Genomic DNA, 144179 nt, shown 5'->3' with positions numbered 1-144179 from the left:
TTATCGTACTCCAACTACTAAATGCCTATCAAAGAAAGGTTATATCTTACGCCAACTTCTAAATGCCTATCAAAGAAGGGTTTTATCGTACTCCAACTTCTAAATGCCTACCAAAGAAGGGTTTTATCGTACTCCAACTTCTAAATGCCTACCAAAGAAGGGTTTTATCGGACTCCAACTTCTAAATGCCTATCAAAGAAGGGTTATATCGTACGCCAACTTCTAAATGCCTATCAAAGAAGGTTTTTATCGTACTCAAACTTCTAAATGCCTATCAAAGAAGGGTTTTATCGTACGCCAACTTCTAAATGCCTATCAAAGAAGGTTTTTATCGTACTCCAACTACTAAATGCCTATCAAAGAAGGGTTTTATCGTACGCCAATTTCTAAATGCCTATCAAAGAAGGGTTTTATCGTACTCCAACTACTAAATGCCTATCAAAGAAAGGTTATATCGTACGCCAACTTCTAAATGCCTATCAAAGAAGGGTTTTATCGTACTCGAACTTCTAAATGCCTATAAAAGAAGGGTTTTATCGGGCTTCAACTTCTAAATGCCTATCAAAGAAGGGTTTTATCGTACTCCAACTTCTAAATGCCTATCAAAGAAGGGTTTTATCGTACTCCAACTTCTAAATGCCTATCAAAGAAGGGTTTTATCGTACTCCAACTTCTAAATGCCTATCAAAGAAGGGTTTTATCGGACTCCAACTTCTAAATGCCTATCAAAGAAGGGTTATATCGTACGCCAACTGCCTATCAAAGAAGGGGTTTATCGTACTCCAACTTCTAAATGCCTATCAAAGAAGGGGTTTATCGTACTCCAACTTCTAAATGCCTATCAAAGAAGGGGTTTATCGTACTCCAACTTCTAAATGCCTACCAAAGAAGGGTTTTATCGGACTCCAACTTCTAAATGCATATCAAAGAAGGGTTTTATCGGACTCCAACTTCTAAATGCATATCAAAGAAGGGTATTATCGTACGCCAACTTCTAAATGCCTATCAAAGAAGGGTTTTATCGTACTCCAACTACTAAATGCCTATCAAAGAAAGGTTATATCGTACGCCAACTTCTAAATGCCTATCAAAGAAGGTTTTTATCGTACTCCAACTTCTAAATGCCTATCAAAGAAGGTTTTTATCGTACTCCAACTTCTAAATGCCTATCAAAGAAGGGGTTTTATCGGACTCCAACTTCTAAATGCCTATCAAAGAAGGGTTTTATCGTACTCCAACTTCTAAATGCCTATCAAAGAAGGGGTTTATCGTACTCCAACTTCTATATGCCTACCAAAGAAGGGTTTTATCGGACTCCAACTTCTAAATGCCTATCAAAGAAGGGTTTCATCGGACTCCAACTTCTAAATGCCTATCAAAGAAGGGGTTTATCGTACTCCAACTTCTATATGCCTACCAAAGAAGGGTTTTATCGGACTCCAACTTCTAAATGCCTATCAAAGAAGGGTTTCATCGGACTCCAACTTCTAAATGCCTATCAAAGAAGGGTTTTATCGTACGCCAACTTCTAAATGCCTATCAAAGAAGGGGTTTATCGTACTCCAACTACTAAATGCTTATCAAAGAAAGGTTATATCGTACGCCAACTTCTAAAAGCCTATCAAAGAAGGTTTTTATCGTACTCCAACTTCTAAATGCCTATCAAAGAAGGTTTTTATCGTACTCTAACTTCTAAATGCCTACCAAAGAAGGGTTTTATCGGACTCCAACTTCTAAATGCCTATCAAAGAAGGGTTATATCGTACGCCAACTGCCTATCAAAGAAGGGGTTTATCGTACTCCAATTTCTAAATGCCTATCAAAGAAGGGTATTATCGTACTCCAACTACTAAATGCCTATCAAAGAAAGGTTATATCGTACGCCAACTTCTAAATGCCTATCAAAGAAGGGTTTTATCGGGCTCAAACTTCAAAATGCCTATAAAAGAAGGGTTTTATCGGGCTTCAACTTCTAAATGCCTATCAAAGAAGGGTTTTATCGTACTCCAACTTCTAAATGCCTATCAAAGAAGGGTTTTATCGTACTCCAACTTCTAAATGCCTATCAAAGAAGGGGTTTATCGTACTCCAACTTCTAAATGCCTATCAAAGAAGGGGTTTTATCGGACTCCAACTTCTAAATGCCTATCAAAGAAGGGGTTTATCGTACTCCAACTTCTAAATGCCTATCAAAGAAGGGGTTTATCGTACTCCAACTTCTAAATGCCTACCAAAGAAGGATTTTATCGGACTCCAACTTCTAAATGCATATCAAAGAAGGGTTTTATCGGACTCCAACTTCTAAATGCCTATCAAAGAAGGGTATTATCGTACGCCAACTTCTAAATGCCTATCAAAGAAGGGTTTTATCGTACTCCAACTACTAAATGCCTATCAAAGAAAGGTTATATCGTACGCCAACTTCTAAATGCTTATCAAAGAAGGTTTTTATCGTACTCCAACTTCTAAATGCCTATCAAAGAAGGTTTTTATCGTACTCCAACTTCTAAATGCCTATCAAAGAAGGGGTTTTATCGGACTCCAACTTCTAAATGCCTATCAAAGAAGGGGTTTATCGTACTCCAACTTCTAAATGCCTATCAAAGAAGGGGTTTATCGTACTCCAACTTCTAAATGCCTACCAAAGAAGGGTTTTATCGGACTCCAACTTCTAAATGCCTATCAAAGAAGGGGTTTTATCGGACTCCAACTTCTAAATGCCTATCAAAGAAGGGTTTTATCGTACGCCAACTTCTAAATGCCTATCAAAGAAGGGGTTTATCGTACTCCAACTACTAAATGCTTATCAAAGAAAGCTTATATCGTTCGCCAACTTCTAAAAGCCTATCAAAGAAGGTTTTTATCGTACTCCAACTTCTAAATGCCTATCAAAGAAGGTTTTTATCGTACTCTAACTTCTAAATGCCTACCAAAGAAGGGTTTTATCGCACTCCAACTTCTAAATGCCTATCAAAGAAGGGTTTTATCGTACGCCAACTTCTAAATGCCTATCAAAGAAGGGGTTTATCGTACTCTGACTTCTAAATGCATATCAAAGAAGGGTTTTATCGGACTCCAACTTCTAAATGCCTATCAAAGAAGGTTTTTATCGGACTCCAACTTCTAAATGCCTATCAAAGAAGGGTTTTATCGGACGTAATGTACCTTACGTCCTATACACATGCACATTAAGAATTGACACAGATAATTGTCATTACGAGTCCCGTGGGAGGTAAAAAAGTATGGCTATTTGAATTACTAAATTTATCACATTTTTTGACTGCATTTTACATAGAACTTTTAATTCTGATAAGAATCAATAACATTCGTGGAAATCGAGTGAAGCATGTTACGTATATTCAGTCTGGGATCCCTATGTTTATGCCTTTGACCCCCGCAAAATTATATCTGAGATTCCTCTCGACTGGAATTTAGATTGACGCAGATAAATCCCTGACTTAGGGTTCAGATTTATCTTGATAAATTGCCTATGTTAATGACACAGAACAGTGCAGTTGATAATAATACTTTTCATATTCAATGTTTTATATTATTTCTTACAATTGCAAGAAGGAAATGGGGCCAATATGCTTATTATGTGGCAGACATTGATACATTCATTTAAAGGTTGACCGGTGAACACTTGACTTGCATTTGCATGTGTTTGTGATGGTGGGTCAGGGCACATTAACTTTTTCCGCGAACCCCTATTACCATGAATATTTAATAGTGATTCATAAATACGTTCTCATAACACAATCAATATTTTACAATACTTAATAACTACCCATAGCATTTCTGGTATTTTCTCTGTGTCAAGAAAAGAACATAATAGAGTGGCTGTGGCTGATTAATTGCTATCAAATAAATAATCATAAAGAGATTTGCACCATTTAGTCTTGTTACAAGTATATAAGTTTTCCATGACTTTTTGATTAATATTCTATAAATAGCATTATAGCGGATTTCAAATAGATTTCAACATGTCGCTATTCAACTAAAGTGGTCTTTTTTCTAAAAGATTATTTTTTATTATTATTATTATTATTATTATTATTATTATTATTATTATCATCATCATCATCATCACCATCATCATTATCATTATTATTATTATTATTTTATACCCAGTATATGGCTTCAGAATGAGCTATTCAATTATTATATCTGATTACTCATTATCTAATTATCTGATTAGAAACCTTCCCTACACGGTCACCAATCCAACTACTCTCCGCAATAAACGTTGCATAACATCACCTGATTTATGACCTGAGCGCTGTATACGGGACCACGTGTCACCTATACTTAATGTACAATACAAACTCGGCATAATCTTCACATATTATATGGATTTAAGTTCTATATTTCAACGCAATGCTTGTCTAAGACGTGAAATGTTAAATCTGACCAGTTTAAATCATATTACAGACAAACCAGATAGCTCACACGGCATGTATTTCGTATTCATTCTAAATTAAAAACTGTTTGGGACGAAAGTGAGCATGGCGTCATATGAAATGCCGCAGTGTTAATTAAATACACATTTATAACCGTTACACAATAATGCCAATTTTATTGAATCAAGTCAGTAACCTAAATGCCGCTCCAACGTGAATGACGAAGTCTCAGCACATTAGAAGGATGTTTAAATAACGACGGTGCTTCTAATTAGTATTTTCTAAAATAAGTTTTAAAGTGACACCACATTTATAGTTAACATAGTGTCATATTAACAGCAGGACAAAGGAAGGTATACACCCATGTTTGGTGATATCTTAAAGGAAACAAACAAGAAATGGGTATTCGATGGTGATGTATTTCATATCATATTTGTGTGTAGGATCTTGGAAACAGTGTTTCGGCGACTGTTTTCAGCCTATTAACGTTTTGATAGCGTTTGTAATTGTTTGGTCAAATCCAATTTTCAAATGTATGACTGGTAATGAACTCAACCTGCTGCAAAGCTGCCGATGATTGTGCATGAAATGTTCACTTACTTACTTACTTACTTTGGAGATTTAAAGTGCGCTTTCCGACAGATGCGTATTTCGCAAACGGGCCAGGCCAGGCCATTTAGTGTGTTTCCGAAAGGGGCGAAGGTGGTCTGTGCAACCCAAGAGGGGGCTTTAGGGGTTGCTTATATAGAATTTGGGAATTTTGAGATTTGGAATAGATGCCGATGGGGTTGGGAAGGAGAACTAAGGGAGCTGGGTATGGTGGATGATTGTTTGTTTATGTGATTTTGATTTGGTAGGTTATTATGGTTTTAGATGCGTTTTATTAGTTCCGTTTTGATTAAGAATACACCTAAGGCCTTGAAGTTTTCTAGTTTATTTTGTGGGTTTAGTATTGCTTCTAGAGTGAGAGCCTTGTTTAGATTGAGGGTGGTTTGTAATGCGGTTCGATGTGTTAGGTAATGTGTGCAGTGGATGAGTGCGTGTTCAAGGGTTTCTAGTTGTTTGCAGTGTGGGCAGTTACCTGTGGTGTGTTTTTTAAATTTTTTTAGGTGGTTATTTAGGTTGGTGTGTCCTGTTTGGAGTTTAGTGATTACTCTGTCGATTTTTTTGATGGATGGAGAATTTTTGGTTTGGTTAGTGGTTTGCTGAGTACTTTTTTGATTTGGCTATTTGAGTTTAGATATAGGTTATGCCAATTTTTGGTGTTTTTTTTGGTTGTTTACGCTTTTAATTTCTGATTTTGAGATGGGTAAGGTTAAGCTTATTTCTGGGATTTTGAGGGATAGTTTGGCTGCCTTATCGGCGTTTTCATTACCGTATATTCCTACGTGGGCGGGTATCTACAAGAAGGTTATTTATACGAGGTTTAAAAATCAGAATATATCTCGATGTGCAACTGATTTGACGGCCGCTTCACCATGCATGAATATCGACTTACAAGCGACAAAACCCTCCCATAAGGGTGCGAAAAGCAGAGTTCATTGTACGATTCCGACAATGTCAAAAACATGGGTTATTGTGAATATGAATCACTATGTTTGTTTGTTGTTTATCGCCACACTCAACAGTGTTCCAGCTATATGACGGTGGTCTGTAAAAAAATCGAATCTGGACCATACAATCGAGTGATTGACATCATGAGCATCAATACGCAATTGGGAGACGATGACATGCACCAACCATGTCAGCCACCAGTCAGCAAGCCTGACCACTCGATCCGGTTCATCACCTCTAACGACTCGCTGTATGTCATTGGCAGCAGCCGAAGACGATGTATCGTTAGTCTGTTAGAGTTCAATGACAATGTACCGTTTATTCATATAAAGACAATATGTGGCATCTGGGAATTGTCATAACTGAAACATGTTTCGTTTTACGAGAAAAACCCTGAACGAATTATTAATTTTACATGTCAATCATGATTCGAAGAAAATCCACCATGATGCCTGATCGCCGTTCTGTCTCTAGCACATGATTTAAATGCATATGTTCTTTATGTCATCGATTATGCCTTCCTTCATGTTGTCTGTCAAAACAAAAAAACGACAAAATTCCATGTTAACGCGTCTTGACATAGCATGAGTATTTTTTCTTGCAATGCAAATATTATCTTTACGATTCTGCTAATGAAACGTCAACACGCGATGAGTTACACTGCGCACGTTCCAATGAAATACTTCTATTAGCCATATTGTTCAATGCGAAGATTACAAATAGTTACTGAAGACTTGAGTCGTTACCAGCTGAAACTTGATGTCATCACTGATTTTCAGTGATCCATTCATATAATTTCCACTGCTATTTTGCCGTTTACCCACAACGGAATCTGTTCTGGCAGATACTCAAGACTGGTTATAACTCGTCTTTTATGTTTTATATTAACAAGAGTCCTCGTTCACAAGGAAGACATTTTTATCATTCGCATCACTCCGGATTGTCCTTTGCGACGCCGTTGTACTTTATTCCCAAGTTTATGATATCAATAATTCATTTATTGATTTCACTAAAACGAATTTTTGAAGTCATAAATTCAATTTTTTATGTCACAATACTAACAGATATCCTAAATTGGATTTGTGATAACCTCTATCTAACTGAATAATTGATATCGAATATTAATTTTGTGATGTATTGAAATAATGGTGGATTAGATACATATTAATCGAATTCGTAATATCATTATTTCTCTTTTAACTGTCCTCCTGATTAGGAATATGGGAAACTTATTACATTGGCAGAATGTCATGTCTAGTTTACTCGTACAAGTTTTGAAAGTCATTATTATTATTCACTCACAAACACAAAAAATATGTCCATAAAAAAACAAGCTTGAGAGACGTGACACACATTATCGTTTACCAATATCGTATTTACTGCAATATGAATTCATTCCTTTTATCAAGCAATATGCGAACTATTTATATCACAAAATCGATTTTGTATATGTCCCTAAATTCGTATCGAAACCGAGATACCCAAACATTATTTAATTATATGAAACAGAGAATGTATGATATTAATAATTTATTTCATCGACAATATGAAAATGTATCGATTTTATTGATATCTAAAACTCGTATTTGTGAAATCACACCGTTGTTTCTAATACTTGAGATCAACCTCTTGTCCCATTCTTTAAGAAGTTCAGTTACAAAATTTGACAGTGCATAAAGTCAATTCTCCGGAATTCGTCTTTAACACCTTAACATATTTCATATACATTACTTTGGGAATATACAGACATTTCAACACACATTTTCCGGATTCTGGGTCAGAATAGTCCCCTACAACCTCATACATGAGTATCTGATGCTTAATACATTGTGTGTCCTGGCCGATATCGTTTCCGGACGCCGTTGGTCATGCTAACAGCCACTAGCCGACACCTGAATATATACAGGTCGGGGTGAGGAAGAAGGAATATTGCCGATTACAGCATAAAAACACTCACTTTTAAAGTAAAGGAATTTGGGGAACCCCTCTAGTGTCTTAATTTAAAACGTATTCCAATTTTGGTTGACGAGTTAGGTTTAACATCGCTTTTGGTCATATATATCTGTATGATGACGAAAATCCAGAAACGATACAAGCGGTTACCACATTGGTGAAACCAACCAACGTGGATATGGTGTTGACCAAAAATTCGAACCAGAGTAAGTCTGTTTTTGGTTGTCACATTTATGTTTGTTTGTTGTTTGTTTAACGCTGCTCTCAGCAATAATCGAGATGTACAATGGCAACCTGTACATAATCGAGTCGGGACCACATAATCTAGGCAATCCCATTTGGTTGGTTGGTTGTTTAACGCCGCACTCAGCAATATTCCAGCTATATGGCGGCGGTCTGTAAATAATCGAGGCTGGACCAGAAAATCCAGTGATTGATATCATGAGCATCGATCCACGCAATTGGGATCAATGACATGCATCAACCAAGTCAGCGAGCCTGACCACCCGATTCCGTTAGTCGCCTTTTACGAGAAGCATAGTGGCCTTTAACGGTAAGCATGGGTTGCTGAAGTCCTATTCCACCCTGGAATCTTCACGGGTCTCAAAGGACACTAGCATTAGATCCTTTTTATGTTACAAAATCATTTTTCAACCACTGCCTTGGGTGCAAAACGTACAGCGAACCCGCGACCGTGGCAGAGAGATTAGTGGTGAGGTGAAATGGGGTTTAACGTCGCGTCCAAGATTATTGCACTTATATAGCGACGTGCATGTACGTGTGTGTGTTTGTGTGGCTGCTTGTACTAGTCCGGATTTATGCCGATTTATAGTGCTAGCTCAATGAGATACCATGCCAAAGTTTAACATGAATATCCCACTCAGACACAGTATACTGACTCCGAGCCGACCATTCCTTCTTTTAGCCCCTTAATGCCGAGCGCCAGACAGGGTAACAACAAGTACCATCTTTTAACGTCTTTTGGTATGACGCGGCCGGGGATCGAACCCCGGACCTTCCGCTCTCCGGGCGGACGCTCTACCACTAGACCACGGAGGCGGTCTGAGAGATTAGTGATATTATTTGATTGTGATAGTAACAATCACGTCAAAATGGTCTGCAAAGTATTGTGCTGCAATAACATTGTAGAAGTATCTCCAAGGATATGTTGCGTGATCTCACCCAAGCGATTTCTTCTGTGGAAGCTATTTTTTAATCATAAATAAACATTACTGTTATATTTTGTAACAACTCATGTCAAATATCGAACAATTTAAGTTGCAAAAATTATAGATAAGCATCTCTAGGTATTGTTTAGTCTACCTATTCTGATTCCACATTCTACATGTAATCTCTATAGTGACAAAGGGCATACATTGGTATTCAAGGTACAGTCAAGATGCGAGGTAAGAGCAACTAAATCATGCGTTAAACATCCTACACCGTTAAGTAATCTTCTTCAACAGCAAGTCTTTTGACAAGTCGGTTATTGGAAGTCTGGCATATTTTAGACCGTATATACAGGTAATTTCCCTACGGAGCCAGCAACCACTTATGTCACGACGAAAAAGGTGCTGGAGTGTAAAAAAATATTGCCTGGTGTCGTGACGTGTGCCGCATCGTGAAGAGAAGATATCAGTGACGACATGGGACTCCTTGGATCTGGATAATGCTGGTGCCAGTTATATACAAAGGAAAATTGCGTTAGCCTTTTTAATCCAAAACTGAATGTTCATTATAATTAAATTATTGTTTGACATTCACCAAGGAGGCATACTTGTCCATCCCTTCAAAGCGGTGTGTTATCGTTCATTTCAAATACTCCAGATATTCCGAGTTCTGAGTTCTGCTGCAGATCATGTTTGATGTAAACCAAGTTTGCCAATCGTGCATGTAGTTTCACATTCAATATTCAATATTCAATATCTAATATTCTGTGGTATTTATTGAAAGATGTAAATGTTATATCAATCCCACATTTAACTCGTTTTGTCTGGAAATACAAAACACAACATTCATTCATTCATTCGTTCGTTCATTCATTCACATATTTGTTTGTTCATTTCATTTAATTCAGAGTTCTCAGTCTGGGATATCTCAACCTGTTACACCAGGTCAGTGCTGATTAAAGCGAGAATTGTAATTGACAATCCTTTCCATTTTGATTATCTTTTCTGATGGATGGCATTACAAAAGGAAGATATTTAGTAAAACGATTTCATTTGAAACACATTATTTGGAACCATCAGAAATATGTATTTGAACTTGTGAGACTTAGCTGAGATAGGAGGACTGGTTTGTGACGTCCAACTGCACGGAATAAACGATTGTGGGGTGTTACTTTGCGCGTAGAAATGTCTCCTTCGGTTAGCAATATTTACAGAAGAATTGTTTAGGCACATTTGGGGCCTTTATGCCAAATACCTATTTTGGATTTTTATGCCGTCTACGAACAGATTGAAAACACACATCATTAACCAAGGGTGTAATATATGGATTTAATCAAAATATTTATCTCTCGAAAATAAAGTTCGACAAACATTAAATACAGCTTGTTGGCAGTTCGTGTGATTGTTTTAAGTCAAGATGAATCGATTTCCCCTTCAACAAAGACCATTGTCTCAGATCTCATCGTACATAATCCTGGGAATGATATGCACAAGTATTATTCTATGGAAATGTTACGGCCTGCCATTAATCTCAACCATCACTGTTAAATAGACACATGCCCAGTCGCGTGCTTACAAGGGATAAGTATGATTTTATATTAGTTTTACGGCTTTCCCAAAAAATAAAAATGTCACTTGAAATTCATCATGGAACATTCACTGAAAACATTAGAATTGAGAATGTGGGGCTACGATAAATGCCGAATCCTACCATTTCTTATGCTGGCGAAGAGTTGAACCATTGCATCAGTTATTACATCTACAGGTGGTGAATACAAAATGTTTTTCAAAATTCTTTCTTGAATTGTCTACTGGACAGGTTTTCTAAACATGCAAACGTCAGATTTCCACGTAAACAGGTCAGTCGAGGCGTGGCTTCAAGAGAAGGCTGCCTCAGATACATTATCGTCTGATTTAAGAACATTTGGCGACTATGCTTGTCGTTAGAGGCGACTAACGGGATCGGCTTGTCAGACTCGCTGACTTGGTTGGTGTATGTCATCGTATCCCAATTCCGAAGATCGATGCTCATGATGTCAATCACTGGATTGTCTGGTCCAGACTCGATTATTTACAGATCGCCATCATATGGCTGGAATATTGCTCAGTGCGGCGTTAATCAACAAACAAACATTAGAACATTTGGTTGCTCACGAATGTTCAACCCACAACTATTGTGATAGTCGTGTATAATATGAACTGTATATTTGTCCTATCATTTTATCCTGGTAATTGTGTCCATGTATTTTTATGTTTTTTTACCCCATCACCCTTCATCAACCCATGCTTGCCGTAAAAGGCGACTATGCTTGTCGTAAAAGGCGACTAACGGGATCGGGTGGTCAGGCTCGCTGACTTGGTCGATGCATGTCATCGATCCCACATCGCAAGGATCGATGCTCATGATATCAATCACTGGATTGTCTGGTCCAGATTCGATTATTTACAAACCGCCGTCATATAGTGTTGCTTAAACAACAAACAAACCAACCAGAATCCGCACGAAGGCATTTCGTGTAAGAGGATCATCAACAAAAATATGATTCTCGAAGACACACATACGATCTCATTTAATCATATTCATCGCAACGGTTGATCATTGTCACATGATTAAAAGCGATAAAACCCTTTCCAGAGCCACCAAAGATATCTGCTAAAAGCAGAGTCGATTGTGTTATTCCGGCAGTATCATGAGCATGTGATTTTGAATCATTATCAAATAGTGATGGTACCCGGTGTTCGCGAAAAGTTGATCGTATAATGCCCGAACGATGGTACCCGTCACAAACGCATACGTCTAATTTGGAAATGTCCTCCATATTTGAACGCTTTACTGTGGCCTTGGATCAAACAACTTTTGAGTCAAAGTCGCATGACGCTCTTTGAAATCCTCGAAGAAAGAGCATGCTTCATTGTTCCTCAAAAGTTGTAAAATGTACACGCCAAAGAGCTGCAGAAAGCTAAAGTTGACTATTGGAAAGTTGAAGTCAATCCTTTTGTCATATATTCCTGTGGAGTGTGTTTGTCACTCTGAATGACAATGGATAGATCGAACTATGGAGCGGTCCCACTGGTCTCCTGTTTTAATGGATAGATCGAACTATGGAGCGGTCCCACTGGTCTCCTGTTTTAATGGATAGATCGAACTATGGAGCGGTCCCACTGGTCTCCTGTTTTAATGGATAGATCGAACTATGGAGCGGTCCCACTGGTCTCCTGTTTTTATGGATAGATCGAACTATGGAGCGGTCCCACTGGTCTCCTGTTTTAATGGATAGATCGAACTATGGAGCGGTCCCACTGGTCTCCTGTTTTTATGGATAGATCGAACTATGGAGCGGTCCCACTGGTCTCCTGTTTTAATGGATAGATCGAACTATGGAGCGGTCCCACTGGTCTCCTGTTTTAATGGATAGATCGAACTATGGAGCGGTCCCACTGGTCTCCTGTTTTAATGGATAGATCGAACTATGGAGCGGTCCCACTGGTCTCCTGTTTTAATGGATAGATCGAACTATGGAGCGGTCCCACTGGTCTCCTGTTTTAATGGATAGATCGAACTATGGAGCGGTCCCACTGGTCTCCTGTTTTAATGGATAGATCGATCTATGGAGCGGTCCCACTGGTCTCCTGTTTTAATGGATAGATCGAACTATGGAGCGGTCCCACTGGTCTCCTGTTTTAATGGATAGATCGAACTATGGAGCGGTCCCACTGGTCTCCTGTTTTAATGGATAGATCGAACTATGGAGCGGTCCCACTGGTCTCCTGTTTTAATGGATAGATCGAACTATGGAGCGGTCTCACTGGTCTCCTTTTTTCTAGTTCAGGTGGGTAAATCAGTGCAAGGAAATGTGGATATTTAGTTGATAAACATACTGTGTTTTCAATGTAGAGCTAGGTTGCCTGTAGATTTAACCCCGCTAAATTGAATTTGGAACGGAACGCGCAGCGTGAGGTTTCAAATGTTAAATTTAGCGCGGTTAAATCTACAGGTAACCTAGCTCTACATTGAAAACACAGTATGTTTATCTCCATTCTACCATGACTAAATAAAACGCGAACTCTTTGGTGTTAGAAAATATACTGAGTGAAGCGGCATGGGTTGAGTTCAATGTTTTGAGTGGGTTATCGATCTGAATTACGGAATCAACGAACAAAATATGGTTCTGTATATACTCAAGCAGTTTGTTTACTCCGTAATACTTCACTCGAACATATGGCAGGCATATAAGCACGGCAACTTGGTAAGCTACCATGAGGTGGCCATCCCAAGGCTTTTGCTCTACATCTCATGTCACCATTATGACGTCATATCTCTCATTGTGACGCAAAACATATGACGTCACAGTCGTATATAGAAAAGCGCCAAAATTTCAAGCCCTCTGTTGTCTCCAAAACGTAAATACATTCCCTTTGTTGATTTCTGTCGTGTTTTTCTGCACGAAATGTATTGCCACACATCCTTTGAATATTGTAGTAACGGCATCTGTGCATTTTGTAACCTGTAATTGTAGATATAGTTATTTAAATATGCCTACCGACACTGACTGAAAATAGTACTATTCTATGAATATTAGCTTCCGCGGTGATGCGGCCGTCAAACCAGCTGTTTCAATCAGAGGGGGTTTATTGTGATTTAATAGCCTCTGATTGACCAATCAGAATCGAGTAAATTCCAAATTCATGGTAGAATTGATGATAACTGAACGATATCAGATCATCGATATACATGAGGCTTCAGTTAAACGTCCTGACCATATTAACTTGTTTTGAATTTGCCAATCCTAGCAGAAGTTCTGATTCCTAGGACAAACAGATCAGCAAGTGGAGCACTAAATGTCTATCCCAAACATTTCACATAGATATCATGAATGAGGAAGTCCAGCGTTTTACGTACTGTTTCTTTATTAAACTTCAGATGGCAATGGACCAATGAATGAAGTTTGTCCTTTGGTTTGTCGTGTAGGATAGTGATGTACAAAGTTAAAAAAACCCTTTTTGTTTCAGAATTTCTGAGACTGCAAAAAGTCAAGCATATCCTTTAGATTTTGGAGAATCCAGATGGCAGTAATTCCACTTGCTTTAAAAACGTTCTTTGAATATGTTTTTTAAAATATTTTTTTAACATAAGAAAGTCCTTCTTTGAATGTATTCAGGATTATGGTTAATCTTGGAGACAGGGGTTTGGTGGTATATTTGCTGGACCCGACAATAAATGGAGTTTGGGAATCAAATACAAAAGGTGAATGAATATGACTCCAGGTTTTAGAGTAAAGCTAAAGGTTGATAGTATTGACTATTTGGCATTTTCTTACTCAGTCAATGATTTGATATGTCACTTTACCAAGTTTTTTGATCAAACACTTAATTTTGTGATGCATATAATAGGTAAATTTGAAGCGTTGACAGTGGGAATAACTACAAACTTTTTATGTAGGACAACGAGACTTTAGATGCGACAGCTGCATTGGACAGAACGGGTTTACTCCAATTCTGTTTCCTTTTCGCTTCAATTCTGTTTCCTTTTCGACCCGTGAAGATTCCGGGGTAAATAGGTCTTCAGCAACCCATGCTTGCCGTAAAATGGTTGATGCATGTCATCGATCCAAATTGCGTGGATCGATGCTCATGATATTAATCACTGGATTGTCTGGTCCAGACTCGATTATTTACAGACCGCTGTCATATAGCTGGAATATTGCTGAGTGCGGCGTTAAACAACCAACCAACCAACCAACTGTTTCCTTTTCTTTTCTACCAATGACAACATCACGCACTGACTTAACCCACTCTGAAAGACATTGAACAGGTACGAATTTTCACGTCTACTTGATGTGCAAGGGAACTGAACTGACGATAATAAACGTTTCCTACTATGATCGAAACCTAATCAGATAATATAATGCTGACAAACAAATGACAATAAGCAGGACTACAAAGGGATAAATCGATCACTAGATGATAAAGAAGTTAGACTTGTTTGATGTTTTCGCCTTTTAATAGCACAAAGAACCTAAAACATTTCACAATAAACCTAATTCAAATACTGATTGAATCTGGCATATGATCATATTGATTTCTGTGGTCACTGATGGGTTTCATTATCTTTTACTATGACAACAACCATCAAAGACAGTTCCTTGACACACAGATGAAACAATCTGTTGAACGTTCTAAACAGACACAACTCTTAACCGAATAATCGTTCATTTTCTCAGGGATAAGACCTGGGGAAATGTCTTATTTGTCGCTTTTATTTAGTGTACATGACAACCGTAATGTCAAGAAGACACAGAGTGTTGCATGCTGAAGATCTGATTATATCTCCCTTTTGTCTCTTCAACATCTTTTTTTCATCTCAGATTATCCTTCCATTATGTTGTCTATTATAACCCTAAATCAGTGTGGCGTGCCCTTATATAATGGGAATAATTAGATTTTCTCCCAATGCAAATATCACCTTTACATGTCTGCTACTGAAGTTTCAACATGCGATGATCATGAGGAAGACATCGTAAGATGCACACGTTCAAATGAAATCTTGCCTTAAGGCACAGATGACAAGGTAGACACGATTTTATGAATAACAACTTCTTTAATACTGTAAAAAGCGACATGCCTGACAACGGTATAATGATCTATACCGAAACGTCGCTTTTTACAGTATTAAAGAAGTTGTTATCCATAAAATTGTGTCTACCTTGTCATCCGTCAACTTCTAAGTAATGCCTATCAAACAATTTAATATAAGGCACAGATATTTAGTTCTTAAATTGCACGTATCTAGTAAGCTTTAGAGCTAATATATTGTCCGTCTTTTAAAAACCGCCTTTCACATAAAGATATATTTACCTTAACCATCCATATTAATGGGGCTTGCAACCCATTAAGTTCATTAAAACACCTGGAAAAAGCTAGGAACCACGGTATCTCTAATTTAATTTAACCTAAACTTTCATGTAACTTAATTTAAATATCAATATTAATATAAATGACATAATGCCATTGTTCTCATATTTATTAAATATTTATGTATCCACGGATTCCTGGTAGAAAGCAAATGGCAAAGGCAATGGTAAGTCATTCTGGATGGACACGCGTACTGGCTCACATCATATGATGTTAAGGGGCGGTCGGGTAGCCTAGTGGTTAAAGGGTTCTCTCGTCACGCCGAAGACCCGGTTTTGATTCCCGACATAAGTACAATACGTGAAGCCCATTTCTGTTGTCCCCCGCCGTGATATTGCTGGAATATTGCTAAAAGCGGCGTAAAACCATACTCACTCACTCACTCATATGATGTTAAGAAGCTGCGGAAGCAATTGAAAAGATGCTGCTGTTACTACTTTCATGGAACACTTACAAAACAAGATAGTAGAGCATTGATTTTGTTTTGAAACACAATAATTGCTGTCTACAATTACAGAAAAATGCTGATTTTATATGTAAATATACAGTATTTTCCTATACTCAACATTGATCCTGCCTCTTCAGTTCCTCCTTACACCTACTAAAAGCATAATTCAGCCATACGATTCACATCATCATGAACACATGTCTCATAGTTCTTTCAAAAGGACATTTCTCGAGTGATATATCAGTGACAAAAATATGGTCCAATGCAATTCCCTTTTTTAATTGTACCACAAGTCCCGTATTTTTTCAGGTGCACAATTGACTTGTCTTTGCACGTGTTTGTGGCAGGTACAACCTGTGTTGCAGGATGCCCACACCTTTTCGCGAACACCCAGTTTCAGCTATTGGATAGTGATTCATAAACAGATGGTCAAGATATAGTCGGAATAGTACCATCGAGATATCTTATCAATATGGAAAGTGTTTTGTCTCTGTTATTTCCAGTAGTAGAATAAGTATATGAAGACCAAGTACTTGCAGTTAGTGCTTAATGGATAGGAACAAGCAGTTGTAGTTTAATAGTTTCATGTTTATAAAATATATACCTGCGGTTACCATTCCTGGTGACACAAGGTTTTTTCGGCCCAGTATAATGTGTCTGAGTGGGGTATCCATATTGATCGTCGGCGTAGTATCTCAGTAGGATATCACTATAAAACCAGTGAGGACACCTCACCTCACCTCACCTCACCTCACCTCACCTCACCTCACCTCACCTCACCTCACCTCACCTCACCTCACCTCACCTCACCTCACCTCACCTCACCTCACCTCACCTCACCTCACCTCACCTCACCTCACCTCACCTCACCTCACCTCACCTCACCTCACCTCACCTCACCTCACCTCACCTCACCTCACCTCACCTCACCTCACTTCAGGGGCGGTCGGGTAGCCTAGTGGTTAAAACGTTCGCTCGCAACGCCGAAGACCCGGGTTCGATTCCAGACATGGGTACAATGTGTGAAGCCCATTTCTGGTGTCCCCCGCCGTCATATTGCTGGAATATTGCTAAAAGCGGCGTAAAACCACCTCACCTCACCTCACCTCACCTCACCTCTTGTGGTTGTGGATGCCCTGGATAGCATGTCTTACTTTTAACTCAGAAAAAGAAAATGTTTCCTTTTCGCCAAGAATATTGTCTATTGTGATGCATTTCAACTTGGTTGTTCCTTCTCGAATCGCGTTATCTGATCTCTGGTTGAAATAATAAACATATAAATCGATAAATGTATCAAGGATGTATTCACAGAGGGGTGTTTCTAGAATATAATATAATCTGCCTCGTAACGATATTCGACCGACCGACTCAAGTTGTTAGAGTTGATATTATTCATAAGAGATTATATATACAAGTTTTTATAAATACTAGATATTGTGCAGATGATGCTGACTACATTGGCATGTTTTCGTTATATACGTAATGGTCCAACGGTCTTCAGTGGTAACAAGGATAATATGACATTACATGTGACATTACGTTTTGTTTGTTTGTTGTTTAACGCCGCACTCAGCAATATTCCAGCTATATATGGCGGTCTGTAAAATAATCGAGTCTGGACCAGACAGTGCAGTGATTGACTTCATGAACATCAACCAAGTCAGCGAGCCTGACCATCCGATCCTGTTAGTCGCCTTTTACGACAAGCATAGTCGCCTTTTACGGCAAGCATGGGTTGCTGAAGACCTATTCTACCCCGGAATCTTCACGGGTCTGTGACAGTACGTGTGAGATTACATATAACAATACATGTGACATTAAATGTGACATTATAGTGAGTGAGTGGGGTTTTACGCCGCTTTTAGCAATATTCCAGCAATATCACGGCGGGGGACACCAGAAATGGGCTTCACACATTGTACCCATGTCGGGAATTGAACTCGGGTCTTCGGCGTGACGAGAGAACGCTTTAACCACTAGGCTACCCGACCGCCCCAAATGTGACATTACATGTAACATTACATTACATAACATTTGTCATTACATGTGACATTACATGTGAGGTTACATTTGACATTACATGGCATTTGAAATTACATATAACATTAAATGTGACATTACATGACATTACATTTGTCATTACAAGTGAGATTACATATATCATTAAATGTTACATTAAATGTGAGATAACATGAGCGATTACATGTGAAATTACATGCCATTTGTCATTACATGTGACATTAAATGTGACATTACATGCAAGATTACATGAGACATTACATGATATGACATGTGCCAATACATGACATTACATGTGAGATTACATTTGCCATTACATTACATATGACGTTATATGACATTTCATATGTGACTATACATATGCCACTGCATGTATCATTACTTTTAACACTACATATGACATTACATAGGACATTACGTATTACATATGACATTTAGAGATATAAACTAAATTGTCAACATGATGCGCGATTATATCCCACATGGTTTGGACAGTGATCAAATTCCAGGCAGGAGTATTGCTGGGTGCGGCGTCAGGTAATACTTCCATTGCATGACACAACCTGCCAAATCCTTTAAAACACAAGTCACAACATACAGCGAGTAATTATGATTCAATTTGGAGTAGACAAGGATTCACTGTTTAAACATTAATATTTCTTTCAACATTTAATGGAACTTCAGCGGAGAAGGCGAACTATGTTAGCATACTAGAGGTATCCATTCCGGACCATACAATATACGTTGTTGAATATTCAAACAAAGTCCCCTTATTATACGTCTAATACATACATTAAATATACTAGGACGCAATAGAAACGCACGTTTTTTAAGATATTTGGCATTAAATTGATTGAAATTCACTTGCAACAGCTAATGGTATCAGGTTGATTATAATTATGATTGGGATTGTCGGACATTTAAGGGACGAGCTGCAAAGTAGACTGGCCAAGGTTGGTTGGTTGGTTTGTTGTTTAACGCCGAACTCAGCAATATTCCAGCTATATGACGGCGGTCTGTAAATAATCGATTCTGGACCAGACAATCCAATGATTAATATCATGAGCATCGATCCACGCAATTGGGATCGATGACATGCATCAACCAAGTCAGCGAGTCTGACCATCCGATCCCGTTAGTCGCCTTTTACGACAAGCATAGTGGCCTTTGACGGCAAGCGTGGGTTTGTGAAGATCTATTCTACCCCGGATCTTCACGGATCAGACTGGCCAAGGACGACAACTGCAGCAGAACTCCAGATAGCCATCCTTCAGATAATCCACTTATCTTCACGGTCTTTGTCAACCGTCTGTTTCACTCCTTGTACCGAAGGTGTAATGCTGTAGTAAATGCAGAAGGTGATCACATGCTACTGAATCTTCTGAATCCCCTGCTCCTGTGGCTCCAGTGCGAATGCAAGTTTGAAGCTAATTGTTCCTAGATGTTTATTGAAGTTTTAGAATAGCGTGTGAGTGAGTGAATTGGGTTTTATGACGCTTTTAAAAGTATTCCAGTTATATCGCAGCGTGTCAGCTTAATGTGGGAGGAAAGCCAGAGGTGATACAGGTCTCAGACGTTTACCACTTCGGTGAAACCCACGACCACGGGTATGGTGCTGACAAACCTAGAAACATAATCGGGGCGAACCGGAATTCGAACCCTCAATCATAGGTTTCTGGCATGCCCAAGGGACTCAACTCTGCACAGCGAATGGCGGCGCCTTAGACGACTGGGCCACCCGTGCCCCCTAGAATAGCGTGTGCCAAGTGCGTTTACCTTGGAGATTTAGCTATCTGTATGCATCATCTCCAAAAGCAGGGGCGATGGTGGAGCTAATTATAAGTGATAAAAGTGTTCGCTCCTCACGCCGAAGGCCCGGGTTCGATTTCCCACATGGGTACCATGTGTGAACCCCATTACTGGTGTTCGAGATATTGCCGGAGTATTGCTTTTCACTCACTCACCCACTTTCTGAAAGATAATAAACCAAACTCAATCCCCCTGAAAAATATACAACTGAAATATCTGTCAATTTTTACAATCAAATGCATCTATGTTAGTCAAAAAGACATGAACCAAAAACATGCGTTTAGGATAATTACTAAATTATTGTGGTTTTCATACATTTGTTGATGAAAATTACGCTTTATTATCACACACTTGTAATACGTAGAAGTTTACAACCTGAAACTTTGTAATTGAATTATTTGAAACCAGGATCATGCATTGATTTATAAATAGTATCCATTGTACACAGACGAATGGATGCGCCGTGCGATCTCAACACCACACACTGTTCATGGGAACGTAGAACCCTAAAGGCATCCACGAACATCTAAAATGAACGAGACCTGTGCCGGAACTATAATCACAGAGAGAGGACATATTCCTGACGAATCGTGCTAATGTCCTATTCACAACAACTCTGTTCCGAGGTACAGCATAATGAAAGGATATGTTTCCTTTGCTAAGCCAGAAGAAAGAAATCTCTGTTAATATTATATTATAGAAGACGGTTGAAGTTTCGTTTTCGGCTCGATGTTATCAGACAAAATACTTTTAACTGGAAATTCTATTGAAACTTTATCTTTCTGTTGACGGAGTGCGAGTTTCGGTAATCTGTAAAATGGACGCATGTTTATGTGTGTATAGCTGTGGTGGCTTTAATAGTAATTGAATAATCGGCTTTAACACCGAACAGTATTTCAGTTATACGAAAGCGTCATGTACGAGGATAGCTAAAAGTGATCCAGGTCTCAGATGTTTACAACTATCTGCCCAACGAGCACGGGTATCGTGCTGACGAACCTAGAATCATAATCAGGGCGAACCGGGATCAGAAGCCATGATCATAGGTTTCTGGCGCGTCCAACTCCTGGTGGTTCAGAGAACTCCAAACAATTTCTTCATAATGATGATTAGTGCCACTGGATCCAAAATCATTGCGGGGTTGTCGCCGTAGTACTTACCACTTTTATTCATACACTAACGAACCCTATTTTGTCATACATCGTCAGACATTTCAACAGTGACAGATATCAATAAATATGTTTCTTACAGTACAGAGGGGCGGTCGGGTAGCCTAGTGGTTAAAGCATTCGCGCGTCACGCCGAAAACCCGGGTTCGATTCCTGACATGGGTACAACGTGTGAAGCCCATTTCTGGTGTCCCCCGCCGTGATATTGCTGGAATATTGCTAAAAGCGTCGTAAAACCATACTAACTCACTCACTCACTACAGTACAGAACAGGGCATGTCTCCATTTGCAAATGTTTCAGGAGTCTTCAAGAACACCTGGTATTATCCCGAATTGACAGTTATTCCTAAATACATAGTCGGAATCGTAAAATGGACTCCCAATGCATTTCTTATTACGGAAAGGGTTTGTCGTTTTTAATGCACTCAAATACCGGAGGTGAACGGAGACCACCTGGCGTCGAACTTCGTTTAGTTGCGTGTCTCAGCTATGCGACAAAGAACATTAACATTAACATAAGTTGGTTGGTTGGTTTGTTGTTTTACGCCGCACTTAGCAATATTCGAGCTTTCTGACGGCAGTCTGTAAATAATTGAGTCTGGACCAGACAATCCAGTGGTTGACATCACGAGCATCGATCCACGCAATTGGGATACGATGACATGCATCTGCGAGCCTGACCACCCGATCCCGTTAGTCGCCTCTTACGACAAGCATAGTCGCCTTTGACGGTAAGCATGGGTTGCTGAAGACCTATACGCAAGTAATGTCTACAAAAGGCAGAGTCCATTGTACGCTTCCGACTATGGCCTAAGCATGTGTTTATGAATCACTACCAGGTGTCTGTAAAAAGGCGAGTGCATCATGCCCCACCGATGGCATCCATTACAAACACAAAGTCAAGTCAATTGTGCCCCTGAAGAAACACGGGAATATTTGGTACAAATCAATAAAGAGAATTGCATTTTGTCTCCGATGCGGCAAAATTTGAAAAAAGTCAACCATAAAAGGAAATTACTGCAACGAACCTCTTCCTTAGCGTCGTCCATCGAGCTCCAAACAAGGGCGAAAAAGGAAGATGCCGTTTTTCTGACTGACTGGCACCGGTAGTTGTCAAAAATACATACTCGCAGATCCATTGAGCAGTGCGTATACCCTCCCTTCTCCCCATATTATTTCACCACTGGTTTGTTTGTTTCGTAACGCCGCATGTAATCGGTATGACGGCGACCTGTAAGTAATCGAGTCAGATACTCCTGTGATTGATGTTGAGATCAGTGGTCCATACCGTCGGGTGAAGATGACATGCAAGCATGCAAGTCACCGAGCCTGACCATAAAATCAATCTGGTTGCCACTTGCGTCCAGCATTTTCTAGAGACCAATTCTACCCTAAAATTCCCCGGGGATACCCGGGATACGACTAGTGGTTATTCATGGAACTTGCACTCTCACAGCTGAAGACTGCCTCCGTGGTCTAGTGGTAGAGCGTCCGCCCGGAGAGCGGAAGGTCCGGGGTTCGATCCCCGCCCGCGTCATACCAAAAGGCGTTAAAAGATGGTACTTGTTGTTACCCTGTCTGGCGCTCGGCATTAAGGGGCTAAAACAAGGACTGGTCGGCTCGGAGTCTGTGTCTGAGTGGGGTATTCATGTTAAACTTTGGCATGGTATCTCAGTGAGCTAGTACAAGCAGCCACACACACACACAAACACACACACGCACGTGCATGCACGTCGCTATATAAGTGCAATAATCTTGGACGCGACGTTAAACCCCATTTCACCTCACCTCACCTCACCTCTGGTAAAAAAAGCATGCTCGATTGTACCCCAAACGTTGTGTAATGTGGACCCCAAGGGCCCGAGCTGCTGGAATATTGCTCGACATAAAGGGAAAGTTTGACTATTGGAAAGTTGAAGTCATCCGACTTGTCAAACAGTCATCTTAAATGCACTTAAATGTAAATTTTAATATATCTCCCTATATATATATATATATAGGAATATTCAGAATATATATATATATATATTCTGAATGACATTATCTGAACAAACAAAGAATTTAACATTGTAAATAGCAGGATTTTAATTTGGCTGTTATATTGTCTGGCCGCTGAAATTTACAAGTGAAACATAACTAAATACAGAAATGATATACGAACATTACCAATGTAATTTAAATGTCACAAAGGTTGTTACTAAGGTCAAAAATATATCAATGACACAAATATAGTGCCGTTGGCGAATAGTGTGGGAGGGTGATATCTTTAGTGTCAAATAAAATGTCAACTTGTTTATAAATGAAGAGTGAAAATGAAAAGTAGACCGAGGTGACCAAAGAAATAACAATACAACGTGACTTGGCATCACATGCTGGCGGATGACATATGACTGTGAAATATGAAACGTCAAATTCGTCAGTCTCGAATTCCACCTTAACAGATCCCATTATGCGTAAAAGGCAAAATAGTGACTAGATCACAGAAAATCAGTTATGGCACCAGGTGTTCGCGAAACGGGTAAGTGATTCCTGCCCTACGTGTAGCACTCGCCGGGGGCACGGGTGGCCCAGTCGTCTGAGGCGCCGCGATTCGCTGTGAACAGTTGCGTCCCTTGGGCACGCCAGAAACCTATGATTGTAGGTTCGAATCCCGGTTCGCCCCGATTATGTTTCTAGGTTTGTTAGCACCATACCCGTGCTAGTGGGTTTCATCGAAGTGATAAACGTCTGAGACCTGCATCACTTGGGGCTTTCCAGCCATATTAAGCTGACACGCCGTGATATAAATGGGATACTGTTAAAGCGGCGTTAAACCCAACTCACTCACTCACTCACTCATTCACTCACTCACTGTAGCACTCGCCACTCTCCTATATGATGCACATTTTTACATGGTTGAATCACATGCTGGCGGATGACATATGACTGTGAAATATAAAAGGTCAACCCTAGTCTTGATTTTCTGACAGAAACAGATTTCATTGGGCGTAAGAGGCAAGATAGTGCGGATTTTTTTTTTGACTGGATCATTGGAAATCAGTGGGTGGCACGAGGCGTTCGCGAAAAATGTAAGTGTAATAACATCGCACCAAGCAATATGTCTAACTTCCTTGTTTCTCTGATGTTGTCATCACGACAATTTAATTGTCGCAAAGCATACACGCCATGAATACCATTCAGGCAATCATTGAACGTTTCACTATGAAAAGCATCCAGCTGTACACAAAAATTGGGATAGTGCATGCAACATGTATAAAAAAAAATCATCTTGTTAGTTTATCTTTCTTTAGGTTTTGACATCTGTCCTTTATCATACATAATTTATGTGTCTGCAAACTTCTTGTGTAATATATATACTCTTCAAAAAAAGAAACTTGACACTGACTTTCAAAATATATTATAATGCGATTGTTTCAAAATAGGACACAGAAACCATAATTGAAACACTGTTTGAAGATCAGTGTACACAATGTTGAAAACATTAATCGTCTCTCCTAGACAGACACACGTACACAATACAGTTAATGTCACAGGGGTACAGAAAATGTGCCCACCACGTGCATCAATCACCGCTTGACACCGACGACCCATAGATGCAATCAAGTTGTCAATGACACGCTGTTGGGTGTGCTGCCATTCATGCTGAAGTGCATCAACCCTCTGTTGGCACCAAAGCAGACGGTCCGCCAGATGACGTGGGGTCAATACATGACGTCGAACAGGTCTTCGTGCAAAAAGTCCAGCCTCCCTCAGTCTGTTGCATACCGTTTGATTTGATATTCTGCGTACCCCAGGGATCTGTGTGGTTGTAGACGACGTGGCTGTGGTAGTGCGGTCTCGGCGGTGTCGCAGCCGGATGTATCGATCTTGTGCTTAGGTTGTCACCCTTGGTCTTCCTGACCTTGGTCTGTCGTCAACTCTGTTAGTGTTGTTGTATCGGGTCCACAGTGTAGAGATTGTCTGTCTGGATACGCCAAAGTGCCTGGCCACTTCTTGCTGAGTTGTTCCAGCTTGTAATCTCCCAATGGCGTTGTTCCGTTGAGCTGCATTCACTCTTGGCATTCTGTCACCGCCTCTACTGCCGTTATAAGGACTGTATGAACAGCCGTTGATGTGGATTTTTATACCCATTCAGCAGGGGGCCTGCATGCCTTAATGCAAGATCCTGAGCTGCACGTTTTTAACAGGCGGTTGCGTTTGGATGAAGCTGTAAAATTGATCCCCAAACGCTTCGTTTATGTGCTTTGCATGTGTTTTCGCGAATTATAGACACATCATTCTGTTTGACTTATTTGGTTCTCTTTTAATGTAATTATTTTAGATATTTGGCAAAAAGTGGTTTTACATCTATGTCACGTTTCTTTTTTTGAAGAGTATATATCATTTAAGGGCATTTTGCAAGAGCTTTCATTTGATACCCAAAACGTGAGGGTGTTTCAAAAGGGTTTCAAAGGGTTTCAAAGCACTTGCACTTTCTTTATTGATGCTTTGACCTTGAATTTCACTATTGACATTTGGTGCCATTATCCATCACCAGTGACACTTACGGCGCAATGTTTCTCGACCCCCGGCCGCGTAAGACCAAAAGACGTTAAAAGATGGCACTTGTTGTTACCCTGTCTGGCGCTCGGCATTAAGGGGCTAAAACAAGGACTGGTCGGCTCGGAGTCAGTATACTGTGTCTGAGTGGGGTATTCATGTTAAACTGCGGCATGGTATCTCAGTGGGCACTATAAATCGGCATCAGTCCGGACCAGTACAAGCGGTCACACACACGCGTGCATATAAGTGCAAACATCTTGGACCCGTCGTTAAACCCCATTTCAAGCCACCCCACCTTCTTCTTTGAAGATGCAATGTCTGCCTCTATCCCTTTAGAAGTTTTCAACAGTTGTCATTGCAGAGTGCCGCGTTAAAAAACAATCAATTGCAGATATCAAGTATTTTCCTTGTAACTGAATTCCACTTGACATGATTTATTTGATCCCAATTCATGTTTGTTGAGAGATGAATATTATAAAAGAAAGACAAGAGATAGTTCTTATTCTAAGGAGGTTGACATTTTTAATTAATGAAGGAAACGAAAAGGATTTTCAAGTGCCATTCTGTAAATCTCGCTGTCCGTCAGGTTCTGAGAAATCTGAATTAAAAACAGATTTAGCTTCCATGTTAAGGAGGCTGAAAAACTTGCAACACAAACAATGCCATTAGTTAACTTGGCGTTATGCCATGCGATGCGCAAATGCATGTTCGTGTCAATTGAATGAATGATTTATCGTTCAAGTTATAGTTGCTAAATAGGACGATGTCACGCATTTCGAGCAATAACGCTTGATTAAAATTGAATTGCGTTATTCAAGCAAAGCTAATGATCCCAATTACAAAACCAATATCCAAATAACAAAATACGTGTAATTAGGATCTGAATATAGACCATAATGTCACAAAACCTGAAGATGAATACCAAGTGGTATTATCATTAAATGTTTTCATGCTTGATATGACAATTCAATGCTGAACCAAGCTAATTACTGGTTTGCCTGGCCAAAAACTAGATTATCGGCAAGCCGATGTGGCAGCAGGGATTTTTCAAAATGCAACATTAAACAACATTCACTTTCTTTCTGCCACTGTGAGAGCTCATTTTATGACAGTATTATGGGAAGAACGTTGTTTGTGATACTCGATTGTTTTACTTGTATGTCATGCCCGGGTTCTTGAAAGAACAAAAAATGGTCTAAATATGGGATAGAACGACAGCTCAATGCAGCATATTCACGGAGATCAGTACAGTATTTGTCTTGTGAGGGCATAAAATCAGCGTTTTCATGGACTAATGCATGGCATTAACAACAGACATCCCTGATCTTACATTTTCCTGAAAGTCGTTACTCTTAGAACATATTGCCAACAAAGGAACAATGCCGATTTCAATTTACCTCAAGAAATCTTTCTTCATACTGTTAATGGAAGGACGAGATTTGGACATAAAAGTCGTTTCAAGTTATTAGTTTTTGCTTTCTTTACAAAAATGAATACATCTCAAAAGATCGTTAAGGATATTTAAGCACCCGCAACGATAGACAATGAAGCAAATAGATGTTGATGTTTAGTGATAAGATTTGAATAAATCCGCGTCGGAAATATTCCAAAATGGTGTACATGAAGCCTGGCATATTTAGTGAAGCGTTCTTATCGAATACTTCCACATCTATTCGACATGTTATCGTAGGCAACAGACCCATACCATTCAAGCCAAGTAATTGAATCTCCCAATTATCAATGGGTATTACACAACAATCAGTTCCCGGAACACAGCCTATTTAATCAACAAGATTGATTTATAGAGGACACCGGTCTCCTATGCTGTCTTCCACCACAGACACACTAGGCAAAGAGCCCATTTATTCAAGTCATTCATCTTTATATTATTACAATGCCCGTGGCTACGACAACGACGAATAACGCCGTTACAGGCGTTAATTTGTTCCTGCTGTACCCGAAAACCGTATGCTTTTGCCAAGGTGCAATGACAGCCCCGGGGAAACAGCTTCCTAAAGGAAACATATCCTCTACTTCAGTAAATTGGAATGTTAGCCAAAGAAATTTGCAGCATCTGTTTTTTGCGGTTGAAAATCAATAATAATACTAGACGTAATCCTAATTGGTTTCCGCGTGCAAGCTGTGGCTAATGAGATTGTCGTTTTGCAGAGTTCACTTCCACCTGGGGAATTCAGGTGCTAGCGACTGAGGTACAGGGATCATACAAGTTAAGACTCTTTCACCTCCTTTTTTTTTGATGATGTGTGGATGGGTACTGTCATAACTTAGTCTGATATCTACTCTAGTGTATAAACATTGCCTCCTACCTGTATAGATACTTGTCGACCATACTTTGTGTATCACTAGCTTGATAACTGTGTTAGAACCTACACCGAAACGTCGCTCTTAATTGTAATAAAGAAGTTGTTCTTCCATAGATCCTATCCTTACGCATATATTATCATTTGTATTGGCTTCCTGTAGGGTAGTACATGCTTACCCTCTCGCGAACACCTAGTGTCATCACTGATTTTCGCTTTCATCACTATTTTCCCTTTTAATGCAATCATTTTGGTTATAGAATCTGTTTCGACAAATGATCGAGACTGATTATTCTCTGGATTATTCTTTTGACTTAAACCACATGTTCCTGTGATTGTTCGAGTGAAAACTTGACGTGCCACGGCTGGTGTTTTGTATTTGGTAAAGGTTGGAAAGGCCGTGGTAAAAAAATCAAAGGGTTATATGGTAGACATGTGGAGGACGTTAATTTTCCAATTTGACGCGACCGCGAGCGAAGAGACTTGACTTGAACAATATGTTCCTTTGTTTGTTCAGGTGAACACTTGACGTGCCTCGGCATGTGTTTGTGGCCGATACCACTTGAAAGACAGGATACGCTCACCTTTTCGCGAACACATGGTGTCATCTCTCATTGATAGTGATTCCTGAATATGTGATTATCATAGTCTTGTGATTATGGAAAGGCTATTGTCGCTTTGATTTAAGTTCTGTGTACGATTCTTAATCAAATGAGGTGATATACGTTTGTTCTTGGACATCTCAAGACTTGTGTACTCATTACTCAAGATAAATTAATAATAGTGTTGTGGTATTTACGTTCAAACTTACACACAGAGACGACCTTAACATTTGCCCAATACGGCGTGGTATCGTCAGACACGCATAAAGGAATAATCAAAGAACATGTTCAATAACTTTAGGGGATGAGGATTTAATTAACATCGGTCAGAATTTGGCTCGTTCGAATAAGAAAAGAATTATGACATTATTATGATGAGGAATTGAATGCTTCGGACTTCTTTATTGGCTTTCAGAGAAGCGGACGTCTCTCTGTTGTATCGTTAAAATTGGATTAATGATCAATGCAAGTTTCATGACTGTTGAGCAACGTTCGCGTTTGGTCTAACAAGAATCTGTGATAGGATAAAGATAGGACTGTTAAAATCAATTTCGCCACTCATGTCAATCGCACGAAGGACTTTAATCACTGCTCTATGAGTCAACATGTTCTAAAATTACATTGCTTGTTTCACTGCTTGATGGCAAAGTCATCTCTATTTTTTGTGCAATACTCAACGTCTTAAAAATTCTTTAAATCGACTGATTTTCTAATGAGCTCTAGTAAAGAGTGTAGTTCATATTGCCTCTAATATCAATATTTCAAGGGCATGTTGCCTTTTTATTTGCTACGTGGAAACTCTAATGGAAATATCACTTTACTTTTACACTTCTTTGCCGAGCATGTTCTCTAACTTTGGTTAAAGTTTTCATTTTATGGCGTCCGTCATTGCAATGGCTTCATGACAGTGACATCTCAACTGCAAATAATAAAATTATCGTTTTCATCTATGTAATTGATTGAAATCATTTTTTTGCCATTAGAAACTTACTAACAAGATATTACATATTATGGGAGGATTTGAGGAATTGGCAGGATATGATAACAGCTGAAGAAGTTGTGTTCTTCACATCGTAGCAAGATGATGTATTCAGTTGTCTGTCAAATGACTTCAAGCTGAACAATAGTTAATTTCATATCTTTTCGGAATACATTACACTCAATACCTCAACCAGCTTGACCACCTCCGTGGTGTAGTGGATAGAGCGTCTGCCCAGAGAACAGGAGGTCGGTGGTTTGATCGTTGGCCGCGTCACTATTTTTCTAGGTTTCTCAGCTCGTAGGTTTCACCAACATGGCACATGTTAAAGACCTCCTTTACTTAAAACTATACTCTAACATCAAACTGACACTACGTGGTTAAACTGAAATACTGTTTAAAGTAACTTTAAACCAAACACATTTACTCATTTCTGTATATGAAAATACTAATGTGAGAGGGCATACAGCTCTAAATTGTCGTGATTGATAAAAAACGATCTGGATTTTTTTGGTTAAAATACATAGATAAAACATATTGTAATAATGGTTAATTCCTACAACGGTAAATATGTACTGTTAATGTTTATAGGATTCCAATTGATTTTATCCATCGCTTCAAAGTAGTATCGACCGTTTTCGACTGTGCACATCCTCTTTGTGCCAATCCTCATCGACGTGCCTCAGTATCTGTAGGATTCAATTTATTACATTTAGTATGGATGAAATATGGCAACAACATGCATGGTGACGCCAAAGGAGAAATAGCCATGCATACAGTGTACAGAACCAACACTTACAGGCAAATGCAAGTAATTATGGTGAAGAAGAGACTGCTCCCTTTCCAACCAAACCAGCTATAGGTTCTTGTTGTTTATGAATAATACAAAATAACCATTCTCTTGTTGGTTATATTGCTGTTTCAGGAGTCACTGCCCTGACAATTTGCTGTGTCATTGATGGATTAGATCTTCTGACACCAAGAGGGAACGTATCTATATTTACATTTCTCCTTGAATGCCCAAATCGCCCAAATATCTGCAACATAACACCACATACAATTGGACCAGTTTTTATTCCCATTCCCTACATGAAACAATACCAACATCGGTAAATGCACCAACATAAAGAGGACACGCTATGTCAGTTACAATAAATATATATAGATATACATATGAAAATAGTCAGAACGTAGCTGAAGCCCAACAGTTAAAATCCGAGCATTGGAGAAAAGGGCTCTGGTACCCTGTTCTCTCGACGTATGCAACACTACCATACTTACAGTATTAGACACGCATTAAACCTATTGGAACTAAATAAACCACCAATAATTTGAAAACACAATATAAGGCTATCAATCCCTCATATATATGTTTGTACAACAATGTTTGATTTAAAACATTAGAGAAGCCCTTCAGCCTTTGCAATAAATACAGATGAAATATAACTCAACCGAGTTAGATCATTATACAATATTGGACATCAATAATACTATATTAGGTTACTTTAACCAAAGCAATCTGCACACATGCATTATAACATCTCATCACCATATACAAATATTTACAATATTTCAACAGCTCTACAAATCAAAGCATAAACAAGTTGGACGTGCAGAGGTTCATTGCCAAAATGCGAGAAAAGAAATATAACGGAGGTTTCCTAAGAAGAAACACTACCTGTAGTAGGTAAATGTCCCTAACTGCTCTGCATCCAATGAAATTACATCAGCGAGTGTTGTAGCGACTCTGCAGCCAATCACATAACATGTGAGGGTATTACAGCGGGTCTGTACCTGATTACATATAAGAGTATTCTAACGGATCCGCAGCCAGTGCAATTACATGTGAGATCATTATCGCAGCTCTACAGCCAGTGAAATTACACGTGAGAATATTACAACTAACTCACTCACTTATTCAAATACCATGTCCATCTTCATATCTTTTACCTGTTTTCATCTGTTTGAAAGCTTTCAGTTAAAAGCATGTTTACAGAAACGCTAATCTAAGGCATGTTACACAAGGACTAGGTGCAAATGGTCCATTGCATGAATTCCAGGTACTGCCGTTGTTTGGAAAAAAACAATACTCCAAAATGTTGTTCCTTGAGGCATGTTCGATCTTCATTTATATGTTTCAATTTGTATGTAGAAATATTGACAAAATATATGTCGTTTCTTTGGAACAGCGTAATTAATTCTTATTATGTTGTCAATGTGATTTATGTTTCCAGAAATGACCTGTATCTGCATCTCTACAAGATGGGTCCTATGTGTTGGGTATAGCGTCGTTTTGAACATTATTTAAGTTACATGCAGGTCGGCGTGCGTGGGAGAGGCCCAATTTGCTGAGAAATCAGGTGAGAAATCAAGATTAATAATCAGCGTGAGTCTTAGATTCGAAGCCACGATTATAGGATCCGGGCACACCTAAGAAATAGACCATATTCTCTCCAGTTACGCTCTTGGGCCAGAGCATCTGATATAATTCAGAAGACGAGTGTATAGCTGTGTGTTGGGAGAGACTCAATATGCAAAAGCATGTTTACTTGAAGTTTTACTTTATAAATAATTCGTCAAACAGCTAAATAATGACATCTACATGATATACATTTTTCTTGATTAAAACAGTTGATATGTTGGGCGCAAATAAACATTTCTATATGGCCCAAGTCGCCGTATAAATCTAACACCAACCAACCAACAAACCAAAGTAAATTATGGCGCCGTAGACGACAAGCAATGGCCCCGAGTATTATTGCCTCGTGAATGTTGCTGTTTGGCTGACCATTTGGTGGCATTTACTTAAATTACTTACGCCACCGATGAGGCAGGATACCTTTTCGTGAACATCTGGTGTCACTACTATTTGATAGTCATTCATAAAAACTTGCTCATGATATAGTCGGGATGCTTCAATCGACTCAGCTTTTGGCTTTTTGAGATTTTGGTGTAGATTTGTGAATGTGAAAAGGTTTTGTCGTTTCTTTTTACACGTTTAAAACGTTTGGATGGCTATATTGGCCTTAAAAATTTCATTGAGGCCAACTCCTTATAATGCATCTTTCTTTCTGGCTTACATAAACATTCGAACGCGATTCCCTATTCTTCCAAATGACATATTTATTCTTTAATAAATGACGATGACAAAACACTTTTCCTTAAGCTTTAGAAATTCCCCACGTTAAGCTGACACGCCGTTATATAACTGAAATATTGTCCATGAAACAGAGTTACAACCACCTCACTCGCTCACTAAACCGTTGGACATGTGTCCATGGCAAGGTCAACACCCATAATGCTGCGCTGAAGATAGGATTGTCTCTCCATATTATCGTCTAACTAAAACATATGCGAACCATCATTACAATAAGGTTTACAATTTTACTGGTTGTGAGTGATTTAGCGAGTTTCTTGCATGCCTGAGGGATGCAACTCTGCACAGTGAATTTCGATAGACGATTGATCATACGTGGCCAATTCTACCAGTACGTCTAGATGAACAATCAAATTAATAAAAGCGACACAGAACATTTCAATACCCATAAGAAATCATTGCATTGTGTGATTCCGACTATATCATGTGCATGTGTTTATGAATCAATATCAAATAATGATGATACCAGGGGTTTGACAAATAATGAGCGCATCTTGCCCCACTGGTCTCACCCGTCACAAACACATGCAAAGACAAGTCAATTGTTAACTTGAAGAAAGACACACCGGAACATATGGTACAACTTTTAATAGAGAATTGCATCGAACAATACACTTTCACTGATGAGTCAAATTTTAAATGTCTTTGCACTTTTCGCGAACACATGGTGTCATCACTAATCTCAGTGATCCATTCATATACATGTTACCGCTATTCTTGCCTTTTACGCCCAATGGAATCTGTTTCAACGGATAATCCAGACTGGTTCGCTGTGCAGAGTTGCGTCCCTTGGGCACACCTGAAACCTATGAATGTTGGTTCGATTCCCGGTTCGCCCCGATTATGTTTCTAGGTTTGTCAGCACCATACCGTGCACTAGGGTTTCACCGAAGTGGAAAACGTCTGAGACCTGCATCACTTCGGGTTTTCCTCCCACATTAAGCTGACACACCGTGTTATAACTGGATTACAGTTAAAAGCGGCGTTAAACCCAACTCACTCACTCACTCACTCACTCCTGAAAAAGGACAAGTCCTCTGCAATTCCGAATTGTCATTAACATGTGCTGCAGTTCAGAATTTGGTGAAAATAAACGCGACAAACTCTGTCCATAGCCACAAAATAATTCTGCTCGACTCCGACTGTATCATGAGCAATTATTTATTAATCACAATCAAATAGTGATGATACCAGGTGTTCGCGAAAAGGCGAGCGTATCCTATCCCACCGCTGGAACCCGTCGGTAACACACGCGAATTGATTGTTCACCTGAAAAAAACACGGGAACATATTTATGGTACATGTCAAAATAGGGAGTTGCATTGGACATATACTTCTGTCATTGATGCGTCTAATTTGGAAATGTCCTCCACATGCTCATCACGCAACGTCTGGGAAGCTTTACCGATGCCTTGAATTTCAACGTTGTGACCTGGATCAAACAACCTTTGAGCAAGAATATAATCGTATGACGCACTTTGAAATCTTGGTTTAAAGATCATGCTCAACTAAACCTCGAAAGTTGTGAAATGTAGACACCCAAGTCCTGAGCTGCTGGGATATGGCTCGACATAAAGGGACTATTGTAAAGAGATTATCTTCGGTCAGGGACTTGAACAATATTTTTATTTCTAACAATGTTTAAAAATCGTTTTTTTCTGAATGTTAACCACAACCTCCTGCTTAATAATAGCGTTATAACTTCAAGTTGAACGCGTTCACGTACTTCGTATAGAATGTTCATCCTTCAGTTACCTTGGACAACTATTGTACTTCATCAATTTTAGTGGTCGAAAAAGGTTCCTTTGGATAGCCCTTTTGTAGGAAATATTCTATTGCATCTTCACGAGGGAAATCAAATCAATCATCAAGTAGGCGCCACTAAATGTGATGAGGACGAAAACCCCGGTTTAATTTAATGTTTACAAAACATGTACATGTAAATGCATATTTTAACTTTCGTGAAATTCTTACCAAGTGAAGAAATCAATATATTAAAGATGAAGCACAGTTTGTGGTCATACTCAAGACACGCATCTGAACACGTTTGTCACAAATGACTATAAGGATCGTTATTTCAGGATTCTTAACAAAAATCGAAAATTGAACCTTACCGTACGTGTACAATAGCAAAAATATTCGCGTTGTCAATTTGATCTTGATTTAGCAAAAATCCCAGACATGATGAGGAAGTTCGTAGATATTGATACCATAATCGACCACGAGTAAGAGTATGGTGATAATAAATCAAGACTCATGATCAACTAAGACTCGAAGATCGGATGGTTTCAGATCCTGGCAATGCAGCTCTGCAAGCGAACTGTAGCGCCTCAGATCATGACGTTATTTTTTTAGTTACAATATAGATGTTTAAAATGTCAAATAGCTGTATGCCACATTTCTCTGTTACACGTGTACAGCCATGTATCATAGATGACTCATGATCAGTTTAATATATTCTTTCCAATTTCAGAATAGTGTTAATCGTCGTTTTCAATATCAATCGAATATCGTACAAAAGCAAACTACATCATCCAGAGTGACATTTTGCTTCCATTGATTTGAACTTTAATCTGATATATCTATTCTGAATGAAATGATGTACTTTTCTAAATAAGCAAAGCCATTTTCTGAAATGTACATAAGTTGTATACTTTAACATTAAGATAACGGATTTTAACATTACTGTTAAATGGTTTGACCGTTGACATTTACAAGTGACGAAATACAGAAATAACATAGGCACATTACCAATGTTAAATTTCAACTGTAAATTAAATATCATGAATGTTGTTACTATTGTTGTAAAGATATCAATGCTACAAATATACTGTCGTTGGCGAATAGTGTAGGAAGGAGATGTCGTTAGTGTCAAGTAAAATGTCACCCTATTCATCTAATTCACTTTTATAAATGCACAGTGTAAATCAAAATGGAGATTGAGGTAACGAAGAAATAGCATTACAACGTGACTTGGAATCACATGTTGGCGGATGACATATGACTTTGAAATATAAAAAATCAACGTCAATCTCGATAATCCACAGAAACAGATTCCTTTGTGTAGCAAAGCCAGAATACCGACTGGATCATTGAAACACAGTAATGGCTCCAGGTGTTCGCGAAAAGGGTAATCGTATCCTGTCCTATTTGTAGCACTCGCCACTCTCCTAAAAAACATATTTTTACGTGGTTGGAAAATAACTTGTCGTTCTTGTGTGATATATCATTTGAGAACATATTGAAAGAGCTTTGATTTTATTCCCAACACGTGAGCGTGGTTTTAATGGGTTTCAAATTTCAAAGTGCTTTCACTGTGGGTGCTTTGACCTTGAATTTCGTCATTGACATTTGGTACCATTATCCATCACCAGTAACACTTCTTGCGCAGTGTTTCTCGACCCTCAAGGATAAAACTCTTCAAAAGTGCCATCCAAAGACTTGGACAGTTTCGGGAAAAAAAAAAAAAATTTTCGTGGATTCTAGGTGTCAAATATTGATAGTACACGTGCAACACGAGCGACTAAACCCTTGGATCCTCTTCAACCCTCACATTGAGGACGAATCAAACTCACATTACATCCTGCGTATCAAAACACTTCACGGTGAAACAGCAGCAGGATATATCCTTATGTGTGATACCATTGTTGGCGTAACACAGATATCATTGGTAACTTTATGTTTGGTGACGTTACGGCGTATCATAGTTGACGTCATCTTGTTGTCAACCTCTACTTAATTATCAATGTAAAAACACTCCTTCTTTACAGCTACTGCTATTTATTAAAGAGAACGTATTCTACGTAATTATTTTTTCTCAGTGTGGTTCATTCTGATTGACGCTATTGACGAGAAGAGGCACATACTAATGTGCCGTCACATCGCTAGTTTCCAATAATTAAAAATTGCCGTAATCCATTGTTCATGTCATCATTACATATTACCCTGGTGACCCAAAGATCATGCTACCATCTCTTTGCATATTACCCTGGTAACCCACATATCGTGCTACTATCTATTTACATATAACCCTGGTGACCCAAAGATCATGCTACCATCTCTTTGCATATTACCCTGGTAACCCACATATCGTGCTACTATCTATTTACATATAACCCTGGTGACCCAAAGATCGTGCTACCATCTCTTTACATATTACCCTTATAACCCAAATATCGTGCTACCATTTCTTTACATATCTCCTTGTGGCTGCCTCAGTGGTCCAGTGGTAGAGCATCCGAGCGGAAGTTCGGGGTTCGACCCCGGTCGCGTCATACCAAAAGACGTTAAAATATGGTACTTGTTGTTACCCTGTCTGGTGCTCGGGCTAAAACACGACTGGTAGGCTCGAAGTCTCTGAGTGGGATATTCATCTGAAACTGCTGCGTGGTATCTCAGCGGGCTAGCACTATAAAATTAGCATTAGTCCGGACTTGTACAAGCAGCCACACACACGTGCATGCACATCGCTATAAAAGTGCAATAATCTTGGACGCAACGTTAAACCCCATTCACCTCAGCTCACATATTCTCCTGGTACGTTTTAACCCAAAGATAATCTTAAAATAGAACTTAGTAATACTTCTTTATCACAAAGTCAAACACAGTCCGACATAATGACTGCAAGGTAATAGTTGAACATCACATTCCCAGACATTCCAAGTACGATTTACTGTGATGACGCAGCTGCATCTTAAAAGCACATGTTAAAAACGCTCGTGCTAGTTTGAAGACAAATTTGAAACCTTCGCTTGGATCTGCGCTGGCTAGTGCTTTATCTCTTAAGGTGCATTGTCTGCCTATATCCTTTGAGATATATTTACAGTTGTAATTGCAGAGTCCCCCATTAAAAACAAACAATCACAGTTGTCAACTATTTGTCCTTGTAACAGAATTTGAATTTACGTGATTCCTTTTATCCCAATAAATGTTTGTTGACAAATGAATATTCTACGAATATTTAATGAAATACAATAGATAATTCTTCTGAGGCTGACATTGTTGAATGAAAGAAACTAAAAAACATACTTTCATTCCAAATGCCATCGGTTAGAGTTGAAAACACAATATTCTTTTTAGATAAATAGAATTACCGTCTGGCTACCTGATGCGTGTGTTACATAATTTTATTTATATTTTTAGTGCCATTCTTTTAATCTAGCTGTTCGTCAGATTCTAAAAAACCTGAATCAAAAACAGATTTAGCTTTCATGTAGTTAAGAAGGTTGAAAAGTTTCACTTGCTACACAAATAATACCATTTGTTAACTTATAATGGCGTTATGTCATGCAATGCGCAAATGCATGTTCGTGTCAATCGAAAGAATGTCTTATTGTTCAAGTTATAGTTGCAAAATAGGACGATGTCACGCATTTCCAGCAATGAGGTTTGATGGAATTGACATATTCAACTTCGGTTAGTGATCCCAATTACAAAAACAATATCCAAATAACAAAAACTTGTAATTAGGATCTGAACATAGACCATAATGACACAAAACCTGAAGATGAATACAAGGTAGTAGTATCATTAAGTGTTTTTATGCTTGATATTATGGCAATTCTATGCTGAACCAAGTTAATGTAAACGACAAAGCTGTGCTAGTCAGGCACCTCTCTGTCACACAATGCAGCAGAGTTAAAGAGGACAATATATAGCTATATCAATTCTGTACACATGTTTATGCACTAAGTACTATATTCATCAAGAAATATGAATTAATCACCAACGCCAAAGAATAATCAGTATCGATTATCAACCGAAATAGATTCCATTGAGCGTAAGAGGCAAAATATGGGAGAAATATATATGGATGGAGCACTGAAAATCAGTGATGACACCAGGTGTTCGCGAAAAGGGTAAGCATGTCCTGCCCTACAGGTAGCACCCGCCATTAACATGTAAGTGTTTGATACCTGGTGCCACACAGCACTACCACTGCCATGCAACGTCGGCGGCAGGAGTTTTTCTTGTTGATGACAATCGAGGAACTTATTAAAATGGAATTGCTCTATTCTACCACCGGTAATGATCCCAATTACAAATCCAATAACCTTAGTGTTGTTAATGTGTGTGTTCATGTTTGTTATGACAATGCAATGCAATGCTGAACCAAGTAAATTACTGGTTTGCCTGGCCAAAACTAGATTACCTTGATCAAATTTGAACTGCCTTATTCATCCACATATATCCCAATTATTATTGTCCCACTGTGTTATTCATCATATTTTAGGGCAGAAAGATCCCAGGTCTCCGATGCTGGTCGTTAATGACGCCTCGTGAGTCTCATCGTGCCCCTACGACGTGGGTCGTTGCTGTCAATCATTGGTTTGCCTGGCCAAAGCTCGATTATCCGCATGCCGATGTGACAGAGCAAGGGTATTTCTAAATGCAACATTAAACAACGTTCACTTATCATTTTATGACAGTAATATGGACAGAACGTTGTTTGTGATACTTCATTGTTTTACTTACGCAAATAGGTATTACGTGTACGTCTTACGCAGGTTCTTGAAAGAAAACAGAATGGCATAACTATGGGATAGAACGACAGCTTAATGCAGCACATACATGGAGATCTGTACAGTATTTGTCTTGTGAGGGCATAAAGTCAGTGTTTTCATGGAAAGCGTGACATTAACAACAAACATCCCTGATCTTACATGTGACATTCTCCTGAAAGTCTTTACTCTCAGAACATATTGCTAGCAAAAGTATGTCAATTTCCATTAACCTCAAGAACTTTTCTTCATTCTGGTAATGAAAGGACGAGATTTGGGTATAAAAGTCGTTTCAAGTGATTAGTTTTGCTATCTTTACACAAACGAATACATCCCAAAAGATCGTTTGGTGCATTGAAGCACCCGTAACGATAGACAATGAAGCACATTGATGTTGATGTTTAGTGATAAGATCTAAATTGAAATAATCAAAAATGGTGTCCACGACAAGATTTAAATTTAATTAATCCAAACTGGTGTCCATGAAGCTGGGCATATTTAGTGAAGCGTTCTTATCGAATACTTCCACATCTACTCGACATCTGATCATAGGCAACAGACTAATACCATTAAAAGAGATTGACATTGTGGAATGAAAGAAACTAAGTTGAACATTTTTGAAAACACAATATTCTTTTTAGATATTTAGAATTAACGTCTGGACCGTTTTGCTATCTTTACACAAATGAATAGATCAAAAGAACGTTTGGGGCATTCATGCACCCGCAACGATAGACAATGAAGCATGTTGATGTTTAGTGATGAGATTTAAAGAAACAATCCAAAATGGTGTCCATCACATGTTATCGTAGGCAACAGACAAATACAATTAAAGCAAAGAAATTGAATCATTCAATTATCAATTGGTATGACATAACAAACAGTTTCCGAAACACAGCCTATTTTATCAACAAGATTGATTTATATAAGACTTGGGCCTCCTGTGCTGTCTTCCACCACAGACACACTAGGCAAAGAGCCCATTTATTCAAGTCATTCATCTTTATATTATTACAATGCCCGTGGCTACGACAACGACGAATGACGCCGTTACAGGCGTTAATTTGTTCCTGCTGTACCCGAAAACCGTATGCTTTTGCCGAGGTGCACTGACAGCCCCGGGGAAACAGCTTCCTTTAGGAAACATATCCTCTACTTCCGTAAATTGGAATTTTGGCTAAACAAATTTGCAGCATCTTTCTTGCGGTTGAAAATCATTAATACTCCTAGACGTAATCCTAATTGGTTTCCGCGTGTAAATCGTGGCTACGAAGTTTGTCGTATTTTTTTCTGAGTTCACTTCCACCTGGGGAATTCAGGTGCTACCGACTGAGGTTCCGGGATCATACAAGTTAAGACTCTTTCACCTCCTTTATGTTGGTGCTGTATGGATGGGTACTGTCATAACTTAGTGTTTTACTGGCTATCTGTAGGGCAGGATATGCTTGCCCTTCCGCGAGCACCTGGTGTCATCACTGATTTTCACTTTCATCACTATTTTCTCTTCCACTGCAATCAATTTCGTCACGGAAGCTGTTCCGACAAATGGCGGAGGCTGATTATTCTTTTGACTTGAACCACATGTTCCTGTGATTGTTCGAGTGAACACTTGACGTGCCTCGGCATGTATTTGTGGCCGATACCACCTGTAAGACATGATACGCTCACCTTTTCGAGTTGTTTTACGTTTGTTCTTGAACATCTTAAGACTTGAGTCCACACGACTTTGGAAGATAAATAAATAATAGTATGATGCTATTTCCGTTCAAGCTTACACACAATGACCTTGCCCAATACGGCGGGGTATCGTCAGACAGGCATAATGGAATAATCAAAGATCATGTTCAGTGATGTTATTGTTTGGTGATTTAACAACATCGGTCAAAATGTTGGCTCGTCCCAATTAGAAATAAAACGTGACATTATTATGATAAGGAATTGAATGCTTCGGACTTGCAGGCGTCTCTCTCTTACATCGTTTAAATTGGATTTGTGATCAATGCAAGTTTCATGACTGTTATGCAACGTTCGCGTTTGGTCTAATAAGAATCTGTGATAGGCTAACGATAGGACTGTTAAAATCAATTTCGTTACTCATGTCAATCCCAAGTAGGACTTGACTCACTGCTGTATGAGTCGACGTGTTTTCCCAAATTATAAAAAAGTCTGCCTTTTTCACTGCTTGATAGCAAAGTCATTTTTGTCTTATTGTACAATACTCAACGTTCTAAAATTTCTTTAAATCGACTGATTTTCTAATTATCTACGGTAAAGTGTGTTCACAGTAGTTCACATTGCCTCTAATGTCGATATTTTCAGAGCGTTTTGCCGTTTTATTTGCAACGTGGAAACTTTAATTGAAATATCATTATGCTTTTACACTTCTTTGCCGAGCAAGTTCCCATTTCCGTAACTGTGGTAAAAGTGGTCATATTATAGCGTCCGTCATCGCAATGGCTTCGTGACAATGACATCTCAACTTCAAATAAACAAATTATCGTTTTCATCTGTATCATTGATTGAAATCAATCCTTTGTCATTAGAGACGTTCAATGGCTATCACATATCATATGATATCATGGGATGATTTCATTAAGGGGGTAGAACAAGGACTGGTCCGTTCAAAGTTATGCAGATTTACAAGTAACCTTTCAAGAATCACCAAGTTAAAACGGCGTCGTGGTACCTCAGAGGGTTGGCACCATTTAGCACGCACAAGTCTATAATACTACATCCAGGGAGCCACACACACGCCATTAACGGACAGAGACGAGGGCCTTTTTAAATATAAAATACTGCGATCAGCTGTCGGTATGCATATCCTTCCATTGTTAAAAAACTCTTATCCACCCAGAACAACTGAGGTTGTTTGCCTCAAACGGACGGAGACAAATTGCAAGGTCTCAATATCTGATGCCGTGGCAAATTGTCGATAACGCAGCCGGTAGTCATATCATCACGGGCTCTACATGTAACACATTGTCCAGTGAGTGAGTGATTGGCGCAAACGGAAGACACATTATCAACGGCTATAGAGCTAACACATTGTCGAGTGAGTGCGGGAGGTTTAACGTCGCTTTGAAGAAAAACAGTATATCAGTTCTATCACGGCGTGTCGGCTTAATATTGGAGGAAAGCTCGAAGTGAAAACACTTTTTTTCAAAAGACAGCAGTGTTACTACACCTCCGCATCTCTCTGGACAAGCACCTAGGGATCAGGCATTGCATAGAATGAGCGCTCGTTGACTCCTTTCAATCCACGAGAACTATATATTATTGTCATATCTGTCGAGGAAACTGGAAGTGAAAAAGACTTGTAGTGATATTATTGGGAAGCTGATTCCCAAATGGGTTCTTTGTGTACAGCCCCATGGACATAAACTTACCCGACCGAAACTGTATAAAGGTTTGGGCATGGCTGAACTGTCGTCTGAGGCCGAACAATTTGCTAAGATCATGGGTTCGAAATCCGGTAAGGCTCCATTATGTTTCAAGGTTTATCAGCTCGTAGGTTTCACCAATCTGGTAAACGTCAAAGACCTGCGTCACTTAAGGCGTTCCTCTCACATACAACTGACACGGCCTGGTGTAACACTAATACAGTTCAAAGTGACGTTAAACAAAACTCACCTACTTGTTTTCTGTACATGTATAATACTTAATAGAACATCCCCATTCCATATGCATGAGGACATATCCCTCGTTATTGTCGTGATTTATGAAAATAATTAATCTTGTTTTTTTTTTGTTAAAAATACATAGATGAAACATATTGTAATAATGATTACATAAATATGTACTGTTAATGTTTACAGGATTCCAATTGCTTTTATCCATCGCCACAAAGTAGTATCGACCGTTTTCGACTGTGCACATCCTGTTTGTGCCAATCCTCATCGTCTTGCCACAGTATCTGTATGATTCAATTTGCGACATTTCGTATGGAAATATGGCAGCAACATGCCTGGTGACGCCAAAGGAGAAATAGCCATGCATACAGTGTACAGAACCAACACTTACAGGAAAATGCAAGTAAATATGGTGAAGAAGAGACTGGCTCCATTGCCAACAAGCCAGCTATAGGTTCTTGTTGTAAATTAATAATACGAATAACCATTCTCTTGTTGGTAATATAGCAGTTTCAGGTGTCACTGCTCTGTCTATTTGGGGTGTCACTGATGGATTAGGTATCACACTGTCAACATTGGTTTTCGTCATTAAGCGTGATGTATTACTGCTATTTGTTCAAACACAGAAGTTCTGACACCAAGGATGAGCGTATCTATTTATAAATTTCTATACTGTTCTTTGTCGTTATATTTTACAAACACGATGTGGACACGGGTGTTCCCCTTTTCTCAGCGTAATGCAGAGTTGTGTTCCTTAGAAACCTGTGATCGTGGGTTTGATTCTAGGTTGGCTCTGACATTGTATAGGTTTGTCAGCACCATACCCCTCTTCGTGGGTTACACCAAAGCGGCAAACGTCTACGACTAGCATCACTGCATGATTTCCTACCACGCTAAGTGGCCTTAAACCCAGATAATCTGCGTTCACTCGTTTACTAGTGAGTGAGTGAGTGAATGTGTGGTTATGATTAACGCAACTTTTACCAGAATGTCAGCAATTTCACCTGCAGAGGAAACCACAAGGCGACCAGACAACCCTGCTTCCATCCGATATAACTCACAATATAGCAATATTCCAAAGTAGTTTCAGTATCCGTGGCGTCATTTCCGACTTGTTTCCAGGCCCCTGAGAGTTGCCATGAATACTAGTAATTCCCTCATTGCATGGTGTACAGACATTGAAGTTGACAAATGGCAACATCGCATGTTGGTAAAAATCATCTGTTGACCGGTCAAGGAATCACTGACCCTAACATAAAATTCGCATTCACAACTAACTCACTCACTCAAACACTATGTCCATCTTCATGCCGTTTACTTTATTTCATCTGTTTGAAAGTTTTCACTTAAAATGCATGTGTACAGAAAACGCTAATCTAAGGCATGGTACATGCAAACAAGGCGAAAATAGTCCATTGTATGAATTCCTGGTACTACTAGTGTCTGTTAATTACGGTACGAACAAGGTAAAATGTTGTTCCTTGAGACTTCATTTGTGTGTTTCAGTATGTATTTAGAACTATGGACTATACGTGTGTCGTTTCATTGGTACAAAGTGGCTGATTCTAATTATATAGAGTGGATAAATTAAATGTCAGTGTTTCCAGAAATGCATGCTCACGCAAAACGCTAATCTAAGGCATGCTACATGCGAACCAACCGAAACTTAAATGTTGTCCGTGTTTCCAGAAATGACCTGCATCTACACATCTAGACGATTGGTCCTCTGAGATGGGTTCAGCGCCGTTTTGAATTTTAGTTCAGTTATGGCTGTGTGGGAGGAAAGAGTGACTCTCAAATTCGTAATCACGATTGCGAAATTGAACACATTCAATACTGTTACACTTTTAAGCCATAGTTTCCTTTAAGGTTCAATTTGATATCATTTAGAAGACAAGTATATTTGTATGTTTGACTCAATGTTCAGAAATGATATAGTGTTTACTTGGGATTTTGAATAAATAATTCAGTAAACTAATGAGTAAATAATCAGATCTACATGAATAACATTCATCTTATTGAAAACCAGTTGACATGTTGGGCGCAAATAAACATTTCATATGGCATTTTATAAATCTAACACCAACCAACTATCACTTTCAACTCCGTCATGGGAATGTATTCCTAAACCGTAGCATTACGTCAGCTGTGTTCAAAATCGATACGATAGATTCAGCGATGATAAAGTCCGGGAAGCTTTTAAATAATTCACAACTTAAGTACAGAAAAGGATTTCAAATGAGCTAGCTTTCAAGAAGGTCATGATGTGAGTAACGTATTTTCTCTTTGCAAGGTTCTGAATTCGTTTTGAATGGGTTTTTCATCACTGATAATCGATAATACTATACTGAATTAGACATGTGCTTTGCCCACATAAACGCAAACGCGGATCTGTACATGGAAACGAAGAAAACTAACAAAGGAAAAGATAGTTAAATAGATTCTAATTATAGGAAGTCTACGTGCGTCATCATAACAATTCGTTTTATATATAGGACAATAATGGTTTGAATAATGGAGAAGGAAAATCAACTGAATATATTTGTTCACGTATCCTAAAGCAAGGTCTTACATGAATCATGCATATTCATTGGCAATGTTGTACAGTTTACACCCGGTCGTAATAATATATGTATATATGTATACAGTCAGACCTGGTCAAAAGGTCGCGTTCTCAAAACTACCATCCATGTTAATATATATAAAGCTACAAAACCCTTTCCATATCCAATAGGTTTGTCAGCACCATACCCGTGCTCGTGGGTTTTACCGAAGTGGTAAACGTCTGAGACCTGCATCACTTCGGGCTTTCCTCCCACATTAGGCTGACACGCAGTGATGTAACTGGAATACTGTAAAAAGCGGCGTTAAAACCAACTCATTCACACTCACTCACCATATCCAATAGAAATCGCTGCAGAAAGCAGAGTCGATTGTACAATTCCGACTACATCATGAGCCCGTGTTTATGAATCACTATCAAATTAAGGCATTAAGGCAGGGCGGGACAACTTAGGAATGGCCAGGAGTCCGAACTTGACCACACAGAAGGAAGCGAGCTACAAAAACATGTTTTATATCACTGGAAAGCTCTCGAGGAGACGAATCCAAATAATGTGTGTCCCAGTGTGTTCACATGTTCATAAGCTCAAAAATTGGCTCAGAAAATGCATTACTGCAGAAATTTCTGCCAGAATTTTTTTTTCTGCAGAAATTTCTGGCAGTATTTTTTTTTTTCTACAGAAATTTCTGGCAGAATTTTTTTCTGCAGCAATATCCAGCATCAATCTTTGGAGAGTTTAAATTGAATTCAGCAATTGAAGATATTTATCTTATTTACCAAATTTATCAAGAAAAGTTGACGTCGCTCAAATTAAAGAATGGAACAATATGTTGGCCTCATTCCTTTGTATACTAGACAGATGCAAATCCTTGAACCCTGAGCTTACCTTTTAATAATCTAAATTATTATGAGAATTTCAGTGACCATCTTCAATGGTCTTTTTACGAGATACGGAACTCTGAAATTAGGTTAACTTCAGACACAGAAAGAAAATATAGAACACAACCAATTTTTCGATACAACTGCATATATTGTTTCATACATTTCATTGTGCACAATTCATCTTTTATATATACAATTCTAAATACACAGCTTTACTAAGATACAAAAACATACAAAGTACAAAACTCCTCCAATGCAATCCGCAGCAATATCTCCGCCACATAGCTTAGACAAAACATGTAGATTTCAGCGATACTTGCTACTCCTTCTTTATTGTTCGGATACTGATGCTTGTCTTCGGTGCTTTGTCAGAGTGATCTGAAAGTAATGAAAATAATTTTTTGTAAAGAATATGAAAACATAATTAAAATGACAGGCAAATCACTGTGCATCCATACGATAAAAGTATAAAAGTAACCTCATGGAAGTTGGGATGTCAGTAATGCTGACTAACCCTAATATAACACATCACAATACATACTTCAAAAGAAATGCAATATTTATTGAAATTACCTTTGTTTGTTTTTGCAGTTTATCATTGTTCTTCTCTATTGCCTCTTGAACTTTAGTTGGGAGGAGTGTTGCTTCCCTTCGGGCAGGCATGAAGGGCTTGAAGTCTGATAGCTTGATGGTGGGTGTCCTGATGTCCCCCATCTTTCTAAGGTAGGACATCCACCACAAGCTATCCTCTGCAGACAACCTGGTAGAAGACACCCATTTGGCCAAGTCTTTCTCCATGGCCTTACAGGTGTCGTCTACCTTTTGCCTGTCCAGTCTGACTGGTGTCAGTGTAGATGGGTCAACATTGACATCCAATGTTAACATCCTATACTGTTCACTTTTCACTGGCCAATCTTTGTAATACATGCAGACCTCAGATCCATGCATCCGAAACACAAACACATGTGCCTCCTTGTGGCCTTTTGGGGAATCTGAGTCCACAAACAATTGCCTAATGTCCCAAACTCCTTCCAGTGCAGTCGTTGTTGGTCTTGGATCATTTGTACTGGCAAGGACTTGAAGGAGGGCATCGCGTGTTCTTGCAGGCTTCTGTCTTAGCTCTCTTGCAAATACACTAAACAGTTGGTCCATATCTTCATGCGTGTGTCCCACCATGATAAAAGAAAGTTTCACCTGAAAATAGTATTTATAATAGTATTATCGCTATGAAAACAAATCAAAACTTGTTCGTTTACAGAATACAGACTTGAGAATATTGAATATGTTGAGTATATTGAGAGAAAAATCAATCTTGTGCATTTTTCAACATTGCAGATTCGTTTCCACTTGATGAGCAATTGGACATGAAATACCTTTGCTTCAAAACAATTCTAATGTGGTTTAAAACAATTTACATAAATTGTAAAAATATTAACCACATGTGATTTCAGCAAGAAAATGGTACTGGTCCTTCCTGATTTTACTAGTCACCGATTAGAAAATGAATGAAAATGTCAGTAGCTCATTTCCAATCATTGGTCTGATCTTTGATTACTGCCAATTTGCACGTTTGTATAAATAGTGAGTTGCAGTCTTTCCTATGACAGAACATTCAATTTTGCATATTATAGGGTCAGTTTTATGTATAAAATCTAGAAAAAAATGGGGTGTAAATGTGTTACCTGTGACATTGTCACATTTGTCACATTGAAAAATCTACTGTTGAAAATCAATAGCATTTGTATATGAAAATAAAAATATCTAAAAAGCACATACCTTTTTGAAGATTTTTAACTTGACCAACAATGCCAAAAAATACAAGACCGTCTTGTTTTTATTGTCTTTTGGAGAATTGTCCGCTTGCAAGTATAAAGTTTCTGGCAGTTGTCCATGGTTCATCTGAAATTAATATTTATCTAAATAAATACTATTTTTATATTACCTGTAAAGTAAATAAACAAAACTAGGAATTATTATCAGAGTCATACTAGAACCATTACATTGTAAAATATTATAACCACAATTGTCTAAATGACACATGAGAGATATTGAAAACATTTATTAGTATTACCTGTGCAATCCTATGGAGGACATCTAACAGCACTGTGCAGGTGACATTTGCATCACCTGGAATACAGGAATTCCAGATGACAGCATGGGTTTCCTGGTTTCCATGATCGACGACACCTGTCACATGGTGCTTGACATGCGCTAAGCTGACATCAGTCTGAAATGTCACAATCATTGACTGTTAATTAATACCTGTAAGAACAGACTTAGTATGTGCAGGAAACATATCAACATTTATTTTACATTTATTTTACACTTAATTTTAATTTCATTCATGATATTTAGTTTCAGAAATGTGAATTTCAATGTGGTTAAAGGAGCCTTAGGTTAAATAAGTTCTTTTTACATGTACCTTTGATTGTTCTGGAAAGACAGGAAGGTTTGTTTTGTTCTGGTCCATGTTGTCAATAATGAGGGAGACATATTTTGATGGTGACCTCTTTGCTTTGTCCCCGTGTTTGTAGTACTTCTCTCGAAGTAATCTGTGAACATAAATTAATTGTAATAAAAACATGTGAATTATTGATATAAATGTATTTTGACATTGAAATAAACAGTACCTAGTCAGGTAGTGGTGATACCTAACATTGAAGCTATTAACAATCACAATGTAGTTAGTGGTCCCTTCATGTAGGAAGAGTTGCCCACATTTAGTCATGTGTTTATTCTTTGGAATCTTCTCATGATCCCAAATCAGATTCCTAATCCCCATTACATATAACCTCTACACATCTATTACAGAAAGAAAGCAAACCTTTGCAAAGCTAAGTGTCCCTATTTTGCTTCTTTTAAGGACTCAACCTCTTCCTTTGCCAAGTTTCGTCTTTGTAGGGCATCTCTGTATAAGATGCACAGTGAGCACTGTGTAAAGTCCTTGGACTGGAATGACAAGAACACAAATTACACTCATACAGTTTCATATCATACATTCATAGTTTTTAACAATTTATACACAAGACATTTGACAGATACAATATCTTTCAAACAGTCATAATAATGTACTTTAATGTACTGGAAAACTCCAGATGCAGCTTTGCTCACAGTATCATGAAACAAAATGTTGACACTATTCCAAATTGGTACTTGGTATGCCTCTGACAGTAAAACCATACCTTCAGTATTTTCACTGAGTGGAAGAATTCCCTCCAGAGCTCCTTGAAACGGCTATATCCTATAGTTGGCTTGCCTATACTGCCCAAATCTTCAATATATATCTCAAAGATCTGCCCCTTTGTAAGGCATGATGGCAGCTGAATCTCAGTCTTGTGTGGCATGTGGTCACCATGTCTGCAAACAAACTTTTGTATTTATCTACTCCAAAGTTGATCTCATGAATATAGAAACTAGGCACCCATAGCAATCCAATTCTCAAGAAAATGTATACCATGTTTGAGATGGTATGGAAATGTACACTCACAAAAACACATAAGTGTGCCATCAAGAAGAATTCTTTTAAAGTAGGTGGAAATGGTCAGGTAGCCGCAATATTGGTGTAATGTTGCTAAAAATGGCGTAAAACTAGGTGTTTGCCCAAACAAAAAGCAAAAGGCCAAAAAGGGAGATGAAAATTATATCATTGAATATCAGTGAATGTATCACTGAAAAAAATGACACCAGGCATCCACGAAAGGGTAGTGCTATTTACCAATACATTCTCTTATCATGTGCTAGATAATAAGCAAAGAGAGAAATTTGGCACACCTTCAATTCACTGGGATAGCCTGTTCAATTTCAGTTTTAATTTCTGGTATGTTAAGTTTACATGTTTGTCTGAAACACTTATCCCTGACACATGTATAGCATTCAATGATGAGAATTACATCATGTGTGTTATCTCCAACCACAACAGACCCACTACAGCATTGTTTTATTTGGGCTAATTTTTATTTCCTTTGCTGATGGTAATGATTGATCATGATCTTATCCTATCCTGGAATACTGTATCACAAACATGAACTTAAGGGTATAAGTAGTAGTGTCATGTACAATAGCAACATGAATGAGTCGCATAACCTAGATTTGTCTACATTGTTTCAAAGCTTTTTGAAAGAAAATTGGAAACCAACCTTTTGAAATACTGATCCAGCCACACTTTTGTCTCCAGGTACTTCTTGGAATCGTAGTGCTGTTCTGATCTTCGATCTCCCTTGTGTGGAAGACAGTCCTTCACAGCTCTCCCATGATGGAAAAATCTAAACAGAAATTTAAAAAACAACAACATTGTACTTGACACAATCCCCACATAGACAAATCACAAGAAAAATATCACTTCAACTGTACCTTGATAGACACTTGACACTTGTCTACTGAATGTCACTCATTATGGTTTTACAAGAACAGGAATGTCTAACTTACCTGGATTTACTTATCTTAAATACGGCACACCAACACACACTGCAAACTTCATGCCCCTCCAGGGTAAAGGGAACATCTGACAGTCTTTCTTCCTGATATCTGAAGACTGCTCTCAAATGGCTGTTGATGAAGTGGCTTTGTTTCGTTTGGGTCTTCCTCCAAAATGACCTCCTGAGTTGAGTTATGTCTTCAAGAGACAGTGTCTTCATGCAGTCTGTGACACAGCACTTGGTCATCCAAGTTTCTTTTATAACTTGGGACGTTGTTGCCTTCTCCTCTCGTTGTCCACATATCTTAGACCTGTCCCCTGCAATACATCATTTTAAATCATAACTATTTCTGAAGCAGCATTACCGCTGGACTCACCACCATAGCATATATACACATATACAATAAACCACAGTAACAGAATAACCAAAGAAGAGGATAAATTGTGCACTCACTTGGACCAAGTCTCAAGGGCCGTCTGTCAGAATAAGGTTCCTCCTTTGAAAATGGTGCCACTGAAATACAACAATAAATAAAATGTATAGCATAACTAACTTGTAACCTATAAACTATAGACTTGTACAGACAATGAAGATCAAAGCGTACTTCTTCTATCATGACGTCATTTCGAAAATGAGCTCGCAACTTGATGACGTCATATATATGACAACTATATATTTTTGAGAGGGGAGTATCTAGTGATTTGTTCTCCATAAATGTAGCCGGACAGCGCAGAAATACGCAATACATGATATTGTATGTGGAATCATATACCAATAAATTTCATTGATAACTATCTTCATGATAGCACTAAAAGTGATACCTTGGATTGCAGTGTCCACCTCTGACAGGCCGACAAAATCTTGCAGCTTTACTGGTCCTGGAAATGTCAAATAAATATCTGAAAAATACATAAATCGCAACCTTAATGTAATTGGATAGTCATACAAATATAACAATTGCCAATTTCCATTCTCAGAAATCCCCAATGCCTCCACAATTAGACAAGCCTACCAGATGAACATTGAATTTATTCAACAGGCCTATACAAAGCATTTAGATAGACACATTGAAAAAAGGTAAAATCAATTTCTCCATTGATGTTTAATAAACGTTTAATAAACGTACCTGTGGAAATCAATTCTTATCAAGTCTTCAAATTTGACCAGTCTTCTCTTCACAGTTGTTTGGTCACCTTTGCAAAGACAAAAATAAACATTTATCTCACAATGTAAACTACTCACTTACAACCATTGTATCAATAGACAAAATCACAATGAAACACTACAGTCCAAAATGAGATTAAAGAGTGAGTGAGTGATGATGTTTTTACACCACTTTTAGCAATATTCCTGCTATATCATGACATGGAACACCAGAAATAGTTTGGTTAAAAGTAAACAATTCAGATTAATAGAAAAGGTAGATTTTATGAAAGATTGGTATAGAAAAGGTATGTGTTATGTAGATGACTTACAAGAAGACAAAATATAATGTACAAAGAAATGTCTTGACATACATTGATACCAGGTGTTCACGAAAAGATGAGAGTATTCTGCTCCACCTGTAGCACAGGTCACAAACACATGCAAAGGCAAGTGAATTGTTCACCTGAAAAACATGAGAACGGCAGAAATCAAAATAGGGAATTGCATCGGACATCATTATTGTCACTAGTGCGTCAAATTTGGAAATTTCCTCCGCATAAAACTACCATAAAACTTTTTGAAAGTTTTACTGAGGTCTTGAATGTTTTAACCTTGATCACACGACTTCTGAGCTGGAGTCAATTTCATGAATCATGTCCACCGTGTATTATGTGCACTTTGTGCATATGTGGCTGTTACATACTCTTTATATGGTCCACGTCGCCCAAAAGCCTAACACCAACTAACCGGTGGCACCCGTCACAAACACATGCAAAGGCAAATTTGGAAATGTCCTCCACGACTACCATAAAACGTTTTGAAAGTTTTACTTAGGCCTTGAATGTTGTTACCTTGTTCAAACGACTTCTGAGCAAGATTCGATTTAACGAATCATGTCCATCGTGTAATATCACTTTGTGCAAATGTGGGATTACATAGTCTTTATATGGTCCACGTCGCCCAAAAGCCTAACACCAACTAACCAACCAACCATTCAAAGCAAAGTGTGGCGCCATCTGCGACTACAAAAGGCCCCTGACTGTTGCCTCGTAAATGAACTCATGTGATTTCATTTTATTAAATGCATGATTTACAGAACCAGAGTGCGATTCCATGATTCTTCAAAATAACACGTTCATTCCGAGTATCTCCTAAGCACGTTTAGCATCTCCACGAGTGTGTATACATGTTTTCGATAACACCTGGTGTCGCCACTGACTTTCAGTAATTCATTCATATTATTTTCATCGCTAATTTGCCCTTTTGCCCAAAGGAATCTGTTTAGACGCATAAGGAGACTGGGTATTCTCTGGTATAAACCATAAAAAAAACAGTTTCAATTTCACATTGTTCGGTTTCGATCATTTGAACAAAATCAGATGGTGAGGAAATGTGTCACAAGCCGTTTCGCGAATCATGACATACGGTGTCAGCTGAGTGGACGTTTACCTTATACATTGTGTCAGCGACCAAAATGGATGCGCGAGTCATTTTTTAACATGTATATAATTGGAGTGACAGCAAAGTTCACACATACATTTCATTTAATAGATAAAGCATGTGATGATTCAGTATCTGTCACAACTCAAATATGACAGATGAGAATCTGCTGAAGTTCAACGTGTAAATAACATTTGATAGCGATTGCAGTATCGTTAATGTAACTGAAATTGATTTTGGCGCTTGAAATCGTTTCAACGAATAGCTAATTATATTATATCGGCTCATATTTCTGAATTTAGTTAAACTTTGAAATGATTGAATATTCCACACGCACATGTTCTCATGTAAAAACTTTCAAATTTAGAAAATGAATTTGCATGAACGTAAGCGCGTATTTGTACGTGGAAATGATACAAAAATACCACGAAAAAGATTAGTGTCCACGTGCGTCATCATGACAATTATTGTTAGCACATAATAGTTTTATGTGTAGGACAATAATGATTTGAATAAAGGAAAAGGAAATATGAACTGAATATATTTTATGCACGAATCAAAAATAAAGTCTGACATGAAACACGCATTAGCATTAGCGTTACGCGAATCATGACAACGGTGTAAGATGACTTTGTGTATATTTGGACGTTACAAGCAGCACTAGTCTGAATTGCAGATAAAAGTTTCTGGAATTTAAAGGATCAAAGTGATCAGAGCTGCTTTGAACAGTATCACAACCTGTCAGCTTGTTCGTGAAGGAAAGTCCGAAGTGGTGCAGGTCTTGGACGTTTGTTACTTTCATAAGTCCTGCTAGCATGGGAGTGAGTGAGTGAGTGAGTGAGTGAGTGAGTGAGTGAGTGAGTGAGTGAGTGGGTGGGTGGGTGAGTGGGTGAGTGAGTGAGTGAGTGAGCTCGGTGGATCCCCATGATACTGTTGGCATAATGCTGAAAGTGCCACCCACCCCAAATTAATCCATTTATAGTGCTAAAATAACTTTCATCCACGCCTGCACCATTTCAGTAACCATGCGACATTCGTTTGTGTAACATGGCCCATCCAATACACACACGCTTGCTCCTCGCCTCGCCTCACCTCACCTCACCTCACCTCACCTCACCTCACCTTACCTCACCACACCTCACTTCAACTCGATTCGCCACGACTCTCCTCACCTCACCACACCTCAAATACTGCTTTAACATGCCTATGATATTATCACTTTAAATCAATATTCCAAATGTGTAAAAGTGTAGGCATCAAGTTTTGACTCAAAATACACCCAAAGCAGTACAATAAGCTATACAGTACGGGAATGTTTCAATGCGCTTGTCAGTTATATCTCAAGCCTTGTCAGACCACGACTACAAGCATCATTCAGCGAAATGACTGAAATGTTATTTTATCCTCAGTGCTTGAGAGTGTTCAGCTGAGGAAATGCATTTTACCATTACAGAACATTGATACGATCAGGTCCGCTTCCACATCCTCCACCCTCCCCAGAAACTCTCATCCTTCTTTGAGAACAGAACTCATTTGCATGTGCCCGTTACATAACGGTACAAGGGGCTCTCGTCAGCACAAGAGGCTCACAATCCATACCGTTGTGTAGCACCAGTGGTCTATCACATGGGCCGATGCTCCAGTCAGGCTGTCTCACTAGGACGAGCGAACGGTCGGATGAATTATTGACGGATTTCACTACGCTTGGAGATGAACGCTGACCGACTGTTTCCCTAGATCAAGTGGTCATTGTCGGACTGTATGGTCATTTGGCGGAAGATCTCTTTTATTCAGTCTCTACTCGTGTGAGTGCATCGGTTCTGTGATGTGTCATGATCTGACAGAATGACTACGAGTGTGAATATAGTTTGGATATACTAGCGGCAAGGTAAGTTCTGTTGCTCTTGATGTGTAAACTGTTGATATTGGCTTGGTACACTATGCAAAAGTGTTGAGTATGTAAACACATACAAGCACGTTTCTGAATACACATGTGGTGTGTTGTATCTGAACGCATTTAGGGTCCAAACGCATGAAATGAACTGTCGTCTTAACACCTTATAAACGTAACATCCCCATAGTGTTTAATCATGTTAAGAATTAAAAAACACGTTTCAATATGTTTAGAATTATAGTACACTATGGACATAAAAATGTAAACGAAGCTAACTTAATGGTAACTAGGACACAATTCACATCCGGAAGCTGACAATGAAGTATATGTGATTACTAATATAAACCCTTAACATTAATGGTTACAGCCCCAACCCCATAAACCCCCAACCCCCAAACCCCCACCCCACCCATCCACCCCATTTCTGTATCCCTCAAACCATAGAAAGAGCCCCTTTTTAAATTACCTACAACGAAATAAGGGGTTGGGGGGGTTGGGTGTACACGGACCTTTGCCACATTTAAACCTTAAACGGGTGTAGCTGTTAAACACTAAATCCTAAACATGTCAGAATTATGGGATAAGGAACTTGTTCAGATTTGTGTTCCGAGTCTGAACACATTTTTACAATGTAGTTATAATTCTTATAGTTTGATGTTGCAGTGTCACGGTCCTTATCATGTTCTTATGGTAACGATAGACAAAAGGAATGTAACCAATATGCTAATCAGTTGACGTACTGGAGGACAGCTTTGCTGACTTCCTCAGTCATCGGACCATTGAATCAGGCTGTTACATGTATACGTCTCGAGTGAGTGAGTGAGTATGGTTTTACGCCGCTTTTAGCAATATTCCTGCAATATCACGGCGGGGGACACCAGAAATGGGCTTCACACATTGTACCCATGTCGGGAATCGAACCCGGGTCTTCGGCGTGACGAGCGAACGCTTTAACCACTAGGCTCCCCGACCTCCCCGTATACGACTCGAGAAATTCCTGTTCGATTCTATATCCGCATTAAATAGACAGCTAATTTCGAATAAGGGACTCTTGTACGATTAGTAACACACTTGTATAAATCTCATGGTGAGTGAGTGAGTGACTGAGTCGAACAATACTATACCATGAGCAGATATACGTTCACCCAAATGAGTGAGCCACTTATTTTCAATAATCCACAAATATCATAGGAAATAAATTTACAGGTTATACCAGAATCGAACCGTGGTCCTCGGCGTAACGGTCGAACCCTTTAACCATTAGGCTATACCGTCAATTGTAATGTACAGACTTTCCCAGTCTTGTTAACGATTTCACTCTTTCGTGCTCAAGTGTTCCAACAGACAGTTGTTGTGTCGTGTACAGCGTAATGATATCTAACCTGGGGAATATGTTCTCATTCATGCTTACCAAAAAGGCATTTTAAACATTTCACACAATGCTAATGTCTAGACACCTTTTATTTCATTACCGGATTTGCTTGTGGTATGCGTAAAGGTTTGCAACGCTGTAACTAGTATCCGTCTATATAACGGTGTATAATTACTTACCGGCGGCTGTTTCCATTTAATATACCAGTTTAACGTCTAAGTCTGGTAGATCTAGATAGAGCAATGCGGTGTTCGGAGCCTCAGAGGCTTTGTGTATTAGTATGAGATTAAATTCGCATCACCATCAGTGCTAGTGATATTGGCTTTTGTTGTAACTCTGAGTTGTTGTTCACTGAGTGCTTCATTACAGTGAATAAGATATGTTTTCTTTGAACTTTTCTCATCAACTTTTGTATCCTTAGAAGTTATTGAGTGAGTTGGCTTTAACGTTGCTTTTAACAGTATTCACGTTATATCACGGCATGCCAGCTTAATGTGGGAGGAAAGCCCGAAATGATGCAGGTCTGAGACGTTTACCACTTCGGTGAAACCCACGAGCACGGGGATGGTGTTGATGAGGCTCCATACCATTGTACCATTGTCGAAAGTCATAAATTCGATTCTCAAACGAATAGAGCACACGATACAGTTAGTGATGGCTCTTCACTTGCAGACCGCTTCCGTGGTCTAGTGGTAGACCGTCCGCCCGGAGAGCGGAAGGTCCGGGATTCGATCCCCGGCCGCGTCATACCTAAAGACATTACAAGATGGTACTTATTGTTACCCTGTCTGGCGCTCGGCATTAAGGGGCTAAAACAAGGACTGGTCGGCTCGGAGTCAGAAAACTGTGTCTGAGTGGGGTATTCATGTTAAACTGCAGCATGGTATCTTAGTTTGCTAGCACTAAAAATCGGCATCAGTCCGGACTAGTACAAGCAGCCACACACACACACACACACACACACACGTGCATGCACGTCGCTATATAAGTGCAATAATCTTGGACGCGACGTTAAACCCCACAACACCTCACCTCTTCACTTGCAGTCACAACCTTATTTATACTTGTATATTTGTCTAAATACAAAGATATCAATACGATTTCCCTAACAAAGCTTTGAAATGTATTCCAGTTACCCTATAGGATCATTTCCAAGAGACCCCACTCAAATCTTAAACAGGTAGTGAAAACATCATGGATACAAATCATCCAAGAAACTTACCATAGAAAGAACTGAGTATTCTTTCCAAATTTCCCATTCGTGGAGGGTTTCGGATATTAACAAAATTGCCAAGAGTCGTGTGTACACAAATATCCCTGACGCACCAAGTCGTTGTTCGTGCCTTAGAAATCTATGATCGTGGGTTCGAATCCCAGACTCGCCCTGATTATGTATGTGCGTTTTGTCAGCACCATACCCGTGCTCGGGGGTTTCACCAAAGTGGTAAACGTCTGAGGCCTACATCACTTGGGTCTTTCTTCCAACATCAAGCTGACGCGCAGTGATAAAACTGAAATACTGATCCACCCGAAGGGTCAAAGGAAGTCTTTTCCAAGAATATTCAGGATTTGAATCGCTTTGGGGACATCAGACTGCGTTGGCTTCAGAACCATATTTAAATTGGTCTGTATTAATATTTTAATTCAACTTTGGAAAGATGTATTCTTGTTGAATGGAATGGGACGGAACAAGTTTTCTTGTCCAGGAGATAGATATATAAGAGGTAGACACTGGTAGGTGGAGGTAAAATTATAACACCAGCCCTTGAACCATCAACCATATGCACATACCATGCATTAATGTAAACAATTGCTCATATGCGCATATCATGCATTAATGTAATCCATCGCCAATATGCGCATATCATGCATTAACCTTATCCATCAACAATATAGACATAACATGAATGAATGTAACAACCAACTCTGTCATCAGTCTTTCCATTTGTTTCGTATGCACCAGTGTTAGTCGTGAATATTTACCAACCAAGATACGAATTCATATAAAACCTCAAAGGTTTCAATGCTTCAAACGCAAACGTTATTTGTAACGCGAGCTCTTGAACAGGGAGATCAGCTTTATCTGACTATTTCTGGAACTTGCATATGGCGAAAGTTTACTCGATAGGCTGAACTCTGCAGAATGGCAAACAGAACATGATTTGGATAAGGAAATCTAGAATCTTGACAGTGTTATGGGCTCTGATTCCTCACTGATCCGCCTTCCTGCTAATGCCGATCCCCCTTAAGGACGGGAATATTGTGTTCGTCAATATTTGTCTCAGCATTGGGCTTTTACTGCTGTTTAAATCAAGTGGAATCTTTCGCATCATGGCCCGGATATCACGAAAAATGAACTCCATATAGACCACTATGTCCCTACTTGAACCGTATCGATCCATCGATTTCATTGCGTCAACATAATCTCACACGGACTGAAGGTCCTCAGCTGAACGAACATTAATGTTCAAATAAGACCCGGTTGTCTTAAATAATACTTCAACATGCTCAAGGAAATAGTATTACTTCATGGCGAACGCATCAACGTTAAAGTTCTATAACACCATCGAATCCGCCGCGCAATGTCTCCTTCTTGGAGCTGATATGCGAATGTGAGTGTGAGGCATTTCAACACAAGGACATGTTTCTCTTAATGTACATGTAATATCCATTCATTTCGCAGGTCAAAAGAATTTATAAATGGTGTGTATTTATGGAAATTGGAAGTGGACAGGAATAGATAATTCAATCTTTGAGTAATAATGAAACAGCATAGCTGTTACATCTTCCATCGGAAATTCCGGAAATTATAATTTGTAAAACTTATTTCTCTATATTAAATACCACTCCTGCTACTACTGCTGCTACTACTACTACTACTACTACTACTACTACTACTACTACTACTACTACTAATAATAATAATAATAATAACAACGATAATAATAATAATAATAACAACAACAACAATTATAATAATAATAATAATAATAGTAAAAAAAATTAATAATGATGATGATTAATGAAAACATGGTAAATACGCAGACCTCGCTTTCGAAATCCCCAGTATCAAGTTGTCCGATTCCCCATTGTTCTCGGTGCCTTAGGTTTGGTATCAATGGATCAATGTGTACTTGGTTTTCATTCTCATCTCCCTGGGAAGAATACAACACAAAGTGTCTGTGAGGCGTTAGGTTAACAGTTGTTACCGTCTCATCCCTCCGGGTACCCATTCACTGCTGGGTGAACAGAGACATACTTCGATCTGTCTCGGATTTAAGCGTTTGACACTCTGAATTTGCACCACCAAACCGTGTGCAACGTGCCTGCAACTGAAAATTCTACAGATCAATTCCATGTTGTTATCTGAAACATTCCATTCGCAAGTGACAAAGTACCGATACATACATATGTATATGTCGTATGTGATGTTATAATCCAAGCAACAAAAGCAAAACGTTCTCACTCAAACATTATCCACAATGTTATTGATAATTGGATTCAAGCAAAACACATCTTTATGGCTATATAGGTTTGTGGACCGTATACTAAGTCATTGAAATTACATTGGATTTACACATTATCACATTACTTTAAAGCCTAGAACAGCTAGAGCTGTATCGATGACCTCTTTAAGATTCCATATGCGTTGAGAAATCAATTTAATGCGCCATCCACGAATATTATCCCGCTACTTGCACGTTTCAACGTGGGCATTAAAAATGCCAAGGAAGCTATTGCCATTCCCAGCAACGATTTCAGAATGTTACAAAATCTCCTCAGGGATCTAGATAAGATGTTTACTCAATTATTAAAAGTTGCTTGTTTTCAAATACGCATGAAAAAACTCCAAATAGTACAGCACCATTCATTCATTAAATCTACTTAACGTTGCCTTGTTAGCTTCCGATCCGTGAAGATCCGGTTAGAATGGTCTCATCAACCAATGCTTGTCGTACTAGGCGACTAACCGAACCGGGTGGTCAGGCTCACTGACTGGGCTGATGCATGTCATCGTATCCCAATTGCGTGGATCGATGCTCATGGTGCCAATCCTTGGATATTCTGGTCCATTTGATTATGTATAGACCGCCGTTATACAGCTGGAATATTGTTGATTGTGGTGTTATATTCGTAAAACATTTTTCACGCACTATTGAAATCTAGCCAATAAATAAAAAAATAAGTATGTATATGAATTAATCATTTCAATTGCATCTATTAAACTATGTAAAATCAAACTGTTTGAAGGCAACAGTTTAAATGAACTGTCGACTGATTCTCATCTTTATGAGTCAAATCTCAACACGTTTCCTAATTGACAAGCGCTGAATGATCAGCGAGGGACACACATTGATGATTTGTTTGTTGTCACGCCTGATCGTATTTTAATGATTAAGTGAAGAAACCTAGTCAACGCACGTAGCCCATTTCGTCCAAATTGGCACGTGGGAATAATAACTACACGGTGTGAAAAGGGTGTTTTGTGGTTAGTCGAGCGGTGATGAAAATCTAATGATTAATTTATTATGGCCTGGTCGTGTTTTGTTTAATTTATGTTTCTCAAGCTGTCCTGCCCTCATAAGAACAGTTCTGCTAGCAATCGCACCTACACCGTGTCATGATCAGAATATAGCTTCTCCCTCCACATTGAATAGCTGTAGAAGTATTCTCATTACGGATCTTTGACAATGTATTCCTTGTTTGAAAATCCGTTCCAAGACACTATTCATTGGGAATTATTGATCGAGGTATCGTAGCATTGCAAATGTTCATGGTCTGCTGGCAAAACACACAAGAGACGTTAAATATCAATAGCTGATTGTCGATAGTTGTCAAGAGGTAACAATGAATTATTGTGAAAATAAAACCTCTGTAAGAACAATTCTGTTTTTGTCCAAATTGAATCTAGTTTGAAAGACAAGAGAGTGTGCCTTCGGAACACTGTACCAGACAAAACCATATCAGCAGTCGACTGCCGATATTATTTATAGAGGTAATACAGAGAAATATTCAAAACAGGGAGCACAGATGACGCAGTCGTCTTAAAGCGTCGCTATGCAGAGTTGCGTCCCTTTGGCACATCGGAAACCTATGATCTTGGGTTCGGATCCCGTGTCGCCCTAATCATGTTTCTTGTTTTTCAGCACCATACCCGTGCTCGTGGGTTATATTAATGTGGTAAACGTCTGAGACCTGCATCACTTCGGGCTTTTCTCCCACATTAAACTGACACGCTGTGACATAATGGCGTCAAAGCGACGTTAAACCTTACTCACTCACTTATTCAAAACAAGTTCAGTTTGAAGAATCAAGTGAATATGCAATCGGAATACTTCATCAGTTCCAACTAGACAGCACCCATCGCCACATACGCCATTGGCATACGACCGGCATGTTAGGATTTGACATCAACCTCATCCTCGATTTTCCAGAGTAATCTGGCTCCATTCTAAAATAGCATGACCAATCAAATTACATTCGTGAGAGGGTGAAATTCGGTACAAGATGGCAACGTGACCTCTGAAACGGAGTTTTGGTAACGAATAGGTATATACCTAATGAAATGGGGACATAATACCCCGGATAAACGAGGAGCATAATGCTAGGAAGCTACTCTGATACGGTAAGAATAGTCATAGTATTGGCAATAGCAGTACAACTATAGCACAAGTATTATACTGAGATCCGGGTTAAAATAGGTCTTCAGCAACTCATGCTTGCCGTAAGAGGCGACTATGCTTGTCGAAAGACGTGACTAACGGGATCGGGTGGTCAGGCTCACTGACTTGGCTGATGCATGTCATTGTATCCCAGTTGCGTAGCTCGATGCTCATGGTGTGAATCACTGCATTGTCTGGTCCAGACTCGACTGTTTACAGACCGCCGTCATATAGCTGGAATATTGCTGAATGAGGCGTTAAACAAAAACCAAACAGATGTTTTACCCACCCTAAATCCTGGGGTGTATGAACCTCTGATTCATTTGATCTATTAAGAATGGTGTAACATGCGTTATATTGAAGAGGGTTATAAATAAAAGCGACATAACCCTTTTTATAATCATAAGAAATATCTTCTAAAAGCAGGGTCTGTTGTATAATACCGACAATATCATGAACATGTGTTTATGAATTACTATCAAATATTGTTTATTATGCATATTAAACACAACAGGAAAATAACAATAACTAATGTAGATACACAGCGCAGACCATGCAACTCTTGTGTAGATTCCGGGTTAGAAATATTAAAGGTCAGCAACCTATGCTAGTCGTAAGGGGGGATTGAATGGATCGGAGGGTCATGCTTGGTGACGTGATAGTCTGTCAGCGTATCCCGACGGTGTGGATCGTTGCTCAAGATATCAATCATTGGATTGTATGGTCATGACTAGGTGTTTTAGAGGCCGCAGTTAGAAGCTGGAATATCGCTAAGAGCGGCATTAAACAACGATAATCTAGAATGATTAATTTAATTAATATGTGACATTTTCATTAAAAAACGCAAATATCGGCATTATAGTAACACCGATAATCAGATGATGGGTCCGTAAGCGACACGTATCGTTTTTTTGTGTATTATACACTGCAGTGAGTGAGTGAGTATGGTTTTACGCCGCGTTTAGCAACATTCCATCACTATCACGGCGGGGGATACCAGAAATGAGCTTCACACATTTTCCCATGTGGGGAATCGAACCCGTGCCCTTAGTTCCGACCTGAACCCCTAGACTACCACAATGCCATATTTCCAATATATCAAACCAATCTGCATATAAAATGGTCAAATTTATATCACATCTTCTTAGCTTGCAGAGCGCGTGTGTTTTTCATAGGCCAAGGCCAAGGACTAATGAGAAAATGACAAGTGAATATATGGGTCATACAATCCGATCCATCAACCAATATTGGCATCACGCTGCCCTTCTCCCAAGGCAGGACAAATCCGACATGGTTTAAATACAAAGGTATTTGCAGCCAATAAGCTGGTGACAGTGTGTCTAGGGAATGCTTAGTATCGTGAGAAATGCTGAGTCTCCTACTTGTCTCTCTCCAGGGAAACAGCAAAATGACACATGAGGGGGGGGGGGGGGGTTAGGCTACGATGCCTTCAGTGTTCTTTCTGTTTCATGTTGGTTGGTTGGTTGGTTTGTTGTTTAACGCCGCACTTAGCAATATTCCAACTATATGACGGCTGTCTGTAGGTAATCGAGTCTGGACCAGACAATCCAGTGATCAACATCATAAGCATCGATCCACGCAATTGGGATCACCATGTGTATTTGCTCTTTGGAGAGCGGACCAATCACAGCACTTGACACCATTGGGCGCGGTGATTTTGTTTTCTTTAAGGTTCGACTAGGCAGTGCTTCCTTGGAGAAGTACCATTCGCTGTCTGGGCTGCATGGAGACGGGGCATGGATATAAATCTTTTTATCTGTATAATGATGTGTATATTAATAATGTGCCAAGCCCACACCCTTAAGCATGCTCAAAGAGAACGCTGCATTATAACCCCGGTCAATGAGACAATAAGCACTCAATTCTCATTCTCAGCTCCCTGGGGATGATAAAACACAAACAGCCTGTGAGGCATTACACGGTTAACATTCATCACTTTATTCGTTTATAGTTACACATACATGGGTATGGAAAACCGATTTCAGGGAATATTACATATTTAGTCGACATGATGTTTCATCATCACATACACTGTATGAATTCAATAATTAAATATATCAGCAAACCATAAAAACAAGACAGTATCTGCAAAAAGGATGGTTTTCATTTCATTGATAAAAGAGAAATAACGCCATTATCACACTCTCTATAAATTATCAATAATGTGCATATTACCGATAAAATCTTTGACAAACTGTTCACTCATGAGAGGAACGCGAATAACTCTCCGTTGAAGTCTTTGATTGCTTTTCTATTGATTTGGAGGAAAAGATACAACCCCGTTCATCGTCTCTTATTCTAGTTTATGTCAGCTCGTCAGGAAAAACATGGATGCAACACGTTCTCAGCATCTGGCAGGAAGCGGGAGACAACCGCGATCGATGTAGACTTATCTTGTGGTAATTACGGCCTTGCGTGAATTACTCATTCTTAAATAATGTTATTTTGGTCACAGATTATGATTCCTGATGACTGACGGTTGTCTTTTTGTAGTAGTCGTAGTAGTAGTCATCATCATCATCATCATCATCATCATCATCATCACTATCATCATCATCATCATCATCATCATCACAAGATGATAATTTGTAATAACTAGATGATGATAATTACAATACATGTAACAATAACGATAAGATAATTTGTGAAAAATGTATCTTATTTTTTTTATCAGAACAAATTATGTTATTTTCTAAAAGCATTCCGAACTTTATGTTCGTAATGTGTCACACTAATCATAATAAGGTATGCTGAATGTGCATGTACAGAAAATATGCCATATATTCATATACTAATGCCCAAGTAGATTCGCTGTTAACAGAAATCGATATTGTCCCCTCATGCTATCTATGCCCTTTGATGATTCCAATGGTGTTTCACGACAATTCACGTGAAGGTGAAATATGGCGTCTCCTATCAATATATCGACGTCGACCCGGAAGTACTTGCAACAACTTCAAAGAAACTGCCGCGGGGAGGAAAAGACATTTTCTTAAATAAATTTGCAAACTTTACAAAGAAAGGACTCACAAAAACTTTCCTTTCAAACCCACAACCAACGTAAGATTGAAGTCCCCGGCTTCTGGATCAATAATTAATGACTTATTCACTGCAAAGATTCTGTTTAACTGAAAACAACTTCAATCGTTTCAGTAACTCGGTGTCTTTGGGAAAGAAATTGGTTGTGCTTTGGTAGATGATAAATTCATTGCTTAAGTATAACGATGAATATGAAGTCCTCCACTTTTCTCCAGCGAATGCACACATACACGTTGCAATTTGTATGATGCATTCACACAGTATAACACCATTAATCCGAACGATATCTTTCCCAGTTAAATCGTCTACGAATTAACGAATCCTTCCTTCAGAATAATTCCCTAGGACAAACATAGACTATACTAAAATGATTAGTCGGCAACAGTGGCCCCGGGACAAGAGGCTCAAGCGTGTCCTATATTCGGGGAGGGGCCTTGCATTTTCAATAATGGTAAAATAGCCAACTCCCTCGCTCTGATTTACCCATCTGAACTGGAAATAAAGGAGACCAGTGAAACCGCCTCATCTGTTCCATATTCAGATCTGAGCACACATATCTAGCGTGACAAAAATCACAAAACTAGACTGTGACAAGCGGGATGACATAACTTTCTCTGCAATATTCCAGCAGCTCCAGCATTTAGTTTCCACGTTCAGCTTTTGAGGTACAATCGAGCATGCTCTATTTACAAGTATTTCAAAGAGCGTCATTACATTTTCATGAGAATTACAGCACTGAATGCCTTAATACGACTTTCAAAAACGTTTATGGTAGACATGTGAAAGAAATGGATTTTCGATTCTGAAACCAAATGCATCGAGAACAAAGCATAAAAATTGAAAACATCACAGCCCAGACTAAATTATTGACTGGGATATTTCTGTGCGAGTGAAACAAAATTTACTCCCTTCTTTTTTCTGTTTTATGTCAAAGGTCCATGGTACATAACAAACCAAAATAAAAATGACAAATGTATGTAGGTTATTAACCAAATATTCTAAATACAGACATTGCCATACACTCTCGTCATCATGACGGCCAATATCAGACATTAATAGTTGGTAGGTGAAGCCAGTCGAACCAAATGTATTAGCAAGGATAAAATCTAACAAAAGACACTTTTTATATGACGTATCAAGTTACGCTAAGCCGTCACCATCAATAACATGATATGAAGAGAATTATTGCTTTTAGCATCACTTGTCACAGCATCGATCACACGCAGAACACCGTGTTTAATCTCATCTAAGCTGTTAGTGTGTCCGTACCGGAAGTAATCCGTTACTTTATGGGCTCTCTATCAAAGATGATAAGACTCACGTATATACCGGTTCACATACATCGATGTACATAAGGCGACATCTTCTATAGCAAGGTAAGGATACCATGTACTGTTTCGTCCATGGCTACATGAAGGATACTAGATTAATACAGATTAACTGTGAATTAATTACGAAGGATGTGTAGTTCACCTTTATCGGAGGCATGTATTAAGTATAGCACGCTTTATGCTTGAAGGATGCATTTGTATCAAATGTACAGCAGGGCAGCATATTTCTGCAGGCATTAAAGGGATTAGGTATTCTCTGTTGATGAACATTGACAATATTGGCTACCGCGCTGTTATCAGCTCAAGGGGCTAATTCCAACAGTCACCCAGCTGGACATGATGTCAACTTAAGAGGATAATGCTCCTTCCTTTGCCATTGTTCAGAGATGGGAAGCATAGTTCAGGAGGGGAGGACACGATCATGGGAGAGGTGAGAACATTCAGATGAATGGACTGGGCATATCAAAGGTTTCAACATGCTTGGTTCCAAGGCTTCTGAACCGGATAAGAAACGCTCCTGTATCATCATCATCATCGTCGTCGTCGTCGTCATCATCATCAATTTCAATGGACTTTGTTTTGAGGCAAACCGAGCTGAGTTTGTTGAGCATGGATTGGCTTCACTACTATCAGACAGAGACTAAACAACAGTCAAAGTAGTGGAAACACCTTGTGTCGCTTCTATTTGTGAAATATCCCACGAAAGGAGAGACAATTTGCTGCCAGCATTATGCAAATCTGCTTCGGCAACTGTGTGCGAATATCAATGCTAAACGTCATGGGAAACTCACTAAAGGTGCGTTGTTCCATCAGGACAATGCACCTATGCACATGTATGTTGTTGCAATGGGTACAATGCATGACTGTGGTTTGAACTCATAGAACATCCCCTGTATTCACCGGATTTGGCAACGTGAGATTTCCACCTACTCGGAAATCAGAAGACAGAAAAGTCCAGCAAGCATTATGCAAATAATGATGACGTCGTTTCTGCAGTGGATGAAGTCTTCCACACTAGTTGGATCCAGGCACTCAAGCAGGTTGTCTCCCAACACAACTACATGCCAAAATCACTACACTTTTATGAAACAACAAAGGCAAATTACCCGCTGATGTCGTGTCCACGAGTAGGAATTAGATGGGGAGGAAGATGAGAGAGATAAAGAAGTGTGTTAACTAGAAGTCGGTTTGTTCAAACAAACATATTCATATAGTAAGAACTACTTAATATGATATTGTTTGGAGTGTTTTTGAAAAAGAGTACAAATAAACATGACCATGAAGTTCATATAAATGAGGTGATTTAACCAATTGGAAGTTAGTAAAACAAATGAAAAAGAGTTGGTATAATAGCTAAAAATAACTATGCGAGATTCCCCTTGCCACTCTTAAAACAAGAATCGTAGATCTCCTGAAGGCTAGAGAGATGGTGGTGTAGAGAGTACAAAAATGTCCCCGAAAGTCCTTGAAAAAATTAATTATGTTTGATATTGATGCATGAAAAAGACACTGCCTACCACAAAATTACATTGTTGCAATGTTCCGGGTTTTTTTTATAAATAAATATTCAGCCACCCCTGGTATTTCTCCGGTGTTTTGCTTTGCATGTTGCTGTGTTGATAAAGGAGTACGTTCTTACAACGTATGATATGGGCCAGTCATTCGAAGAGTCGCACTTTGCTGTGCAAAGTTACATACCTTACAGAAGAATATTATTTTGGGTTCGAATCCCCGATTCGCTCTGATCCTCGATTCGGCACGGAATGAAGTATTTCATGTGTCATTTATTTCGCCTTGTCGTAATTCCGGGTAGGCAGAAATGGTATTTTATTCATTTATTTCGTTTATAAACATCGGCATTAGTCGTCTCATATCCCTGTGGTCATCCAAACATTATTATCATTATGAAAATAACTACATTTCATTTAAAAGGGATGCACATTTATTATTTTCTTCAAAATTTAAAACTCGTTTTAGCTGAAACAGATTGAGTACACAATTACACAATTGTGTTACACTGGAAAAATATAGAGAATCAGTCACTTTCCAAGTCATTTTAATGTACTCCAATATAGACGGGTTGCTATAATTGTTTTGAATTCGGAAACTTTGTCATAGTGCATATCATCAATTTATCATTGTCATCACCATTAATGTCTGAATGTCCAACAGTCCGGGCAGAAATGTGCAGTGACCTAAGGCATTTCAACATGCACGGTTGCGTCCCTTTGCCGCTCCAGGATACAAGGGTCGGCGGTTCGTATCCCTAATTCACCCGATTATCATCATCGGGCTGTCAGCTGATACCACCACTTCCATCCTTGCATGGGGATGTTCAAAGTATTGTTAAGATAATGAAACCTGTTTCGATTTTTTTTTGCTGGGAAAACGATGCAAATCTTGCAAGCGATGTTAATTGATCTTCTGTAATTGAACTTCAGTTCCTAAACCAACATGTGACGAAGAACATTACTCACCGCAAACTTCATAGAGTACAAGAAGGATAGCTTGCATTCATTTTTATATATACTCTACCAAGACGGTGAATGAACCTAAGCATGACATACATGACTAAGTTCATAGAACCATACTAAAATCTTACCAGCCTCAGCAATTCGTCTCTTGTCGGATTATCTAACGTGACAAATTCTACATGAATGATACCGTTAACACCATAACCTTGTGGACCCTTCCTTGAGTTCCTCAATTCATCCTCAGACATCCATAAAATGCACTTTCCATGCGATAGGGATCTTCTTCAGAGGTCTACTCACTTAAATCTAATCGAATTCGCCCCAACGCCGCGTTCGACGTCCTGAAACTAAATTCACAAGATAGAAACGCCTTTATCAAATTACAAAAATAACGAGCATGGTGAATGGAGATTCATCGGACTCTAAAACGTGTATCTGACAATTGAGGCCCCTGGTCTCGATCGTGAACAATACTGGTTAGAAGTGATGTATCTCACTGTCTCCTTGCAGGCAATACTACGTGATGAACTGCACTTAAGAGGAAATCACTACTCCGATCTATAACTTTAATTGACTGATGTTTTAGAATTGTAATGGATCGAGCTTGAAGTTAGAAAGTAAAATTCTTAAAGGTCTGAAAAGCGTCAGCGTCGAAAAAGGACGGCATTTAACATTTCTGTACTTTAGTTTCAAAATTCTCGACCATTACTGTTGATAGCATATGGCTTTGTGTAGAATAGGAGGCACACTCTGAGAATGTCCTCATTCGACCAAACCCTTTCCATATTCACAAGACCACATAATAAGCATGTGTTAATGAATCACTATCAAATAGAGATGATACCAGGTGTTCGCATCAAAGTGAGTGTATCCTGCCCCACCGGTCACAAACACATGCAAAGGAATGGCATTGTTTAACTGAACAACACGGGAATGTGTCTACCATAGATTTTTTTCAAATCAATTCCATTTTGACCTTGATATTCTTCCACGACATATGTCACCCGAGTGAGTGAGTGAGTGAGTGAGTGAGTGAGTTTTACGCCGCTTTCAACAATGTTCCAGCAATATCACGGCGGGGGACACCAGAAATGGGCTTTTGTACTCATGTCGGGAATCGAACCGGGGTCTTCGGCGTGACGAGCGAACGCTTTAACCACTAGGCTACCCGATCGCCCCTATATGTTATCCAAAGAACACACGGTGTGCACTTTTTCAGTTATTCGATAGTGTAGTTTCCTTTATTTATTGGGGCGGTCGGGTAGCCTACTGGTTAAAGCGTTCGCTCGTCACGCCGAAGACCCGGGTTCGATTCCCGACATGGGTACAATGTGTGAAGTCCATTTCTCGTGTCCCCCGCAGTGGTATTGCTGGAATATTGCTAAAGGCGGCGTAAAACCAAACTCACTCACTCACTCCTTTATTTATTGCTCGAGTTTCATTTGTGTGGACTATGTTCTCGTTTTCTTTCTTGGTAATATATAACTTACCTGACTCAAACTCAAGTGAATTTTATCATAGGTTGCTTTTTCGGCGCCCCTCTTCGTCATCGTCGACGTCGTCTACGTTGTCGACTGTAAATATAATCTCAGAAATTAATGGAGCAATGAAGATGAACTTCATATGATTAAGACAACCAAATCATGATGACACCAAATTTAGAACCAGAACCAGAAAGAGGTTCGAATCCGATTTTCAATACGCCACATTGAAGACATTGACGTCGTCGTCATTGTCGACTGTAAACACCTCCTCAGAAATTACTGGAGCCACGGCCGTCACTGTGAAAATTTATTTATGGCTATTTCTGGGCCATTTTCGTTCAAACTATCTTAATATCCATGTAATCTTCCATGTCGTGGCACTATTGTTTAATATGAATAACATTCAAGCAGTAACGTGTTTTTTTCTAATATGTATCAAATCTTACACTATATGATATAGGTAGATATCATCATAACCTGTTGGGGATTGGATGTCTCAGTCCACAAGCACCACAATTCGTATCCCTTAGACGTGCCTGCATCCTATGATCTCGGGTTCGCATCCAGTATTGGTTCTGATTATTATCCTTGGTTATATTAGTCAGCACCATACCCATGCTAGCAGAGTTCACAAGGTGATAATGACCGGACAGTTTCTTGGGTCCATTTTTGTTGTAACCACTGTGATATTGATGAATTACAAACAGCGGTGTAAACCAATATTCATTCACTTCCAATATTTACATCCGCTTTTGTAGTCTGGTAGCTGACGTGAGTATCTCAGTGTATCAACCGTTCTAATTCCAGTTGTATTGCATGAGATGGGCAGTGGTATAGCCTTGTGGCTAGATAACCTTCGCTTACATGGGTCAATGTGTGAATCCCACTTCCGATGTCTCTCTCCTTGATACTGCTGGAATATTGCTAACAGCGGTCCAGTAACTATCCCACTCACTTTGTCACATGTTATATCTCGCGTGTATATCTCATCAAGCGTTGTCTATAAATGCTGAATTTATGACATTGTACGTTGATTCTTGCAGTTGTTTCACCAACATCGTCAGTTTCATTAAGGTAGGAACTGGAGAAGGCAGTAAAATGCAAAACGTCAACACCAGGGCGTGATCAGTCTCGAAACATCTGCCAAAAACAGAATGCATAGAGTGTATAAGGGAAAACCGAGATGGAAGTATATCAATGAATCTCTGGAAATGCTTGATTATACAAGGTTTGGGCGAAGGGTACGGTTCAACCGTTATCACCCACACCCACACCCACACCCACACCCACACCCACACCCACACCCACATCCACACCCAAACCCACACCACACCCACACCCACACCCACACCCACACCCACACAAAGTTTATTACAAATGTAAGTGCCAGTGAGTAGGAATTCCTTAAGCTGTGAAAACTCCACGTAAAGGTTATAGTGTGGGCTGGCTTTGCGCATCATGTTGACAGTCGACGTTTGATATCAGTAGTTTATCAGAATGTTCAATATAACAAGGGAGGACTTAACAATGTGTGTGATGGTGACACCTTGGTGGTGAAAACTTTATTGAAAGCAGAAATGTGTATTTCCGTCACATTTGAAAACAATGCACTTGTTCTAATGTACCTAAGCAGTTGGCAAATAAAGACGTCATCAACTGATGGTATTTTCCTGACATGAGTGAGTTGGTTTAACGCCGCTTTTAACAGTATTCCAGTTATATCACGGCGTGTCAGCTTAGTGTGGGACGAAAGCCCGAAGTGATGCAGGTCTCAGACGTTTACCACTTCGGTGAAACCCACGAGCACGGGTATGGTGTGACAAACCTAGAAACATAATCGGGGTGAACCGGGATTCGAACCCATAATCATAGGTTTCTGGCGTGCCCAAGTGACGCAACTCTGCATAGCGAATCGCGGCGCCTTAGACGACTGGGCCACCCGTGCCCCCTTTAAGGAAGAAAGAACTTCAGGGCAGTAGTGTATGTATTCTCCTTCAGTGTATACGGGTCAGTGGGGTAGCCTAGTGATTAAGGCGTTCGCTCGTCATGCCGAAGACCCGGGTTCGATTCGTAAAACATTTTTCACGCACTATTGAATTCGTAGACGGCGCCTTAGACGACTGGGCCGACCGTGCCCCCTTCCCCGACATGAAGGAGATAGTGACGTTTCAGTTTGTTTTCGAAATTATCCCTCTTGACGTACAGATGACGTGAAGAGGTTGCCATCACGTTTTCGTTGTAAGAAAATCGCCATGTTATGATAATGATGATGATGATGATGATGATGATGATGATGGTGATAATAATAACTGCTTTTATGACAGCTCATCTGTTGCAGCGTTGGGGAATCTTCATATTCTCCGGAAAATTATAGATATGTTGGACTTGGCAGTGCTTCTTGGGATAAGTCCCATTCGCTATCTGGGCTTGATGTAAAAGGGGAAAGAGCTGATGATGAGCCTAACCTGTCTGACTGTGCCAGGATCACCCTTTCTTGCATTTTAATTTTAATGTGTTAAACATAATAAAAAATTAATTAAAATATTGTTGACCATAATAATAAACAAATATAACGGACTTATTTTTTGGGTCCCGGCCATTTGCTGTATATATTCTGTACGTGTGCTTATAACGAACTACAGTTATAACGACCTAAAATAAGTGGTATCTTTGAGTTCGTTATAACTGTAGTTTACAATAAACTATAACAGTATTAAATAAATGAAATAACAGTATTAATGATGGGATTATTGTTCACATGATTCATAAATGGACATATGCTAATCCTGACTTTAACGGAGATGCTATCGTCCTAATTAAAGGCACTAAAACGTATTCAGTTCATGTGAAATATCGGAACTGGAATTACTTTGACTTTTGGCTGTCGTGTTGCACCTTGCTGACGATACATCATCATCGTGCCTTCAGCTTTAATAACAGGTGGCGTCTTATATCAGGGTAATATCGGTATGGTTGAGCTGGAAAGCAGTTCTCTTCAAATCCTGCATTGAGTCTTAATGGAAGTTGAGGTCGAATATCAGGTTTGTTTCACTTTCGTTGACAACAGTCCTCCACAAATCATGCATTTAGCTCTAATGTAACTTGAGATCAAATACCAGTTCTGTTCAATCAGCTGAATCTCGAAACAAATTATTGCCAATGTTCATTGTCCGTTGAGGTCAAATATCCTGATTGTTCTCGTACAAGGCATTGTCAGCGCTAGCTACTTAGCTGACATGACTTCTTGATGCTTGATCCAATATATATGTCTGTTCTTATCAGACTGGGCGCAATGATTCTGACAAAGCTTGAAATACAAACAACCTCTGGGAAATGAAATTTACATGTGAGACGACTTGTAAACCCAATTGTCATTTCCCACATCGCTGACATGAGAACGTAATTCAATTGTTACTCGCCGCCATCTAGCAATGCTGTTTATTATATTATATTACATAACAGAGCCAATACGATTGTTCTCGTCCAATGACGCAAATCTTGCTTCAGATGCCATGAGCATAGGTGAACATGATCGTTGACACAAAACTAACTCAATCAGATTCAGTGTAACTGACACATGTCAAATCCTCCAGACTGTAAGAAACAGATATTGAATACAATCCGCAATTGGTCCAATCTAAGTCAAGTGACCAATGGAACCAATGGCACCAATACCAACAGGGCCAGTCAACATGTCTTCGAGTACCCGCCATGGCCAACTTGGCTCTTTGGAATGACAAATTGGTTTTGCAATCATTGAATCGATGGGTAGATTAGATTATAGTGCTGCTCCAGCAGGAACGTACTGACAACGTCTCTTGGCCTTCAAGTAGGTTTGTCTGATTAGGTCCATTTGTGCTATTGTGGAGTGAGAATGGTCATTGTTGCATAGGCTCACATACTGCCATGGATCAATATTTTTCTAGAATCCCTCAAAGACTGTAGGAGCAGCTCATTTATACCTTGTCAAATACACCCGTGTCTCGTTGGATCCCTTTGTAAACATATGGAAGGCGCATTACAGTATAGAAAGCACACACCCATGTTTGATGTTGGATAAACATGCTTTAAACAAGAAACGGTTATTTGATGGGGATGTATTTGATACGGATCCTTGTTGTGTTTTGGACCTGAAGCTGCAGTGTTTGGGAGATTGTTTTCAGATCTAGTAACGTTTTGATACAGTTTGTAATGTTTTAGTCAAATCCAATGTTTAAGTGTATAGTTTTTGTTTTCCTGTGTTATAATATGCTTTGATTTATTGAAAATAGCCCAAACAGTATATTTTTGTTTTGGTCATGTAAAATGCATGAGGTATTTCGGTAAGGATGACAATTATTTTTACTTATTGAACGTATTCCAGCAGGCAATATATTTTTATGGCATACTGAAGTATTGCTTACAAGATGATTTTCAAGAAAGTATAGCGTCGAAACCCTTTCAATATTCATAAAAATATCTACCAAAAACAGAGTCGATTGTATGATTCTGACTATATCATAAACATATGTCCATGAATCACTATCAAATAGTGCTGATACCAGTTCTTTGTGAAAAGATGAGCGTATCCTGCCCTATCGCTGGCACATGCAAAGCTAAGTTATTTGTACACCTGAAAAAAACATGGAAAGCGTACAAGTTAAAACAGGGAATTGCATCGGACATCACTTTTGTCACTAATGCGTCAAAGTGTCCTCCACATGTCTACCATAAAAGCTTTTGAAAGCTTTACTGAGGCCTTGCATTTTGTAACCTTAATCAAACAGCTTCTGAGCAAGAGTTGCATGACGCTCTTTGAAACTTGGTAGAAAGAGCAGGCTCGACTGAACCTCAAGAGTTGTGAAATGTTGACACCAAGGGCTGGAGCTGCAGGAATATTGTTCGACATAAAGGAAAAGATGACTATTGGAAAGACATTGTTGAAAAATTGACCTGAACTTCTGAAGATAGATATGTAACTATATCTATGGTCACCACCTTTGGTAACAAATGTTCCCTGGATCAAGGAATTAAGTTTTTCCTTCGGTTTGACTTTTGGGATAGTGGTGTACGACGTCGAAAAATCACATTTTAACAGAAGTGAACCTGGTTCTTTTCTGAGATTGTAAAAAGTCAACAAATCCTTTGATTTTTTTAGATTCCACGCGGTATTAATTCTACTTGTCTCAAATACTCTGTGAATGTAAAGAAATCCCCTCCTTGATTATATTAAAGATTATAGTTAATCTATTAGACAGAGATTTGGTGATACATTTGCTTGACCCAGCAATATATCTCCGGATTTTTAAGGACAAATCTTCCTTCTCGTATTGTCATGTGGAAGGGTAGATTGTCTAACCACTTATACATGTATGATACTGTTACTTGGTGTCACCTGGTCCTGTGTACAACACGCAGGTAAAACATCAGGCGAAGTGAAGCAACCCTGGCCGAGTCTAGTCTGTGGACGGGGCGGAGGTCAGCTGCTTGATTCCTGAGAGTTTCTGGGGCTTCCTTAAAAAAGTGTTTCAGAGACAAAAACGCATGTTTTTAAGCTCTGACTGAGAAATATTCTGCCTGGAAAGAAATTCAAGCACTATCACCACATTTATGGTATTTTCGCCTTTTGATGGCTGTAAAAAACATGTGTTAAGTAAATCAATGATACTCAGTTATTGTACATTCAAAGTAAACAATAACATAGTCTCATTACCACACTCACATCTGTACACATGTACGTCCCAGTGTACGTATGTATATACAAACAAGTCCAGATATTCGTACTTGTCAAAATAAATGTGTGTATGTGTATGTGTGTGTGTGTGTGTGTGTGTGTGTGTGTGTCTGTGTCTTGTCTGTGTTGTTTATCGTTACACTCAGCAATATTCCGGCTGTGTGACGGTGGCCAATGATCGAGTCGCCTCTTACTACCAGCATAGGTTGCTAGGCATCAATTCTAACACGGAATCCGCACGGGGCTCTTATCCCGCCCAACACTGAAGCACACCTGTAATGTACCATGCTGTGCAAGGAGCTTTGTTCGAAATATGCCTCTAAGCACCTGCAGTGAATTGATACCCTGTTCACAATGATCCATTGACCGGGGTAATAATAAGCATAAAAGTGTAAAAGTATATAATTATTGCAACGTTTGCATGTGAAACTATTCTTGTGCGCAAAAGTATACATATTTGTTAACGTTTTCATTTGAAATCATGCTTGCGTTTTAACGTTTATCCTAATTGCAATGTTTTCACATGAAACGATACAATCATATCACCTTTTCAACGTTTCCTTCTCAAATTATGTACATGGCAATGATTAAGGACGCAGTCCAAACTTTTGACGTCAGTTACATATCTAAACTTCATTTTTAGATGTTGGGGTAGCATGTCAGCTGTCCATTGAACAAAACTTACCTTTACAGTCCATGTGAAGACATTAATAGCTCTATAAAATCGTCATACTTTACTACTCTGAAAATAAACAGTTTTTCCAACGCGAGCAGAGTACAAATTAGGTAACTGTCATTACCACCAGCTTCATCAACCATGAAGTAAGATTCGCTTGACAAATGAATTTCTTTGTGGTTGTCAATATTTTCACAGTTGGGTTTTCCAAGTGTTGGAGTATTCGTCAAATGGAATTAGCTTTATATACTTGAACCTTTGAACAGCTATAGAAAACAGCCTTTACGTGACCCACATACGTTCAATCCAGATTAGCCTGGGAGCTTAATATTTGTCTGCAAATTATTAATTTGACTTTGCCTACGGTCAACTGCATGACGTATTGTTTGTCCTTATCGGAGATATTTCAACGGAGATATATCCAATTTCACCAATGATTGCTATGATTTTGTATATTATGTTTATCTAAACTAGTGAGAGTGATTTGAATTTGATGCCGAAATTACAAGCTTTGCTTCATTATTATCGAAAATAGTTTCTGTCAACTTGAATTAAATTTGTCTTTTCAATTTAATGTGTGGATTAATTCGGTGTTTTATGCACTTCAGCTCCAAAATTTTGAACACTACCTCTTCTTGACGAACGATTGATGAATGCATACTTAGAATAAACTTTATATCAGTGAAGGGGTAGAACAGGTCTTCAGCAGCCCATGCTTGTCGTAAAAGACGACTCTGCTTGTCGTAACGATTTGTGGTAGACATTGGGAGGGCATTTCCTTGTTTGTATTTTATCTTCCAATATTTGTCCAGGTGAACATTTGACTTGCATTTGCATATGTTGTGATGGGTGGTGAGGCAGTATATGCTCACATTTTTGTGAACTCTTGGTATCATTACTGACTGACTGAGTATGGTTTTACGCCGCTTTTAGCAATATTCCAGCAATATCACGGCGGGGTATCATTACTAATTGAGTGAGATTCATAACCACATGGAAATGTCATCCAGAAATGAAAGCAAAAAGAAAGACCGGCCCATTTTCATGTACTCGATTTAATGCCATTCATGTATGTTCAACACAGGACGTATGGCAGGGGGTACCGATCGGGAACACCTGGTGTCATCAATAATTTTCAGTGATCCATTCGTATAACTTTCACCACTATTTTGCCTTGTACGCCCAAGGGAATATGTTTGGATAGATAATCGAGTCTGATTATTCTCTGGCGTTGACGTTTTATATTTTATTGTCTTCCCTAGTTCCTACCTTGATGTTAAAGACCCGTGAAGATTCCGGGGTAGAATAGGTCTTCAGCAACCCATGCTTGCCGTGAAGATTCCAGGGTAGAATAGGTCTTCAGCAACCCATGCTTGCCGTAAAAGGTGGCTATGCTTGTCGTAAAAGGCGACTAACGGGATCGGGTGGTCAGGCTCGCTGACTTGGTTGATGCATGTCATCGATCCCAATTGCGTGGATCGATGCTCATGATATTAATCCCTGGATTGTCTGGTCCAGACTCGATTATTTACAGACCGCTGTCATATAGCTGGAGTATTGTTGATTGCGGCGTCAAACAACAAACCAACCAACCAACCTTGATGTTCAAACAGAAAACGGTATTAGTGAAACAACTGCATGAATCAACCTACATTGTCTTAAATCCAGCTTTTATAGACAACGCTTTCCCTTCCATCAAACCATCAGACAGATAAACAAGTAAAGCCAACGACCAATTACAAAAACAAACAGGGTAACATCAACAGTAACTCCAGGATGACATGCTCACGACTCAACACCCAGACTAGAACCTAATTACTTTGGGTATTAGCTGATGGATCCCGTACTTTATTTCTTTAAGTGCACGTCGTGACGAGAGGGGCGAGCTAAAATGTCACACCTAATTACCCGAAAACCGTTTCGGAAGCATGTTAATTCTTCCAAATTTCGCGAACGTCGACGTGGTATCAGACAATGGTAAAACGATGAATAATGGCGATGTGGTCTGATTTGACACTGACGCTATAAGTATCTTCTAAGGGAGAGTTAACCCTATGTCTGTAAAGACGAATCCCTTCCATTTGGCAATTAGTTAGGTAACTGACAGCAACACCCTTAGACCACGATTCGGTCCTAATGCTCCCTTTTCTTTACTAGATGGTGTTTCTAGTCGAAGAGATTCTGTCAGACTACCTCGCCAGTGCCGGAAATTTCGGACTGTTAACCCAATTAGGTCTGATGGACATGGGAGATCAATATAGACTGAAATGGTCCAGATTTCTCCACGGGCCTTAAGGAGTCTGATCTCTGTTCTTAAAGCCTCAAACATTCTTTCAAGGTATCTTATACTGTCAGCCCGACCACACACTGATTTCAAACTTTTTTCCTCTTCAAAATTAAGACTGCTTTGGGGTTCCAGTGCTATCGAACGCCTGTCGTTCCACAGATCGCGAATAGGATACGTAATTACAGATATTCTGACATAAATATAGACATTTAGAACCGCATGGATATTGCTTTAGTATCCTGGTCTGGCAGAACTATAACTACAGCGATCACGAACCCTTCTTCAATATCAGACTAATACCCAATTACAGCATGTAGCTCAGGCTAGACCGAAACCTTACATGTGTCACGAAACTTATCCATCTGATTGATGCTTGTCATCCGGAAGCTAGACACATGCCATCAGCTTATTTGGCAGGCAAGATGGGGGGACTCGATGTGCATAACTACAATCGTGGTTGATCCTTTGGTATTTGTTTTGTTATATAGTTCTTTTAATATAACAAGTCAACGCAAGAGAATAGCCAATCTCGATTATAAACCGAGACAAATTCCACTGGGCGTGAAAGGCAATTTGATGGTTTGAGGGGAATTGATTTTCTGAAAGATTGTAGCTTTAAGTGAGTGAGTATTCCAGTTATATCACGGTGTGTCAGCTAAATGTGGGAGGAAATCCCGAAGTGATGCAAGTCTCCGACGTTTACCGCATCGGTGAAACCCACGAGCACGGGTATGGTGCTGACAAACCTAGAAACATAATCGGGGCGAACTCGGATTCGAACCCACAATCATAGGTTTCTGACGTGCTCAAGGGACACGACTCTGCACAGCGAATCGCGGCGCCTTAGATGACTGGACCGCCCGTGCCCCCCTTTACCTTTAAAGGAAAGCCTTGTCTATAAAATCTTGCAGTTGTGTCACCAGCATCGTCTGTTTCATCAAGGTGGGAACTGGAAAAGGCAGTAAAATATAAAACGTCAACGCCAGAGAATAACCAGTCTCGATTATTTACCGAAATATATCCATTGGGCGTAAAAGGAAGAAGTAGTGATGAATGAATCTCTGAAAATCTCTGAGTGATGACACCAGGTGTTCGCGTAAAAGGTAAGCATGAAAAACATACAATCAAGTGATGAACAACAATGAACCAGATGGACCATTAGCAAACTTCTACACAACTTAAAGCCTATTTCAATCACAACGCACTCAGCACATAACATGTAATACGTGTTTACCGGTGAGGATCCAGGTTAGAATAGGTATTCATCAACCCATGTTTGCCCTAAAAGGCGACTACGCTTTTCCTAAGAGGCGACAAAAGAGATCAGGGGGCCAGACTCGGTGACTTGGTCGATGCATGTCATCGTATCCCAATTGCGCAGATCGATGCTCATGATGTCAATCTCTAGATTGTCTTGTCCATTTCTCGATTTTCTTCAGACCAATACAGACTCATATAGAAGGAATATTGCTTAGTACGGCGTTAAAAAACAAACAAAACATAGGTGTTTGTTAGAACTAGTTTTATGTTGTTTATCATTACCTTAAGTGAAATTGAATCTGTGTATATATGCTTTCAGTGTAGACGTAACATTAACTTATAAGGTAAATAATGGATTGATGCGCAAGCAGAAAATAACAAACCCCGTGTAATGTTCGTGTCATTGCTGTAAGTAATCTCATCTCATCATCTGTTTCGTGACAGTGGCTAATATAAAACCTTGCTCTTTGATATCCATCAGTATTGTATGTGATACTGGCTCTGGTGGATAGGAAGGCGTAAAATACAACACTAAGTCGATTTTAGCCATACTTTGGATAGAAAGACAAGAACTGCCATCTAACACAAGATGGCTACAAATCTCCCCGCTCAAATGAAGGTACCTGATGAAGTTAGATGCAAAGGACCATTGCTAATTCCTTTGATGAGACGCTCATCTGATATTTTAGGGAACAAAGTAATCTGAATGTATCAAGCATATTTTAAAGTCTTGTCTCAAAACTGTTTAGATGGGTTTAGATATTCGTGTCTGTATAAAAAGGATATAGAAGGTTGATGAACTTTCTTTCTTGACTTTGATTTACAGTAAAGTACGGTTATAACGAACTCAAGGGACTACTAATTTTAGTTCATTTTAACCGTAGTTCGTTATAAGCATGATATATACAGCATAACTACAGCAAATAGTCGGGACCAAAAAAGAAGTTCGTTATATCCGTCAGTTCATTATAAGCGTGTTCGTTATAACCGTAGTTTACTGTATTTCGAATATATGTTGATTTCAATTAATTACCCAGATGATTCGTATTTCATCATTCAGTCCCCGACTTAGTTGTCATTCCTTGACGCTTTGTTACTTCAGCTCGGTTTTGCCTTTGCTGAATTATTTATGCACATGTAAATGTAACCTCCCGCATCTCCAGATGTCTGTCATCCAGCTGGGTACCTAGAGAACATAGCGTGGCGGTTTTACCCTTGTTTCCTTCCGTTTCTAGGCCACGTATCTCATCAGTGCACTGCAATGATCTTCCCATTATCCTAAATGTCAATTTGGTCACTATGTAGCTGGACTGCGCTGATATATGTTGTTAGACATAGCTCTGCAGCATCAATCATTGACCCTCTGAAATTATATGGACTTGCCCAGAGGGCAGAGCTCCTTGATGAGACACCGGGCTGGGAGAATTAGTGTGTTATTGACTTCAAGGCAATCGAAATGATGAACCTCTGTGGAATAACATTGAGATGGAAGCAAAGGGGATGTGTATGTGTGAGAGAGAGAGAGAAAATGAGAGAGACAGAAAAACAATGTGTGTGTGCGAGTGTGAGTGTGTGTGTCAGAGAGAGAGAGAGAGAGAAAGAGAATATGTGTGATGTGTGCGTGTGTGTATTGGAGTGTATGTGTGTGTGTTTGTATGAAAGAGTGTGTGTGTGTGTGTGTGTGTGTGTGTGTTTGTGTGTGTGTGAGAGAGAGAGAGAGAGAGAGTATGTATGTGTATGTTTTGCGAGTGTATGGGTATGCTAGTGTGAGTGTGATTACGTGGGTGTGCACATGTTTGTGTGGGTGGGTGTGAGAGTATGTTTGTGCATGTTTTGCGAGTGTATGAGTATGCGAGTGTGAGTTTGATTGTGTAGGTGTGTACATGTTTGTGTGTCGGCAGGGTTATGATACACAACAAATACTGCATTGTTAGTGGCATGTTTGAGACGAAGCAGGAGGTAATATTGAATGGTATTTAAAATAAACGCCACCATGCCATTCCCTGCCGTTTAACTGACAGAACTGACTGTCCGTCCATCCATCCATTTTTCCATCCATCCATACATTCATCTATTACATATGTTCTTTCACTACGAAATTGGGTCATCGTCGATGCTGATAAAAAAGCAAGTCATCAAGCGATACTATAAAGGATAGAAGGCTTATAGTACTAACATAACTAGTGACCAAAAGGTGTCTCTATGGATTTCCCTGCGCTTGCATAAAACCGTCTGCCCTGTAATTAAACACCTTATATTGCCATACCAAGTAAATCCGCGATTGTATGGATATAACTACTTGTTTAACTGAAGGACATACTTTATTCTAGAGAATGGGTGAGTGAGTGAGTGAGTTGGGTTTAACGCCGTTTCTAGCAGTATTACAGTAATATCACGGCGTGTCAGTTTAGTGTGGGAGGAAAGCCCGAAGTGATGCAGGTCTCAGACGTTTACTACTTCGGTGAAACCCACGAGCACGGGTATGGTGCTGACAAACCTAGAAACATTATCGGGGCGAACCGGGATTCGAACCCACAATTATAGGTTTAAGGCGTGTTCAAGGGACGCAACTCTGCACAGCGAATCGCGGCGCCTTAGACGGCTGGGCCACCTGTGCCCCCTCTTGAAAATGAATTCATACACAAAAATGAATAAGATTTATTAAATGTAGTAATATTATGTGGTTTTTCCCATTATTTCGTACCGCCTCCGTGGTATAGTGGTACTTGTTGTTACCATGCCTTCGCTCGGTATTAATGGGATAAAACTGGTTGTGTCGGAGTTGGGAAGCCATGTTCCACTGTGATGTGGTATCTCAAGGGGCCATCACTACAAAACCGACAATAAGTCCGCACAAGTGTGGCATCCACAAACACACGCACGCACGTGCATGGACGTCGCTATAACAGTGCAATAATCCTGAACGCGACGGCAAACCCCAATTCACCTCACCGCCTTATTTTTGTGTGATAATTTTGAATAACAGGAGATCCTCAGTTTCCTCTAGGAATGTGATGAATGTTCCAGACAACTCAAGATATACGCACATCAATATTGTTCCCGTTCACTTTAAAATATCCTTAATTTTTTATTTACATAAAATTACATTTAGTTCAAAAGAAAGCACTATACAGTATTGCGGTCTGACGATCCTTTAGTATTTGCTTCCGGTTCTGTGATGTCGTACTATAGATGTGTCGCCTTTCTTCATCATTTTCCTTCTTGCTAAACCTACACACATCCACCAGCGGCTAGACTTATAACGCAAATCCTTCTGGGGCTTTATATTGGGCTTTTATGCACTGTTAGTCCCATAATCCTCTAGTAAGGTTGCCCAGCTCTGTCTGTGGAAGGCGTTCAGCGCGGAGTGCACCGTACCGTAATGACTCTATTGACGATAAACCGTGTTTTACTTAAGATCTGGTAAAGTTTTATACATGACTTGTGATACATTGATACATAGTCTATTTACCATCGCTTACTGTTATTTTATGACAACCCATCTGTAGGTACGACTCTGGAACATTACTGATGCTGTGATCAAAATTAAAGGAAAACATCGAGCAATGCTGTGAGGCTGGAAGATATAAAATCCCACGTGACCTGAAAGCATGACAGTGGAATTCCCTTCCTGGTCACGATACCAATTTTGTAATTCCCAGTTAGGACTTGAGTGTTGAAATATAAATCATCAACGCCAGAAAATAACCAGTCTCGGTTATCCGGCGAAACCGATTCCATTGGGTTTAAGATGCATAATCATATGAACGGATCACTGAAAATCAGTGATGAAACCATGTCCTGCCCAACCGGAGCACCCACAGCTTACACATTTTGCAACCAAAGTAAGTGTTGTTGCCTGACGCTGCACATCAGTGTTCCAGCCATTCGACGGCGGTCTGGAAACCACCTAATCAAGTGATGCACGATGTGTTCAATTTGATTACGTCTGCTGTGTACAAGTGCAGAGATTCTGCTGTTTATAATTTAAAAAACATATTTAAGGTATATGTCCGCTTTGCAACAGTGGTGGTGGTAGAGGAAGTTTCCATTTTCACGCCAGTAACGCTGAAACGCCATTGATGCTTAAAGTATCATGATAATGGTTGTGGATTAAGCAGCGCTTGAAATAAGTGGTCAATGACGACCTTTAACTACGTTACTCAGTAAGAACCTTTTTTGCTCTCAGGAGGAAATTGTGGCGCGAGGTGTAAGATACCATATATATTTGGTTGTCTCAACCGTCCAATGTGCGTGCGATTTCTTCAGTATGTTAGATCAATGCATTCAATATTCCACGATTATGGAACCCTGTTTTCTCTAATACCATTCATCAAGGTGATGGCATGAAATAAATATGGTCGCTCTCGACATAACATGCCGCAAAATCGATCAGACGCTTACATAAACAGAGACGCTTCACTAACCAAGGCTTTAAGCTTTCAGTTCACAGCAAACCTCTCTTGAATAACGCCGATATAGATGTGATCACAAGGGATGCAGGTGATTTGTCTAGAGATAACGGTATACATTTTCTTCCATGATCAAGGGGGGAATAATCAATATAATTCCCTATTCAGAATGTGCATCTGAGAAGTTCAGAAATATTTTTTTTCATTAATCCGGGTCAAAGTAAAGATTTTGTGTGGGCAATGTGTGAATGTTTGAATACACTATGCCTTTTAGAAACTGGCCAATAAACAAATTGTTGTATTTAGGATTATAATTTCTTATTAAAGTACAAATAAGCACGTTTAAAGTACAAATTAGTACGTTTTACGGTTGAGTCCCACCCGGGATTCGAACCGACACCTTATCGAAGAGCACAAAGTCAATGATATTGAGAAAGCGTAATCGCGAATGTAACAAATAAACAATAAAAACATCTTTTGATGGAAAATGTGACTTTGTATATTATTTATCATGCCCCCAAAACAAATGTACCATTTACTCAACCTGGAAATATAGACGCCAATGATTCGTCACTTCCTGAGCAAATATATGTTTCACTTTTTCTGTGGTATTAGACTCAGTAATTAATTAGGCACACATGTCAATAAGCCATTCGTGCATCATTACGCCTTTCCTCCATCAAATGAGATCAATTCTGTTAACAGTATGATACCCCTGTCAATCCATTGACTAATTGGCACTGATGCTGAACAGATGTCTTCCTGGAATATAGTCAATACACACAACTACACCCCATCCCCACCCCACCAAACACAAAACCGCACCCACATTCCACCGAATACCACACCCACCTTCTCTCGCTTACAATAAGGCTGGCAGGAAACTTGGTGGAATTGTCAACAACACGTATGCACGATCAACATCATTGATCGTCTTGCGTCTAATAGCTACCAGTCCCAGAAAATTGCTGGGCTCTCTTTCAGGGCAATGCCATGGGAACTTCTGTTTCTCGTGTATAATTCAAGGAGCTGATATCGCATACTGCCTTAAGGCGACGATGGAAATTGTATAATTATTTTACGAAGCACAGCCCTGCAGGGGAAGGGATAGCTGAATGTCGAAGAGAAGGTGTGTCAGTATATCTTAATTGGAACTATTCCTGATTATTTCATGTCCTAATCTAGTTCTGAGAAAAAGCTCATATGTCTCTGTACCGACAAAGATATGAATGTCATCGGAATTTTAAATAAATACTTATATTGATCATAGAGGCATTTTATTTTTCGGCATAAGGTATTATATAAATGCATCAATCTAACTCAACATTTATGTCATTCATATGGTCCATCTCTGCTAGACGGAATGTAAATAATGACGGGAGTTTAGACATGACGTGTTCACGAGGAATATTCATTCTTCGAAAGTACATGTATTTTATCATTAGTGAGTGAGTGAGTTGGGTTTAACGCCGCTTTTAACAGTATTATAGTTATATCACGGCGTGTCAGCTTAATATGGGAGGAAAGCCCGAAGTGATGCAGGTCTCAGACGTTTACTACTTCGGTGAAACCCACGAGCACGGGTATGGTGCTGACAAACCTAGAAACATAATCGGGGCGAACCGGGATTCGAACCCACAAGCATAGGTTTCTGGCGTGCCCAAGGGACGCAACTCTGCACAGCGAATCGCGGCGCCTTAGACGACTGGGCCACCCGTGCCCCCACTTTTATCATTAGGTGCAATAGATACATATGGACAAGTGCTGTGGAAGATTTTTCCGGATCCTTTCCGATGCATTCAAGAATTATTTTCGTTTAAGACTCAGCTTAAGACTCACATCTTCAGACAGGTATACTATTGAACCACATGTACGAGTTGTTTCACCTTCTTTCGTCAGTGATCACTAACTGGCGGCAGTCTTCTATGATTCTTCTTCTTGCTCCTCCTCTTCTTTTCTTTTCTTCTTCTTCTTCTTCTTCTAATTAATATTCCTGATAATGATCAGCAGCATCACACCCGAGCCAGAAATGGAATTAATCGTGGGTTTGAATCCATAATTAGTGTTGATCATGACATATGGTTTGTTTGCGCCATCCTTATGATCGAGGGTTTCACCAAAGTTGTAAAATCCGCTATGAAGAATGGTATCACTTATGGCATTCTTGACTTATATAACCCACGTTCATGTTTATATAAAGGCGTTTAAACAAACTCACTCACCCTGTACAACCCCCTCATTTAGCAACCATCAGATTATTTTAATGATGTCCTTTTTGGCAAAATTATCTATTTTTATTCACTGTCTTCGAGTAGCCGTAATGAAAGCAGTCAGCCCAATGCTTTAACAGCTACAGGTTATTTTATTTGGTTGTTGTTATCTAACGAGACCGCCTCCGTGGTCTTGTGGCAGAGCGTCCACCCGGAGAGCGGTAAGTACGGGGTTCGATCCCAGGCCGCGTCATACCAACTGACGTTAAAAGATGGTACTTGTTGTTACCCTGTCTGACGCTCGGCATTAAGGGACTAAAACAAGGACTGGTCGGCTCGGAGTCAGTATACTGTGTCTGAGTGGGGTATTCATGTTAAACTGCGGCATGGTATCTCAGTGAGCTTGCACTACAAATCGGCATCAGCCCGGACCAGTACAAGCAGCCACACACACACGTGCATACACGTCGCTATATAAGTGCATTAATCTTGGACGCGACGTTAAACCCAATTTCACCTCACCTCACCTGTTGTTTAACGCCACACTCAGCAAGATTCCGGCTGCATGTCGGCGGTCCGTGACCAATCAAGTCTGGACCAGAACATCCAGTGATTCATATTGTGAACAACGTTCCACGCCGTCGGGGTATGACGAGACGCTATCACCCAAGTCACCGAGTTTGACCACCCAATCCATTTGGTCACCTCTTATGACTAATATAGATGTCTGGGGACCTATTCCAACCCGGACCTCCACGGGAGTCTTTAACGGGACCCTGTTACACAACCTATGCAGCATTCTCGACGATTACCACACACATGCCGTGGCAGGTAAACGTATTCAGTATGCTTATTGATTAGTAAGATAGTACATTTAATGGAAGAGAGCACAGCCGACTCCCAACACCATACTAATAAGGCATTGTTTACTCGTATCAAGACCAATCGATCCGGAACCGTGACAACCACACCTTCAACGGCCTCACTTTCAGGACTTTATTAATTCCACGACTTGAAAGGCACAGCCCCAGCGCCACACCTGAGTAGACAGGTAGGGCATAGAATGGACTCTCCTAATTGACAAAGTCGACCACAGGTGAACCAGCTTGGCTATGATAGGACGGAACACATGAGTAAGATCGATGTCTCCGTGCAGTGGCACGCTTGGTCTACAGCTTCAATTCAGAACCAAAGTTCCACCAGGGAGGCATGGCTTAGGAGGATATATCTCAGACCATAGTTTGACGTAAGTATTTTATATGTATCATTCGTGAAATACATTCATCGTTTCTTAACCAGTAAGTAGCCTCGGTTTGCAAGGTACTCAGTCCAATGGGGAGCATGTAGAACTCATTCCCGCTTATTACAGTGCATGTTGCACGCAAATCTTGATCGATATTTCTAGTGTTATTGAGATGGATGTTTATGAAACCCAATTGCTTCGCCCAGGACATTTGTGTGATATGTAAGCTCATTCAGGTGTGTCCAGAATCACACATGGAGTTTTCGTTTTGGGGTTGTCGTGGTTCAGTTGTCAAACACAAGCTCTCTGTGCAAATGTGTCCCCTTAGTCGTTCCAGTTCCAACTGTCATGGGTTCGAATCCCGATGGGGGCACGGAAGGCCCAGTCGTCTAAGGCTCCGCGATTCGCTGGACGCAGAACCGGGATTCGAACCCACAATCATAGGTTTCTGGCGTGCCAAATGGACGCAACTCTGCACAGCGAATCGGGGTGCTTTAGACGACTGGGCCACCCGTGCCCCCTCGAAAGTTTTGAATTGCAGACACAAGGGGATGGAGTTGCTGAATATATATTGCTCGACATAAAGGGAAAGTTGACTTTTGTAAAGTTGAAGTCATACCTTTTGCCATACAGCCTTATGGATGTGTTTTGACCGAATGTTGTTCATAAATAGCACACATATCAAGGCGTGATACCGTGATATAACTGAAATACTTTTCAAAGCAATGTTGAACCAAACGCATCCACTTTCCCGAGGTGGATGGGATGTTATGAATACCTATGAATGCACAGTTGTGGGTACTTCAAAATTACGAAAGCCGTCGTATCCTCTGATTTGCGCCTTGTATTGCCCGTGTTGACTCCACAATACCAAACATTCAGAAATATCTCATCAACTGGACAATTGGATACCGATGTCGGTAAAACCTAAATTTGTAAAGAGAAATGACGATTATAGACCTTTGTGTTTGGAAAACACATTGTAATTAATTAACTTCCAATCTCATTCTCCAGAGAATTACATTTTTAGAGTTCGTACAGAATATGGTAATACGATTCATCAGACCTGCGTACTCAAATCAACCAATTGACCAGCATATGTTGTAAAAAATCAGCCGTGTATTCAAAATAATCATATTTTTATACTATCTACTTTGCATAATAGGAATACATGTTGCATGTTTGTACTTGTGCCTAATTTGTTATTCAGTCTATTTAATACACACTTGATGCAAACTATCGTGAGGATTGCCTGATGAGTGAGGCAGTGACTTGGGTTTTGCGCCGCTTCTAGCAATATTCCAAGACACACGATATTGGCCTTATACATTGGACCAATGTGGGAATCGAACCTTTGAGCGAGTGAATGTTGTGTAATGTTCACATGATGTCACATGGCAGTCAACATGAGAAGTACATATTCAATATAAATACCACTTTGTCTCATGCAAAGAATATATTAAATGACTCAACTAATGTTGCTAAGTTTGTTACAATTTCATGTATCAAAAGCATGCTTCCCTTCATCCAGATCGAGGGTTAGCATCCCAGAGTCTTAGCTAATCCGCATCTTAACCGTGCCCGTACGCTTTACGAAAGTCTTAAACGTTCAAGATCTCATCTGGACCTTCCATCAATATACATAATGATTTATATGGAGTTGAAATACTGTTCTTATTCGAAGATAGTCACACAATCAGTATATTCAATGCAAAAAATAAATGAATGAATTAGGTTAACGTGCTACGAAGAGTACTTATATCTCCGAACATCAGTGAATGATATTATATTGCTAATTATTCTCTTCACAAAAATCGGAATACCTTGATATTAAATAACAACGACAAAACCGTTTAATAGGCAATATTTATCTCTGCTAAACGCACAGTCGATTGTACGATTCCGACTACATCAGGAACATGTCTTTATGAATCACTATCAAATAGTGATGATACCAGGTGTTCGCGAATAGGTGAGCGTATCCTGCCCCACCGCTACCACCCGTCACAAACACTCGAAAAGGCAAGTCAATTGTTCACCTGAAAAACACAGGAACATGTGGTACAAGTCAAAATAGGGAATTGCATATTTATTGTCACTTATGCGTCAAATTGAGAAACGTCCTCCACATGTCTACCATAAACCTTTGATCAAACAAAGAGGCTTCATATAATTTTCTGATCATAAGATATCTCTGTAGAAATCTGAGCTACTTATCGAGTATCATCAGAACAACGTCTTTTAGAAGCAGGAGACCTTATCCATAGGCCAGGGCCTTTCCTTTGGTAATCAATGTACGACAAGATTGAAGACTAGATTCAATGCGATGACATTCAACACAGACGTGTGTTCTGGCAATGTCCACGAAAGCCACGAGGGGTCATCATGACGTGACATTTAATCAATAGATAGATACAACACAAGCTTAACTGTTATCTCAACATGTGTATGTCAAACAGACTTACTAAATGTCCCTGGAGCCATGGCATTTTAGACGCCTGCCTTCAAGAACCCTCATATGCTTCTCACACTGTGTGGTCGTGCAATTGTGTCTGGACATGTATAAGGAATCTATATCGTTCATCTACCACCAGCCCTATGTTCTGCAGGTGTGCTATGTTCCAGGTATAATTAATACGCTTTGTTCTCGAAGTACCTAGCTTCAAGACAGACATCGTAGATGTGGAAGGTTAATTGTGTATGTCCATAAATAAGTCAGAACAGAGGAAACCGGACTATGGTAACAAAGAGTCTGGGAATGACAACAAGGTCGAGCATTGAATTGAGTCCTCTGGGTACATATATTACAAGAGGCAAGAGGTTTTTTAAACGAATCTTGCTCAAAACTTGTTTCATCAGGATTATAACATTGAAGACCATAGTAAAGCGTTTTAGGGTAAGCATGTGGAGGAGATTTCCAAATTTAACCCAAATTATGTCCGATGCAATTCCATAATTTGACTTGTGCCATATGATCCGTGTTTTCAAGTGATTAATTGATGTTCCTGTGCATGTGTTTGTGACGGGTGCTACAGGCGGAGCTGGATACGCTCAACCTTTCGAGAATGCTTGGTATCATCACTATTTGATGGTGATTCACAAACATACGCTAATGGTCTGAATCAGACAAGGGACTGAATGCTTTTTAGCAAATATATCTTATGATAATGCAAATGGTTTTGTCGCTTTTATTAAATGATGTATATGTTCTAGCTGTTTCATATCAATCACGTTCCAAGAAACAGTTATCTTTTTGTCTTCCTTTATGATGAATTTGAACCTACTCCCATTGTATGTTGCTGATTGAAATTGAACCTTAATTGGTCGGATCGCAAATATATAGAACGACCTTTATATTAAACGGTGAATACTTTTAGATAAGTTAAGCTCGCGGCGATATAAAAGACTCCCTATTTCGAGATTGAAATTTCCGTTTACATTTTATTGCCCCCAGCAGAATAGCATGCGCTATGGTTTTATATCGACACTTCGCTTGTCTCGAAGTACCGATAATTCGATGCATACACACGCGAATCGTTGTGATATGATATATGGACACGCCTTCTCCTTGTCTGAACAGGTTCGGGAGCGATGGGGTAGCATAGTGGTTAAAGCGTTCTCTCGTCAAGGTAAAGGCCCGGGTTTGATTTCCCTCGTGGGTTTAATATGTGAAGACCATTTCTGGCCGTGCTGACCCTGCCGTGACATTGTTGGAATATTGTTAAAAGCAGAGTAAACTCACTCACTCACTGACGCTGTTCATGTTCTCCCGAATATTCGGCAACCTTGGCCTCTGTCGGACAGTTTCCATACATGCAATGACCATCAGCGTTCCGTGAACGCCTGAGATCGGGACTCCACTTACTAACGGTAGCGATGTAACGGTACTTAGATGGAGAAAGATAATGAAGGTGAGAACACGTCTGGATTGGTCTAATCTGAGAATAAGGCCCAGGCAGGACATCATAATTGTTGAAGTATGTTAAATTGGACCCGGATCGGGCAAATATATAGTCCCAGCGAGTTTGACCCAGCATGGCTCAAACACACCACTTCTTTGTATCTACTGACTCATATGTCATTGATCGTTATAAATATAACAGTTCACAGAGACATTTGTATTGTGCGGCACTATGTAAAACACAAACACTTACTTTTTATAAAAAAAATGCGTGAGCTGCGCGTATTTTAAGTAGAGCCGGTCACGCTTACCCTTTTCGCGCATTCCGGTTCATTGATTTTTGGTGATTCATTCATATTCGCTTCATCACGATTTCGTCTTTTACGCCCTATGGATTTTGTTTCGGCAGATAATCGAGACTGACTATTCCCAGGCATGACGTTTTGTATTGACCTAACCTACAGAGAAACAATACCAGTTTCACTCAAAGCACTGAATACATCGTCTAAGCCGATACTGAAAATACGTATCATCATAGTCACTATGTAATATATCGGGTTTAATATCTTGGTATTGGATTACAGTGGCAACGGCTTTTACAGCGTACAACATCTGCATGATACCAATGAGTTTCTCAGGTAGATTCCAATCCCCTGGAGGTTTTCATTAGGCCACACAAAAGGGGGCACGGGTGGCCCAGTCGTCTAAGGCGAGTTGCGTTCCTTGGGCACGCCAGAAACCTATTATGTTTCTAGATTTGTCAGCACCATACCCGTACTCGTGGGTCTGAGACTTGCATCACTTCGGGCTTTCCTACCACATTAAGCTGACACGCCGTGATATTACTGGAATACTGTTAAAAGCGGCGTTAAACCCAACTCACTCACTCACTAGACCACACAAAGAACACCAAATGACTGTCACCCTCGGTGCCGGGTAATATAATGCCTAATCTGTATTACTGTATTGTGGAGGACTGTCGTAAATAGTGCTTGACACTAACGCGCGATAGTTAATACTAGGTAAGGTAGAAACGTGTTCATTACGTCTGCCACACAAGTCTTCTCCCCATGCTAAATGGTGATACTTTCAGTCTTCAAGTCTGCCGCACATCCATTTATAGGTGACCGGTTGCTAACTCAGACGGAGACGGTATTCTTAGGAGCAAATTCACCAGACAAGGAAGAATGTATTCTTCGCTTAACCTTCCCTTACCTAAGTCTTACCTAGCAGTTTACAAATGAAAATATCATCTTTCCAAATGTATTCACGTGTGAGCATTTTTCGCGGATTCGTATGACACGCATGGCATCAACAAATTGTTCCAATTTTTCATTAATTTTGATATTTACATTTAAAGATATATTGCCTCAATTCCTGCGTGTGATGAACGTATTGTGAGTACCTAAAATCACTACTCGCCGCTTGTAGATGACACAAAGCGGGTTTATTGGTAATTCCTCTGGAATGTTGGATAGCGCAAGTATTTTTCAGTCAGCGCTTCAAAACATACAATTTATTTTTCAGAACCTGTCTCGTGAACGAGTTATATTTGTTTGTAGATCCTGAGGACAAACATTTTTTACATCATTTTCAAGAAAAGATTATTGGAAAGCTTGAAGGAAAGTCCAAAGAAAATGACTTGCGATGATACGACTGACAACCCAAAATTTGAACTAATTTCTGCTGTAATGGTTTGATAACAAAAGGCAAAATTATTATTTTGCTTGTGTCAACAGGCATGAAAAGCATTGGTTAACGCTGTGATATGATCATTCAATGGTATATAAAACAAAGTCCACGGCGTAAGATTTGCCAAGTCCTTCGAAAAACAATGACATCAACCCTGTGGGTACTTCAGGTTAGAATAGGCCTCCAGAAACCTATACTTGTAAGAGGTGACATCTTGGATCGGATTCAAATATGTTGAGTTTGTTTGCTTGTTTGTTGTTTAACGCCGCACTCAACAATATTCCTGCTATATAACGGCGGTTTGTAAATAATGGAGTCTAGACCAGCCAATCCAATGATTGATATCATGAACATCGATCTACGCAATTGGGTTACGATGACATTTATCAACCAAATCGGCGAGCCTGATCACCCGACCCCGTTAGTCGCCTCTAACGACAAGCATAGTCGCCTTTGCTGGACTGTGTGTTCACAATATCATTTGATTGTCTGGTTCAGACACAATTATTTTTAAGCCGTCGTCAAACAGGTAGCATATTGCTGAATGCGAGGTTAAGCAAAACAAACGCATATATATGTTTTTTCTTTCAACAAGACAGTGGCTTACCATTATATGATACCAAACTGTTCGATATCAATCCGTCGCTATAGCAACGATTGGTATCACGTGACTCAAAATATATCATCGCATATTTTTCCATGAAAGCATTATCATATCTGACACACGTGTCGTGTAGCTGCGATGGCAGTATCACAACATAAAAGCGATAATTAATTGTATGTATTTTCAACATCGTGTTTTAATATAATGAATCGGCCATCTGTTGCATTTAGGCTACCTCGTCTTCTCGCATAACAAACATCAGCTTGCAATCATATACAAATTTAGGCGCGGTATCTTTTACAGTCGAATCAAAGCAAAATTTCATATTGTGGAGGCGGTTAGTTAGCCAAGTGGATAAAGTGTTCGCTCGTCACGCCGAAGGCCTGGGTTCAAGCCCTTACTGGTATAAAGTTTGAAGCCCATTTCTGGTGTCCCCGAGTTGGCCGTGTCCAAGTATTGCTACAAGCGACGTAAAACTCAACTCACTCATTCAGATTGATGAAACGTTAACTGACGAACAATTGAAGTATACACCTATTTTTGATTGTGGCTAAAATGTTGTGTTTTGGGCTTCAGGTTTGCTTACTGTTTTCAGCTCAGTAACGTTTTGATAACCTTCGTAATGTTTAGGTCAATTCCAGTTTTCAAGTGTATACTTTCTTTTGTCCGGCAGTTTATATATGGACTTAAACAGATACAGTATGAAGCAAAAGAGTTTTACTATAAGGTATGTTGTGGCTACAGGTTTTACTGAGGCACGTTAATAGCTGTGTAAGTTAAATTATAGGAACCAGTTTATGACAGACGAGTAATGAGAATTATCGTTTTTGTATGGCGCAAGAGGGTAATCTTAACACTAGCTGATCCATCAAGCTATCTTCAAAATATGTTTCTGCAATACAAATCTAGCAGAAATCTCCGATCAAATGACCAACTTTTCCTGTCTGTACAAAAGGAAGACTTAAGTCCTTCGGTGTTCGATCCTTCCCTCATGCTGGAGCTTCTCCATGGAACTAACTCCCTTCCCTTCAGCCTCAAAAGTGCACCTGGTGTCACTGTCTTGAAGTCTGGACTCTAAACATACCTTTTTGAACGCTGCAACTGAATGTGTATATTTTTACTCTCTGTTGTATATATGTACATATGTTGGATTTGTGCTGCACAGGTCCCTGTGATGTGGATTTTGCGCTATATAAATAGCCTTAGTAATAGTTGTAGTAGTAGTAGTGGTGGTAGTAGTAGTAGTAGTATTGGTAGTAGTAGTATTGGTAGTAGTAGTAGTAGTGGTGGTGGTAGTAGAAGTAGTAGTAGTAGTAGTAGTTGTATTAGTAGTAGTAGTAGTAGTAGTAGTAGTAGTAGTAGTATGCGAGTCTACCATAAATCCCAGATGGTATTGGGGCGGTAGGGTAGCCTAGGGATTAAATTCTGGTGTCCCATAATATTGACTGAAGCGCCATAAAACCATACTCACACATTGACTTTGATAGTATATTATTCCGATTCTAAGGTGAGTTTAGTCTCCATTTTTAATAGTTTGGTATATTGGCATATAATTTCAGTAGACTTCTAAACGTGGGTGCCTTGTGTAGAAGACGGTAGTCTGAGTGCACATATTATCACAAAACAATACCTGTGTACGGAAGAACATTCGCACAAACACAAACATTCAGTCATGGAACATTCTCGGAAACGCAACTCCTTAATTACTATGCGCGGCTTCGAGAACCATGCTTATGTATGTATACAGGTCGCACCTTGCTTTTGTTCTGCACTCTTAAAATTGAAACGTGTCAACTCCCATAACCGTATGGGTTTATGTCTCTAGTTTGTGAAATGTATTGATTTGATATTCAATACCAATTGTGAGCAATCATAAAAGAAACTTTTTCAGTTTTTTTTCAGTTAATAATAATTTAGTTCTTTGCTTGCTCGGGGAAACAACATGTCTGTGCGTGTGAGGTATTATTTGCCTTCATCAAATCTGTAATTTAAATGAAATGCTTCACTTCAGTGTTTCCATTGAAACAATAGTTCGCTTGTTTACTCTCACACAACGAGTGTTGAAGGTCCTCCGAGTGAGTGAGTGAATGAGTATGGTGAGGTGAAATCGGGTTTGACGTCGCTTCCAAGATTATTCCAATTATTATACACGTAAATGTACGTGTGCGTGTGCGGCTGATTGTGCTAGTCCGGACTCATGCCGATTTTATAGTGTTTGCTCACTGAGACACCATACCGCAGTTTAACATGAATATCCCACCTAGATACAGTATACTGACTCCGAGCCGACCAGTCCTTGTTTTAGCCCCTTAATGCTGAGCGCCAGGCAGGGTAAGAACAAGTATCATTTTTTAACGTCTTTTGGTATGACGCGGCCTGGGATCGAACCCCGGACCTTCCGCTGTCTGTGCGGACGCTCTACCACTAGGCCACGCAATGGTGGAGGTGGCAGATGGTTGACTGAACGAGTAAGTGATTTGTGGATGGTTGACTGACTAACTTTTTTTGACAAGGGGGGCAAATATTTGTACAAGTATGACTTGTCCCCAACTAGATTCAAATATAACTGTTTTTTTATAAAACATCCAGCCCCCCCCCCCCCCCCCCCCCCCCCCCCCCCCGGCTGGCTACGGCACTGCCAGTGTGCAACGCATAACAGTATCCGAGACACAATCCCATATTCCCACCCACGACTGAGTTTCATTTATCCAATTATAACGTGTAGCGCACTGAAAACATCCTGTACCAACAACACCTGTCGCCATCAACATCAGGATCTGGATGCTATATTTAATGAACGTATGACAACCGTCGCGCAACAACATATGCACACGGCCTGACTGTTCAGCTCACTGACAATATTGTACACACACAAGCCGCACGGCGAGACGGACACTGGTTGGTAATTCTATTAGTGGAAGCACGGGCTAAATGAACTGGCACAATGAAACATCGGTGCAGTTCTATAGATTGGTATGATTGGCTTCATTGACATTCCACGTCATGCCGTGGGTTTGCGGACAGATGTGTACATCCTTTCAGGTGACCTGGTATGGTTGACATGCGTGGACGAGGAAGTTGATACAAGGACGATGAGGATAGCACGGTGATGACAATATCTGTACTGCAGCATACGCTAAGATGTCAGGTCTGCATAAATGTACATACACATGGCATCTGAACCTTTATTGCTAGGTAGTAATTGTTTTACGTTTCAGTTCTACTCAGTACTATTGTTCTACGTTTCAGTTCTACCCAGTACTATTGTTCTACGTTTCAGTTCCATTCACTACTACTGTTCTACGTTTCAGTTCTAGTCAGTACTATTCTACGTTTCAGTTCTAGTCAGTACTATTCTACGTTTCAGTTCTATTCAGTATTATTCTGTTTCAGTTCTATTCAGTTCTATTGTTCATCGTTTCAGTTCTATTCAGTGCTATTCTACGTTTCAGTTCTATTCAGTACTATTCTACTTTTCAGTTCTATTCAGTACTATTCTACTTTTCAGTTCTATTCAGTACTATTGTTCTACATGTCAATTCTATTCAGTTCTATTGTTCTCCGTTTCAGTTCTATTCAGTGCTATTCTACGTTTCAGTTCTATTCAGTATTATTCTACGTTTCAGTTCTATTCAGTACTATTCTACGTTTCAGTTCTATTCCGTACTTTTGTTCTACATTTCAATTCTATTCAGTACTATTGTTCTCCGTTTCAGTTCTATTCCGTACTATTGTTCTACATTTCAATTCTATTCAGTACTATTGTTCTACTTTTAAGTTCTATTCAGTACTATTGTTCTACGTTTCAGTTCTATTCAGTACTATTGTTCTACGTTTCAGTTCTATTCAATACTGTTGTTCTACCTTTCAGTTCGCCGCTATGTGGATACAAACAGAGGTAGCGCCGCCACGCAAGCACTAGGTATGGATGACGGTAAGTTAACACTTTAGTATCTTCTCATCTATATACAGTAGTAGAGGTAGAGTAGCCTGGTGGTTAAAGCGTTCACCTCCACTCTGAAGACCCAGGTTCGATTTCCCAATTGGGTACAATGTGTGAAGCCCATTTCTGGGGAGTGAGTGTTTATTGCCAGTAATCATGCAGCTATTCACCGCCCCTTTCTGGTCTTGGTGTGGCTTTGCTGAAATATTGTTGAAAGCGGCGTGTATAGTGAAAGCTGGATAATCTGGACCTCCTTAATCTGGAATGCCCACAATCTGGACGATTATTTTGGGGGACGTCGATGTAATAAGAATTGGGATTTTGGATAGCTGTTTGGATAGCTGTTTAGCGGACTTACACACTATTATTGGCCTGTTCAATGGATCAGTTTGCTCTCGAATTTCATTCTCAGCTCCCTCAGGAGTATTCAACACAGGTGCCCATGAGGCACTAGAAGTTTAACAGTCACAATACTATCTCATCCTCTCGGGTACCCATTCACTGCTGGGAGCAAATGGATATTACTTACACGTTTCTTCATACACTGATTAAACAATACAGCCGATTTCCTTCTACTGTACAAATGTTCATTGTGTGTTTGAAGTTAAATACATTCTGTTACGAAATATAAGTACGATATCCTACACACCTAAGTACTGTAGTACTGTACTACTCATCACTAATACGTATATAAACGTCCGTGTAGAATTCTGTGTGTGAATATATAAATCAAAACGTGTAGAATGTCCTAACTAGCAACGATTGATTTGCTGTATCGGCGAAATCAGCAGAGGAGCATGCACACGCCCCATCTGTTTGGATGCAGCATCAATATTTTAAAAGCACATGTATGGATTCTGATGTCGCTGCATCGTGATGCAAACAACATGTTTATTCTTGTTGTTGCCTATGTTTGGTCTTAGGGACCGACCAATTGTTTGTGCGTGTGTGTGTTTTTTTTTGTGTTTTTTTTTGTGTGATTTTTGTTTCCTTTTTTTATTTATTTATTTTTTAATTATTTTTTTTTTGTGTGTGGGGGGGGGGGTATATTTTTCAGCTACAACTACAAAACCAGATTATTGTTTCTTTAGAACTATTAGCCTGATTTTTTAAAAGACAACAAAGTATTTTGGGTTGTAGAGAATTAGTGCGTTTTTTTAACTGTCACAGTCTGAAGCATTATCACTGATTTCAAGAATTTTCGGGGACAATTGTTTTTGCGATAAAATCCCAGCTGGTCTGTTTTTTACCTCCGCTTTTTCACGTGAATGCAAACGGGTTTATATTTCTCATGTAGATATATTGATACGACTGAATCTGGTCGGCAGCCTGATCGCGTTCACCAGCTGCTGTCATGAACACTGAAATTATATTGAAAATTAACAATTGACAATGAGTTCACGAATTTCATGAATATCACCACGAATGAACATATGTACTGGCATTGATTAACGTGGGTCTGGTGTTGGATCACGTGACCACAATGTACATGTTTGTCTGAAAGATATGCTTTCCAAGTTAAATAGGATCCGACGTTAACGCTTCAGGTTATAGAATGAAGGGGTGAGGTTGTCCATGTTATTTTTCGAACGTCGAAGTCGTTTCTCTCGAATATTCGGATTTCTCGAAATTGCTTTTTGTCTACGACGTGCTTCTTTGTATATTGTATCTATCAGCGATAATAATTCATTATTGTCATGTATGTTTAACTATATATACATAACAAAAAAGGGAAAGATTGTGGCGTTCAGTCTTCATAACAAAACAATATCAACAAAACGACTATGCGTGTTGTAAGAGGGACTAACGAGATCGGGTGGTCAGGCTCGCTGACTTGGTTGATGCATGTCATCGTATCCGAATTGTGTAGATCGATGCTCATGATATCAATCACTGTATCAATACTCGATTATTTAACAGACCGCCGTCATATAGCTGGAATATTGCTGAGTGCGGCGTTTAACAACAAACAAACAAATAAACAAGTTTTATCACGGCGGTCTGTAAGTAATGGAGTCATCCGTTCCATTCCATGGCGGCAAGGGGCACGGGTGGCCCAGTCGTCTAAGGCGTCGCGATTCGCTGTGCAGAATTGCGTCCCTTGGGCACGCCAGAAACCTATGAATGTGGGTTCGAATCCCGGTTCGGCCCGACTATGTTTCAAGGTTTGTCAGCACCATACCCGTGCTTCGGGTTTAACCGAAGTTGTAAACGTCTGAGACCTGCATCACTTTGGGCTTTCCTCCCACATTAAGTTGACACGCCGTGATGTAACTGGAATAATGTTAAAAGCGGCGTTAAACCCAACTCACTCACTCACTCACTCACTCACTCCATAGTGGTACGATGTTAGCTACTGCACAGAACCACCGTCTAGTAACCAACTGCGACAAGCATCGTGAACTACAGAGCTGGAACCGACTAGTGCCGGTTTTATAGTGATGGCCCGCCAGCCAGAGATACCATGCCGCACTTCAGCGTTGTTACCCCTCATATTCATTTGATCTAGAGCGCCAGGCAAAGTACCATCTTTTACCGGGTTTTTTGGTGTGACTCGGCCGGCGATCGACCCTCCGACTTTCCGCTCTGTCCACTGGACCACGGAGGCGGTCACTCACGAAATAAAAATGTTGATGAAAATGTAAATACTAGACCTGGTTTCCACTATGCTCCAAAAGCCCAACTGAAGTATAAAAAGTAGGAGTTTAACATTTAGTTACGAGAAAGATGGTGACACCATACGTTGTGAAAAGGGTGCAAAATACAACCATCTGGCTAATAGCACGTGTGCAATGTTAAAGCTAACGGATCATTTAATCTCAATTTCTTTTTCAACATCGTTGAAAATGACTAAAAAAATTACATTAATTCCCATAGAGTCGATTCAACTGACATCTGTGATAGTCGGTAAAGAAAGATGTTCTTTCCATAAAAAAGGTCAAAATAAGAAATTACGATTTGGTGTCATTGCGTTTTCGCTTGGTCTTTAATGGGCCGGGAAATCTGTCACTCAGGAGCTACTATCTCTGCACTGATCAGGATATACGTTCCGCTGTTTTTCTTCTGCTAATGGAAATCATCGCTGAAAAAAGGCATATCTTTGCAGAGAGATTTTATATTCCCTCTCTGTGGCATTTCGGACGCTTGACCTGGCCTCAGTCGGCGGTAATCAGTCGGAAGGAAAATACGATTTGGGTATATTAGTGAAGACGTAAATCCAATTTGAGAGGAAGGTAAGATGGGACTCGGGAATAGCTGATGGTATTTAACAATGCGAGAATCAGTGCTGATTCACGACACACGGAAATTCGATCCCAGTCAGAGCATGAGGAAGCTGTTTGAGAACGACAGGACGTCTGTTGAGTTGTGGCAGCCATCTTGAAATCTGCTCTAATTTGATACATCGAAAATATTCCGACTGATTTACCTCAAATTGGACTCCCATTACATACAGTTCATGCTGTCTGTTTATTGATTTTCTACAACTGTCCTTCTAGATGGCTCATGGTTAATTGGAAGTCTTCTTCTACTTTTGGGGCTATTGAACGTATCATTGTGCAACTGTCCTCCAAATAACTGTAACATGCATTTCGTTCATCCCTGCATGAGGGGGCACGGGTGGCCCAGTCGTCTAAGGCGCCGCGATTCGCTGTGCAGAATTGCGTCCCTTGGGCACGCCAGAAACCTATGATTGTGGGTTCGAATCCCGGTTCGCCCCGATTATGTTTCTAGGTTTGTCAGCACCATACCCTTGCTCGTGGGTTTCACCGAAGTGGTAAACGTCATATACCTGCATCACTTTGGGCTTTTCTCCCACATTAAGCTGACACGCCCGCGATATAACTGGAATACTGTTAAAAGCGGCGTTAAACCAAACACACTCACTATTATGTACATATAATTCGTTTACCTTACGTAAGACGTATTCCTCTTCACTAATAACATGCAGTCGAACGATTTCAACCTTGCTTCCGCTTCCATCACATGCTCCAGTGGTGTACAATGTCCCACCCATTGTAATAACCTGCGTGGGAAAGAAAGCCGACAATACCGTTTTTCTATAAAATAGTACTTACACTCCCTGGATAAAGACTGCATGCACGTAAACACTATCACATCCAATGGGAAAAACCTACTTGAAAACAAACCATTCTTTGCACTGCACATAGACTTTGTTAAGACCGTTAAGTAACGGCGCGCAGCTGATGCTCATTAGCGTTATAAATAACCTCTCATCGGATTACCCTTACCGTCATCTTATTTTTCTTTTGCAAGCGTGGGCGTCATCAATAGCTGTCCTAATGAATCCAAGATTTCAAGAACGCAGCCCTCATTATTAAATATTTAAAACCACGACCCTATATGAAGCAAGTCTAGATTTTCCGCAGGTAATTCCCATCTCACCGAGTCTCCTTTTCGTTTTATATGTTTCTGTCAAAACTGTATCATTTCAGAGACTAAGCGTCTGTCTAAGAACTATTGTTAAATAACGGTTGAATTCCAGATAAATATAAATAGACAGGTTGTTATTTCCGCTTGTTCATCTCGAAGGCGTGTTAAATCCCTACGCTCTACGCTCGGTGGTGATATTACCGTAATAAATGAAAGCCCCGTAAAACGTTATTCAGACTCGAGACTATGGCTAACTCAAAAGATCGAACTTTGAGATACTGGAGACTCTCTAGGCAGGTTTCGGGCAGAATGGCAATCCCGCTCTTGTGACAAATAAGTTACATCAGTGAGTGAGTTTGGCTTAACGCTATTTGAACTGGTAGTTACAGTATATCACTGCCTGTCAGCTTGATGTGAGAGAAAGGACCGAAGGGATGGATGTTTCAGCCATTTACCACGAGTACAGGAAGGGTGCTGACAAACCTAGCAACGTAATCCGGGCGAACTTGGATTCGAACCCACGAGCATAGGTTCCTGGTATGCCTAAGGGACGTAACCCTGGACAGCGAATTGCGGCGCCTTATGAGACTGGGCAGCCAATGCCCCCTCCTGTCAATCGAACTAGGACCAATGACAAACATTAACACATTGTAATACTGCATGTACACAATACTATATGTATATTATTCTACTTGAAAGCGTACTTGGTCAACTTTACGTCATGTAATATGTCTACGATAAAGTGCATGTCATTCTGACACAAAGCTTCATATCGATGTGTTCTGCAACTGAAGCAGAAAATGCAACATCTGTCGTCACCGTAACGGATCGTTTGTAACACTCATCCTGATCATGTGACATTTCATACAAGAAATATACGACCATTAATGATAACATGAATATTCCAGAAACTGTATTTCGCACAGATGATATTCGAAAGTCCGATGTGATGCCTTATTTTGACTTGTACCACATATTCCTGTATATATACATATTTCACTTTCCTTTGCATGTGTTTGTGACTGGTGTCGCCGATGGGGCAAGAAACGTTCATCATTTCGCGAACACCTGGTATCATCACCATTTTATTGTGATTCACAACCACAAGCTTGAGATTTAGTCTGAATCGTGAAATGGATTCTGCTTTTGGCGGACATTATATTTTTTTCTTAAATTATTTCACTTTTTGCGGAGAAAAAGCATCTGAGGAATAAGCCGTGAAACGAATTTGCCACTGACTTTTTCTCCCACAGTTTATTCTAAGGTATCACAAAGCAATGCTAGGCGACCAGACCTTTTTCTTAAGACATTTTACTGAAGGATACAAAAACGAACAGCGTTGGCAGGAATAGATGACATCAGCAATCTTATACACTCAAGAACCACTCTAGTTACTCAGAATGATCCTCAACATCGACTGTTCCAGCCATGTAAGAAATGGGACTATTTGTTACATACATTCAGCTGCGTCGTATGTCTAAAAAACCTCTTGCAAGCGAAAAGGGCGTCTTGTAAATGGTGCATGCGATGCCCTTCAGTCAACGTCCGTTTGTGCACTCCCCAAGCAGATCGTACACACATGTCTGGTCACTTCTTAAATCACAAGCTTCTTTTCTATGTAGCTGTTTTAACGCCAACATTAGAGAAGATAAGCCTTTTATTGCCGTCAAGCAATGTAATAACCTCGGTGAAGATGTCAATCTCCCCTCGTAATTTGCCAGCCACGGTACTCGTTGCGCTTTGAACACCGAGCTTGTAAAACAAATGCAAATCAACTCGGTGTTGGCTAGAACTCAAAGTGTTCATTTAGGGCAAATTTGTGGTGATTTTGTCACTAGTCCGATGGCAATCACAACGTATGTTCCTAGTCTTTAGTGGGACGGTTGGACCAGAAGAAGTGGCCGCGGTACCATTATCGCCATCCGGTGGTCTTTGGCGTAATCTTACCATCATGCCTATTTGTTCACCTTCTTGCATTTGCCAAACGGAACTCTTAGAAGAAGGTGAGTGAAGTGTACTCAAACTTTCACGAATGGCATGATAGACATTTGAAAGCGCATGAACGTATCGTTTCTTTAACCAGTCCGCTACATACTTCAAGATAAGATTGATATAGTACGCTTTTGAGTTACGAGTGTATGGTGTTCTAGAAATTCAAATTCTGGAACAATTTTAAAATATCGATTTGCATTTTGGGGTACTTTCTTGTACAGAAAGACTGTGGGATGTATGAAATAAGAGCCATTATCAATTAATCGTGTGACAGATACCACTGATGGTGCAGGACACGCTCATCTTTTCAAGAACATCTGATGTCATCACCAGTTGAATGTGATATAGTAGGAATCGTACAATGGGGATTTCCTATGCTTTGTCGCATTTATTAACATTACCTTCAGGTCTTGTTTTGAGCTCTGAAACATTTTGTATGGTGTTTGGTTTCGATCAGTCTGTGTCGTATACACAATACCACTGTTTGATGCTGTCAAGCAATTTACACGGAAAGACGATGCTATGGCGATTAACTTGACTCTCTTTTTTGTCACAGAAGAGTCACAGATCTCTGACGTAATTGCACCCAGTTTGAATTCTCTGAGAATCAAGTATCAAACTTTTAAAACAGGCATAACTGTTAAATATTTTTTTATAGTTTTGCTATTCATCATGACATTTATCAAACTTTTTTGTAATTTAATCAAAATCTTTTGAAACAAGGATGATATACCAAAGGACTTCTATAGGAAAAAGTGAAGATGCTCATTTGTATAATTTGTAATCATGATATCGAGTAGAGATTCAAACGAAGCCGATGTGCTAAATGGTCTGAAAAATAGGTGTTGTTAAAAAATAATATACATGTTATTGTTCCGCTCCAGTTTTCAGAGAAAACATGTCTTACAGCAGTGGCCGGAAATTATCTTTTTTCTAATAAACAAATCAGGACCTCACACGCACCCGACACCCCATCCACTCCACCACAACCCCCTTCCTAACATCATAAGAGGCATCTGCTGGAAATTCCAACTACTTAATGATAATGTGTTTATGAATTGCCATCAAATAGTGATGATACCAGGTGTTCACGAAAAGGTGAGGGTATGTTGCCTTGCCGATGTCACACACGCAAAGGCAAAGCAATTGTTCGGCTGAAAAAAACAGGGACATTAGGTACAGGCCAAAATATGGAATTGTATCGGATAAGTGGTCAGTGATGCGTCAAATTTGTGACGCGTCAAATATCTACAATAAGTGAGTGAGTCAGTTGGGTTTTACATCGCTTTTAATACTAATCCAGTTATATCACGGCGTTCTACAATAAGACTTGAAAGTTTTTGCAGTAAATGTGATTAATTTGCACTCATTGTAACCACATCGATCAATGTAAGCTGCTATGTATATCGAAAAACCTAATGTATTGACATAGCTAACATTCAGACAATACAGCGCTTCTTAACGATTCGCGATCTATGGAAACATGAACATTATTCCCCTAACAGTACATATTTTCCAACGAGGTTATTCAAAAAGGTTGACACAGGTTTTGTGCTACAGAGTTTTTGCAAAGCTCAGAACCTGGTCCCGCGACTCAACATTTGTTTTTGTTCTAATGATTTAGTTTTTTTTCGTTAAATTATATGTCATCGTATTTCTACATCCCAATTGTACACATGTCTGCAACCAGCTGCTGCGCAGGCCGCTAAACATGTCAGCGCGTTCATTAAAGCTTGCTGTAGTACACAATGATCACCAATTATGCAAAAGGGAACGATCATCTCTGCTTATACTCAGATTTGTTACTCGAAAACTCCCTGAGGCATACTTAACTCTTAAAGGAAGATGTGAAGGTGTTCTTGTCATGGATGCACGTTTGCTCTTTTCTTTGATTATCGCAGAAAATTTTCCTTTGTGTTTTGTCCGGAATTGATGTGTTGCAGTTTACCGTGAAACGTGAAACTGATTGTTGTTTATCCACGCAGCTTGTCATTTCCCATACCAATTACTTGACGAGGAGAGATGCTTTGTGTAAGCTCACAATAAGGGTGCTCATTGACCCGCGTAGAAGTAACGTGGTTGTGTACAGACTATGTTAATGGACATGAGGATTACATGATCAAAAAACACAATTATTTGTTCAAAATATTGATCGTGGTCTCCAGAAGAAACGAACTGAAGTAAACTACGGTTATAACGAACTCAAAGGGACCACTGATTTTTGTTCTTTATAATCGAAGTTCGTTATGAGCATATATACAGCAGAACTACAGTAAATAGTCGGAACAAAAAAAGTAAGTTCGTTGTACCCGTCAGTTCGTTATAAGCGTGTTCGTTATAAACGGTGTTTACTGTACCTGAGGAAAAAATATCAGGTTGAACTAGCCGCATGACAAATATATTCATCCCACAACCAGAACACTTCTTTACGATTGGCGCTCCACTGAAACATGAACTCATTGCTCCCCTGACAGTGTATATGACATCAATTATGTTCAATTATTTTCCAACACGATGATTAAAAACCGTTTAAACAGTTTTTGTTTTACCGCATTTTGCACGCTCTATGAACCTGGTGCCGTGTCTGTACACTGTGCAATTATTCTGCTGTTGGTGACGAGTTTCACTGTCTTTTTAGTTGTGAAGATCTTCTCGAACAACGACTTCTTTATGTCCCAAAGGATTGTTATATCTGACCAAATATGCGTAAACTGCGTAATACGTTATCACCTAAAAATATATCCACTTTGAAACATCTGTCCAAATTCAATGCACATTTGAACACATCATTACGTTGAAGTGTCTAAATCACATATATATATACTGAACCGCAAAAGAAACGTCACCAATGGATAGATATATGAGAAACCTTATTTGTCAAAACACGGTAAACATACTTTGAGACATATCTAAAAGATGAAATTTGGCAAAACTGATCATCAAGCTTGAAATTAAAGTGTCAAATGTTCTTAAAGTGAAACACAACACTAGTCTCTGCGAAAATGGCATCAAAAGTCAGTATCTCGTGTGTCCACCATGTACATTGATGAGTGCTCTGCAACGTCGATACATGGAATGGATGAGACGGTTGATGATGGCTATAGTCACTTGAGCCCACGATCTGGGAAACGCCTGACGCAGTTCAGCTGCAGTTGTCGGCCTTGGTCGGACGTCATTCAGACGTCTTTGAAACTCGTCCCACAGGTGCTCAATGGGATCTAAATCGGGACTGAGGGCAGGCCACTGCATGGTACTGATGCCATTCTGCTTCTTGCTCTCGCAGTGTGGACGCGAGCGTTATCATACTGAAACTCGTGGTTGCGGCGACGTGCCAAATGAGATATGGCGTGTGGTCTCAAGACTTGATCAATGTACCGAGCTGCTGTGACATCATTACATCTCACTGGACCGATGTTCTGGAAGACCACAGGACCGACCCTCTGTGCAAGACCAGTTCCACCCAACACCATGATGCTCGGACCGAACCACTCCACGAGTCTCTCTCAACAACACAAGCATCCGAATAACGTCCCCCATGGCGTCGCCAGACTCTCTCTCTGTCTCTCTGCCATCTGCTGTTGAGATACAGTAACGGCTGAGAAGAGGACTCTTCTCCACTGCTGGTGGCGCCAATGCTGGCGCTGTGTTGTGTGGCCCACTGAAGATGGTCCCGGCGATGACGTGGTGTCAGAATTGGTCCTCGGTGTGGCCTGTGACAGTGGAGGTGTCTGCTCGTCAATCCTCGACGCATGGTGTCCGCACTAATGTGTCGCTGGTGTGTCCCCATGGTCTGTCGAGCAGTTTCCGCAGCAGTAACAAAGCGATCTTGAAGATGCTGTCGGACAATCGGACGATCCTGACTCTCGGTCTTCCACTACGTGGTCGGTCATCTGTAGTGTTGGTGGTCTGGTACCGTCGCTGGAGCCTGTATATGGTCCTTACGTTGACTTGAAATGCATCGCCTACTTGCATGTGGTAGCAATTCAATAACGAAAGAATGTTATCCGATCTGGGTGGATTTTTATAGGGCAGGATTATGGGGGATCGCATGTGCAATTCAATTTGCACGGAACTCACGTGCATCGGGTTACCATGGCCGTTGCCGTGATGCGTTTGGGCGATCGGTTTTATTGTCATCTGCTTTGGTTTTTTTATCATCAAATTTCATTTTCCGGACAAGGTAATGTTACATTTTAGAAACTTTGACAAAAATTACACAGATATTAAAATGACCACTTTTCATGCAATATTACTTGGGGTGAAGTTTCTTTTGCGGTTCAGTATATATATATAGTCTTATACCACCGTTGTGAACTGTCACTCACCAATTGTGTTTGTTCTTAAGATTTAGGTTTTTTCTTTGTTTCACTAATTGTATATGTTCATATGATTTAGGTTTTTGTCTTTGTTTTACTGGCACACCATAGTTTAATGTCATAGTATTTCTGAATCCCATTTGTACAGTTGCACATACACATATCTACAACCAGCTGATGCACATCTCTGTAACTGACGTAGGCCGTTATACGAGTCGGATATTTATGACGCTTGTTGTACTGGACACAATCAATTCTACAGAAGGGGACAATCTTCTCTGTTATGCTCAAATTTGCTCGACTACTCCCTTAGGTACACTTTCTGCTTGAAACACCAAACCCTAAAAGGAAGATATGGATGTGCTCTTGTCGAGGATGCACGTTTGCACTTTTCTTTGAAAATGGCAAAACATTTTATTTGGTCCTTTTTCACGTCTTGCAGTTTACCGTTTCATATAAAACTTACTATTGTTTATCACTCTGCTTGGCATTTTAATGGTGAGATGCTGGGTGTAAGCTCACAATGCAAAGCTGACCACGTACAGGTAAAGTGGTTGTAGAAACCTAACGTCAAAGATAAAATGAGCATTACATGATTCCAGAGACACAAATGACTGTTCAAAATATCGATCGCAGATTCCCTGAAGAAAAGAAGTACTCGACGAGAAACAAATATCAGGTTAAACCAGCTGCAGATATGTGCATTGATGGATGCAATGTCATTTAAAGCAACTTCATCACATGCATGTAGGTGATATCCCGGAAGGATTGGTGTGATGATTTTACGTGTCATTAGCTGATGAGTCAAAAGTCCCTGTTGAGGAGATACCGGATACATGTAGTTAATCTTTCCACTGAAGCAGGAAACATGATTGGGTCTCTTGACAGAAAGCGTCAATTCATTGCGTAACCATGGGCAGAGGATTAAACCATTACATACATGCATGCACATTGTAATGGGCTTCATGAAAAAGGAAATGTTCCTCGGCTCCAGATATGCAAATCTGTCAATATTTTTATTGCAATCTCGTTTACTTAAACTCGTTCAACTCAATATAGAATATGCTGCCCAGTTACGTTTTAACATAGGTGACCCGCTTGTCTCGAACTAAGGGTAACTCGATATGTTTTAATTGTCCCAGGGTTCCGAATTAACGAAGATTCAGTGTACATTATCGTCTATTATTTTATCAACTTTAACTTTTTATATATGAAAACTGCGTTCAGAGGAACACTTCGATTTAACCGAGTTCATATACATCGAAGTGTTGACTTCGAAGGGATGTATGTTTACGTTGCAATGAAAAAGTACTATGAGAACAATTTTGTTTAATATTGCCTTGTATGTAGTTCTATCTTTCGTTCTGACTACATGAATATGGATGTTTGTGTGTATTGATTTCACGCCGCGTTAAGCAATATTTAAGCTGAGACGGGAAGGCGATGTTCTCCTACAATATAATTTGATGAAAATTTGACAATGTAATGGAAATGACAAAAAGTACCTAAACTTTTTTGGCAAATTTACATCTTACATTGAATTAGAATCAAATTCAGGCGGCGATGTGAAGACCCAGTTTGTAATCATCATATGCTTCAATATGTGAAGCCATTTCTGGTGTCCTCGCTATGATCCTGCTGGAATAAAATCGGTGTAAAACCATACTCACTCACTCATTCACTCAATAAAATTCTGTCGTTTTCAGACCACCAGATCCTGATACCCCGTGAAACCCCACAAGAAGATACCATTTACCTTACAGGGGATTATCAGTCGGAGAACGGATACCAGTTGTATCGGGAAGACGCATCACTTGCGGAGGAGTCGCTTGTGGACAGTTGTGTGGACTTTGAAGACGATGACCAGTGTGCTGCTCCACCCCTCAGTGACCTGTACCGCTACCATGTGTTCTTCTCGCACTGCCCAGCGGACGTGGAGTGGGTTGAGGAGACTGTCAACAAACTCCAGACTCCACCGTACACATACAAGACGTACTACCTGTGTGAAAAGTTCAATAGGCGATTGAGTATCAGTCAGAATCTGTTGTGTGCTGTGATGTTGAGTGAACGTGTGGTGCTGGTGCTGTCGAAAAAATACGTTGAAGAAACCTGGCCGGAATTTCAAGAGATTCTGAAAAATCTCACAGCTACCAGTTTACACAAACAGCGTATGTTGATTGTTAAGTTAGAAGATTGTGAAATTCCAGAAATTTTGGATGTGTGTGGTTTTTTGGATGCAACGGATCCTGGATTCTTTCAGTTCTTTACAAGGCGTTTAAAAAGTGGTAAGTATATTACCAATAACAAAACTTAATATATAGTGTTGAACTGAAATGAAAACAAGAACAATATTAAATTATGCTTAATATCAAAGGATTAATATTTTGCGAACACCTGGTGTTATCACTCAACCTTTGATATGAATGACCTTCCGGGGTTCGTCATTATTTCCTCAGTTATCATATTTTCACATATATCAATACCAGTACAAAGTCATTTTAAATACCTAGTGCTTATAGGATATCTGAATAAAACATATTGCATATTAACGGATCAACTAATTCATGAATTGCAAATCCCTATCTCAGTCAATAAGATGAAAGACATATGGTTATTGCAAGTTCAGTACCAACATGTTAAAGGGAGCCATCGAGTGATACCCACAGACTGGAAGGCCTAAAGTAACACGTGACCTCAATACGTCACACTGGATTTCCCCTTCTCTACTCTGCACGTAACACAAGTGTAAGAACTACATTGCAGGACCTAGTTTTGGAGAAAACGTGATGCTGCTAAATATACCTATAAGTAAACCTCGTTATGAGAAGCAGCGCTTGAAATGACAGCTTGATGATTACCTCTAACGGTTCACAGGTCCACATTACTACACCTATCAGTTTTTCCATTGTCGTCGTACACATCTAACAGTGTCGTCAAATGTAACGTTCGTCGTGTCAAGTAATGTACCATTATTTAGGTATTTCTTTCCACTTGCCCAAGTGGAACATTCGCCATCTATTCTTATCAGCACCGACCAAACTTGAAAATATAATAAAGGTTATTTGACCGTATGATAGGTCGGTGGTTTATGGTGTTTCCATACATATCTACGTCTCCTCAATACAAATATGGTGACAGCAAATCGATCGATCTTTCCATTCCATTTACCCCAATCACAGTACTTTCCCAAGTTTGCACATTGACCGAATGACCTGTCAAAGATACAGTGCTGATTAGACACATTTATGAGCCGAGAAGCCAAAGTTCCGAACCATTTCTTGTCGAAGCTCGATTCTTCCACAATCTTGCCGCTTGAGTGTTGTTTGGTTTTACAAATGAATATTTATTCCACCTCGTAGCTATTGGGAGGGTCTCCAAGGACAATTTGTTCAAAACGTATTCTGGAAATGTTACGTTTCTCAGTTTTATTACGGTGCGCAAGAATAATGTTGCAGGGCAGCCAGATGTAATCAGTGTCGTAGATGTTTACCGTTTAATGTTTCCAGTCATGAAAAATACATGGGTGAGCTGGGGGTTCAAATCCCTCACCAGTCTGCTCACTTCAATGTCTTAGGTCATCTTGACCATTTAGAGGAATCAAAATCGTAACTGAATCACAAGTTTCACTAGTTCGCGTGACTATCACATTGCTTTTTATCAAATTGTATACCTAACTTCTATTAACCAAATAAAACATTGTCCCAAAATGGTCACCATGTTGTAAGAGCTATATATTGAGGGACTGATCAGTATGCGGTTTACAGTGAAATTCAACCCTACCCTTTCTGCCAGAGCCATTTAGTAAGTAACGTAATGTTTGTTTGTTGTTTAACGCCGCACTCAGCATTATTCCATTGCTATATGACGGCTGTCTGTAAATAATCGAGTCTGGCCACACAGTCCAGTGATTGACATCACGAGCATCGATCCACGCAATTGGGATCGATGACATTCATCGACCAAGTCAGAGAGCCAGACCACCCGATCCTGTTAGTCGCCTCTTACAAGCATAGGCGCCTTTTACGGCAACCATAAGTTGCTGAAGACCTATTCTAACTCTGATCTTCGCGGGTCAAGTAACGGAATGAGCCGAGTTGACCCGAATGCAGTAGAGTCATGTAGACAATGAAAACTAAAACGAACCACGAGAAGGCGTCCAGTGAACGAAATCAATAACACGAAATAATTATTATGAATATATAAATATTGAATTTTGATATTGAGATCCATATTTGAAGCCCAATTAACTCCATCGGCTGCCATTCTGGAATCAAAGGCCATCGACCAGGCAACCAGACGGTTTCCGTATTAGGTCAATTTAGGCATCCTTTGTGCTTGGCATGACGAAATTACAGACCTCGTCATCATTTGGGTCTGTAATAACGCTGGCGGTGCCACTAACATAAACTACGCATCGAGACTCGACGGGCGTAAGAGGTGTAATGACCATAACATAGATGAGAGGTCGGCTTTTACCATGACCAGCATATGTAATATTTCAAGCTGTAGTACTTCGTTCTGAAGACGTTGAGGTAGTGCCATCGGGTGAATGCAGGACATCCTTGGCATTGGTTTTTCATTTCTGTCAGATAAAAGCAATCATGTTCTTTAAACACAACACAAGCTATAGGCGAAAAAGATTTCGGTAAGATTCCAAATCTCAGTTTGCAAATGACTCGAATATGATTCCAGCAAATATGACTTTTTAGATCTACCGTTCCTGCAGGGAAGACAGGATTAATCGGCTTCCCACATCAAGTGTCTCGGTAAATCTCCAATAACACAAAGGCAAATTTGGTATTTTTCGAAATGTTCTTATTTTAATAGTTCATTAAAACTAATCATGAAAAGTGTCTTTCTCTTTATTGGCCCTTTTATCACTTAAAAAAAGATGTCACATCTACAAAGTGATAAGTTATATTGTAGAAGCAATGAACAGGGAGATTTGTAATTCCAGTTTGAGACATTTTATTGGGCCGAATGTCAATCTCAGTGGTCCTAATCCTTCAATTCTCTGACGAAACACATTTGTTTTGTTTACCTAGTAACATACCCATATCGGAAAACTGAATCGGAAATTGATTATCAAATGACAAGTAGCGCAACTGTTCCATGGCTGCATCCCATTCCCCTTCCAACATTGTAGCAACACTCCGCACTTCCATGTGGAATGTACGCTGCCCTTGTTCTAATGTTTCAGAATGTGTCAGAGGTACCTTAGACATATTTCTGAAGGAGATGAATGTTATATGTCGATATTTCCACAAAATATATTGAAGATCTGGATATGAAACAAGTGGTGGCACTCAACCATTTTTCCAGTTGTACATATGTGTAAGCATAGATTGCTGTGCAGCATTGCTTCCCTTTGATCATCTGACCGCGCGTTCGAATCCAGATACGCTCTTAGTAGAATTCTGACATTTTCAGTCCATAGCTGTGCTCGTGGGTTTCAAATAAGAGACACACATCTGCATCACGTAGGTCGTTGTTAAATTAGCCGACACGCCGTTTATAGCTGAAATACTGTAGTCTGGTTGATTGTGTGTTATCGTGCGTCCAACTTTTCTCATACTGTCAATCAGTTGTCTTTTCTGGACTCGTTTTATTGGTTGCCTTCATATATCTGGAATTTCGCTGAGTGCGACGTTAAAAGAAACTAACTATAATTGAAATGCTATTCAGATGTGTTAAATCAACTCACTCACTCATTTTTTCAGGTCGTCTCCCCCGCAGCAGTGAATCAATCAGCAGTGACATTGCAGCAGTCCTCAACCCCAGGGCAAGTGAGGCAACTTCTATCTTTTCCTATTTTAGACTAGCCTTTGAAAGACTTTAATCAAAGTGTATGTTTCATGAAAAAGTAATTCGGTGAAAATCCGGATTAGAATTGCTATGCTTGTTCCCCTTTGAAGATTCGGGTTAGAATTGGTCTTCAGCAACTAATGCTTGTTCACCTGTGAAGATTCGGGTTAGAATTGGTCTTCAGTAACCCATGCTTGTTGTAAGATGCGACTAGCGACGTCGGGTGTCAGGTTTGCTGACTTGGTTGATGCATGTCATCTTATCCTAACTGTATAGATCGATACTAATGATGTCAATCACTGGATTGTCTGTCCAGACTCGGTTTTTTAATGTCCCGTCATCATATAGCTGGATTATTGCTCAGTGCGGCGTTAAACAACCTCATTATTAATGCCACCTTACATATATCATAAACGCATAATGCGTGGCACCGTACCATGACAGTGCTCATAATAATAATCACTGGTTTTTTTCTTGTCCAGACTCGATTATATTCAGGCCGTCGTCATATTGATGGAATACCACTGAATACGGTGTTAAATACCAAACAAACAAAAAACATTAGATTTATTGCAGATGAATTATTTACAGATTTTACACAATGTAAAATTTACGCTTTCACCAAAACCCATACATTTGCAAATACTAATCTCTTTCACCAAACGGACCCGTGAAGATCCGGGTTAGAATAGATCTTCACCAACCCATGCTTGCCGTAGAAGGCGACTATGCTTTGTCGTAAGAAGCGACTAACGGGATCGGGTGGTCAGGCTAGCTGACTTGGTTGATGCATGTCATCGTATCCCAATTGCGTGGATCAATGCTCAGGATGTCAATCACTAGATTGTCTGGTCCAGACTCGATTATTTACAGACCGCCGTCATATAGCTGGAATATTGATGAGAGCGGCGTAAAACAACAAACAAACAAACATACAAACAACTCTATATCTTGTCCATTACACAGTTTACATAATCGTTCCGACCTTAGAGATTTTGTATATCTCCCACTCTCTATGCATAAATCATTGGATGAACATCGAAATCGTGCCTATGAATTACCGTTTTTCTTTATATTTAAAGTATATTTTAGCCTCTGTAGAAAAGAATTCATAAATTCACTTTCAGATTATACAGATTGTTCATATAAAACACTTCCAAAACCACTATTGAATAACAATTCTGTTCACATCAGTTAGACCCAAATATTAATAGTGTGTAGTCAAGTTCAATGTTTCACCTTTAAAGGATCATTTCTCATTTTTGGCAAGCTATCACAGTAATTTTCTAAGACATCACTTTGCTTTTGCAAGTTACCAGCTGTGCTTGAGAACATGATAATATCATCTACAAATAATACAAGAAAGAGTTGAACAACATCTGGATGTAACTGAATGTCGTTTGTACAATTGTTATGGATTTCTGATTCTAAATCATTTATGAAAAAGGAAAATAAAAACGGACTCAGTATACATCTTTGGCGCACGCTAAATTTGCATTCAAACATATCAGACATCAAACCCTTGTCTCGTACACACGTTGTACTACTTAATAATTTCAACATTTTGGAAGCCCACGTGCAGTAAATAATTTCCATAATGTACACCTATGTGTAGAATCAAATCTTTAGAAAAGTCAACAAATAATGCATAAAACGTTCCCCTTTTCTTGCTGATATAGCGCTGTGTCAGAGATGTCAATCACTGGATTATTTACAGACCGCCGTCATGTAGCTCGAAAATTGCTGAGTGCGACGTTAAACAACAAACAAAACAAAACATCTTTCACCAATCAGTTTAACTGCATGTTTTTTTTTCAAATAAGTCGAATTTGTCCACGACACATCTACATCTACACAGAAATGTAATCTAATTACAGGTCCATGGCCCGAGGTAATACACAGATGAACAATAAAAAAAATTTAACAGTTCATCGTTGCCGTTCTACAGTTGTACTTAGTATCGATAGATGATAAAATGATAAATTAATGTTACTGTTTTATTTATATTTTTCAATATGTTTAAACAAACATGTGGATTTTCATTTTCAACGTACTTATGATTTAAGGGGCGGTCGGGTAGCCTAGTGGTTAAAGCGTTCGCTCATCACGCCGAAAGGCCCATTTCTGGTGTCCCCCGCCGTGATATTGCTGGAATATTGCTAAAAGCGGCTTAAAACCATATTCACTCACTCACTTATGATTTAACAGTAGACAAAGGGCACAGGTGACCTTTAACACTGGAACAATGGCACTGAATCTAAGACAGATTGCTTTGGAAATTCATGAGATAATTATGTTTACTGACATAACACTATGACATTATATATTTTGGAAAAAGACAAATTGTATTTCCTTTCTTTTCATATTATTAATTCAATCGATACTATCGATAGCCAAGCTCTACATTGACATAAGCTACGGATATTTTACTTTGTCTTCGATACACTGCCATCGAATCATGAACAATTGCGATGAATCGATAGTTGGATCAGTCATTCCTCCCCCACCTTTGATATATATGTAAATAGGTAAGTTCAGAATGTAAATGAGAAAGGCTGTCGCCAACATCCAATACAATCATCGCGTGTTATGGAGATAGACTGTTAATGTATGCTATACATATATTGATTTATTTAAGAGAAGTTACAATGGCTATAAGCCTACAACGTGGATTGAATAAGGTGTTGAAACAATTGGAATAATATTATGGGGCCATTACTTATGCAAGGGAATCATAATAGCATACATGATTAATATCTAATAACTTGAATCACACCTACCACACCTCAACAAGGCAATAGCATATCACCTATAATACAGTAAAACCTCTCTAATCCTGATCCGCTATTATTTACATAAATACGTAAATACACAACAAAACGATCCTTACGATGTACCCATTACTCGTTTATCCTTAATTTGTCAATGCGAGCGAGTCCACTGGGAATGGTACCATACGAATTAACAGTATTTAACTGCACACTGCTCAACGTTTGATAAGGGTTCCTAATATTCAACATCTCGGTTGTCAAGGATATGCTATTATTCTAAATACGCTGGACCCATTCGACGCCATATCTTCGTTTTGAGTCTCAATTCGAAATACGCGATCTTATAAATAACCGTCCAATCAAATAACAGTCATGGGCGAGAGACAATATGTGCAAAGCTATTGATAAGGCAGGTATATGAGTGAGTGTCCAACTCTGTGTGTGTGTGTGTGTGTGTGTGTGTGTGTGTGTGTGTGTGTGTGTGTGTGTGTGTGTGTGTGTGTGAGGGTGAAAAGTGAGTGAGTGAATATGGTTTTACGCCGTTCTTAGCACTATTCCAGCAATGTCATAGTGAGGGACGCAAGAAATTGGATTCACACATTTTACTCATGTGGGGTATCGAACCCGGGCCTTCGGCGTGAACGAGCGAACACTTTAACCACTAGGCTACCCCGCCACAGATGATAAGGCAGATGGTGACGATGACATCACTTCCTAAACGAAGCTGTGGAGGATAATGAGTCAAGGACATTTATCATACCAGAATAGATATATAATATAACACCCTTGGTTATCAATGATGAATATTCAATGATACATCATTCTGGTGACATAAATGGAAATTGTATTAAATATTGCCTTATCGCTGCTAACACACGTTGAACCATATACGTTGTTCTGGGGGCACAGCTGTGCACTGCGACGGTATCATATGTCGGTACTCCGCGATGATACATCACCAAACGTACACAGGACACTCTGATTGGAAATGTGCTGACATACGCCCTCACTCTATTTTCCTGGAAAAGCGGAAAAACACATGATTATAGGTTGCATTGATGTATGTGTGCATTGTGTGAACAGATGGTCTCACACAATGTAATGTCACTCATGCGGTCAAATCAATACGAAGCTGTCCTGATATTTAATGTGTGAATGAATTATCTTGCACACATTGACAAACGTTGAAAATATTTTATATAGTATGACCGAACTATCGAAAGACGAAATTGTAGTATTGCAATGTTCAGTACCGAACTATCGAAAAGCCAGTTTCGCGCATCACTGCCCATGGCCCATCTGTCGAAAATGTGAAGGGATTAGAAGAGATTAACAAAGCTATTAGTGGTAGCTAATTAACTTATGGCCTCGTCGGCGTTCTCTTCTCCTTCTAACGTTAATATAATCTAAAACTGACGACAATGTGAAGGGATTAGAAGAGATAAAAAAAAAACAATTAGCGGTCCCGAATGGACTTATGGCTTCGTCGACATTTTTCTTCTCTCTAGATTATTAAGGTCAAAATAAACATAGACAGGTCAGAGGAGACCTACACTCATGCTTTTCAACTGGTCAAGAACGCAGCACATCCGTGGAGTTTCAACCTTTCCCCAGACAATGTCCAGTTAGACTTTGAGAAAGGTGCACACAAAGCCATAGGTACTGTGTTCTCAAACGCACAAGTGCGAGGATGTTTCTTTCATGTTGCCCATTGTATGGGGTGACTTGTCCAGAAGCTATGTTTCATGCGTGAATACAAGGACAATGTGGCCTTCATCGACTCGTCAGACGTGCAGCTGCACTGCCTTTGGTTCCATCTCAAGAGGTAGAGGGTGTCTGGGTGAGCTGGTCTCCAGATACGAGTAGTCATCCTGGTGATTCAGTTGTAAGATTAATGGACTACGTCAACGAGGGGTGTCGGACCAATACTAACGTCGAGGGCTGGCATCACAGACTAGACAACATTTCCGGAAAGTGCTACGCTAACAGTGCAACCTTGGAACATGTGTCGGTTATCAAGAGAGAGAGAGAGCAGTCCGCAGTTGAGCCATGGTGGCTCAGGTGTTTGGTCACCGTGGTGTTCCACCGTGGAGGACGAAGTACAGGGACCTGGACCCCAGGCTCTCCGACCTCAAAAACTCCAACAGCAAAACCTGACGAATCTGGACTACCTCGACTCTGTCAACCACCTGGCCAATTTAGACTGATTGTAAACAGTATAATACAATACGAAACAGTTTAATGTATTAAAATTACATAAGTGATGTCATTTATTTATACACGTGTTACATCAATTGAATTAAACGGTGACGATATATGTAAATGTCTTGTTTTCTTTGCACAGCACCGAAGCGGCCGCCCGGAGAGCGGAAGTTCCGGGGTTCGATCCCCAGTCGCGTCATACCAAAAGGACCCGTGAAGATCCGGGGTAGAATAGGATCTTCAGCAACCCATGTTTGCCTTACAAGGCGACTATGCTTGTCGTAAGATGCGACTAAGAGGATATGGTACTTGTTGTTACCCTGTCTGGCGCTCGGCATTAAGGGGCTAAAACAAGGACTGGTCGGCCTAGAGTCAATATACTGTGTCTGATCATGAGTGAGGCATTTATGTTAAACTGCGGCATGGTATTTCAGTGAGCTAGCACTATATATCGGCATCAGTCCGGACTAGTACAAGCAGCCACACACACGTACATGCACGTCGCTATATAAGTGCAATAATCTTGGACGCGACGTTAAACCCCATTCCACCTCACCTCAGAGCACCGAACTGTCCAAAGTACCCAGTCTTATGATTCTCAGCCGACACATAATTGTCGAAAATATTTAAGTACATAAACCCATGGCCAGCACCGAACTGTCGAATATCAACACTAACACTATTCTAGTTTTCTACACTTCGAGAAGACACGGGGGCGCGGGTGGCCCAGTCGTCGCTGTGCAGAGTTGCGTCCCTTGGGCACGCCAGAAACCTATGAATGTGGGTTCGAATCCCGGTTCGCCACGATTATGTTTCTAGGTTTGTCAGCACCATACCCGTTCTCGTGGGTTTCACCGAAGTGGTAAACGTCATATACCTGCATCACTTTGGGCTTTCCTCCCACATTAAGCTGACACGCCGCGATATAACTGGAATACTGTTAAGGGGCATTAAACCCAACTCACTCACTCATTTGAGATGACACAGGACAAACAGACAGTCACATTCAGACGGGTGTTAGTTTTAGTGAGGTATAGGTGACCGAGAGAGGCACTGCTCATGTAAGATGCTGCAATTCGCTGTGCAGAGTGTAAGAAAACAACGATTATGGGTTCCAACCCGATTTGCCCTGATTATGTTTTTAGGTTTGTCAGCACCGTACCCGTGTTCGTAGGTTTCACCGAAGCCGTAACTAACATCGCTTCAGCTTCTCTCGGTGTACATCACGCATTATACCCCCGAGACCGGTTATCTCAAATATCTTCATCAGTATTGCTGCTGATCATGAACCGTTACACGGACACCTTGACAGCTAGCAGTCAACGTAAACACACCCAGAATTGTCGTCCTTGCATTACAGACGGACATTTTATTCAGTTATAGGTTACCGCCCAAAAAACTTTAATAGCAAAAATACGTCGTGCATATTTGAGTAAAGTATTTATAGTTTAAGATGAATTATTTCTTAATTTACAAGCCTCAGATATGAATATACCAATGTTATGAAGGATAAACCTGTCTTCATGTTGCATTAACCGTATAGATTTGTCATCGTGGGAAAGCTAATGTAAGAATGTGGATATTTAAAAAAGGGTATTTACTGGAATATTTTTGCATATTCCCATTATTATTCGTGTGGGTTTGTTTTATTTGCAACAAATCTGTGGTTTCGTTGTTGGCAGTCCTCATTTAGACATGGTTCTGTGTCTTCCAATCTCCACATTTAAACGATGTAACAATGTTAAAACTAAATTTTGAAATACACTACGTTGTATGCTGCGGAACGTCCGCAGTAGATTAGCATTCCATGTGAGAAGAGATATTGACTATAGTTATTATAATTAGTGGCCGATTCCTCTGAAATATACCAGATAGAGATTATCTGAAAGTCGTTGCTGAAATTGCCATGTTGTCAGGACATCACAGAGAATACTGTGTAACATTATCGAGTTCTTGTAACCACACCACTCCGAAGCCTAAACGGAAAGCATATTTACATTTATTTAAGTAACCGAACTTATTCTACTCGCATCGTAAAGTCATTTAAACATTATATGAGCTTGGAGAGGTAGGTGGATGCGTATAGTTTTAGCCCGCTATTAGCAATATTCGAGCGATATCATGGCGGGGGACACCAGAAATGGGCTCCACACATTGTACCCTTGTGGGGAATCAAATACGGGTCTTCGGCATGACAGGGGCGGTCGGGTAGCCTAGTGGTTAAAGCGTTCGCTCGTCACGCCGAAGACCCGGGTTCGATTCCCGACATGGGTACAATGTGTGAAGCCCATTTCTGGTGTCCCCCGCCGTGATATTGCTGGAATATTGCTAAAAGCGGCGTAAAACCATACTCACTCACTCTTCGGCATGACGAACGAACGCTTTAACCACTAGGCTACCCCGTTGCCCCCTGATGAGGAACCCGGTGAGGATGAAGATGATAAAGTGAATCAATATTTGTAACAATCATATGCGATCGGTAGAGTTCGCTAAACTCCATTTAATAGGTACGCAGTTTAGAGATATAACCATACCATAATGGTGGCTTTGGAATTCAAAGATATTCGGCATTTCCAAGTACAGTAAACTACGGTTATAACGAACATGATATAACGAATCGAACTGACTGATATAACGAACTTTTTTGGTCCCGACAATTTGCTGTAGTTATACTGTGTAAATGCTTATAACGAACTACGGTTATAACGAAGTTCGAATTCGTTATAACCGTAGTTTACTGTATATAAAATTTGTACCTTATCTGACAGCGGGATAAAAGGACAAATTCACAACCATTCACAAACGAGTATGTTAATGCAAGGCAAAATAAAACTCATCAGTCATATAAACTGTATGACAAAGCAAAGTATACAACATATTGGATGATGGCTAAAAACGAAAAAAAAGAAGATTTTTTATTGGTGATGTATTGGATACGGGTTTCAGAGTCCGTGTTTTGGTCTTTGAGTCTGCAGTGTTTCGGCGACTGTTTTCAGCCTAGTAACATTTTGTAATGTTTTAGTCAAATCCAATTTTCAAGTGTATATTTTCTTTTGCCCGGCCGTTTATAAAACTGCCTCACTCTTGTGATGACCATCTTTCTCTTGTAACAGATCTGGTCAATGGTCAGGTGTTGGCGTCGGTCCAGTTTGAGATCCGGGGCTATCTGCAGGCTCATCTCATGATTGATGAAAAGGATGAAGATATCCCTGCTCCGCTCCGATGTCATGGTATAAATGTGAGTTTGATCCATGCATGTTCCCCTTCTGTATCCGTGAAGATCCGGGTTAGAATTGGTCTTCAGCAAGCCATGCTTGCCGTAAAATCGACTATACTTGTCGTTAGAGGCGACTAACGGTTGGTCATGCTCGCTGACCTAGTTGATGCATGTCATCGTATCCCAATTGCGTAGATCGATGCCTATGATATCAGTCTCTGGATTGTCTGGTCCAGACCAGACCGCCGTCATATACATGTAGCTGGAATACTGCGAAATACGGCGTTAAATAACAAACAAACAAAAGCATCGGTTTATCGGGGATTCGAATCTAAAACTCATCCTGAGAATGACCCTTGATCCAGCAATGATAAACATCTCCAAAAATTGTCACCTTTGACTTTCCTCTCACAGTAAGCGAAATGCGTGATATAACTTAAGTACTGTTCACTATCTACTCTATCCACATTGTCAACTCTATCCACATTATCCACTCTATCCACACTATCCACTCTATCCACACTATCCACGCTGTCCACTCTATCCACACTATCAACACTATCCAAACTATCCGCTTTATCCACACTATCCACTCTTTCCGCTTTATCCACACTATCCAAACTATCTGCTTTATCCACACTATCCTCTCTATCCAAATTATCCACTCTATCCTCTCTATTCTCACTATCCACTCTATCCACTCTATCAACACTGTCTACCCTATACACTCTATCCACACTATCCACTCTATCCAAACTATCCGCTCTGTCCACACTATCCACACTGTCTACTCTATCCACTTTATCCACACTATCCACTCTATCCACTTTATCCACACTATCCACTCTATCCATATTAGTCATTACTCTCGATAACGATAGCTTTGATGAATTGAACGCACTAAAACGTCAGTGCCAGTTCCCAAAGAAGCGGGACCGCCCGTGGGTGTCCAATCTGGAAACACATCGTCTGTGGTTCTTCCACTGTCATTAAGCTGGCCGCTGCGTACTCGCGCTGATGCCTCGGGTGTTCTCACATAATCCAACATGACATTCTGGCTGGAGAGGCGGTATCAGCACATGTTGCACTTAACAATTCTTACCATTTGCGTTCATCCTTCACAAAAAAGTGTGCTCTTTTATCAGTTACCGACAAGCGTTAGAAACGACATGTAATTGGTTACATGATTTGGCACAAGAATCCCCAGGAGGAACTAGATGGTTCTGCTAAGCGGAACTAATTCTAAACAATTTTCACGACCTTTAATGTAATTAGCTTCTGTAGCTGTTTATTTGGTATAAGGGTCGTCGAACGACAAGTAAAGCGCCTCTTCTACTTCGGCAATTTCAAATGTTGTACATGTACTGTACTGCTGTAGAAGATTCAACCCTTCGTTGTTGTTTTTGATTTTTTTTCTTGTATTAATTCCAAGGTAGAATTTGTCCTTTTAACCCAGGCTTATCGTAAGAGGTGATTAAAATGGATCAGGTGGTGAAGCTCTGTGAGTTTTGCTGAAGTTGTGTCATCGTATCCCACTGGCGTAGATCGTTGTTCATGCTTTCAACCACTGAATATTTACAACCGCTGAATTCCTGCTGCCTGCGGCGAAAAACAACATTTACTTGTTTTGATATTCTTAAGGTCTGCCAGAAGTCGTTACACTGTAGATGACAGGGTACAATGTGTGATGTCCTCACAGATCTCAACTCAGGCGAAGTTGAGCGACGTCGGTAGCGGAGAGTAGCGGGATTGGTGACTGTGTTCAGCAGCTTGACTCCTGAGAGTTGTTGTAGTTGGTTGGTTTGTTGTTTAACGCCGCACTCAGCAATATTCCAGCAATATGACGGCGGTCTGTAAATAATTGAGTCTGGACCAGACAATCCAGTGATTGATATCATGAGCATCGATCCACACAATTGGGATACGATGACCTGCATCAACCAAGTGTTGAGTGATTGAGTGAGTGAGTATGGTTTTACGCCGCGTTTAGCAATATTCCAGAAATATCACTGCAGGGGACACCAGAAATGGGCTTCACACATTGTACCCATGTCGGGAATCGAACCTGGATCTTCGGCTCCACACAATTGCTATACGATGACATGCATCAACCAAGTCAGTGAGACTGACCACCCGATCCCGTTAGCCGCCTCTTACGACAAGCATAGTCGCCTTTTACGGCAAGCATGGGTTGCTGAAGATCTATTCTACCCCGGATCTTCACGGATCGACTCCTGGGAGTATTTACGGCTTTGATCTTGCCCCACACCGAAGCACCCGTGGCACGTGTGATGTCTCAGGCAAGTGACTTTGTTCGACATGTGCCACTGTCACCCAGCAGTAAATGGGGTACCGGTAGGCTGAGGATCCTCACATGCAGCCCGGTTTGTATACTCCCCAGGGAGCTGAGAAAAAATCGAGTGCACTATGGACCATCAACCAGGTCAAAAATAATGCGAAAGTGCGCGTGAGAAACCGGCCTTTGAATGATAAGGGAATACACAAGAACGTATCAATGGTCTACCAATATACACAAAAACAATAACATAACTCATAATTTTATAAGAAAAGAAATGTGAAATATACGACAGCACACGTTGGATTATAAAAAAAAAGCAGCATAAACGATCAACATGTCCGTAATCGCTCAAACAACACCATCTGACATGAATTTGTATTTATAGCTTTGTCCCAATTAACTTTATTCCTGGCCCCTGGTGAAACAGGAGTGAGGCTTGTTTCCACCGTATGTTGAGATGAGTGTCATGTGCGATAGTGCCAGAGGACATCGCCCCTGCGTAATCATATTGGTACACCTGCTGTCATTGTCATTACTGTTATTTTTGTCGTTCGACTTTCTCCTTGAACTGGATACAATGTTACACTGACGCATGATTTGTTATCCTGGGCGTCTACAAAGTATAGAGTCTTACTTGAGAACGTGCTGGAGAATGTTTTATAGCTATTCCTTCATTAGACTCGATGGGTATTTTAGAAATTGTTTTTTGGTTAGTAGAGACGTATTACTTCGTTTCGACTGAAATCGGGATTATTTCCAGACTCGCCTATGCTTACTTCATCACACAGGCGGGGCGGCGGGGTAGCCTTGTTGTTAAAGCGTTCGCTCGTCACACCGGAGACCTGGGTTTGATTCCCCACATGGGTACAATGTGTGAAGCTCATTTCTGGTGTCCCCCGCCGTGATCTTGCTGTTAAATTGCCCTAATAGAGGCGTTCATCCATATTCACTCACTCACTCACTCATCACACACACACACACACACACACACACACACACACACGGATACTCACCTTCTCGCACTCTCACCTCGGTATTCGTACACTCGCAAACCTCTCTCGAGTATTGGGACCTGCTCCAGAGCATCAGCCAGGTGAACCAGGGATCGACGCAGGTCCCGGGGTGTTCACACTGCATCCAGCCACACTTTTACTCACTCACTCACTCACTGTCACGTGTGTTTCAGATGGATCAGAGCGAGTATTGGGTCATGCTCCAGACAATCAGCCACACTGATTTACTCACTCACTCACTCACTCACTCACTCACTCACTCACTCACTCACTCACTGTCCCGTGTGTTTCAGCTGGACCAGAGCGAGTATTGGGACATGCTCCAGAGCATCAGCCAGGTGAACCAGGGATCGACGCAGGCCCCGTGGGTGTTCACACTGCAGCCAGCCATCGTCCTCCTCTCTGCCTTCGGAGTGTGGACTCTCGCCTTCATCCTCGTCATCGTCGTCTTTGTTGACACTAACAGGGCCGGTACGTCATGGTGACGCTTTCTGTTACAGGAGAAACAGTATTTGTGTTCAAACATGTAATTATAACATCGTTGTATCTTTGCAGACACTAAAACAGCTGGTACGTCATGGTGACGCTTTCCTCATAGAGGAAGCAACGCTTCTGTATAAAACTCTAATTGTAACATAGTTCTATCTTCTATCACAGCTGGAACGTCATGATGACACCTCCACCAAAAGAAGAAAATAAACGTTTCTGTTTAAATTCTTATTGTAACACGTTTATACTTTTGTTGACATTAACCGAGACGATACGTCATGGTGACGCTTCCCCTCATAGCAGAAGCAATGTTTTTTTCTGTTTAAAACGCTTTGGGTATTGGCTTTGTAGTTCGGCTGACCGGGCAAGAATTCGTTTACCGGAGTTTCGATTTTACGTCATCTGCAGAGTTGCGTCCCGTAATCCTGATAAGATCCGTTGGTGCTAGATCCGAATCCCGGATTCGTCCCGATCATGACTGATTTGTCAGCAGCATTCCCATATTCACCAGTGTTATATTCGTCTATGACGTGCAGACTGTTGTCACTCACTCACTCACTCACTCACTCACTCTTCATCAATTTGTGTAGGGGATTAGTCGTGTATATGGATAAGTATGACAGTTGCATTGACCGAGTCATTATAAGAATTTCTTAAACTGTTATCACTTTTACCCAAGTATGTAACCTTAATGTGGACTGATGAGGGTCGCTTTAGTGAAACCAACGAGCACGGCTATAGTAATCACAATCTGAGGATCATAATCAGTGCGAACCAAGACTCGATGTTTTAATCTACAGTAAACTACGGTTATAATGAACTCAAAGGACTACTAATGTTGGTTCGTTATAACCGTAATTCGTTATAAGCATAGATACAGCATATCTACAGCATATTGTCGGGACTGAACAGTTAGTTCGTTATATCCGTTAGTTCGTTATAAGCGTGTTCGTTATAACCGTTACTTATTCACCCTTTAGAATTACATGTAGGAACAAGGAGGATCGGTAAGGAGAAGGTTTTTTCTTTGTACTCACTCAATTCTTTTCACAAAGCAGTCTGAAAACATTTGCGTGATAACGATTGTAAAATAGCTGAAATTTATATGTCGTTTCCAACTGAGATGTGATTATGTCCTTGGATATTTATATGTTTACTTTACGAGTTATTTCTTAATAATGGTCCTAGCATCGGTAAATCTAATAATGATTGAGACATTCTTCAAATACGCTGGCATTATTCCCAGGAGATCAATATATGGGACACAATTGTGACCCGTCTGACCAGTGATTTAGAAATTTGAGCTGTATTAGACATCAGAGACCCATCGTTAACGTTCCAACCCTGCGAGATAAATGCAATAAATGAAATTTGTGGAGCTGCAATTTTGGACACTGAAAATACCATTCGGTCTGTGTCTCCCACCACTGCAGGTTTTCAAACGGTGGTGCAGCTGGAGACATAGTTCTCCGACAAAATGTGCGTTTTGCAGCATATTTAATTGATTTCCAATACAAAGTATACAATTCTTATTTTCATCGCCAAATCACGCAATAGGGATGAAACCGCGTGAATATACAAATCCCACGAACCTTGTTTATCCGGACGGTATCGTTCCCAGTGAAATCGCCCGGATAATCCAGATTTCGGGTCATCGTATCGTGAATACAAAGTAATGCGGGCTCTCCTACTTAACGGGGATCTGGAATATCGAAGTTTCGTTGTTTTCACTTTTAAATCATACATGTCCGCAATAAGATGATAGTGTTATAAATACTGTTCAAAGAAGCTTAAAACTCACTGACATTCCCTGCGAAGATCCGGGTTAGAATCTAGCTTCAGCATCCCATGCTTGTCGGCAAAAGCTAACGCATGTGCATGTTTGTTAAAGTTTCTGCATGTACATGTTTATTGCAGTTTCTTCATGTTCATTTTAAAGAAGTTTCTGCATGTACATGTTTGTTGCAGTTTCTTCATGTTCATTTTAAAGAAGTTTCTGCATGTACATGTTTATTGCAGTTTCTTCATGTTCATTTTAAAGAAGTTTCTGCATGTACATGTTTATTGCAGTTTCTTCATGTTCATTTTAAAGAAGTTTCTGCATGTACATGTTTGTTGAAGTTTTTACAAGTACGTGTTTGATGAAGTTTCTGCATGTACATGTTTGTTGAAGTTTCTGCATGTACATGTTTGTTGAAGTTTATGCATGTACATGTTTGTTGAGATTTCTACATGTACATGTTTGTTGACGTTCCTGCATGTACATGTTTGTTGGCGTTTCTGCATGTACATGTTTGTTGAAGTTTTTACATGTACATGTTTGTTGAGGTTTCTGCATGTACATGTTTGTTGAGGTTTCTGCATGTACATGTTTGTTGAAGTTTTTACATGTACATGTTTGTTGAAGTTTATGCATGTACATGTTTGTTGACGTTTCTGCATGTACATGTTTGTTGAAGCTTTTACATGTATATGTTTGTTGAAGCTTTTACATGTATATGTTTGTTGAAGTTTGTGCAAGAACATATTTGTTGAAGTTTATGCATGTACATGTTTGTTTTAGTAGAGAGTTTCGTCATGTTTGATATCTGTTGTGCGGGACATTCTGGGTTTCTGTTCCCGTGTTCTGTCAGGTGAACAGTTGACTTGCCTTTGCATGTGTATGTGACCGGTCACCTTTTCACGAACACTCATTACCATCATTATTAGTGATTACAAAACATATCGTTGGAAACATACAATATGCAGTCTGCTTTTAGCGTGTTGCATTTTGTTGCCTTTACTTAGAAGGGAGCAGGTACGTGCAATTTTCCCTAAACGACATCCTAGGTATATTAAATTCCTTATTAAATTATTTTTTTTCCAACAAGTGCACTCACTTCACTGGGGATTCCGGTGGGATAACACCATCTAAACGGATAAAATACATTTTCATTTTAATAAATTTATTTCGCAGCGAAACCTCAGAGAAAGTTATGTTAAACATCCTCCCCGTGGAGTGCCTCAATTCGTACGAAATAAACGAAAGTGACTTTCTGCAGCCAAAACATTTTCCACTGTCTTTCTAAAACTTCAGCTGACAGAATACTCCCAATCGTGTTGATAGAGTGTTTCCCGCTAATGGAGAATTTAGTCTCGGCTCTTTATTACAAAAATAAGTCCATTCGCAAGAAAACACCAAGGAGCAAACATCATGTCGAGGCGGATTTATTCTGTGAGATATGACCCATGCACGTGTTCCATTGTTTGGTCTTGCAACTCCATTGAGAGCAGCATAATAGGATATCACTCTTCATCATGGACGCATGGAGTTTCCGCCCTGGAGATTAGTGTACGCTTGGGGATATTTGGAACATGGTCACAGTCTTCTTTAATAAGACGCGTATTTACTTTAGAGTGCATACTTATTGATATGGTCAACCTTGGAGGAATAATACAATATCCTCCTTAATCTTGACTGTCTCTTGTACAGCATGGGTCTCATTTATTCAACCTTATGAAATATGAAATATTCAAGAATGTTTTGTGATGACATCTTTATAACGAATACAGCGCTGGGGTAGCCTTGTGGTTAGAGCGTTCGTTCGTCGCACCGAACAACCGGGATCGATTCCAGAAATGAGGGTCGTACTCGTGAAGATCCGGGTTTGCTTGGAACTTCAGCAACTCATGCTTGACGTGAGAGGTGACTAACGGAACCGGGAGGTCAGGCTCGCTGACTTCTTTGATGCACGTCACCGAATCCCAATTGCGTAGAACGATATTGCTCAGTGCGGCGTTAAACAACAAACCAACAACTCATGGGTTCAGCGAGTAATTATACAAATGACCACTATGAACATATCATATTTGTTTTCTCTTTTCAGATATCTTGTCCGTACGGTTGACCGTGTTCGTCTTTCCTCTGATTCTTATATCGGGTGTATATATTGTCCGATGGAAAAGAAGAAAACATATCAAATTGGTAAGCATGTAATTCTATGTGAAGAGAGTGAGTGGTAAATCGTTCATGGTTAGATCTATTCACCATGCACTTTCAATAGTTTCACAATGTGTTGCTGCCTGGTTTATGAATAGATCTATTCACCATGCATTTTTAATAATTTCACAAATAGTTCCTGCCTGGTTCATGGATAGATTTATTCACCATGCATTTTTTAATAGTTTCACAAATAGTTCCTGCCTGGTTCATGGATAGATCTATTCACCATGCATTTTCAATAGTTTCACAAATAGTTCCTGTCTGGTTCATGGATAGATCTATTCACCATGCATTTTTTAATAGTTTCACAAATAGTTCCTGCCTGGTTCATGGATAGATCTATTCACCATGCATTTTCAATAGTTTCACAAATAGTTCCTACCTGGTTCATGGATAGATCTATTCACCATGCATTTTCAATAGTTTAACAAACAGTTACTCCATATCTCATAGAAAAGATAACTCTACGACCTAGTGGTTGTACGCAGTATATGTAATATAGTTCCACTGAAAAGGGCCCCCTACAAGAATATGTTTGTCCCAATGAATAAAACCATTTTCGAATGATAAAAATAAAAAGTATTATTGTAACAAACATATGTTCAATCCATGAATCAAAACAATTTGTTTTTGGTAATCAGTCGAAAGTAACTTGCGACCCTGAATTTGTTTATTATTTTATGTTTGATTTGTTTTAACTGGCAGCTGTGCAAGCGCATGTTGAGCCGATGTCTACACATCAACAGCACGCTGTACATGGATGATCGCCCAGTCGTAGTCACCATCACACAAGAGAGGGGTGCAAGATTTAATGTATCCTTTGTTGATGAGACTTGGTTGCACAGCACTATGAACGGTATTTGAGTAACGTCAAGGCATGTTAGCTTGATATGGGAGGGGAGTGGCGTAAATTATGTTCTCTTATGCCCGTACACGATGTATATCCCCTATTTTTATACAGATCATACTCTTAATGGCTTTTTAAATGAATGGATTCATCACTGGAAACAGCAGATGTTCGCCATCATCACCTATTACTCGTACAATCAATATTCTAGTCCTTTTGTTCCCAACTTTTTAATTCGAGAACATCCATGTGACAAGCTAGCATTGTTTGCGTTTGTAAAATACTACAAAAAAGGCAGATAACCATATAATCTTGTTTCTCTCTGAGCTATATGGAATTGCAAATGTCACCGAGAGATATCATGGTTACACGTCGGTCACGATAACATTAAGTGGCATGAAATGTTTATTAGATTCTTGAAGATTAACCCTGATGCACTACTCCCCGTCAAGTTAGCTAAGATTCGCGTGTTCGCTATACGACACCTATGTGGAAAGCTAGGTCGCGATACAATACACGACAAAATGCATTAAAACTTCATACTTGCCATTCAGAGGGAGGTGAGGTTACATTTGGTTTAACGTCGCGTTCAAGGTTATTTCCCTTCTATAGCGACGTGCATGCACGTGTGTCATTGTGTGTGTCTCCTGTGACTTGCACAGACATCAATACGTCATCATGTTTCATATGACGTCATCTGCTTTCACGATATAATCCATTTCACATTTTGTGTTACCATACCGAACCAACAAGAGGACGTAAGACTGATATAATATTGTAAAAACAAACATTTTTCAACGGGAATAGTCCCGTGGTGTGAAGCCCTTTCAGCTCGTAAAATGCCGGGCCCTCTGCTAGTGACATACATGTATACAATTCATTATAAAAATATGTCTAAAAATCATAATAATCATAATCATAAGCGGAATTGGAATCTTAATAGTGCATATTCATTCTCAGTTCCCTGGGGAGTATACAACCCGAGCTGCCATACTAAGCAATAATTGATCCGACCTCTTGCACAAACCGGCAGAAATAGGTATTTCACAATTACCTTGTCATTCAATTTTGTTCACAGTGCCATGTATACATACTTGATTTTACGAGCTAAAAGTTCGTGTACACGATCTCATTGAACACATGACCATTTAGCTCGTAAGGCACTATCGATATTTCACCTACCAACCATATTCGTGTGGTGGCAGAGATGGGGGGCCAGGTGCCGAAGTCGTGTCGAGTTGCGTCCCTTGGCATGCCAGAATGTTTCCAGGTTTTTCAGCACCATACCCGTGTCAGTGGGTTTTACCGAAGTGGTAAACGTCTGAGACCTACATTATTTCGGACATTCCTCCCACATTAAGCTGGCATGCCTTGATACAACTGGAAAACTGTTAAAAGCGATGTGAATCCCGACTCACTTACCTCAGATTCTTAAATATATAACGACAACGCCAGAGAATAACCAGTCTCGATTATCCACTGGCGTAACAAGACACAACAGCGGTGAACATTATATAAATGGATCACTGAAAATCAGTGATGACACCAGCAGGTGTTCGCGAAAAGAACTTTTTGATAAAATGACATTAAGAATTAACTTACTTTTATGTCTACTGTTGCTTTTCCTTAACTCTACCAGGTACATTTCTACTATTTCAACATGACTGATTGTTTTGTGAGTATGACATATAATTTCCTTCATGTTTTCGGCTTCAATTCCATGAAGAAAAGGCAGTGACAATGAAAGTCTACAGATAGTCTAGATATCTGAGAAAACAAGCTTCAGCCCTTTCCGTTCCACCTACTCTTTGATAAAACGGCCCTTGTCACTTTTCACATTTCCTTTTATATTAAGTTTTCACATTTTCACAATTTCCTTAAGAATTTCGTTTTGATCACATTTCTTACCCTCCTGACATCAAAGCTGTTGAACGTATCATAATTGGTTAAGACATAAACAAGGAATGCCTTCAAGCTCTTGTGTCAAAATGGGATTTTTTTACGTTGGAAATTTCATCGTGTTTAACAGATTCGAATGATTAAATTTATTGTCTTACACACTGCCTTTGAAGCATTTCTAAATCGATTTAAATGTGATCAGCACCACGCGCATGGCGTGTTTAATATAATTCTCAAGAATCTCTTGAAGTGTTTCAAGCTTCCACAAGCACTTTGTGACATTAACGTACCTAAACATTCTTAAAGATCCTCTGAAAAGGCATTCATTTCTTGTTCATTGAAACCTTGCTGACAATGACGTTCAATAACTTTATATAACTGACATAGTTTATGAATTTTTATCCAAGTTGAAATGAGTTTTAAATTTCAACCTCGCCACCTGATGACTGCAGGTCATAAATAGATCTTCAGCAACCCATGCTTGCCGTATATTGCGACTACGCTTGTCGTAAGAGGTGACTAACGGGATCGGGTGGTCAGGCTCACTGACTTGGTTGATGCATGTCATCGTATCCCAATTGCGTGGATCGATCCTCATGATCTCAATCACTGGATTGTCTGGTCCAGACTCGATTATTTACAGACTGCCGTCATATAGATGGGATATTGCCGAGTGCGGCCCTGAAAAACAAACAAACAAACATGAATGGAAAGGAAAGTAACCACTCTGGTGTCGTGTGCAAAGAGGGAATTCTACTGTCACGTATCTGGATAAGTGGTTACATAGGGTCGTCAAGCATTTGGGTATCGCTCTGTGGCTTTAAGACAATGCACGGTCAAAGCAAACGTCTGTGGTTAGCGAATGGGAGTCAGCAGATGATAAACGTTACGCGTATAAGGTAAATCCATTACGCGTAATGACTTTGACCAATAGGAAATGTCCCCTAGCCTATATTAAATCCAAGTGTCTAACCTTGCCACGTAAAGGCCACTTTTCTTGGCTCGATCCTGGCGCCACCTCGCGTAGGTCACGAGTTGTGCCCCTTGTATGAAAACGCGATAGCCAATCTGATCGCTGTTCTTATCTCGTATAGATTCACAAAGATGGCGACTACCATAGGCGACGACTTAGTCGATCAGATATCGAAAACATTCGCGATTTCATCCCTGACGAACAAACACACTCTGTCAGGCAATCATTAGGGGGTTTTAAAGATGAAAAGGACATATTGGTGATAACAAAGACAGGCAGCGGTAAATCACTTTCATACAAAGGTGTACCAGTCGTGGATGTTGATTTTGTGAAACGTTCTCTGATTGGACTATGGTTATGTGCGATAGTCCAGTCATATTTAGCAGAGGAAAGTGGGATTTATTTGTCAAGGGTGGAAACAAGACTTTGATAAAAATGCTAGTGGTCGGGGAGATGGTTTTCATTGGTCAAAGGCTTTACGCATAAAGACATTAGTTTAACGCATGACAAGTGTGGTTACGGAAAACCGACATGGATTTCCTTTTGTTCAAAGTCTTTACGCATAGTGAATGTCGCTTTAGGCGTAACGTATATATAATTTTCTAACCTTATCCGCTAACCAGAAACGTCTCAACGTTGTTGTAGTGAAACAGCGGGTGTTTCGAACCTCAGAGAACTTGATGTAATTTCGCTTGTCCGCCATTAACGTAATGATAATGAATCATATAACTAGCCACGATTGTGGATGTGCAAAGGCAAAGGTACCGTGATCATGTACATATATTGATTACTAGAAATAGTTAATAATGCTAAGGCAATTGATATGGACTATATGTGGCTTTACAGATCAATCAGTCTTCTAGCTTCTAACGTAACAAACCACTTGTCAAGAAAACCGGGTAGCTCGATGCCAATTTGTATTGCTGTCAGAAAGGTTACACGCCCTAATGTCTTTCCCTCAAACCAAAGTGGGAAAGGAAAATGACGGGAAAGCGTGAAAAGAACACACTACTGGCGAGAATTTGAAATTAAAGGTTTTTACGTTAAAAGTTTTGATTGTTCAAACAACCTTCATTCAAATCAAAGTATGGCGTTGCTTGATAAGAGCTTGATCACAGCACCCATAATTTTTAAGTATATTTAGAGCTACATGTATATTAAATTAAATGGAGATAGGTCGGCTTGTATGGCAAAGATCGCCTGCCTGAAAAAGTGGAATAATATTCCCCAAAGCGATCTAATGCTTCGGTCATGAACAATACATTATAGATGATCAGAGAAATGTCCAACGTTAGTGTTTAATGTTGAGATACATATAGGTGTACATGTTTGTTTTTCAGGACGATGTGAATCTTCTGTTGTGTAGCTGTCTAGATGAGGACGTAGACAAACTGTCTAAACTCATCAAGGTCTACACTAAGGACTGTGACTACCTCAGTGAGGTGAGTGATTCATTCACTGATATTGTCTTCTAGTAACAGCGACAGAAGTAGATGCTGTCTGAATAAACATGAGGACCGAGCAGATCACATGTGTCGAAATTGTGTTAATAGATAGCGGGTTGGGTCCCTGTTCCAAATGGCGATCCTAGCGCGACAACATTCTAAGTCCATTTTCAAATAGTGAGACTGCACCCGTGGTCTAGTGGTAGAGCGTCCGCCTGGAGACCGGAAGGTCCGGGGTTCGATCCCCGGCCGCGTCTTACCAAAAGACGTTAAAACATGGTACTTGTTGTTACCCTGTCTGCCGCTCGGCGTTAAGGGGTGAAAACAACGACTGGTCGGCTCGGAGTCAGTATACTGTGTCTGAGTGGGGTATTCATGTTAAACTGCGGCATGGTATCTCAGTGAGCTAGCACTATAAATCGGCATCAGTGCGGACTAGTATAAGCAGCCACACACACACACACACACACACACACACACGTGCATGAAGGTCGCTATATAAGTGCAATAATCTTAGACGCGACGTTTAACCACATTTCAAATCACCTTAAAACAGTGGAGTTAGTTTGGCCTCAGTGCTACGATCCATTTGTGGAACGGGTCTTTTTTGTTTTACTATTAAATTATTATTCCCAAACTCAAACGTAAAAAACGAAAGTATGTTAACATTTTCAATTAGAAAAATCTTTGTAAATCTAATGTGACAGGGTTCATTGTTGTGATGCGCAACCAAATATATGATGGTGTTGTTTCTCTTTTGCAGATGTCTCTCGCTGAGCGGCTAACTGTAATGATGGCGGCGCCCTATGCTCTAAAATTATCTCGTAATCTACTTCCGGTTCCGGCCCAAGAGCGCCATATTGATCAACAATTGTGTATGTGTCAGTTCACGGAGGAGTGCATGTCGTTATATATCCACTGCCTGTCAAAGGAAAATACCGCTGGTCTTATCAAACTGTTTTCCCAATATCTCCACGCTCTGTGCACTGTGCGGGAGCTGCGAGAGATTCAAGAAATGGCCCCATCATGACGAGCTGAGCAATCCTCATCGCTGGATCTACGACAGCTCATTTTCATCAGTGTTTGGGACCGCCATATTCAAACACATTATTTTCATTCCCGGGCTCGTTATTTCAATTACAATGAGTTTAAGTATGAGTTTAACACCACCTTGAACAGTGTTACAGTTAGATCACGGCGTGTCTGTCTAATTCGGGAGGAAATCCCGAAGTAATGCGAGTCTAAGACGTTTAGCTCTTTGGTGAAACCCACGAGCACGGGTATGGTGCTGACAAACCAAGAAACATAGAAACATAATCGGATTTTTAGTATGCCCAAGGGACGAAACGTAAATTATGGCGCCTTAGACGACTGAGCCACCCGTTCTAGGGATTAGAGCATATTCATCCATTGATACCATTACCATTGACTGTGGAAAACGTCAATTGTATGTAAGATTAGTACTTAGAATATGATTAGTAATATCATAATATTGTAGCTTGACACAAGTGACAGAGTTAGGCGATACATGTGGTGAGTATGTTAAGTAGGATGACAACTGTGGAGTACGACTTAGAAAGGTTAGGTCGTATTTAGGACACTTCACATGACACCGTAGTTAGGAAAGGTCGCATATTATAACGCCATGGAATGTTAGCTTCGTACGTTGATGTAGTAGGGTCGGGTCGTATATTCGATACGTCATTTGGCGTCCCCTCCAGTCATGACTGTTGGAGCAGATTGAATATACGATACGTCTTGTTGCATCAACGTCATATACTGACGTAACCTTGTCAGGTCGTATGTACGATACGCCATGGAGCGTCACTTTCATACAAAGACGTAATAGTGTCACGTCGTTTATACGATACGACTTGAGCGTCGGCTTCATACAAAGACGAAACAGTGTCACGTCGTATGTACGATACTTCATGGAGCGTCAGCTTCATACTTTGACGTAACAGTGTCACGTCGTATATTCGATACGTCATGGAGCGTCAGCTTCATATAAAGAAGTAACAGTGTCACGTCGTATATACGATACGACTTGAGCGCCAGCTTCATACTTTGACGTAACAGTGTCACGTCGTATATACTATACGTCGAGCGTCAGCTTCATACTTTGACGTAACATGATCAGATCGTGGATAACATACGTCATCGAGGACCAACTCATTACACTTGCATGTTATAATGCTATGTTTATATGTAATGGTTAGTCTACAACCGGGGAATAAATTCTCACACCACTATATGAAGAGCTCATAAGCGGCAGCAAATGGGTTTGTTCTCGTCAATCCATACAATCTTTACATTTATCCTCCATTTCGTTTGTCATCTAATCATGTTTGTTTGTAAATAGGAATTGGTAGCTGCACAAAAATTACACTATGAAATAGAGAAAGCATGAAAACCCGAACACAGACGCGGTCGTGTTGTATAGCTGAAGGTTTTGTATAGACTTAAAAAATAATCAAAATAAAATTGATATATTTCTGTACAGCTACACATTTTCATGATTCGTTGTCATTTCAGAAGCATCTTTTATACCAAAGTACACCTAGACCGAGCGATAACGGTGTCTGTGAAAGGGATGTGACTTTATTACTAGCTGTGATATAACAACAAGATAGTGATCTGTCTATATTTTCCTATACCAGTATGCTACGTATGAGGAGGTTTCTAGCAGAAAGAAGGATGAAAGATGTCCGATTTTTACCTTGATATGTTAAATAATTTGTGTCCGTCTTCTTCAAGTTACTGTTTATATAGAAAACCAATAAAATGCTCATATTTACAATTCATAATTGTTTGTGCTTTTTTTTCACTGAAGGCTGTGTTGACGTGTGTGTATTGTGCCACTGATCAAGGCTGGTAGGAGGTCGGAGGCCATGTCCATCGTTGAACCCATGCCCAACCTGAAATCTTTCACAAACGTCAAATACTTGACAATCTTTACATCCTTAAATCCTTAGTGTTGTCCATCGTTGCATGTTTGTCTACCGTTAAATCCTGAAAGCGTGAAGTACTTGTACATCATTTAAAACTTGTCCATCCTTACATCCTTTGCACAACGTTACTTAACTTTAAATCCCCGTCCAACGTTACATCTTTGTCGAGCGTTAAATCTTTCTTCAACTCTAAACCCTTTGTCCGACGTTAAGTCCTTGTCCAACTCTAAATCGTTGTCTATCTTTAAATATTTGTCCAACGTTACGTCTTTGTCTATCGATAAAGGGGGGCAAGGATGGCCCAGTCGCCCAAGGCGCCGCGATTCGCTGTGCAGAGTTGTGTCCCTTGGGCACGCCTTGTCTACCGTTACCAGGTCCTGCCATGGCCCTCCATGGTCCATCCTTGTCTACCGTTACCAGGTCCTGCCATGGCCCTCCATGGTCCATCCTTGTCTACCGTTACCAGGTCCTGCCATGGCCCTCCATGATACATCCTTGTCTACCGTTACCAGGTCCTGCCATGGCCCTCCATGGTCCATCCTTGTCTACCGTTACCAGGTCCTGCCATGGCCCTCCATGATCCATCCTTGTCTACCGTTACCAGGTCCTGCCATGGCCCTCCATGGTCCATCCTTGTCTACCGTTACCAGGTCCTGCCATGGCCCTCCATGATCCATCCTTGTCTACCGTTACCAGGTCCTGCCATGGCCCTCCATGATCCATCCTTGTCTACCGTTACCAGGTCCTGCCATGGCCCTCCATGATCCATCCTTGTCTACCGTTACCAGGTCCTGCCATGGCCCTCCATGGTCCACCCTTGTCTACCGTTACCAGGTCCTGCCATGGCCCTCCATGGTCCATCCTTGTCTACCGTTACCAGGTCCTGCCATGGCCCTCCATGGTCCATCCTTGTCTACCGTTACCAGGTCCTGCCATGGCCCTTCCATGGTCCATCCTTGTCTACCGTTACCAGGTCCTGCCATGGCCCTCCATGGTCCATCCTTGTCTACCGTTACCAGGTCCTGCCATGGCCCTCCATGGCCCTCCATGGTCCATCCTTGTCTACCGTTACCAGGTCCTGCCATGGCCCCTGCCATGGTCTACCGTTAAATCCTTGAAAACGTGTTTTGTTTTGTTTGTTTGTTTGTTTGTTGTTTAACTCCACACTCAGCAATATTCCAGCTGTATGACGGCGGTCTGTAAATAATCAAGTCTGGACCAGACAATCCATTGATTGACACCATGGGCATCGATCTACACAATTGGGATACGATGACATGCATCAACCAAGTCAGCGAGCCTGACCACCCGATCCCGTTAGTCGCCTCCTACGACAAGCATAGTCACCTTTTGCGGCAAGCATGGGTTGCTGAAGACCTATTCCACCCCGGATCTTCACGGGTCCTTACAAACATGTTTTATAATCTCCAGCCTGGCCAAAAGCATTTGATGTTGACAACGCCCATTGTCATAAATATGTGGTACATACCAAACAAAATTTGGAATGTACACCATAGTGTTATCTGACACAAATAGTTGAATATGTGATATACTGCAGCTGAAAAGGACGTGCTACAATTAGCGAGAATCAGCAATTCAAATCTGCGAACTTTTATGTATGTCCTACACTAAAGACACCTACTGGTGGAATCACTCACGTATTCCCGAGCTGCACCTGCTCGGAGAAAGCAATTTTTCTTCTAATTCATACTTCAAACGACAGAAATGATACTTCCTTGAAAAGCTCATACTATTCCATTTTACTCACTGCTAGTGAAGCTCAACACGCCTTTCACACATAAGTAAATATATTTGAGGGTCAAGGACTGCATACTTTGATGTAGCAATGAATGTTGTATTTTGTATATTGTAGCAATATACATGATGAACGTGGCCATTGATTTGAGGCGCCTGTAAAATATGTTAAACTTTGGTCGGATCTTTGACATAAAGTTACCTCCCTTGGTTTGCTTATTCTGCAACTCTCACGTCACTGTGAGGGAGCTCTTCTTACTGTGTCGTCAATGGCACCTTCCAGTCTCTTCAAGGTGGAGTACAGTGCATTGATATGAGGTGAAATGGGGTTAAGTGTCGAGTCCAAGATTATTGCACTTATAAAGTGACGTGCATGCACGTGTGTGTGTGTGTGTGTGTGTGTGTGTGTGTGTGTGTGTGTGTGTGTGTGTGTGTGTGTGTGTGTGTGTGTGTGTGTGTGTGTGTGTGCGTGCACGCGTGTGTGTGGCTGCTTGTACCAGTCCGGATTAATGCCAATGTTATAGTGCTAGCCCACTGAGATACCATGCCATGAATACCCGACTCAGACACAGCATACTGACTCGTAGCCGACCAGTTCTTGTTTTAGCCCCTTAATCCCGAACGCGAGGCAGGATAACAACAAGTATCATCTTTTAAAGTCTTTTGGTATGACGCGGCCGATACAGGTTGGTACGCCTACTGTGCAGTGTAAGAGCAGGACGAAGAAGATTCGAGGTATTGATAGTACGACCTGCCTTGGAGGAAACGAACCTTTCTACCAGTGTCCATCACAGTGATGCCTGGATTCAAGTCGGACCTCGAGCCTTATCCAAGCTATTTCCGTGTGACAACTGACCCATGAAGATCAGGATTAGAATAGGTCTTCAGAAGCCCATGCTTGCCGTAAATGGTGACTATGCTTGTCGTTAGAGGCGACTAACGGGATCGGTTGGTCAGGCTTGCTGACTTGGTTGATGCATGTCATCGTATCCCAATTGCGTGGATCAATGCTCATGATATCAATCACTGGATTGTCTGGTCCAGACTCGATTTTTTACAGACCGCCGTCATACAGCTGGAATATTGCTGAGTACGGCGTAAAACAAAACAGCAACCAACCGTGTGACAATCACTGCAGGGGGCACGGGTGGCCCAGTCGTCTAAGCCGCCGCGATTCGCTGTGCAGAGTTGCGTCCCTTGGGTACGCCAGAAACCTATGATTGTGGGTTCGAATCCCGGTTCTTCCCAATTACGTTTCTAGGTTTGTCAGCACCATACCCGTACTCGTGGGTTTCACCGAAGTGGTAAACGTCTGAGATCTGCATCACTTTGGGCTTTCCTCCCACATTAAGCTGACACGCCTTGATATAACTGGAATACTGTTAAAAGCGGCGTTAAACCCAACTCACTCACTCACTCACTCACTCACTCACTCACAATCACTGCACATTCGAGAGTGCGGTTGTTTCATAAATCTCACCCGCTGTATTGCCATATTTGATTATCAAGTTAACCTTGGTTGTATTTCAATCTATTCTGCTAATTGTTCATTGATCTTGTGTGATTTACTGGTTTTGCAATCTAGTTCTGTACAGACCTATTTCTGGATTAACATTTGAGCTTCAACTTGGGAATCATGACGTAACTATACTTCCTTTAACAATGATAGATGCAACGTTTTGGTTGTCAGTAACACGTATGTAGGCAGTTACTTATGATGTATAGATGTGTAGGTAATTACTCGTTATATATTCTCTTAAGTAGGTAAATACTGGTGATGCATATATATGTAGGCAGTAACACGTGATACTTATATGTGTAGCCAGTTACACGTGGTACATACGTATGTAGACAGTTACTCGTGATACATACATGTGTAGACAGTTACTCGTGATACATACGTATGTCGGCAGTTACACATGATGCATATATGTGTAGCCAGTTACACGTGATATACGTGTGTAGGCAGTTACTCGTGATATATATATGTGTAGCCAGTTACATGTGTATGTAGACAGTCACTCGTGATACGTGTGTAGGCAGTTGCTCCTGAACCTTACGTATGTAGGCAGTTACACGTGATACATACGTGTGTAGTCAGTTACTCATGATACATATGTATGTAGACAGTTACGATGGACAAGTTATTAATGATGTTCAAGGATTTCGTGATACATACTTGTGTAGGCAGTTACTCGTGATACATATATGTGTAGACAGTTACTCGTGATACATACGTATGTAGGCACTTGCACATGATACATATATGTGTTGGCAGTTACTCGTGATACGTATGTAGCCAGTTACTCGTGATACATACGTATGCAGCCAGTTACTCGTGATACATACGTATGTAGACAGTTACACATGATACATACATGTGTAGACAGTTACTCGTGATACATACTTGTGTAGGCATTTACTCGTGATACATACGTATGTAGGCACTTGCACATGATACATATATGTGTAGCCAGTTACTCGTGATACGTATGTAGCCAGTTACTCGTGATACATACGTATGCAGCCAGTTACTCGTGATACATACGTATGCAGCCAGTTACTCGTGATACATACGTATGCAGACAGTTACTCGTAATACGTACGTATGTAGACAGTTACTCGTGATACATATATGTGTAGTCAGTCACACGTAATACATACGTATGTAGGCAGTTACTCGTGATACATATATATGTAGCCAGTTACTCGTGATACGTATGTAGCCAGTTACTCATGATACATACGTGTGTAGCCAGTTACTCGTGGTACATATGTATGCAGCCAGTTACTCGTGATACGTATGTAGCCAGTTACTCGTGATACATACGTGTGTAGGCAGTTATTCGTGATACATATATATGTAGCCAGTTACTTGTGATACGTATGTAGCCAGTTACTCGTGGTATATATGTATGTAGCCAGTTACTCGTAATACATACGTATGTAGCCAATTACTCATGGTACATACGTATGTAGCCAGTTACTCGTGATACATATGTA

At 40.0% G+C, this 144179-nt stretch overlaps 1 protein-coding gene across 7 annotated transcripts; it reads left to right on the top strand.

Moving 5' to 3' along the window:
• Window positions 1–55378: 55378 nt before the first annotated feature.
• On the top strand, window positions 55379–139210 carry LOC139449847 (uncharacterized). Of its 7 annotated transcripts, none has more exons than XM_071231438.1 (11): window positions 55379–55497; window positions 98757–98819; window positions 111235–111813; window positions 115249–115314; window positions 123420–123544; window positions 127129–127306; window positions 131191–131288; window positions 132012–132119; window positions 133793–133828; window positions 136366–136467; window positions 137234–139210. In XM_071231438.1, the coding sequence occupies exons 2-11, from the start codon at window positions 98810–98812 to the stop codon at window positions 137498–137500; spliced, it is 1569 nt and encodes a 522-aa protein (XP_071087539.1). In that variant the 5' UTR covers window positions 55379–55497; window positions 98757–98809; the 3' UTR covers window positions 137501–139210. The 7 variants fall into 7 exon arrangements, with proteins under 7 accessions (XP_071087539.1, XP_071087547.1, XP_071087555.1 ...); XM_071231446.1 differs by lacking the exon at window positions 55379–55497 and adding an exon at window positions 88651–88691; XM_071231454.1 differs by lacking the exon at window positions 55379–55497 and adding an exon at window positions 97779–97991.
• The last annotated feature ends 4969 nt before the right edge of the window (window positions 139211–144179 follow it).

The sequence above is a fragment of the Haliotis cracherodii genome, unplaced genomic scaffold, assembly GCF_022045235.1.
Source record: "Haliotis cracherodii isolate W230 unplaced genomic scaffold, xgHalCrac1.p SCAF_10, whole genome shotgun sequence".
Taxonomy (NCBI): domain Eukaryota; kingdom Metazoa; phylum Mollusca; class Gastropoda; order Lepetellida; family Haliotidae; genus Haliotis; species Haliotis cracherodii.
The sequence above is the reverse complement of the archived record's forward strand: the minus strand, read 5'-3'. Positions and strand labels throughout refer to the sequence as shown.

Bases quoted from the DNA above. Each gene is read 5' to 3' on its own strand.
- LOC139449847 (XM_071231406.1), top strand. From the start codon at position 98,044: ATGTACATACACATGGCATCTGAACCTTTATTGCTAG. The intron at 127,307-131,190 runs GTACGTCATGGT...TTCTCTTTTCAG, and splicing joins TGTTGACACTAACAGGGCCG to ATATCTTGTCCGTACGGTTG. The intron at 131,289-132,011 runs GTAAGCATGTAA...TTTAACTGGCAG, and splicing joins GAAGAAAACATATCAAATTG to CTGTGCAAGCGCATGTTGAG.